Here is a 144,179-nt window from a genome sequence, read left to right on the forward strand (position 1 = left end):
TTTTGGTTTACAAAGTCAACCAATAACACTTCGACCCTGTCTGTCTTTAACATACTTGATGGGATCTCAATGACGAATTGTCTGTACCATGTTTGGAGGAGGTATTGTGGCCCCGGTATCAAATTGGGTACCGGGGCCACCCCCACTACGCAGTCCAGATACTTGTTTGGTGGAATTCAGACCAGTTGAGGGTGTATTTATTTTATTGTGGCCCCGGCACCAAATTTACTACCGGGGCCACTCCACTGTGCAGTCCATATTTAGGTGTATCATATATTAAACAACGGTGACAGTTGATGCCCAATTTTTTAATTATATTGTGGCCTCGGTACCAAATTGTGTACCGGGGCCACCACACTACGCAGTCCATACCCTTTTTTGGTGGAATTCTGACACGTGGAGGGTTTTTTAATTATATTGTGGCCTCGGTACCAAATTGTGTACCGGGGCCACCACACTACGCACTCAAGATAGATAGATGCATATCATAGATAAAGTACATTCAGTGGTGTGGGGCAAATTGAAAAATAATCAAAATGCACTGACATTATCAAAAACAAGAGGTTGTCACACGCTAAAACTCCAACATGTATATGATGGAGAGGATGGAGGAGCAGCCGTATGTGTAGTGTAATGCAGACCTGTTGAAGGTTTTTTATATATTTTATTGTGGTGCCCAGTGCCCACTCCTCTACGCAGTCCAGGTACATTTATTGGTGCGAATCATAAAAGTTCAGGGTTTTTAATATATATTGTGGTGACCCACTCCTCTACGCAGTCCAGGTAAATTTATTGGTGCGATTCATAAAAGTTCAGGGTTTTTAATATATTGTGGTGACCCACTCCTCTACGCAGTCCAGGTACATTTATTGGTGCGATTCATAAAAGTTCAGGGTTTTTAATATATATTGTGGTGACCCACTCCTCTACGCAGTCCAGGTACATTTATTGGTGCGAATCATACAAGTTGATGGTTTTCTTATTATATATATTGTGGTGACCCACTCCTTTAGGCAGTCCAGGTACATTTATTGGTGCGAATCATAAAAGTTCAGGGTTTTTAATATATATTGTGGTGACCCACTCCTCTACGCAGTCCAGGTACATTTATTGGTGCGATTCATAAAAGTTCAGGGTTTTTAATATATTGTGGTGACCCACTCCTCTACGCAGTCCAGGTACATTTATTGGTGCGATTCATAAAAGTTCAGGGTTTTTAATATATTGTGGTGACCCACTCCTCTACGCAGTCCAGGTACATTTATTGGTGCGATTCATAAAAGTTCAGGGTTTTTAATATATATTGTGGTGACCCACTCCTCTACGCAGTCCAGGTACATTTATTGGTGCGAATCATACAAGTTGATGGTTTTCTTATTATATATATTGTGGTGACCCACTCCTCTAGGCAGTCCAGGTACATTTATTGGTGCGAATCATAAAAGTTCAGGGTTTTTAATATATATTGTGGTGACCCACTCCTCTACGCAGTCCAGAAAGATACCTTGTTGCAACGTTTTGGACTAATAACTATATTGTGAGGTGTTCAGAATACACTGTAAATTAGTGGAAATGCTTGTTATTGAATGTTATTGAGGTTAATAATAGCGTAGGAGTGAAAATAAGCCCAAAAACTTGATTTTTAAACTTTTTATGTTTTTTTCAAAAAAAATCCGAATCCAAAACCTTAAATCCGAACCGAGACCTTTCGTCAAGTGTTTTGCGAGACAAATCCGAACCCCAAAAATAACGAAAATCTGGATCCAAAACACAAACACGAGACCTCAAAAGTCGCCGGTGCACATCCCTAATGTTAACTAGTACAAGTGTTGGCAGAAACTCCTTAATTAGGCTTTTTAATATTTATACAAATGTTAAAGAAGAGGAGTTAATTTTGGGTAAGAATAGTCTAGGGTAGATTTATGGGGGACAGTTGGGCAATACACAAATATTTTAGTAATAGAAACATTTTAAATTCAGCTAATTATGCAATGGACAGATAGGACCAAGCTTGTGTTAAATTCTGGATAAATTCTGTATAAGAGGATCTATATTTAATTAATAATCTTTATGAAATATTCACTTATAAAACTCAAAGAATGAGAATATGTGATGAACATTGTGACAGAATAAGAGGAATTGTACTGTACATTAAATCAGTGTTGAAAAATAGTGACATTTTCCAGGAGGCAAATCATTAAAAACTAGGAGTATCCCTGGACATATGTGTGCTGTAATATATGCAGCTGTAAAAAAAAAAGGGTTCATCTCTCATCACTAAATTGCAAACAGCATATGCAAATTCAAATACCTTATGTTCTGTTAAGGTGTGTTTATGAAAGCAACAATATGGTACCTCATACGGAAACAGTATAAACCAAATTAGTTTACTTCTAGAATGTCAGAGAACCAAAATATATTCTGCCTCCCCCCAATAGACAGTCAGCGACTTGTATTTATCATCATGAATTATTGATTGGCTAAGATGTGCACTTTAGAAAAATCAATCTCAGTAGGAAGTGGGATATGAGAATACAACTAGGCAGTAGAGAAATGTGAGAGGACACTGGACCTCTGTGTGCTGTTGGTTTGAATACAGATAAACATAATTTTCATCTCATTTGTGTATACTGTATGAGAGGGCCAGCTGAACTGTGATTGGCCAAATACTGTGAAAGAGATATGATAATGCAAACACAGGCAAATGTAATGGACTGGGAGAGAACAATCAGCCTCTTAGCACAGACACTTCATTATTGAGAAAGACACCCAGCATGTTCTTTTTAATTTTCTAGTGAACAGATTCAGTTGTTTATGGTAGAGAGTAGGATTCATCTCCAGGTCTTCGTCCTGCTTGGGCAACAGAGGAACCATTCTGCTTCAAAGGTGAGCAATACACAGCTTATATCAGAACTATACCTGAGCAATGTCTAGCCAACTCCTCAACTCATTGCAGATTGCATCTAAATGATCATATATTTTAGAGAATAATTACTTAAACCCATGCTAGGATTTATTTAGTTGATGTATCATTATTTTCTTGTCTATTAAAACAAGCTGTGGCTTGTTACACTATATTTAGACTTTTAGGGCCTGAGTAATTAGGGATTTAAGGCAAAAAAGGAAATGTTCTCCTGGACAAACCATGTTACAATGCAAGGGGTGCAAATTAGTTTATTATTTTGCACATAAGTTAAATACTGACTGTTTTTTCATCTAGCACACAAATACTTGATAGCTTTTATTTTACACTGAAATTTAAAGTTGATCTAGGACATGCCCTAGCCTAACTATAAATCTGCCCCACATTTTAACCCCCCCCCCCCCTCCAATGCAACATGGTTTTGCACAGGTGCAAAGTTATTCCTTTTTTTATGCTTTAACTTTCCTTAATGACTCAGGCCCTTAGTTCTGTTCTCTGCCTGATGCTGAGAAATGTATCATCTACTCCAGGAGACGAGCATTACGAAACCCTCAATAGGAAAATCATATTGATTTTTAAGAAGAATATCAATGTCTCCTGAACCTAAAGTCTTAAAATGAGAATTTAAAATAAGCTTGAACTACATAGACTAAAAAGAGTCCCACAGAGGTGTTCCTTAGTAGGAGAAACATCAATATGGAGACATGTGCAGAATGTCAGTGAAAGATCTGGGGTAAGAAACACTGACCCTGAGATCTTGTAGATAAATCCTGATCTGAGAGATACTAAGATTTGAGGGTACCCATATATGTGAGGGTCTTGGAGTGCTGGACACTCAGACCCTCTGAACTTCAAAAGAGCTTACTGTCACTGGCATACCCCAGTGGTGGGCAGTACCTAGTGGTCTCTTACTCTTTTTGCTAGTTATAATATCAAGTTGTAGTCCAGCAAAATGTCTTGTTACAGTATGTACTGCATGCTTGTCCATCACTCGTGAGCCACTATGATCATCCAACCACAGATAAGCTGATAAAGCTGCTGTTTGGTCTGTATGAGCCACAGAGGACACTGTGCTCAAATCACAATGATCATTCCAGATGTGTTACTTGGACAGGCTAAGCTGAATTAGCACCGACATTGCTTTGTGCCCCTCTATACGATGCTGTGATGTTATGAGAATAGGATACTCCTCTTAAGTTACTGACACCCTGGCTCACATCTGCATTGCCATAAATCAAGCAGCCCCATATAAAGTGTTGTCTGTCGTCTCAATTATTGTTATGCTACTATGCTTATTGTGAGTGTAGAGGCTGTTTAGTTTCATGCACATCATACAGTGTAGCAGTTGTATGACAGTTATATTAAACTTATACAATTTGTCCCAACTTTAATCTACATAAATATTGTGGAAACTATGTCCACGCTACGGTTCGAAGCAGAGAAACAAAACTCCATTTCACAAAACAAGTCCATACGTATAATAAAGGACCAAACTAAAAACTTGCTTACTGAAACAACAGTTAACAGCCGTAATATGCAAACAATTATAGATAAGGATCTGGGCACAATAGAGAAGGTGATTGCAAATATTGGTCAAAGAGGGTAGGTGGAAAAATAATAATGACTGATAATTAGATGAAATAAACTACTGTCCGCCTGTGTGATATTAGAATGCTCAATATAATTTTAAGTCAAAAATTATATATATAATTATACAATTATGTATCATGACCAAAGTTCCTGTAATTACTCTAAGCAGAGTTCTATTAAAACTACTCTAAACTGCAAGTGTCCCTGCTGTTACAATATAGCAATCAAATTAGCAACATTATTAATTTAATCTTCATTTAATCACTTGTTGTTAATGCGGCCATGGGATTCCGAGTCCTGAGGACTATAACCCTTATGATCACATGTAAACAGTATATGTGTCTGTGTCTGAAGCAATGGTGGAGAACAATTAAGGAGGCAAAATGTATAAGCACTTATTGCAAATCTATCTTATATCCCTTGAATGTTTTAGCTGAATCTTATATGAATTTTGATGTCTATTTTAAGATTATTCTATTTATAATGATGTTATTGTAATAGATCCAATAAGTATTGTATTTGTGTACTTTTATTATACAGTTATGACTCTTCAAGCTGATTATAAATCCAACTTGATCACTGTGGTTGGAGCTCTAGGTGTACTCTACAGCTAGATAACTCTACATGGCAGCAGCTGTCACCAGAACACTAGTACGGTAGCTAGTAACGCTGTCATTATCTCTTACATGTTATTGGTCAGTGTGGATGCAAGGTATTGGCCTGTGATATCATAATGGGGAGGGTAGTGCTCACAGTTATAGGCAGATGCAAATGGGGCTTTGTCACTCAATGCATCTATGCAAATGTAATGTACAGTCTGACATGCAAGGCACCTAAAAATAACTGTAAACCTGGTAATATTATCACAATGAATAAAAGACAAAAGGTTATGTGCTGACCGAATAAAATAATGAAAATATATTGAATTTGTATGTTATAAGTCTGATTCATCTTAGAAAGACATGTGAATGAATACATCTTGCGTTTAAAAAAATCGGACAGAACTTGCAGGCACATATGTCCTTATTCAAGTATGTTTCCATTTAAATATGGGTATTAACATGTCGTTCTATTGCTTGTCGGAATTTACTAGTTCGCACACTCGTACCCCACCCTCATGTAAAATATCTAATTCAAATATTTTTCAGTATAATTTCCTTTTCAGCCACATTTGTAATTGTAATTGTAACAAACTGATAATAATATAAAGGGTTTCTTTACCTAAAATTACATATACTAATGTACTGCCTGCCGGAACTACTGTACATAGTGAAATAGTAGGACTACCCCCAAGTAAAGAAAAGGCAACTCACTGGACTAGCCAACACAGTGGGTACATACGGGGCGATATATATATATATATATATATATATATATATATATTTAATTCTTATTTTTTTTTGCTTACTTCTGCACAGGAAACTGCAGTGAGAAGACAACAACCGGGAGTGGAGGTTTATATTTCACTACATAGTTATTTATATATTCACTACATAGTTATTTATATATTCACTACACAGTTAAGTAGACCTGTCAACTACATATTAATCTGAACAAGCAGCATACACATAACCTTATGTTGCATTGATTGTATAGTTATTAAATTTTAATAAATGGCAACATGGACACTTACCTTGCCCCTGCGATGACAGAGGGTCACCATTAGATTTCTAAGTAGTGGTGCCTGGAAATAACAGAACTTCTATATCAGCTCCAAAGTCTCCTAAAAAGATAGAAACCCCCTGTTTCAAATGGAAGATTCTCATCTTTGAAGTGAATTTTTGTGTGACCAAGATGATCCTAAGATCTCCTGGGTCAAATTAAAAATAATTTAACAAACATTATACACTAAATACTAAACTAAATGCTACCATTCAGGCTGGTATACACTTGCATTAATATTACATTATTATTATATTGTTATTAATGATCAATGTGAATTTGCCTAGGCTCATAAACTCACTTTACCACAGTACAACAAATAATGTAAGTATATGGACCTGTACAGACTTTCTGACAAGCGTTCGCTTTCTGCAAATTCTACATAGCCTGCAGCGTACACAAGCAATAACGCTTGGTACAATATAATGGAGTCCTATGGGAACTCTCATAAACTGCATATACATTATGCTGCAGGGAGGCTCTGAGAACACGGTTGAATGCTTAGTGTGGTTTGGGCATGTCCCAATTTTACAAACATGAACGTTGGCAGCTGTGGGAATGTTTTTTTCTACAGTGGTCTGAATACAGACATAATTATAATTTAAATAATTACATTAATGTAAATAATTACATTAATGTCATCTAATAAGAATTATAAGAGTGTAATCATCATCGTCTATTGATGTGAAGAAATTCACAATATTTCATGTAACTGAATAAAACTAAATATTAGGTCGTTTTTACCCTAGGATGCATCACAAATGTGTGAACAATGTTTTTCTAACATTCATAGATTACTAGAAAACTTGGGTTAAAACAACTAGTAAAAATGAGCTTACCTTAGAATGTGTGATGCTCAATCTAGCAGATATGGTCACAGAAATAAGCAGTGAATATATATAGTACACACTACTCACATACAGCTGATTACTGACTGTTCTGTGTCCAGCACTATCTCTTATACCCAGACTGAGTGACATCACAAAACCTATTCATGATGTAAGTCAGTGACATGTTCAGCTGGTAACAGCTCTGGTATTTTGTAATGAATGGAGAAAAATTTCAGGCCCCTTTATAACTGTCTTATGGTTACTAAAATATTGTCATTAGTTTATTAGTGTATAATTTCAACTAATTTTCCCAGTGACTGCTATGAAACTAAACACAATTTTTGAAAGAATTTTGTATTAACATGTTTATGTTCTAAAAAACGAAAAAAATTTATTCACTTTATATATGTACTTTTGCTCACAATTTTGTTACTTGACCAAACGTCTCCATTTTTATTATAGTAGCAATATTGCGTGTCAGTGAGATAATTAAAATGTCAAATTACATGAGTAATTACTCGAGTAATGCTACAGTGCTGCATGAAATGTAAGTAAAGAAATGTTTGAAAACCAGTTGATTTATACCTATTGCACAAATGTTGTTTTTTAATGTCATGTGCCTACTTTTTTGTGATTATGTTTGTTGCTATCGGCAAGCACATGACTAGGTGTGTCAGGATGTGGGTGTGGCCTCCAGATGGGAGGAGTTTGGCAGATTGGGACATTTCGTACTGAATACAGGCTAGGTGCTAAAAGGTTCCTCACTCCGTGCCAAATGCAAACAGATGTTATCTTAGGGGTAGTTTATCAATGTGGTAGCTGATTGGGATGGTCTATTAATATATACTATATATATAAATATATATATATATATATATATATATATATATATATAAACAGCTTTGCAAAGGCAGCTTAAAGGTTCCTTGGAGTGAATGAAGGAGAGAGTGTGGGCCTCCATTCCTGAGGCCTAGTTCATGTGTTCTGCCTCCCAGTCATATAACAGGCTCATTAGCAGTTTCACCTGCAAGGCCTATAAACGGTGGTTCGTATGACTCGCTACACTATGCAGGAAAAGGCACCTCGGGGTATATTTACTAAACTGCAGGTTGGAAAAAGTGGAGATGTAGCCTATAGCGGCCAACCAGAGTCTAGCTGTCATTTTGTAGAATGTACTAAATAAATGATAACTAGAATCTGATTGGTTGCTATAGGCAACATCCTCACTTTTTCAAACCCGCAGCTTAGTAAATATATCCTGTAGTCTACTTGTGAGACAAACTTGCCTACAATTATTGTGTCTGTGGGTTGGACACTAGGTGCCCCACAAATAGAGAGAGACTGTTTGTCAGTAAGAGCTGTACAGTCCAGGATTTATTTTATTGTTTTAGTATTTACTTTCTTGTCTAATAAAACAAACTGTGGCTAGTTGCACCAGTCTACTGGCATTTTGTGTCCTGCACTACCTGATGCACTGCAAAGTGCTACTGTTTATTCCAGGAGATGACCTTTGCTACCTGTTCCCATGACAACTTGGTGGAGAATGTGAGCAGGCTATAAAAAAGTGCAGCCATAACATGTATATGAAAACTTAAAGGGCCAGAAACCCAATATTTCTAATTTAGGAAACGACTGTGTTGTGGTGCACCAATATGGATGTGTAGTTTGTAGCCTGGCTACAGCTGCACAGCAGGAGGCCACAAGGGGACATCCATTGAGGAGAGCCAGAGGGAACAGAGTTAAGACAGTGAAACCTTAAAAGAGGTGATGCAGTAGTGGGCAGAGGTGGCTGGAAATCCTTCCATAGGTGCCATGGCCAACTAAAGCTCTACACATTTTCTACAAGCGATGACTGAGAGTAATGATACAGAGGCTCATCTAACAATCTTTGAGAGAACAGCTGAGCAAGAGTTCTGGCCTAAAGAACCATGGGCAAACCATTTTGAGCCATTCCTTTCTGGAGAACCTCAAAAGGCTTATTTTGACTTGAACCCTGCAGATGATCGGGACTAGTACAATTAAAAATGGAAATCTTGATTCTTTTGAGAGTAACCCTATTCATCTGGGCACAATGTGTGCACCGCTGAGTATAACTAGCAGACAAGCATCTCCTCTCCCAGATGCAGAACCTTATCTACCTCACCAAGAAGTGTCTATAAGCGGTTACGACAGGAATCACATATTGGGGAAAGGGTCATCTTGGACCAATATCTGAGATCCCAGTCTGCTGTTCTGCAATGGGACCCTAAAACAGCAGACCATATGGCAGAGGAGTAGATGGCAGCAGCGGTAATGTTAAGCATAATACAGAACTCCCTAGTATCGCAACAGCGACCTTCAGTGACTTCTGGTAAGACTGTTCTGTGGAAAAAGGGTGCTGAACAATTTAATGGATTTAAAAACAGAGGGAATGTAGGTTGAGGACCAGGAACTGGAGACTTGGACAGATAAGTCAGAAAGATCCCATCTCATAAAGGTCTTGGCAAATGTATGAAAAAACATTATAGATACGCTCAATCAGACTTTCCCGAAGCCTTCAAATCTTTAGATGCTCTTTGAAAAGTCATCTCTATTTTAGAGGTGATCTTATCCCTGATAACACTATTCACACTAATGCACCCTCGCAACTATCCCAATCTCCACTCTGAACCACCTTTGCTCCTCTTATATTAGCTGTGCCCTCTTCCACTTAGAATGTAAGCTCTCTAATGGGCAGCGTCTTTCATACCCTTTGTTTTCATATGTGCATTTATTTTGTCTACCTTGTATGTCCCTGTTTTATGTATGTACTGTTTTCCCTACTGTACGGCGCTGCGGAGCACTGTGGCACCTTACAAATCTACAATAATAATACTAATAATAATAGTAATAATAATAATAATAATAATGCCATGCTGCTTAACTAAATTGCAGATTGTATTTCTTTGCCTGGCTAGCCTGTACTGCAGTACAGCTGGCTGAGCCAGAGAAATAAATGTGTGCAATTACTGAGAGCAAATGTGTAGAGGCTTTGTTATATTCGGGCAGCCTGGTAACTCTTGTGAAAGCTGGGTTAATGAACCCCACAAAACACCAAGGGAAAACTATTGGGCTAATTTGCAAATAACGGAACACACAGGATTATACTTTAGCCAAATTGACTATCGAGATCCGCTGTGGTTCCAATGCTACTGTGAGATTAGTTCCTTCCTTATTGCATGAAGCTATTCTAAGGAGAAATTTTTCCCACTTCTTACAGTGAAGAATAGTCCAGATTCCTTTGACAATACTGTTGACACAGTGGCAGTGGACGTGTCCTCTGAAATCCCTGAAATACTACCTTTTTCAAGCAGGGTAGCAGTGTAGACCTCCTACTGAGGAAGGGGATGCTGTTGAAAGGGTAGAGAACATGATTGATCTTGATGTGAGGAAAGACCTTTTTGCCTCATAACAGTTGAAGCTGCCCACTCTAATAAAAGCCAGAGAAAATGTAGAAGAGGTTACTGGGAAGCCAGTAGAACTTGACAGTAGGCTTTTGTACCCTCACATGGTGATTGTTGTATTGGGTGACATAAAAGGGTGAGACATCATGAAACATCTGTGGTTCCTAAGCCGTGTTGGAGAACCATTAGACCTGGCTCATGGTCAAATAAAAACAGGATATTTGTGGAGGAGATAATTTCCAAGAGAATTTTACAGTGACCTTTCTTCCCAGAGATCCATAAAGATGTGCCTGAATACTATTCACCCCGTCCTAAGTGTAGGTACAATGCTCCCAAGCCACATTTTAGTCCATTGGTCCCATACCATACCTATTTTGAACAAATAGCCATGACTTCTAATGAAGTCTCCCTGAAGTCATCAGTAATATAATCTGTTTATAGACAATCACCGAGTTCCCTACCGAAATTTTGCTATAGGACCCCGGTGATGCACTGTTCCATCCTTGTGTTTCAGTGTCCTGAAATCATTGTTTTTTCTTGTAAGCCATTCAAATTTTGACTTTTATATTGCTCCAAGGTACATAAAGTACTATTTATGCCACACTAACTGACAATATGTATTGCAAATCCACTAAGATTTATAGCCAAAGACTAATATAAACAAATGAGTAATATCCAAATAATCTATTCTTTTTCTCCTTTAACCCATTTTAAACACCCATTGAAATTAGTCCATTATGTCCTCAGCCATGCAAAATTATTAATTATAGTAAAGTACAGTATATTTTCCTAATATTTTAAAAATACTCTATAGCTGGAAGATACCTAGAATGTGAAATTGCTTTTATGGGAAGTGTATGGGTCAGGTGTTATTCAGACATTCATATAATCAATAGAATGTGTCCACTGGGTGGCAATGTTCTTTTGAAGTTTATTGATAATTCAACATCATGGGCCTGATTCATTAAGGATTTTAACTTAAGAAACTTATTTCAGTCTCCTGGACAAAACCATGCTACAATACAAGGGGTGCAAATTAGTATTCTGTTTTGCACATACGTTTAAATACTGTTTTTTCATGTAACACACAAATATCAACTTTAAATTTCAGTGTACAAATAAGCTATCAAGTATTTGGGGCGTATTCAATTGTTAGCGTTAACGCTAACAAACGAGCGCTCGAAAAATCTTAGCGTCAATACGGTAATTACTTGCGGAATTTCCCCTCGCAGCTCCCTGAGCTGCGAGCTGAAAATCCGCGAGTAAACTACCGTATTAACGCTTTTCGCACGCAATATTACCGTATAAACGGTAATATTTTACGAGCGCTCGTTTTGCATCGTTAACGCTCACAATTGAATACGCCCCTTAGTGTGCTACATGAAAAAACAGTCAGTATTTAACTTATGTGCAAAACAGAATACTAATTTGCACCCCTTGCATTGTAACATAGTTTTGTCCAGGAGACTGAAATAAGAAGTTTCTTAAGTTAAGATCCTTAATGAATCAGGCCCCATATCTTATGAGAGTATTTGTTTTGGCAATTACCATTTATATTATTACAAGCAGTCATGCAGTGTAATAACTTCCGTTAATTTTCACTGTTTTAATACTTATAGAAAAATATAGGTAAAATACACCCTTGTATTTTCCTTTTAAGCCTAAACAGAGTTTTGGAATTCCATATGACTGCATTGATTTGTATTGATCACAGTTTTCCTTTAGTTTAATTAAGTTTGGATTATATACAACAGAAGATAACTAAATTATTTTTTTAAGCAGTAGAGGGCTTACAATCAAAAAGTACTAGGCCTATTTCATAATATATTTCTATTTGCATTATTGTGTATACTATAATTGTTAACTGATCCTAATGTACCTATTGACATTTACACTGCAATTTTAAAGCATTGCATTTATGTACATGTTGCTATATATAAATATATACTGCATTGAATTGGAACAAGAAGCACTGAAAATAACACACCGTAAGGTAATCTTACATAAAATGCAAGTATAGATGGTCTAATTTTGTGCATGGATTTTTATTTTCACATCTGTTTACATGTACGTAACTAAAAAAATATGTTAAATGCATAATTAGAACCATAGTGTGTAGATAGCTGTAGTGGTCAAGCTCTTTCAGTCTGTCAACAAACATATAATTCCCTAAGATACCTTATTAGTAGTTTAGCCCAACAGTCTGTTCCCTAGAGCTTGCTCTGATGGTAAAACATCTCGCCTGAGGTACCAGGATAAGGAGGCTGAGAAGGCATGTGATACACCACAAACTTCCTTCACTGCAATCTGTCTGCAGATTCAATGTTTTCCACGTGGCTCTGGGTGTGACCCATAAGGGGCAGTGTAGGGTGCCAGCTCTACCCTCTGCTGGCATTGTTAGGATTGTGATGTACATGAGTTATCACACTGGATTGTATCTTGGGAAGGAAAGCTGTTTGTGTTCATAACTCCTGGCTCATCAGGTAAGTGCACACATTACTATTGTTGTGTCTTCCATATACTGTATATACTAATTGCAATCACTATTATCTAATAGCATTGTACTGCAAATATGATCATCTTAACGTATCTGGATATTTGTGTTACACCTAACATTGTAAACATTACTGGTGCACAATAAGAATTGTATTGCATGTAATTGATGCATTGATTTGAATTCATAATAACAACATATCTTAGTCCATAACGGGGAAATTCTGTCATTGTAGATGCTGCTATTATTTCTAATACTAACATGGTATCAATATTTCTATCTCTGGACTAGACAGCAAGGGGAAATATAATAAAGCCTAATTACATTAGTAATAAGCGTATTGTAACAAGCAGAGTCATCCTTTGGATTCTGAATAGACATTTGTGTATGTTTTAAACAAAATTATTGAGCGTAAAGTCACATGTTATGGCTGTAATATTCACTTTATTTGGGCACTGAAACCTCTCCTAATGTATTGGCTGCATGGTATAATGGAACCAAGGTGCAGCAGGGGTGATATTGGCATTATCTAGTCTTGGAAAAGTGTTTTACTATCTTTTATGCAATCAATAAAGTGGTTAGTATAGTTTAATGTAATATAGTGTATTAAGCTGCACTGCTGTTTCGGTAAGCCCTACTGTGCATGTATGAGAATATTTGTGTAGAATTCATTCTCAGCAAGGACTAAAGGTCTGGGTAAGAGAGTGTTAATTGATCTGCCAGGAGATGCAGCCATTAAAAAACATTGCAGTCTTTTTTTATACTACATCATGAGAAAGATGTAGTGACTTATTGTGAAGTCCTATCAGCCAGTTGCTGTCTCTGATTTGCTGAGATACACAGAATTTATCTGTATACTAAGCAGATGATCAATGACTGAAGCAGTGTCTTACTCTCTGTATCACTCAGCTGTTCGGCAAGTAAAGATAATTTCTCCATATACTCCTTCCAGTGCTTCAAGTACATTATTATACATACCGGAGGATATTTACGCTGAGCAGAGCAGACCTGGTGGTATATTTACTAAACTGCGGGTTTGCAAAAGTGGAGTTGTTGCCTATAGCAACCAATCAGATTTTTCTGATTGGTCGCTATAGGCAACATCTCCACTTCTTCAAACCTGCAGTTTAGTAAATATACCCCCTAGTGCTGTGTAAAAAAAAACAACTTTGTCCATTTATTACACAATAGCACCTGGTATTATGGAAGTAGATGATATATATGTATGCAATTAGGCGGCTATATAACAATGCTGAGAATTCAGTTTGGCAAATGTCGTACCAGTGTGAGTCTGTAAGTATATCCTAATAGTTATTATTATTATTATTAATATTATTATTATTATTGTAGATTTGTAAGGTGCCACAGTGCTCAGCAGCGATATACTGTAGGGAAAACAGTACATACATAAAACAGGGACATAAAAGGTAGACAAAATATATGCAGACATGAAAACAAAGGCTATGAAGGACCCTGCTCATTAGAGAGCTTACATTCTAAGTGGAAGAGGGCACAGCTGAAACAAGAGGAGTAAATGTGTTTCAGAGTGGAGATTGAAATAGTTGTGAGAGTGCATTAGTGTGAATAGTGTTATCGAGGATAAGGTCATATCTAATTAAAGGGATGAGTTTTCAAAGAGCATCTTAAGATATGAAGGCTGTGGGAAAAACTTATTGAGCGTGGTAGGGAATTCCATAAGTGGGGAGCAGCACGGGAGAAGTCTTGTAGGTGGGAGTGAGAGGTGGCTACCAGAGACGAGACAAGGCGCAGGTCAGAAGTAGATCTAAGACTGAGGGAGGAAGAGTAACTTTGATATGAGATTTGAGATGTATGCCGGGGTAGTGTTGTTGATGGCTTTGTAGGTAAGGGTGAGTAATTTGAAGTGGATTCTGGAGGACACAGGGAGCCAGTGTAGGGATTTGCAAAGTGGTGCAGCAGATGTGGATCAGTCTTGCAGCAGCATTTAGGATGGATTGAAGTGTGGATATATGGGTGTCAGGAATGCCAGATAGCATGAGGTTGCAATAGTCAAGACGGGAGATGATGAGAGAATGGATAAGAGTTTTGGTAGCATGTTGAGTATGAAAAGGGCAAGGGCGTATTCTGGCAATGTTTTTAAGGTGGAGTCAACAGGACTGGGAGAAAGTCTGGATGTGAGGAATAAAGCAGAGGGTGGAGTCAAGTGTGACACCAAGGCAGCAGGCTTGGGAGACTGAGGAAATTGTGGTGTTATTGACAGTAAGGGAGATTTGAGGGCAGGTGGTGACTCTGGAAAGAGGGAAGATAATAAGCTCTGTTTTGGACATGGTGAGCTTTAGGTAGCATTGGGAATCCATGTGGAGATAACAGAAAGACAATTGGTTACACAAGATAGTACAGAAGGAGAGAGGTCAGGGGAAGAGGATAGAATGGGGTGTCATCAGCGTAGAGGTGGTATTGGAGGCCAAATGAGTGAATTAGTGCCCCAAGAGAAGAGGTGTACAATGAAAAAAGTAAAGGGCCAAGAACAGAGCCTTGTGGGACCCCAATGGATAGTGGGAGTGGAGGGAGGATGTGCTAGAGGTAGAAGCACTAAAGGAGCAGTTTGATAGGTAGAAAGTGAACTAGGAAAGAACTGTGTCATGAAGGCCAATGGAGTGAAGGATGTGTAGGAGAAGAGGGTGGTCAATAGTATCAAAAGCAGCCGAGAGGTCCAGGAGAATGTGTATGGAGAAATTATCATTAGATTTTGCAGTAAGTAGATCATTGGTCACTTTTGTGAGAGCAGTTTCAGTGGAATGTTGGGGGCGGAAGCCTGATTACAGAATGGAATGAGAGGAGAGTGTGAGACAGGCGTTTGTACACTAATCGCTCAACTAGTTTGGAGACAAAGAGGAGGAGAGAAATAGGTCGGTAGTTGGAGAGAGAGGCTGGATCGAGAGCTAGTTTCTTTAGAATTGATGAGATGAGTGCATGTTTAATTGAGGATGGAAATGTGCCAGTGGAGAGCGACAGGTTGAAGAGGTGAGTTAGAGGTGGGCATGCAGTGGAGGAGAGGGAGCGGAGTAGTTGGGAGGGAATAGGGTCGAGTGGACAGGTTGTAGGGTGAGATAAGATGAGTGCAGAGACTTTGTCTTCAGTTACTGCAGAGAATGAATTAAGTGTGGATTGTGGGATGTAGGTAAAGGTGGGTAAAGTGAGTGGAATTTGGCATGAGGAAATATCTTGTCGAATAGTGTCAATTTTGTCTTTGAAATAGGAGGCAAAATCATGGGTAGTGAGGGAGGAAGGAGAAGGAGGTGCATGTGGGCAGAAAAGTGACTTGAAGGTGGCAAAGAGGCGACGTGGGTAAGAAGACTGGTTGGATATTAGAAATTTGAGGAATATTATTTTGGCAATTGAACGGGCAGTGCTGTAAGATGAAAAAATTAATTTATAGTGGAGGAAATCGGGATAGGAACTAGATTTCCTCCAGTAGTTTGTTTGTTGTGGCTGGGGTTTGGTTCCTCAGAGACTATATGTAGTATGCATCGTCTAGGGCTGAAGGGAGTGTTTTGTTATAGAAAGAGGCAGCCTGATTAGGACAGGACAATGCAGTCATTAGAGAAATTAGTTGTTTAGTAAAAATGAGAAGTGGATTGGGTTAAGAGTAAACAGACATAGAGATCTCTCTCACCGATTGGCTTATCGCACGCTCTTCCTGTCTGTCACCCCCGGCAACCACCAACCACTCCCAACTGTCACTTCTCCCTGTAGGAATTATATTTATTTCTTTATAGACACAACAACTAACAAATGTAACCACAGCCAACCAGGCAGGTAGATGAGCATAGCCATTTCTACACACATATATTTACATATAGATACACTTCGTGGTACTCAGGTTTGGGGTATGTTTGTGGTGACAGGTTTATTTCAGGTTGTAAGGAGTTAAAGAGTCGTGACCACAAAGTTCAATTATCAATCTTTTATTGCAAACAAGTAAACATATAATAATAATATACTTAGCTTCGATTGTTCTCTTAGAAATATGTTCAATCAGCAATTATCCAGGGCCCCACTCTCATCTCTCTCTCGAGCTGGATAGACAAATGACTGGCACCATTACCGACGGTCCAGGATGAGGCAACTTGTGTCACAGCAAAATCAGCTTTTATAGAGAGGAAACTAAGGGCGCCGGATATTACTAACATAAAAGGTATAAACAGAATTAAGAACTTCTTATTGGTACAGCTAAGAGTAATAAACAGTTTCACTTATTCTATGCAAATACAAAGCAGTGAAGTTACACGGGACTTCCCAGTACACGCGCAGTTAGCACTGGGACTACGCCTAGCTGATATATGTATATAGACATATCCCGGCTTTGCCTTGGTTACAAAGCATTTCATAATACACACAATAAAAGTGCAAGAATAATAAAATGGATTTCAGTGGACATTTTGTTTGGCCTGTCACAATCCACCCTTACTTTTATGGGTGTATAGCATAGTTTTCTTCCAGGGTGTTACCTGTGAAAAATCTATGTCACGTGATTTGGAGACAAATAAGTCAAGTCCCAATTCTCAACAGTATTCAATGTTTTCTCTGTCCCACACAAGTTCGCCACCAGTTTTTCTACTCTAGCAGAAATGACCATCATTATCAGCAAGATCCCAATACTCAAACGAATTATCCAGGGAATTAGTCAAGGACTTCTACTAATCATTTGTCATTATGTGGTTTGAGGGTACAACCTTTGGGAAGGAAAATAGACAGGATTAGTATCACCTTCCAGTAACACGTAATTCGTTTGTCCTAAACCTTGAGCCATAATTTCTCCCTTCAACCTCTCTGTCTGCTGTCCCGCAGGTAGCACCCAAACCATTTGAACAGTTACTTTGCCGGACTCTCCAAATACTAATTGAGGGGAGAGTATAGACGTGGTGGATAAACACCATTTAAGGTTTATTCGTCTCTTTAGTGTACGGTCATGTTATTGATTTTTTGATATCTTGCCATGTCGGGCATATGCCCTTCTCCATTAGGATTGTTATGTGACTGATTTATTGTTCTATGGTGAAGAGAGGAGCGCTTGTCAGTTCCTCATTTTTCTATTAATCAAAATCTTGTAAGCTTGATTAGACAGGGGAACTACACCTGCCAAATTCTGTGTGCTCGATGCTACATAAAAAATTGTTTGCATTATAAAACAATCCCCAAATTCATAACGAATTCTTAATTTAAGGATAGAAATAAAGCAGCAAACAAGAAACTTGTGCACTCCAAAGATTTTGCTGTGAATCAAATATTTGGAAACTAAGAATAGCCCCAATACTGGGTTCATTTTGACCACCTTTATGGATCTATTTATTAACAGGCTCTTTCTTTGGCAGTAATGCAGATGTTTTGTTTATTGCAGCTTTTGTGGTGATAATAAACCCTTATCACCGCAATTTACCAAAATGCTTTTGCTGGTATAGCTGACCAATACTCAGCTGCCTGGAGCAATAAGGGTTAACTTACCACTGGACTAGGCTAGTTTCTGCAGATATATGATGCGTGAACCTCAATTTGGGCTTAATGTGCCATTCAGCATGGAAAAAATTAGATAAAAAAAAATAGATAAAATGTAATAAAAAATGACAAATATTTTAAAAACTTCACTCACTAAAAACACATCATGCAGAGAATAAAGCATTTTTTAATGCAAAGGCATGGGGACGGCGTCCCAGGCACAAGTAGTGTAATTGCCAGAAATAACCCTTTTATGTATCGGGCTAAGCGAAAACATCAACTTACTACTTTAATATCAGAAGAACCTAAAGAATCCTCCTTCCTGGAAATAATATGTTACAGTTCCTTTGGTTTTGAAAGTTCTCTTGTATTTGACCAACTTAATATTGGTAGTTGGAAAACATGAAACTTACACTGAGGTACCTTTTCTTCCAGCACTACATTATAATTGTAAGCTAAATGTTGATATAAATGGTTAGCAACCTAAAATGCCACACTCCCAGCAGCCTTTGAGGCAAAAGCATCTCTTGTTTTTTTTATTAGCAATTAGGCACAGGAATGCGAGGGTAGTGTTTAAAAGCTTTCCACAGTTTGTGGGCTGAAGAATCTGGAAACAATGCTCTTTAGAAAAACATGCTGGCAATATTTATTGCAATATTTTAAAGCCTGCGGTTTGATGGTGGAATTTGTGATTTTCAAAGCTTGGACCTCACTTTAACTCTTTCATTGCTCCTTTCACAGCCTGGCATGTATTTAATTTGTATGCCTCCCCTACGCCATAAAACTGCAAAACTCAATGGTTCCATTATCCACTATATTCAGTCTGTTGAAAAGAAATAAATGTAACGGATATTCAGCTCCCTGCGGATCCAGCAGTACCTCTTCTTAATAAACCAATCAAACATGTGGATAAACTCATCACCCACATTAACAGTAACCCAGCCAAGCTCTTAATTGAGAGAATGGAAGAAGCAGGCCCCTCAGACCAGGAATGCCTTGCTAAATTGGATATTGTTTTATCTCCTACGCAATGGGATACCTATCCAGCCTTCTCAATGGCAAGGTATCTGTAACCTGGAGTCCTTGGTACCAGTCTTCCAGGAACTTTTTAAAAATGCAGAAACTCTGGTTTCCTCTATGACAATTCCCCCATCCTGCCCCCTTTCTCCCCCACCACTACATCCACCTATTGTTCACTTTTACCCACTACCTTATACTTTACTTCCAAAACCTTGACAATCACATAGGTAGCCAGCACCTGAGGGAATGTGTAACTTGTCACTATGCGCAAGATTCACAATCAAATACACCTATCAAACATCCTATCGAACATTAACCAGTTCACATCAAATGATCATATGTTCGATTTATGCTGGTGGGTATACATAATGCAGAAATTGCGGTAGAAGCAATCATCATCATCATCATCAATTATATGATGTCGCTAAAATTCTGTTGCACTCTCTATGGGCTTCTGTGGCCTTTACACACATTTAAGCCTGCTCAGTTTGGGAGGAATTTACATTTTCTGTGAGAGATTTAGACAGCTGCTCCTATAGTCCCATTACAATAATCATACTGGCCTACTTTGTATCAATCCAGAAGATACAGAGGCGAGGTAGGCATACAGTAGGTGGGTGGGCATGATGAGATGGCGTCATAAGTGTCATAAAGCGAGTGGGAAAATGAAGTCATCAAGTTCCAACCCACTGCGTGGCATGGATGTGATGATACAACGCACGTCATCGTGCCTCTGCTATTCTGTGTTTGCTGAGATGGGCAGGGCTTAATGATGCTATTTATTGCTGCAGGTAAGCACTCTCCGTGAGAATTGTTTGATCTTTCGGGAAGCCTGGAACTCTCACCCTAATCTGGGAGTCTCCTGGACATTCCAGAACAGTAGGAAACTAGGATAATAATGAAGGCAAATGCAACAGATTGCAGTGTACAAAAGTTGTTTTTTTATTCTCCAAAATGGTAATGAAGAACCCCTTAAATTAAATACAAAGTTTATTAAATGGTATTAATTCTACCATTTGCCATCCCTTTATTTTACCACCTTCATACCACAATATGTTTTGGCCTGTGTTTTACAATGACATTATAAGAAGGGTTGGCTATGTCATACCAGGACTCACCAGCATGTATAAATGTAGTGCACCCCATCAATGATATTTCAAGAACCTGTTTAAAATATAATCTTATAATCTTTCAAACTAGAACTACGCCTGAAATGTTTGATGTATTATAGGCAAAGATGACTATATTGTCTTACCATAGATCATCATCATCATCAACATTTATTTATATAGCGGCAGCAAATTCCGTAGCGCTTTACAATTTGGAACAAGCATTAATAAGACAATACTGGGTAATACATACAGACAGAGAGGTAAGAGAGCCCTGCTCACAAGCTTACAATCTATAGGACAATGGGAGTTAGAGACACAAGGGCATGTGCTACATCATATTGCACACTGGACCAGCTAGAACGCAAAGGTAAAAGTATTGAGTGGGCTGTGTGTGTTGTAATGTTGGTCAGAGGGTTGTTGTCTTGCGTTAGCAGTGTAAAGGATGGTAATAGGGTAATCTAGGGAAATTAAGATGGTGGTTGAGGAATATCATAACCTTGTCTGAAGAGGTGGATTTTCAGTGAACGCTTGAAGGTTTGAAGACTAAAGAAAAGTCTTATTGTGCGTGGGAGGGAATTCCACAAAGTGGGTGCAGCCCGGAAGAAATCCTGTAACTGAGAATGGGAGGATGTGATGATAGTGGAGGAGAGACGTAGATCTTGTGCAGAACGGAGGTGTCGAGTAGGGAGATATTTCGAGACAAGTGAGGAAATGTATGTCGGTGCAATTTTGTTGATGGCCTTGTATGTTAGTAGAAGAATTGTATATTGGATTCTTTGAAATACAGGCAGTCAATGTAGAGACTGACAGAGTGGCTCAGCAGAGGAATAATAGTTAGTAAAGAAAATCAATCTAGCCGCTGCGTGCAAAATAGATTGTAGGGGTTCAAGTCTGACTTTGGGAAGACCAGTAAGGAGGAAATTGCAATAGTCGATGCTGGAGATGATGAGTGCATGAATTAATGTTTTTGCGGTGTCTTGTGTCAGATATGTGCGTATTCTGGAAATGTTCTTTAGGTGTATGTAACATGATTTAGATATAGAGTTGATGTGGGGAATAAACGACAGTTGTGAATCAAGGATTACACCTAGGCAACGAGCTTGGGGGGTGGGATTTATGGTCATGTTATCAACAGAAATAGAAATGTCAGGCAGGAAGCTTCTGTTTTTGAGTGGGAAAATTATTAATTCAGTTTTTGAAAGATTGAGTTTGAGTTGGCGAGAAGACATCCAAGATGAAATGGCGGAAAGACAGTCAGTAACGCGAGACAACACAGATGGTGAAAGATCAGGAGAGGATAGATAAATTTGTGTATCATCCGCATAGAGATGATACTGAAATCCGAAGGAGCTTATTAGTTTTCCAAGAGAAGTGGTAAAGATAGAGAATAGCACAGGACCTAGGACTGAGCCTTGTGGTACTCCAACTGATAAAGGAAGCGGAGCAGAGGTGGATCCAGAGAAATGAACACTGAAAGAACGATTAGATAGGTAGGATGAGAACCAGGATAGGACAGTGCCTTCAAGACCTAGGGATTGTAGCGTTTGTATGAGGAGAGAGTGGTCAACAGTGTCAAATGCAGCAGAGAGATCCAGGAGAATTAGAAGAGAGTAATGGTTATTATTTTGTGCTGTGATCAAATCATTGACAACCTTGGTCAGCGCAGTCTCTGTGAAGTGTTGAGAGCGAAAGCCTGACTGAAGAGGATCCAATAGGTTGTTTGCTGTAAGAAAGTGTGTGAGGCGAGTGTAGGCAATTCTCTCGAGAAGCTTGGAGGGGCATGGGAGTTGGGAGATGGGGCAGTAATGTACGAGAGAGTTAGGTTCAGAATTCTGTTTTTTTAAAATGGGAGTAATCACTGCATGCTTGAATAGTGATGGAAAAATACCAGTAGAAATAGATAGATTACAGATTTTACTTAGAGGGGGAATGAGCACAGGAGACAGGGACATACCAATTTGTGAGGGAATGGGATCAAGAGGACAGGAGGTAGAGTAGGAAGATGAGAAGAGAGTAGAAACTTCCTCGTCATTTGTGGGATCAAATGAAGAGAGAGTGTCAGAGGGTGCTACAAAGGAATTGAGCCGATTGATTGTCAAGGGAGATGATACCATTTCAAGCCTGATCTTATCAATTTTGTCCTTGAAATAGGAAGCAAGATCCTGTGCACTGATGTTAGTTGGAGGATTTGGGGCAGGAGGATTCAGAAGAGAGTTAAATGTGTTAAAAAGGCGTTTGGGTTTAGAAGTCTGAGCATAGATGAGAGATTGGTAGTATGCTTGTTTAGCAGTGTCCAGAGCATTTCTATAGGAGTGGTAGATATCAGTATATGTGATGAAATAATTAGAGGCACAAAATTTACGCCAGTGACGTTCTGCTTTACGAGAAAGTTTTTGTAGGGTTCGTGTTACTGTAGTGTGCCACGGTTGGCAACGAATTCTACGTGAAGTATGTAGTGTTGCTGGAGCCACTTGATCCAGGGCAGTTGCTAGGGTTTGATGAAAATGGGGTACTGCCCGATCAGGGGAGGAGAATGTAGAAATTGGGGAGAGAAGGTGTTGGAGAGAGGTGGAAAATTGTTGAAGATCAATAGAGTTGAAATTCCTGCGGTTGTGAGGAGGCTTGGAAGAGTTTGACACTAGGGAGAGTAAAGAAGTGGGGCTGAGCGAGTAGCTAATAAATTGATAATCTGAGAGGGGGAAAGGAGTGTTAAGGAAATGAGAAACTGAGCATAGTCTAGAGAAAACAAGATCAAGACAGTGGCCATCCTGATGAGTAGCGGATTCAATCCACTGGGAGAGGTCAAGTGAGGAGGTTAGAGAGAGTAGTTTGGAAGCAGCATTGGAACGTGGATTAGAAATAGGGATGTTGAAATCACCCATGATTATGGTGGGGATATCAGTAGATAAGAAGTGAGGGAGCCATGCAGAGAAGTGTTCAAGAAATTCTTGGTGTGGACCAGGGGGGCGATAAATGACAGCAACACACATAGAGAATGGGTTAAAAAATCCTAACAGCATGTACTTCAAAAGATGTGAACGTGAGTGATGGGACACTTGGTAGAACTGTGAATGTGCACTGTGGGGAGAGAAGTAGTCCACCCCCCCTCCTTGTCTGCCTCCAGGTCTGGGGGTGTGGGTGAAATGGAGACCACCATGTGAAAGGGCTGCAGGTGAGGCAGTGTCTGATTGCGTGAGCCATGTTTCTGTTATTGCCAGAAGGTTGAGATTGTTTGAGAGGAAGAGATCATGAATGGAGGTAAGTTTGTTACAAACAGAATGTGCATTCCAAAGGGCACATTTAAAGGACTTTGGAAGAGAGGCGAGACAGGTGATACGTTTGAGGTTTGCCGGATTTCTGTAGTGTTCAGATATATGCGTGTGGGAGAATTGAGGGGGACCTGGATTAGGTGATATATCACCAGCTAATAGAAGCAGGGAGGAAGAAAGGTAGGGAAGATGATTGTAAGATGTGTGTTTTTTTAGTTTCTGGCGGCAGGGTGCGGCTGTTAAAATTATTGAATTTAAATAGGAAAACAGTTCATGAGTGTTCACTAGAGGTGAGTGAAGTAATGAAGGGGCAATGTGGACAGAGGTGTGTGTTGCAGGATGGGTGAGGGATGATATAGTCCTAAAGATAATGCCATGAAAAGAGAGAAAGAAAAATATTTTGGCAAGCATTGGGATTTATGAGTCAAATAGCAAAAATGAGGGAATTAAGGAATTACCAGTGTAATCAGATAAGTAGTGCAGAGCTATGCTGCAGCAAATGTAGTTTATCCATGGATGTCTGAATAGTATAGAGTAATGATGTGGGAGAATGGGTGGAAGTGTTGAATGGAGAGTAATAAAGAGCAGGTGATTGAATAGCTGAGTTTTTGCAGAGTCACGAGATAGGAGAGTGATTCAAAATCAGTATCATTTCTTTCTACTTGTGATGGCAGACAAAGCATTAAGTAGAACTGAAAGCACAGTGATGAGCTAGGGGACTGAAATAACTGTAGCATGGGTAGGGAGTGGTTGAGCAAGTAGTACAGCAGGCTGATTAAACATAGTGGATTTTGCAGTGAAAACAGACTAACAGATAAAACAAACTTTCATGAGATAAAAAGAAAATAAGATCAAAGTCCAAGACGGTCCTCATGCTGCATGGAGCTTGTAGCCAGGGTGAGTTGGAGACATCAGAGGTAGAATATGGAGTTTCAAGTGAATACTGACTGTAGTCCTTGTGTAGCTGAGTTAATAGGCAGAATGTTCTCCTGTTTCTTCCTGTGTAAGTCCGGTATAACTCCGAATTATGCTGTTTAAATTTTTTGTTTTACACTTGTATCTATACACTTTATAGCTATACACACTAACTATGCAGCCATCCCTGGCTTTGCAGCCATTCTACAATGAATATATCTGGTTAACAGACACATGTGATCAGTGTTCTTCAATCAAGCCCACAATAAACTCCCCCAACCAACACTAGCCATAAAAGGTTTAAACAAACAAATAGTGAAAGGACAACTTGCAATAAGGCTGTAGTAATTACCATTAGAAATAAAATTGCACTTTCTTAATAGTTTTACGAAGTTGTTTGTCACATGATACCATCAATATCAGTGCAAGCCATGGGGCAACCTAGATAGCACTTCCACCCCCACGTACCTCGTATTGCACCCACAGTTTACAAAGCAAGCTGTCATTTTGTATGTTTTCCAATTATAAAATACACCATTTTGATATGCTATCAGATCTAGACTGATTGTCCCTTGAGTCTAGTATAGTTCACTTTGTCTATTTATCCTTCAAATACTTTATGTGCAGGTTACACAATTACCTGAATAGACTCATTATTACTGTTGCTAATAGCACTTATCATCTAAGATCTACCTCCTGAAGCCTGCCCCTGGTTCTTATATTCAGTAAGCAATCTGGATGCACTTCCTTTCCCTACCTAGCTCCACATTTCTAGAACAATCTACCTGAGTCACTTGTCACTTGGTAGTTTTCTACCATCTGTCAGATAGTTTAAAACGTCTGTCTTCTAGCTCTATAATCATGTTTGTCATTGTAATGCTTTAAAATGAGAGGTGACTCACAATGTATTTTTTCATGGTAAACAGTTTATAAATAAACAACATGTAACAAAATTATTATTGATTTGTATTTGCTAATTTCCACAGAAATATGCCTGTGAATTAAATGAAAACCTATTTTATAATTATTATAATCCTTTATTTCTAAAGTGCCAACATATTGTGCAGCACTGTACATTGAGGGGAATCATAATACAAATTATGAACATTGACCTGAAATAGATGGTATGGAGGACAGTGTCCAGATGAGCTTACAATCTAAGAGGTGTGGGGAACAATTGAAACTTAAACTATTGAAATAACAATTGTAGCTGGTGGTGGGGCAGAATTATCATCAGACACCTACATTAAAGCACCCATTGGCAATTGGCATTTTGATTCAGTTGTGGTTGACATGACTAGAGACAGTGTAAGATGGAGACTTTACTTAGTCACTTTAGAAATATAGACAGCTGCTAGCAACCATTTACATTAACCAAACCTCCTCCCTGTTCTGGCTCTGGAGAAGACTTTCACTTTTGTGCTATGAGCACTCTTGTGGTTAACCTCCAGCATGGAGCAGCTGCTCAATATTGCATCATACTTGCTGCTGGACACAGAGCCAGGACACTATGGGGCTGACGTGAGTACTATGCTAGGTTGCGTAGCATATTTTGTGCTCTATGCATGCCCAGAAAGTAGATGCACGCATATGCACCCATCAGATTTGCATGATTCTGCCACTTACACCAGCCTGCATCTGGAGAGGCTGGGTGGGGACGTTCTAATGTAGGCTGTGTACAGTAAGGGCTTGTTAGCGCAATTGCAACTTGACACAGATAAGGAAAAAGATGCATATACATCTGAGCCTTTTATTTGCGGGTGTTGAGAGGCAGGTGTAAATAGCAGATGATGATGATGACTGTCTCCGGCACTAGCTAACCGCTTGTGATTGAGCCACTACAGCCGATTGTTGCTTTCTTCGTCACTTAGCCATATATTAGCTATTGTGTGTTTAAGCAAAGCTTCTTTTTTGAATATGGAGAGTTGTTTCTGCTGTATTAGAGAGTTTTGAAGTTTTATTGATGCCGAATAGCGAATGCATTTGTTTATAGTTGCCTACTCTCCCGGAATGTCCGGGAGACTCACACATTTTTTGGAGTTCTCCCGGACTCCCGAGAAAGCAGGCAAACCTCCCGGATCCAGCTATATCCGTTGGGGAAGTGGGTGGGGGCGGGACTAAACGCTTCATCGCAGCCCCACCCCCTGCTGTGATTGGCCGAAATTGTCACCGATTGACAGGGCGGGGCCCAATGACACAATTTGTGTGGCCACGCCCCCTCAACAAACCCCCTTTGGGACAGCTTCCTTGAAAAGTCGGTAAGTATGCGTTTGTTGCATGTATAACGATTGGATAAAACCCTGTGTTTGAATGTAAGTGTCTGTAAGTGTGACTTGTGTAAAGTGGGCACATATACTACTGATGCCGATCTGCATGGATCTTAAGATGTGTACAACTCAGAATATGGGGGTAAATACACTGTTTTTCTACATCCTGCTTTTATGGAGTGTAAATTATGTCCATTTTGCGGCCAACTCTACTTATGTATCTAACAATCAAAAATATTGAATTGTATAACAACTCATAGGTAAGGCAAATGTTCTACTAGTGTATTTCTTTGTCACATCAGAAAGAGAACTCAAGGGTTAATTCCTGGTACACCATTTCCAATACACAATTCAAATATTTTATTTCACATTTTATCATCATGCATTTAATAAATGTCAATGTTGTGAGAGTTAATATCAGGTAACATCGGTGGGCAGCACGATGGCTTAGCAGTTAGCACTTCTGCCTCACAACACTGGGGTCAATCCCCAACCATGGCCTTGTGGTTCTCTCTGTGTTTGCATGGCTTTCCTCCGGGTGCTCTGGTTTCCTCCCACGCTCCAAAAAACATACTAGTAGGTTAATTGGCTGCTATGAAATTGACCTTAGTCTCTCTCGGTCTGTGTGTGTATATTAGGGAATTTAGACTGTAAGCTTCAATGGGACAGGGACTGATGTGAGTGAGCTCTCGGTACAGCGCTGTGGAATTAGTGGTGCTATATAAATAGCTGATGATGATGATAACATCTTTTATATTACATTCTCAATGTTTCAGTTACAATAAACGTATATAGAATATGCTGTATAACTCATTTTGATAAACATTGGTTTTTGATCCACTATTAAGAAACAAATTTTGATATCAGGACGAAACGCTGAAATTTAAAAGCTATATTTTTGCTGCTCGAGTTAGGGTTCTTAAAGCACCAAACGCACACATATATTTTCTTTTCTTTAAGTAGTAAGTTAAGTAACTTTTAAGCATGCATCTGATAGACATTTTTCTTAGCTGTCTTCCTATAATTTATTATTTCCTTTTCAAAATCTCTCTGGAGGGGAGACAACTATGGCTGCCAGTCACATTTTTATACTCACAACTGGAACACATTTGTGACTTCTCAGTGTTGTGTACTGTTTAGGAAGCCTCTGGTAATGTGATGGCAGAGGGAGAAGAAGGGGGGTATTTTACAGTGCAAAAGCTCAGATGGGCGTTCCAAAGCCTCCTCTGTTCACTACAACATGTGTCATGTGACTGTGGTGGCCATAGCACTGTGCAAACCATGTAGAAGTATAAATCATCAATATCAACTTGAAGAAACAAACCAATGAAAAATGTTTATTACCAAGCTTTTTCTTATAGCCTGCTGCAGTGATTTATGTTAAAAAAAACAACAACACACCTCATCTCCTCATTGGATTGCTGCTTTAGCCTGGGGTCAGGTTCCATTATAATATGCCTCTATTCAGGGGCAGGCTGGGCTGGGGGGCAGGGGGCATCTACCCCCCAGGCCGGTCCCAAAGTATTTTGCTCTGAGTGTTCCTGAGTGTAACCTTTCTTTATATAATGCCAATCAGGGCCGGTGCTAGGGTCCACGGCGCCCTAGGCATTTTTAAAAAAGCGGCGCCCCCCCCCCACAAAAATCGCCGCCCTCCCCCCCGCAAAAATCGCCGCCCTCCTCCCTCCTCTCCTTACCTTGTCTCACCACTGCCGCCTCTCTGCTCCGTCTCCTCCCCTCCACTCACTGACACTAGTAAGTGGAGGGGAGGAGACGGAGCAGAGAGGCGGCGGTGGTGACAAAATAGCCTCTTCCCCCCTTCCCGTGCATCTGAATGCTGTGCGGCGGCCGTGACAGGTATGGTCAGTGGTCGCTGCACAGTTTTAAAGTCTTTTAGTATTCTGTGGCGCCCTCCAGAGCCCGGCGCCCTAGGCAAGTGCCTAACCTTGCCTAATGGGAGCGTCGGGCCTGATGCCAATACATTGCAGTGCCTTATAGAGAATGTTTTAGAATTTATGTCAGGCCCTGTCCCAGTGGAAATTACGGTCTTATTCTCTACTACACAAATAAACTAACAACCTACCAGTATGTTTTTAGACTGTGTTTTTGGACTGTGGGAGAAAATCATAGCACCAGTAGGACCAGTGATAGTAGGAGACCACAGCATCTCCTCCAAAGTGGCTATACACTTGCTTTGAGAGGCACTGGGACACACAATGTCAACCACAACACAGCCTTGCCTACAAAAACTGTTTCCCAATGTACACAACTCTACTCTGAGTTACCAGCACCTCCAACTCAATAAATACTTAAATATTTCGACCCCATTAAACAACCAATCTATAGGAATGACAGTATTTTGTTAATTATGCAGACTTTATGGAGACTCACTATGAATGATTGGCGAGTCTACTCAATTTATGGTATAAGTCATTAAATATAATATTGAATGCAATATCAGGAAAATCAGCACATTTATTATGTTGATGACTGTCAGGTTATAATAACTTAATCATGTATTTTTTCCTAATAAAATAAAGTTGTAATATGTTTTCTCTATTTTAGGTCTCAGTAGTGCATAGAAAAGCTGTTGGGAACCATGGCACTCAGCGCTGCATTTAAAGCGGTCACCAATACCCCAGGGCTCCTTATTTGGAGAATTGAGGTAGGTGTGCAAATTTACACTAGGAAAGGATAGGCAACATGTATGTTTTATGTAAGACTGATACATCTGTGTCACAGACAATTCTCCAATAGTACAAAATTTGTCAAACTAAGTTTTAATTTGTATAATAGGAAAACTGTATAATACATGTATTAATTAAAAGAACATATTGGGTCCTAGATTATGTTATTTTCGGTAAAAGTTACATAAAGTAAATTAGCTTTGCTAAAACCATATCTGCTATTTTTGTTAAGAAGAGCACCACCAGGAAAGGTGTCTTGCCTGCTTTTATTTATGCCACAATAGTCGGCTGATTCTCAAGCAGACATGTACAGAGGATGACATAGAAAAACAAGAAAAAACCTGCCAATGTAGGGCACTGTGTACCTTATCCATAATGTAGGATTATGAAGAGTGAGAGGCCATTGAGTAGTACGACATCGTCAGGGCACTATTTAAATTTTAGTAAAGGGGCTGACAGTGCATTGTTCCACCCCTGCATACAGCTAATTACTGATTCATCTGTACCAACCACTAACTCATATCATGCCTCCAAAGTGTCCCAATTTCGGCAGAACAATCCTAGTACATTTGCATCCAACTGCCCTTAGGTATGTCCCTGCTAACCAGGGCCTGATTAAGGGTTCTGGCCGCCCTAGGCTAATACGGCCGCAGCGCCCCCCCCCCCCCCCCTCCCCCTCCGAATATATAGGTGTATAGGAACACTCCTGAATATGAATGTTCAGGTGTATTCTCTAGCATTCAAATTTAGACAGATTGTGCCATTGTCTCTTACCTGTCCTTGCTCTTCTCTCTTGCAACTTTGTTATCCTCTCGTTGGCTTCTGAAAAGTTGGCGTCCTGTTTTGAAAATGCAAAAATGTATTATAATGCAAACCCTGAATGATTAGGCCCTTTAGTTAAAACAAAACACTCCATTATGGCCAGCTAAAAGTACCCCATTGGACAGGCATATATAAGCAATATCTGAATATTTGTTGTCAATCAAATACAAACCTCTACCAGCCCCATCTCACTAATATTTAGTATTCTAGTGATTGCTGAGACCACCCATGTGACCACCACACAATCATGAGATTCTGCCCCCCAAAGCTGCTCTATTTTTTAAAAAGCCCCTGCAGCCATTTTCCTTAACCACAACCCCCCCGCACAGCCATTTTCCTTAACCCCTGCTGCAGCCATTTTCTTTACCTCCCACCCTGCATCCACCCCCCTTGCAGCTATTTTCCTTACCTCCACTCTGCTGCTAGCTATCCCCCCCCCCCCGTCACATCAAAACTCCCCCAGTCACATATATCAGCCCCCCTCCTCTGCCCTCCTTCATACATATCAACCTCTCCTCCTCCCTATAGATTTTCATGGCAGCCCCCCCCCCCTCCCACCCTATAGATTTGTATGACAGTCCCCCTCTCCCTCCCTATACATATGCAGGGTAGTCCCCCCCCTCCCTATAGATATGCAGGGTAGTTCCCCCCCTCCCTATAGATATGCAGGGTAGTTCCCCCCCCTTCCTATAGATATGCAGGGCAGTTCCCCCCCCCTCCCTATAGATATGCAGGGCAGTTCCCCCTCCCTATAGATATGCAGGGCAGTTATCCTCCTCCCTATAGATATGCAGGGCAGTTTCCCCCCCCCTCCCTATAGATATGCAGGGCAGTTCCCCCCCTCCCTATAGATATGCAGGGCAGTTCCCCCCCCTCCCTATAGATATGCAGGGCAGTTCCCCCCCCTCCCTATAGATATGCAGGGCAGTTCCCCCCTTCACTTACCTGTAGTTGTGCCAGCGTTGCTCCTCTCCTCAGATCAGCAGATAGGAAGTGAAGACGTCCTGCTTCCTGTCTGCTGCACAGCAACAGGCAGCCTGGCGATTGGCTGTGTGTTGCTAACCACTGACCATCAATGCTTTTGATCGTCGAGCCCTCCACCCCCCCCCCGCGGCGATCCCTTCCCCGCGCGGCGATCCCCAGCGGCGATACCCCCCCTCCCCCACCCCGGAAAAAAAATGAATGGAAAAAAAAATAATTTTTTTTTAAAAAAAATAAAAATACCCACAGTGCAGCGCCCCCCCGGGACCCAGCGCCCCAGGCTGCAGCCTGGTCAGCCTAGTGGTTGATCAGGCCCTGTTGCTAACCATAGTGTGCATGGCAATTCAAGGATGTTTTAAGGGGGTCAGGCGTTGATTAAGGAGATCCCAGCATTCCTGCAGTGCTAGGCACACCGCCAGTGGAATTGATATGCAATATGACCACACCCTTGGTGTACAGATGTTCCAATCCCAAAAAGACCAATACAGTACTGGAAGGCATGCTCTTATACCCAAGAGGAGAGATATCACAAAAGCCAATTATGATGTAAGTTAGTTAAGTCAGTGACATTATTTCAACCTGTTGTAGCTTTGCACAGTAAAGTGTACCTTAATAATAATTTGTATCCGGAAGTCTGGCAATGTGTGTGAGTTTTTGGAAGCAAGAAAAATAGCATCTTTAAAAATATATAGCATTTGTTGTTGGCCAATTGAAAAGGTGGGACATGGGCATTAGGCCTTCTGTATATGTGCTCATTGGGATAAGAATACTTGAATAACAGTATGTAATGACCTTTTATTTGTGTATTTATCCTATATATTTTTCTACTAGACATTTTTACAGTAAAAGGTCCCATAAACACTTGTGTGCTAAACGCTTTATTTATACAGCAAAGAAACAGTCGCTCATAAATAAAGCACTGTGCCTGTCCTACAGTGGTTACACAGTCCTACGCCTCAACTCTCAACCCACCACCAATATATTTTATATGAGTTCAATTATTATTTGCATTTTGCAAATTATCAATTTTTTTTTATTGATTGGCAAGTACCCAGCCAGCACTTCTGGGAAAACACACATGTTTTTCTGTGGCTGTAGATGCTAATTTTGCATAGCATACAGTTTTATTAATATGTTTCTCAGTCAGAAAATGCTTTGGAAAGTCTAGGGTAAGGTTAGACTCTGGCTCTCGAGTCACCGTGGAACTACAAGTCCCAGCATGCTCTTTCAGCCTCTTGTATTTCAACAGCAGCTGAAAAGCCTCATAGTACAGTGCATTTCTTATATATGGTATTGTATGGACTTCCCTACAGCATAAGTATGAACTCTTTGGAATTCAAATCCTTCTGTTTCAAATTTAAACTGGAACATAAAGGGAATCAATTGATGATGGACATCAACTGAAAAAAGTAGTGTATGGGGCACTCCTGTCCCTAAGAGTTTGATAAAATCAACTTTATTAATGATTATTAAAAAACATTTTTAATATCGGATATGAGACTAGGCGAATTATTAAAATAAAGAGGTGATGAAAATAAAGACAAGTGATAAAGATGATTAAAAATATCCTTCCGGGAAGCCGGTGGTCACAAAATTGTGACACTTATAATTGACTGGGGAAAATACCCATAAGTGTAAATCTTGTATCAATTAAGTTCAAAATAGCACAGTTTATTCAGATTAAATTTCATATATTCATTGATACATTGTGTTTCACATATAGTCAGCAAATGTGTCCACTCTGATTAGAACACAGTGATTCTAATACACATGCGCTTCTAAGGGTTTATAGTTGTTAAAGCCGCTAGGATATTGAAGTCTAACACAGATATTGAGGAAAACTTAGGTCTGGATGTATATAATTTCAAAAGTCAGGGTTAATAACCTGACTTATGTGGGTTCTTGAAGGTTAAGCGTTTATACATATAGTCCCAACAATTGAGATTGGTAGCTCAAATTGATATATAATACCCTCTCATATGATATGTGAACGAGAGGGATTGTTATTATCATGACCACAGAGGATTTTCCTCTACAACATATCTGCTGTATTATGAAATAAATAGGCTCTGCCTATACTCATACTGATAGCGGAACTAGCGGTATTGAAGGACGATAAGGACTAATCTTTCTGGTCACCCTTCTATAATAGGGTAGTTGTACTAATATAGACCTTAAACATAGCGCATTAAGCAGTCTAAATGAACTGCAAGATTGAACAGAGTGTGGCACGATCGCGGCTGGCTCCGCTAACCGGCTTCACACTTCCGGGTGTGTGACGTCACGCGTCACACATGACCCGACGTACGTTTCGCCCTATCGGCTTAGTCATGGGATTTAAATTAAATTTAAACTGTTCATCATTTGGTTCGGATATGTATACTCCTTTGTTTGGTTTATAAATGTATATTAACACTCTATCTGTATATTATTATGTGTTTTAGTTATTTGTGGTGTTGGTAACTGTAGGTTTTAAGATAATTTTGTACCTGAAAGTCTCCTAAGTGCAAATTTTTATGAGAAATTTCAATTGAACGCTAAACAAAAGATAAATGTTGCCTTATATAAAACTGCTACAAATAGACTTCACAAATATAAATGTTAAAGTTCCTAGACTCCTAGGTTCCCAAAGTATGCGCCGCAGTTCCCAGGGGTGCCGCGACACTGTCACAGGGGTGCGTTGGTCAGGTGGAGAGAAAAAAATCAAAACAAAAAACGTACCGATCCGGCGGCGCCTGGGACCCAGCATCCTCCTCCCTCCTCTCTTCTCACTGAATGTCGGGCGTGACGTCATCACACCCGAGGATGCTGGGTCCCAGGCACCACCGAAGCAGTGTGATGAAGGTGCATCAGTGTTATGAAGGGAGCAATGTACAGAAGGGGCAGTAGTGTGATGGTAGGACAGATATATCTGCTATTTGTTGCTCTTATTGTTTTGATCTTATGGCTATATAGTGTTATACCCCTTTGTAAACAGCTAGATATGTAAAAAAAAATGTGCGGTAGGGAGAAGATGTAAAAGATAAAATGCAATGTAAAGTGAGGTTTATTTTTGGTTGCATTATTTATTTTAATTATTTAAGATTTATCATTTATAATAATAAAGTATCGCTGGGTTAAGCAACACTAAAATAGCCTGTTTTTTATATTGATAAATATATATTGTACCGAAAACCACCCTTTAAGGGTGGGCTGCTACTTATGGGCCAGTGATGTGTGCTTGCCCCCCGGGCTAAAGTCTGCCAGCCAGTCCCTGTGTATCAATTCTCCTTGCAGTTTGTATCTGCTTTCCTTGTAGCGGCTCTCAGAGTTCTTCATTTCGTTGTCCTTTTCTTTTCTTTTTTTTCTCCTTCTGGAGAGTAGGTCATTGTGGTGCAAGGTGATAAAAGACAATGCAGAGGGTGTATAAAGGCCAGAAGGTCTGGAGAGTATGCGAGATCCATAATCAATAATTTAGGGAGTATTTACTTAGAATGCCTAAGACTAGGACACCCACTATGTAAATATTTATTCTGACTAGTTCTGATTACTGGAAATAGTAATTTTTCCCACTCTTTAAACCAATGCCTGTGAATATGCTCATTTCTGCCACACACACCGACTATTCTCTATGCTTTTTCATATTTTCAATTCTATTCATTCTGAGCCTTTATTCCATCTTTTAGAACATGGACATGGTGCTGGTGCCACAGAAAGCTCATGGAAACTTTTTTGAAGGGGATTGCTACATCCTGCTCTCTGTAAGTGTCTCAGTAATGTGGATGGTATGTCTATAAAACTTGGCCCAAGCTTATACTTATCTTATATCAGAAATATATATAACAGGGTGCTGAACAGCAATGGAAGGTAAAAGCAATATAATCTATATAAACACAGCAAATGAATAGTATTTCAGTAGGCGACTCTCAAGGTAAGCAAACAGAAATGCTGCCAGCGAAGCTCTTACCCAGGGCATTGCATCCCGTAAATGGCAATGAGGAAACTTAATACTGCATTCTGTTTATATTCTGATATACCTTCCACTTATGAAACATTAATAATGAATAATGAGTCCTGCACTGCAAACCATGGAAACGTTTATTGATTTTTTTTCTTAAACACTCAGACAAGAAAAACTGGCAATTCCTTGTTTTATGATTTACACTACTGGATTGGAAATGACTCTTCCCAGGATGAGCAGGGCTCAGCGGCAATATATACCATAAAGCTGGATGACTTTCTAGGCGGTAGCCCAATACAGCATCGGGAGGTACAAGGATGCGAGTCAGAAACCTTCAAGGGGTACTTCAAGCAGGGAGTCATGTGAGTACTGTCAGGGTGTGGAAAGGCCTGTGTAAGCCGACAGATCCTCTCAAAAATCATAATCAGTGATTTAGTCACACTAAATATATACCTACTAGAGCCATGTAACTAAGTCCTTCATGTGCATTGTCTATATCTTCTGCAGATGAAAAACAATCTCACTACAAGTGTCCTGATTGGTAGATGAGTGCTGACAACAAACACCCCTCTGCCAACCACACAACTCAATCATTAATGTCTTTACAGTTGCTTTTTTAATATAGAAATACAATATAGAAATTGATATATTCTTACTAAATTGATATGGTTCTTTATTTTAATATTTATCAAATAACAGTGGCTAAGTGGTTAGCACTTCTGCCTTACAGCACTGGGGTCATGAGTTCAATTCCCGACCATGGCCTTATCTGTGAGGAGTTTGTATGTTCTCCCTGTGTTTGCGTGGATTTCCTCTGAGTGCTCCGGTTTCCTCCTACACTCCAAAAACATACTGGTAATTGACTGGTTAATTGACTGCTATCAAAATTGACCCTAGTCTGTGTGTCTGTCTGTGTGTGTGTGTGTGTGTGTGTGTGTGTATGTTAGGGAATTTAGACAGTAAGCCCCAATGGGGCAGGGACTGATGTGAGTGAGTTCTCTGTACAGCGCTGCGGAATTAGTGGCGCTATTTAAATAAATGATGATGATGATGATGAAATAAGGGTCAAAAGGAGGCTGCTCAGTGACATTCAATAAATGATATGACACTGCTGCTGCATTTTATTCCTATGAAAGATTATTAAATATCTTAGTTTACCGCCGTGCCAAAAAGAGATATTAAATCATTTAAAGAAAAGCTCTTTATAGGTCCAGTGGCTTAATCACCAGAATATTTTTTTTTCAATTATGGGTCAATATGTGATTGGTATACAATGCCACACTTCGGTAAATCGGAGCCTATTACATCATTGTATAAAACAATATATTTTACTCACAACATAACTTTACAATTATGTAAACAGTAACAAATAAATAAGGTATTATGCACAATAATTACAGCACACATATAATACAGTACGGATGAAACAATACCAGACAGCTTACAGTTCACCACTGATTTGTATATGTGTACTATGAGGGTATGAGTACCTTTACTCTCTAAGGGGGATATTCAATTCACTACGATGTCTGGGTACAGACATTGTCCTCTATTATGATAAGGAATCATTGTTCTGCACACCTCTATGGGTGCAAGGAAAAATGAGCGGAGAAATATCCCCATGAAGCGCCTTCACAGACTGTTCCATTTTGAACTGAATCTTCATAGCTTGTCTCACGGACTATCACTTTGAATCGAATCTCCCCCTATGTGTATCTCTTTGTATGTATACTTTCTTTAGTACTCTTAACTGATATTCTGCCTTTTCTGTTTCTCAAGTATCTTCAGCCTTTGTACCTTGTTTTTTACATGATTGCCATGTCTCCCATATTTGCCTGTGTGCCAACTTGTGTCCTCTTTCATAATGTGTCCCTTTGTCTTGTTATTTATCTGTGTCCCTTACTTGTATGTGTGCCCTCCTTTCTTTCCCTAAGGGGTAAATGTATCAAGCTGAGAGTTTTCCGGCGGGTTTGAAAAACCAATCAGATTCTAGCTATCATTTAATTAGTACATTCTACAAAATGACAGCTAGAATCTGATTGGTTGCTATAGGCAACATCTCCACTTTTCAAACTAGCTAGAAAACTCTCAGCTTGATATATTTACCCCCAAGTCTCTTAGTGTACTTAATTGTTTCATGTCCCTTGCTTTCCGTGTTTCTCCATTCATTTGATATTCCTTGGTGTCCCTTGATATCCTGGCCCTTTGTGTCTTATGCCACATTCCGGGCCTGATTCATCAAGGCACGCATACTGAGCGCAACATGCATATGTTTTAAAACGCACGTAAATTGGCTCTGCACACTCATGAATTCATCAAGAACTGAATCTCAAGATATGTGCACTGATGAGTTCAGGTGTAGGTCTGCTGTACTCTACTACACAAGACACACAGGACACGTCCAAAGCCTGTGTGGATTATAAATTTGCAAAATAATGCACAGAAAAAAAATAATAATAATAATTAACCAATTAGTGATAAAGGTATTAATGGTAAAATGATAAAACAGTAAAAAAAAAAAAAATATTTAATCCCCCTCCCCCCCCCCCCCCCAATAGAATACATTTATTAGGATGTTCTTAATATCTACTGAACATAAACATTTTTACAGTTGCTCATGTTTGCAAACACATGACAGTCTCATATACATGATATAACATCACTAGTACTCAGGACTTAGACTAACCCTGTAGCTGGAGCAAAGAGATATTTCAGAAAAACAAGTAACTTTGCGCTACCCAGACCTTGATTCGGACGTGGCTGCGTGTGCTTGAGTTTGGCATGCCCCTACTGTAAACTGACTATAGCAAAACGTCCCTTCCCAGTCATGTTCACTCCCCGAAATTGTAGGCTGTACTAAGTCTTTTGCGCTCGAAGACAAAGCAGACCGGGCTGCGTTTATTGTCGCATGGTTCAGTTCTGGACATGCGCAGAGTGATTTTGCATACGATACACTCAAAATGGACAGATGCGTGTCTTGATGAATCAGGCCCTCCCCTGTTTTATTGTATCCCCTACGTGTGTCCCCTGCCTGGTTCTGTGTCTCTCATGTGACTCTAACGGTGAAGGGGGTGAGGTAGTAGATGGGGAGAGGTGAGGTACTTGCTGTTTTGATCAACATTCAAGATGGAGACCACTGGCTTTTACTCTGTTGCCACAGTGAGGCCATGCAAGTTTGTGAGCGCAATGGCAAGTCCCGCCCAGTTATTATTATTATTATTATTATCATTTATTTTTAAAGTGCCAGCATTTTATGCAGCGCTGTATATTCTGGGGATCATGATACAAATTAATAACATACAAGCATATGAAAATATGAATAATATAATAATATTATTTGTATTTATCTATTTATATTGATTACTAACTAATATATTAATTAGTAAACATATTAGAATTTTTGTGTATTGCATCATTTTGTAGTATATTATTGAAAATACATGTTTTACATATATAATTATGAATGAATAGCTAAACACTGTGAGTCGGATTCACAGACATAATGTACCCAAACTACAAAAAAACAGTTATGAACCCACTGATATAGATGGACGTATCTGTGTTTGTTGTAAATTGTTTCATACAGTGGATTGAAATATATTCAGTAAATGACCAGTCTTTCCCCAGTGTTCTGTATAGCTTTTATTATTCTTTTCTAGTTACAAGAAAGGGGGAGTGGCATCTGGGATGAAACACGTGGACACCAACACATATGATGTGAAGAGACTGCTGCATGTTAAAGGAAAAAGGAATGTCACAGCTTCCGAGGTAATTCCCATAAACCAGAAGTGTCTCCAATAACACTATACATCAGCCGCACAACCACAGCACATCCGTTCTATTAAATGCTAGAAAAATAAATGAATCTGAGATCATCTAGCCCAGAGGTAATGTAAGTGACATGTCTGGGGCCCCCGGGAAGGGCTCTGGCCAGGTATGCTACTTTTGCCTCCCCCTGATGTTTTGCAGCTGCCTCAACCCAACCCAGCGACTAATGCTGCTCCCTAAGTTAATACAGACCAATATGATGCCAGTAACATGACTATTCCTTGGGCCTAAGTTTCCTTGCAAATCGTAAACATAATGTTCTTATAAAACATATTACACAATAATGTGCTCTATATTTCTGTGCAAAATAACTTTATAAGACACAAATGGCATGAATATCTGTCAAATATTCTGTTAAATATATCCATATTGGTGGTAGGTCTATACCCCGACTACAAACACACTGACAACATACACTCTGACATAAAGACAACGATTGTAAAGTCCTCGACAGCTTTGTAATTCTGACACCTTGAAAAACAGTCAAAGAAAATATTTAACTGCACCAAGTGTACCACTCATAACCTCCTCCACTTATATAGTTCCCCCTAACTCCAACTTGGTGGAGATATTTATTGAGGAGGGGTGCACCCGGTCATATAATTGGGTAACCTTATTCAACAAAAAGAGAAGAAAATGACCTTAAGGGGCACTCATGAATGGAAATAAACAACATATATAATTGCATTATATTGATATGTTGGTGATGTTAAAATCACTCTTTATTGTGTATAAATTTAGAACGTACTTCTAATAGCGAAATATTTAAAATTTGTAATTGGAAACATACATTGATAGATACATAAATCAGTTAAAATAGACAATATTTTATTGTCTAGCCGCGAAGCTACTCTGATATTTATGTTTGATAATTAATAAATATTTTCATACAACCGCATTCACGGTATGACAATCAACTCCAATTGGATACTGACACTAAATATGTATCTCCTATATATAATCTGGAGATTAGCACCCCTAATAGTGGGCTATTAATAGGTTAAATCTGACGGGGATTAATTTCCCTCTCATAAATCCTAAAGCCCTTTTAATGAAATGGTATTGCTACAAATAGAAAGTGTGCCTCCATTATCAGATGTAATGCTATTATGGACTCCTATGGTCTGGAATCTAGCCTATCTCTGATACCACTCCTGAACAGGTCTATGGAGATGGTAACGTGAATCTCAAATCTCTACAGTACTGCAGTCTAGCTGTCTGCTGCAGTACTAGGAACTACTGAGATAGTGGGCACCACTAGCTGGTACCTAAAGCTGTAATTAAACTTGCTAACTATATTGTTTGAGGTGATAATAAATATAATAACAATTGGAGTTGCAGAGTAGCGAGCGCGGCGTCCGCTACTCTGCAACTCCAATTGTTATTATATTTATTATCACCTCAAACAATATAGTTAGCAAGTTTAATTACAGCTTTAGGTACCAGCTAGTGGTGCCCACTATCTCAGTAGTTCCTAGTACTGCAGCAGACAGCTAGACTGCAGTACTGTAGAGATTTGAGATTCACGTTACCATCTCCATAGACCTGTTCAGGAGTGGTATCAGAGATAGGCTAGATTCCAGACCATAGGAGTCCATAATAGCATTACATCTGATAATGGAGGCACACTTTCTATTTGTAGCAATACCGTTTCATTAAAAGGGCTTTAGGATTTATGAGAGGGAAATTAATCCCCATCAGATTTAACCTATTAATAGCCCACTATTAGGGGTGCTAATCTCCAGATTATATATAGGAGATACATATTTAGTGTCAGTATCCAATTGGAGTTGATTGTCATACCGTGAATGCGGTTGTATGAAAATATTTATTAATTATCAAACATAAATATCAGAGTAGCTTCGCGGCTAGACAATAAAATATTGTCTATTTTAACTGATTTATGTATCTATCAATGTATGTTTCCAATTACAAATTTTAAATATTTCGCTATTAGAAGTACGTTCTAAATTTATACACAATAAAGAGTGATTTTAACATCACCAACATATCAATATAATGCAATTATATATGTTGTTTATTTCCATTCATGAGTGCCCCTTAAGGTCATTTTCTTCTCTTTTTGTTGAATAAGGTTACCTTGAAAAACAGACCTTCAAGAACTCCGACCAATGAACATCCCGTCAGTGAAAAATGACGTCACTTTAAAGTGTGGCACTGTCACTCGTAATATGAAGGTAGTAATTTAAATAGGCGCCGCTTACAATGTTTTTTTTTTTTTTTACAAACCTTTGTGCATTGTGTAAGCGGTGACTAATTAAATTACTACCTGCATATCACGAGTGACAGTGCCACACTTTAAAGTGACATTGTTTTTCACTGACGGGATGTTCATTGGTCGGGGTTCTTGAAGGTCTGTTTTTCAAGGTGTCAGAATTACAAAGCTGTCAAGGACTTTACAATTGTTGTCTTTATGTTGGTGTGTATGTTGTAGGTGTTGTCATTGTCATAATAACGTACAACACCCATCCTTATATTTGGTGAGCACTGATGTGTACTGCAAACTAAGTAATTACTTTTAGAGTTTAGTGATATCACGCCCATAAAATAACACTTCTATTTGGAGAGTAGTGATGTCACTCCAGTGAAATATGCATTATATTTGATTATTAGTAATGTCAAAACTGACTGATTAGACATTTATTCTGCACATTAACTGCTTCAATATACAGCTGCTGACATGCTGCCCATATCTAGGTAATATTTATCCTCATCGACTGTTGACCATTTTGATGAATTTTACTTATTCAGAAGTTGGGAATCAGCACAATATGCATGGAAAATACCATCAGCTATCCTAACTGCCATTGCTTCTACCAAGCTATCTGATCCTCTGTCAGCAAAAAAAGTCCAGGTGCAACTGAGACAAGCCCAGAGCCCATTCGTGCAGTATCAGCAAGCAGAATGTTGTAGAAAGATTTCTTTCCTAGCCAACAGACAATAGTTACGTATAAGCAGTGTTATGTTTAAGCTATAGTATTCCTAGTATTAGCAGGCAGAGTGATGTAGAAAAATTTCTTTCCTAGTCAGTAGACAATTGTTTCTTATAAGCAGTTCTATGATCAAGCTGCAGTACTCACAGAACAATTCTAAGTAAGTTGGATGATAAAAGGCTTGGGGTAATAGTACTGTCTCCCAAGTTACAGTGTCAGAGCACACAGAAACCTGTAGCTGAAGAATCTCAGAGAGCAGCCTGTTCAAAAGGCAAGAGTTCCTTCTATCATTGAGAAAGAATGAATACAACAGGAGGGGGTTTTAAACTCCAAAGGTCCAATCATGTCAGGAGAGAAACACACCCTAAATTAATGAGACATGTGTGCAATGACTCATGCACACCACAGCTTAAGAGTTGATGAAAACATGCACAATAATTCGTGCTCGCCACAGTTAAAGAGGCAGCCCCAATATCGTAACACTAGAGCTCACAGTAATGCTATCAGTGTTGGTGATCTAGCTGATTGTGTGTTCAAAGTCTCCACCACCTCCACATTATCTGACCAGAAAGCCATTTGTCTGTTATTTAGCTCACTGCACCCTAGTTCTATCGCAACTAATACTGGAATACTAGCAGCACCATGTTGCAAGGTGAAGTCTGTTTGTACCCACTTTGCTGGCTTTTTATCCACAATTCATTTCTCTGCCAAAAATTCCCCAAACCCTGCACTCAAACTGCATGTGTGAATAGCTGTAATACTGTATGGCAGATAGTTCCTTGCTCCAGAATATGTACCTGTTATATTTATTTCCACAAGAAATATAGCTATACCTTCATGTCCTCTTTGGTTATTTTGTGAGCCTAATAAAATGTATGGTCTAACTACTACACTTATTGCAGCAAAGTGTCGCCTAACATAGGCATAATTTGCCCAGCGAATGCCAAAAGCCCTAATAGCATTTGTAATTGCTTTAGTGTACCCTTCTCAACTGCAAGCAGGGAGTGAATGAGAACATTTAAATCTCACAGGTTTTGTTCTGGTGAATGAAATACCTTCAGTACCATATCAACTTCTATACCTAAAAATGTATTGTTGGGCCTGCAAGTTTTTCAGGCACTAAGCGAATGTGTCACTACAAATTACAAAAAACCTCCCTCGACCCTGACTCTTTGTTTAACTACTGCTCCAAGTCTCCAATCTCTTCATCTCCAAGCTTCTTGAGTGGGTTGTCTACAATTGCTTCATCACCTTCCTCACTTTCCACTCCCTCCTAGGCCCACTTCAGTCTGGCTTTCGAAACTGCCCTTACCAAGGTCACTAATGACCTCTTTCACAATCCTGCACACACCTGAGCCTGCATGACATGGGGTTGACAAAGGCTTAATGAGAAACAATTAAGTGATCTATTTAAAAATAATTAAAAAGCTCTCTTTCTATCCCACACACTGACTTTGTCTTACCAATTATTCCACCACTAAGGTTTTTCTGAAGTGCTGACACTCTTACTCAGAAAGCATTCAGTTCTCCATTTATCTAAATGAATCTCTTACAACTTACTCTAATTGTGGTTATCATAAACCAAATGATCTCTGTTTCCCCTATGTAGAGTTCTAATGCTAAGCTAAGTCTGGCATGTAAATTTGTAAGAACACAGAGACATGGGCTTATTAAGTGTGATTTTATATGGAAAATAAATCCACAATGCTTAATATGAAATACAATGAACAAAAATGGCATTCACAGATATTAAACAAAAGTTGCTTAAAATAAAAAACAGAAAAATGGTACCCTCACGAATGATCAGATTTCTGCCTGTTGTGAGAGCATGAATTCCTTTCTCAATAGGAAAACTCCAAAAATTAACAAATCTGTTAGATTTACAGGAAATGTTAAATCTGCTTCAGGTACCCAAAGCCCCTTCCACTGTGATGACAAACTTGAGATTCTGTTTAAATGCAAATTAGTTTTTTACAATGTCTTTTCAAACATCTTTCAAGTCATGGTTTCTTTACACTAGCCTAACTTCTTACCAGAATGTTGCACTAAGATTATATTACCTCCACACAACAGGTCACAAGTTTCCCTTCATTTGCATACATGACTCCTGTAAGCATATTTGAGAAAATATGACATTTTCCTGTGTCCTTATTTCCCTTCATTCGAACCTTTTTCCAGCTGTCCAGCCTCCTGTCACCCAATTGAGATGTCCTGGGAAATCACAGAATCACACAGAATGTGAGGGGTCTGTTTTTGGATATTATTGATGATATTGATATAACCTTAAATAGAGATTACATGAGGTTTTAGCTTTTATGACCTGTGCCATACATTGGTATTGGGCACTCATCTGTAGCTACACATCTGGATCTCTCTTTCCATAAATATTTAATTTGTAGGGTACAAGGAATTATAGACAATCAAATAGATAAAGTAATTTATTCTTCCCCTTTCAGGTTATAACCCATGTTTGGATATAGAGTTACTCTTAGCCACAGCAAGCTTATACTCTGAATTAAATCACCACCTATTTGCAGTTTTACCTGACTTATAAGTAGCTACCATATGACAATCTCCAAATCTGAGGGTCATTTCTCACTATTCATCGCCTTAAGCCTCTATGCGGCTTTAAACACCATTGACCACCCTCTCCTCTTGAAAAACCCTCCACTCCATCGGCATCTGCATCTCTTAACTCACTTGGTTCACCTACTACCTAACCAATCACTCCATCTCTGTCTGTACCTCTGCCTCTATCTCCCCTCCTCCCCCCCTGTCAGCATCCCCAAGGATCTGTTCTGAGTCCCTGCTCTTCTCCCTGTACACTTCCTCCCTCTGTGTTCTCATCAGCTCTTTTGCCCTAAAATATCAGCTCTGTGCTGTTAACACCGAAATCTACCTCTCCTCCCATAATATCTTCCCATCCCTCCTCCATTGTGTCTCCAGTTGTCTATCAGCCATCTGCACTTGGCTATCCCAGAGCTTTCTTAAGCTGAATATGTCTACAACAGAAATCATTGTTCCCTCCCCCTCTCTAAGGTCTTCTCACCTCCCCAACCCCTCTCAGTTGACAATACCAACCTCTTCTCTTTCTCTCCAGACCTCTGCCTGGATGTCATCCTCGACTTTCTCCTTCACCTCCCACATTCAGTCCCTCTCCCAATCCTGCCCCTTCCACCTTCATAATATCTCCAGGATCAGACCTATTCTCACAATGGATGCTTCTAATACTCATCCACTCACTCGTTATGTCTTGCATTAATTACTGCAATCTTATCTTTTCTGACCTTCCTTTCTGCCATCTCTCCTACTTCAATCTGTCCTCATTACTGTTGCCCAACTCATTTTCCTTTCTCACCGCTCTATCTCTGCCACCCATCTCTGTAAGTTGCTACACTGTAAGTTCTCACGAGTACGTCCCTCTCTCCTAGGGTAAATGTATGAGAGTTTTCCAGTGGGTTTGAAAAACCAATCAGATTTCAGCTATTATTTATTTAGTAAATTCTACAAAATGATAGCTAGAATCTGATTGGTTGCTATAGGCAACATCTCAAACCTGCCGGAAAACTCACAGCTTGATACATTTACCCCCTAGTGTTTTCCTTTCATAATTATTCAATTTTGTGGGTTGTAATTATGTAAATTTGTTGTTTGTATTTATTTAATGTTGTCGTTTTGTACTAGTGTTATCTGGTCATTTTGTTGTTGTTGTAGAACCTTTGTGAAACCGTATAAATAATAAAAAAATAATAATAATAATAAAATAGTGCCCTTCAAATGTATATCCCAGCGAATTAAAACTGGAAGGATGTATGGGAAACAATCAAAAAGCTGCCTCAATATTAGCCTTCGCTATTAATGTTCCTTGCCTATACTCTAGACTTTTCATACAGCCTTGTTGAAAGAGGTGTAAACTGCTCCACATAATTCAGGGGGCAATAGCATCATTAACTGACTGCCTTTCTGGGAAAGAAGGGGAGTGAATCATCCTGAGATCCTCAAACCTAGAATCGGCAGACAGTTAAAGGTCCAGCAATTCTCTCTAAAGCCAACACTCCAATGTCTCTTGCACCACTTATCTGTCTTCTAGTGCTGAGTGTAAATTCCTTTCTCTCCTGGGAGTCCCCAGCTCCCCCACCCGTAAAACCTTGAGCAAATCCTTCCCTGAGAAATTGTGCCACATCCTTGCCAAAATTGTCAAGTCATGACGCCATTTATTCCATGTCTAGAACCATGGTGAGCTACAGCTCTATTGAGGGTGTATGGCATAGAAATAATAGCCTAGGAAGTCAAAATTGTAAATCTGACAGTGTGTTTATCCCCAACCACAATAAATGTATCTAATTTCTCTAACCAACAATGTCTTTGCCTAATCTGTTTTCTCTATCTCACTGCATATTGACTGCAGCAGTCCATCATCCATACAAGTAGTATCATGACATCTGCTTTACTTACAGGTTGAGTTAAGCTGGAACAGTTTTAACCTTAATGATGTGTTTTTACTGGACCTCGGCAGAATTATAATACAATGGAATGGACCCGAGAGCAACAAAGCAGAGAGAATCAAGGTATATACTATAACTGCTAAAATTGTTACCATTTCATCCTCATCTTCTTTATGAGACTAAATTTCGGCTTTAATTTTAAATAAGTATCATCATTACCTACACATTATATCTAACCAGTATAATTTGCTGCACTAAACTCTCATCTTTACCTAATATTTTGTATTAACATTTATTTATATAGAGCCAGCATACTCTGCAGACTTTAAAACTTGGAAAAACACAATAATAAAATAAGACTGAGTACTAACAGACAGGGAGGTAAGAGGGCCCGGTTCACAAGCTTACAGTCGTTGAAGAATAGGATTTTGATACATGAAGTTAAGTGCCACATATCGCATATTACTCTAGCTAGAGGGAAATGGGAAAAAGTGATTAGTGGGGCTGTGTGGTCTCATTATCACAGCTAATGATGGCTTGGGGGTCAGGAGGTTGATCACTTGATGGTTTGCCGGCTAGGGGAAATACTTGTTGTGCAAGACAGGGAATTCCGCAGAGTGGGTACAGCCCCAAAAAAGTAATGGAGTTGAGAATAGGAGCAAATAATGAGTGTGGATGAGATGCACAGATCTCTGGCAGAGTGGAGGGGATGAGTTTAGAGATAGTTTGAGAGAAGAGAACAGATGTTTACTGGTATAGTTTTATTCATGACTTTGTGTATACTATAAATATTATACATATAGTATAACGTACAATCAATGTAGTTAGTAAGAAGGGAATTGCAAAAATCAATTCAGCAGATAATGAGGACATGAAATAAAGTTTACATTATGATAACAGAATAGCCTAGTAAGCTAAACTAAACCATCATTTTACCTATATGTTATGATAAGTAACAAGATAATATAATTAATTACTCTACCACCTGTGCCTTGACGTTAACTAACTAACCTAATCAGCGCAACTAAATTACCATATTTACTGATACACTGATAACTAATGAGTCTAATTAAAACACTGTCTTAATCTATAATCTATAACTAACCAGCATAAAGAGCTAAACTAAACTGCCATCTTTACCAAAACACCAGGATAACTAACCAACCCAATGAACATCTTTACCTATACTGTCACCACTAACCAACCCAATGAACATCTTTACCTATACTGTCACCACTAACCAACCCAATGAACATCTTTACCTATACTGTTACCACTAACCAACCCAATGAACATCTTTACCTATACTGTCACCACTAACCAGCCTAATGAACATCTTTACCTATACTGTCACCACTAACCAGCCTAATGAACATCTTTACCTATACTGTCACCACTAACCAGCCTAATGAACATCTTTACCTATACTGTTACCACTAACCAACCCAATGAACATCTTTACCTATACTGTCACCACTAACCAACCCAATGAACATCTTTACCTATACTGTTACCACTAACCAACCCAATGAACATCTTTACCTATACTTTCACCACTAACCAGCCTAATGAACATCTTTACCTATACTGTCACCACTAACCAGCCTAATGAACATCTTTACCTATACTGTTACCACTAACCAACCCAATGAACATCTTTACCTATACTGTCAGCACTAACCAACCCAATGAACATCTTTACCTATACTGTCACCACTAATCAGCCTAATGAGCTAAATGAAATCAGCATCTTCACTTCTAACTAACCAAGAGATTGAGCTAAACTAAGCAATTATCTCTACACACATACTAAATATATACTATGTTAACCATCCAGCCTAATGAGCTAAGCTAGAATGTCATGTTTTATTTTTTTGTGCCCAGCCACAATATTATAAGGAGTTTCTGAAAAGAAATATTGTTTGTGGTCTTGTGCAGAAGATGGGAATATTCTCTCGGTAGAGAGTTTAGTAACATGACATTATGGAAATTCCAAGATATTTGATTATTTTTTAGAACGTCTAATTATCATCTATAGCAACTAACCAGCCTAACAAGCTAAACTATATACTCATCATTACTTATACACTAAAATAACTAACTATACTAAAGGGCTAACCTAAACTACCATCTTTAGCTAAACTCAATGTTAGCTAATTACCCTAATAAGCTAAACTAAACCCTTATCTTTGCTTACACATTATGATAACTAACCAGACTAATGAGCTAAAGTCAACTGTTACCCTTATGTATACATTGTACTGGGTATTCCATGAAAAAGGAGGACTCAAAACACATTTCTTAAAGTGACCTAGTTGATCTAGCAAAGATAGTTTTAAGACTTTTTACTACATTTATAAGAATTGCATTCCATCTAGGACAGCTTGCATACATGCAGTACTTTGAAAGCAATTTTAGGTAATTCTAGGCTAATCCTTTAGTAAACTCAACATGAAATATATTACACATACAAATATAATGCAACAATCCAAATATTTGTTTTATTGTTTCTACCAGACTTAATCTCACACATAGACAAACACACACACTCACCACACATAGTGGTTGAAGCTATTTTGTAGGTTTAATTGATATGCATCCTATACATTTTTTAGGAACGAAGGCTAAATTGTCTCAGTAAAGTCACTAGTTTCTAGTGAATTGACAGGCTGCATTTGCATGTATATTGGTCCAGCCAAAGGCAAGAAGCACAACTGGCTCTTGCCTGAACTATCTGTTTGTACTCAATAAGCAGCTCCTTCCACTCATACTATATCAATAATTTCAGCGTTCCGCGATGCAAAAGACAACAGTAAGTGGATTCAAAAACAGAAAACTTTCAGCACTGGCAATAATATGAAAACTTACATTTCTTTTCACTAGGCAATGATGTTAGCTAAAGACATACGTGATCGAGAAAGAGGAGGCAGGATGGAGATCGGTGTGATTGAAGGGGATAATGAGAATGCATTTCCGGAGTTACTGAAACTTCTAGTAAGCACACTTGGAGAAAGACGCTGCAAACTTGGACCAGGGAGTGCTGATGAAGTTGCTGACCAAACACAAAAATGTAACATCATGTTATACCAGTAAGTAACATACATGTGTCCAGTGACATTTAGGTAGTCCATGTGTGTGTGACAGTGGACCAGAAAATATTCTGATAGCTGGCTACACCCCTTCATGGGCCCCTGAAAATAACAACTACAAAAATGTACAACGACAAACTGCTCCATGTAGCTCATTGTGGTTAGTGAGGTCTTACCACTACTAACCAATACAGAGTGGCTTTCTCACACTCTGACCATTCAGAACAAAGCAGCTCTGTATTGATTGGTGTGAAAGCCTCTCATTTGCGTCACGGCTCCACAAGGAGCAGTTCGTCATCGTACATGATTTTTTTTTATTATCTTGATGGATGCAAAGCTGTAACAAAGAAAAGGACCCCCCCATGGGTTTAGGTGAACAATAAATCGATATAAGAGCATGTTTGGCTACTCTGTCCGGGAGGCTCCCAAAATTCAGGGTGTCTTCTTGGACTCCCGGGGCGGCAGAAATATGTTTAATATGACCACAAATTTGGCACTCGATTTGGTACTAGATTTAATGATGGCTCTATTGTTCCTTGTGTTTCAAAGTTATTCAGTAAATAAGAGAATTATTTACATCTAAGAATACTCACACTCCCTTCCACATTTCTCATACACACTGTCACTCCCTCTCACATACACACACTACACACAAACTCCTTTACACTTACCTCTCCTTGCTGTGCTGCTTCCATTTTCCTCAATGGGTCCAGTGTAGTTAGGAGACATGTCCATTCTGCAATTGGTTGCATGACTGTGTGATGTCACTAAGCCAATGGGAGCACAGTAGAGTCTGCGGAGTCATTCCTTTCTTACTTTGCCTGATATTTTCTATGTCTCTGCATAGGGATCTAGCATCTGCATAGGGATCTAGCTTCTGTATAGAAATCTAGCTTCTGCATAGGGATCTAGCTTCTGCATAGGGATCTAGCCACTACATATGTATCTAGCCTCTACTATTCTATTTGTATGCAACAGTACCTGTGAGCAATAGCGCTCTATTGGAAATAAAGGCTCCTATAGAGGAAGATTAGACACAGTTCTATAGGTTTATGTGGGGAGATGGTGGCACTCATTACAATGATATTCTAATGCTTGTTTTATTATGTCTTGTTATGTAAAGTCTTAACTTTTTTTTGTAAGTTAATAACACTTACAAAGTTAAAGGAGAATATAATATATAATAAAGACAGAAAATAATGTGTATATGGCTGTGTATATTTCTGCACGCACCTATCACTTAAAAAAAATAATATATATATATATATATATATATATATATGTGACACTGAGTCACAGTCAACTTCTTGTTGAAATTGAAATAAACTGTACTTTTATTGTTCCATCACAATAAACAGTATATTTTGTCAGGGTGCCACCAGGCAACCTATCACTAGATAGTCCCAGTTTCCATCTCTAGACACCGGGCACTAGCAGCCATTGGTCGCCATGCACAAGTGTGCCATACAGTCTTTTATAGTTGAGACTTCTCCCACAACCTTAGCTTGATGGACAGCCGATATTCCCACTTTAAATGAAAGTCTCCTCAGGTTGCTCTGTAGCTCCTTTTCACTACAGACACATCCTGTTAGCTCTGCTGTTAGCTGTGGAAAAGACACTTTCAAAGCATGAATATGCTTTGAAAAAAATATATATATATATATATATAAGACATATAAGCTTAATGCAATGGACATCATTAATCACAAGTGCCTCTGTTACATCAAGTAAAGTGAGCATGCAGCGTCCATAACATGGCTCCGCAAAGCAAGTACTGCCAACCACCAGAGCAAATGCTAGTGGGTATGGGGTCATTGGAAGCAATGGATTTACCTGTATGCATGCTTTTACCAGCTATACAAAAAAGGCTAGTTAAAGCATGTACTTTACAGCCTACTTGCCTACTTTTTTGTTTTGGGTTCTGGGAGGCACAGGAACAGGTGGGTGTGTGGGGGCGGAGCTCAGAAAAATGTGTCACTAAGCCCCACCCCCCAAGCGAACATAGGTGTTTTGTCCTATACCAGCAGGGGGCGGGGCCGAGATGACGCATGATTCTCATCACTAAGACCCGCTCCCTCCATGTAATTTACCAATCTATCCGGGAGGTTGCTCTGCTCTTCCGGGAGTCCGGGAGCATTCCCAGAAATTTTGGAGTCTCCCGGACATTCCGTGAGAGTAGGCAACTATGCTTTACAGTAGATAAGGAGGCAACTATGCTGTACAGTAGGTAAGGGTCCTTATAAGTAAAATATACTGTCAGAGCAGTGAAGGGAATTCTGAAAATGGATGTTTGGCATTTGATGTAAGGAGAGTGTCTGCTACATACACGCATATTGGGCCTTCATTTTCCATATGTGATGACTACGGGCCTGAGTCATTAAGGAGAGCAAAGCATAAAATAGGAGTAACTTTGCACCTGGGCAATACCATGTTGCATTGGAGAGAGAAGTAAATTTAAAATGTGAGGACAGATTTATAGTTGGGATAGGGCGTGTCCTAGATCAACTTTATATTTCAGTGTAAAAATAAAGTAGTTGTGTACTACATGAAAAAACATCCAGTTTTTAACTTATGTGTAAAATAATAAACTCATTTGCACCCCTTGCATTGTAACATGGTTTGTCAAGGAGAAAACGTACTCCTTTTTATTTTTACCTTTGCTCTCCTTAATGACTCAGGCCCTTGTGTCTACTAGGATCTCAGGAGAATGAGAACAGAGACATAGTCATCTAGACTTATTTACAGTGCGAAAATAAATAACAAACTCTATATTTGTACAGGGTCATTCAACAGCTAAGGAAGAAGTTCATGTGATACAGGCATGAATAGAAAGTCACTAATATAATTTACACATATCTCTTCATGTCAGTGTTTCAGATGCTAGTGGAAAAATGGAGGTAACAGAAGTAGCGACGCGCCCCTTAGTCCAGGACTCTCTGAATCACCAGGTAAGTGAAGAAGTAGGGAGGGCAATTACACTACACTGCTGGAAATATCAATATACGGGTGGCAAATATTTTATAAGGGGATGCTAATCTCAAAAATTATCTTTATTCATGATGTGTGTACAATGTAAATGTGAAAATCATATCTGATTCACTGTTCTGACTTTGGATTAAAACTTTTATATGTAAGACAGAGGCTGCAGCTCTAAGCGGTCCTTGGTGGTCCCTTCTGCTCCCTTCTCCCTATTTCCCACCCTTCTCCTCCCCTTTAAACAATAAATATATTTTATTTATAACTCCATTAGATAAATCATATAAGACAACTTTGAAAATGTGGTTATCCTGCCCTTAATGTACAAATAACATGGTTATATCTGTGGCACAGCTTCAGTAAAATGGATTTTATGCATTTTTGCCAATTATTTTTCTAGGACTGTTACATTTTAGACCAGGGGGGGACCAAAATATATGTCTGGAAAGGAAAAGGGTCCACAAAAGCTGAGAAGCAAACTGCCATGTCCAAAGCTTTGGTAAGTGAATGATAAAATACATACCCAGACCTTTGAGTTAAGTAGTGTGGAAGTGGTACATCTCTGCTCTGTACAGCGCTGCGGATTTAGTGGCGCTGTAGAAATATGATGCTGCTCAATGAGTCTTTTTAAATTAGTGGCAGATGTAACAAGAAGGCAAAAAGATAATGAACAATCATCAACATAGTAGTGTTGTTCACCTCTGAGAGATTGTTGGACAGAGCTCATGATGGCTGTACATGTGCACTGTTCTCCAGAGGTATCCCAGACCTCCTAGAACTGAAGAGCGAATGCAGCAGATGCATTAACCACTGTGAAATGTACTTCAATCTGTGTACTTTCAGCTATGAAGGGTGTTTAGGTGCACATTTTTCAGTGCAAACCTAGGCACTCTTTTGCATCTAATCCGTACTTATATTTTACCCCAAGTTTTTATAAGAAAAGGGATATGGACAGAACTTATTTTGGTCTGATGAGGTAAAATGTAATGGCAGCATTTTTTTTTTCATGAAATTAGCAAGCCTAAATGCTTTTGACAAAGTATCTTCCAGACATGGCAATACTCACTTAGCCAAAATATATTGCAAAATATAACCAGTTTTCAAACTAAGAAACATTTTCATTGCAATGTACAATTTAAGTCATGCATGATCTAAACACTGCACTGGGCATAAGCAATGCTACCTTTATATACTAGACTCACAAGACATGTGAGACACCTGAATGTTTATTTTAGCCATTTGTAATATTTAGTTAATCTATACAAAGCAGCTGAGGTGACAGAGGATTTTGGTGCATGTAAGAGGGGCGAGAGTGGATTGAATTCCACATTATAATGATCTTGTTACCCTGCATGGATACCTGAGTTCTGTGTCGCCTCTCCTCAGGCGGCCATGGTTAATAGGCAAGTATGGAGGAAAAGTGGTGAAGTGCACTAATTACTAATTGGACCCCTTAATATCTACTTGGGGATTCAAACTAGTGGAAGTAGAGCATAGTTACCTGCATATCCCAAATGTCCACTATGCTAATTGTTGTGGTACTGAATTTAACAGGAGTTCATTAAGATGAAATCATATCCACGCACTACCAATGTGGAAACTGTTAATGATGGAGCAGAGTCCGCGATGTTCAAGCAGCTCTTCCAGAAGTGGACAGTGAAAGACCAATCTGCGGGCATGGGGAAGGTCTTTCATGTCAGTACGGTTGGTGAGTAGACTACACAGTGACCAAGTAGGACCAGTAAATACATAACAAGTTGTGTTCCTGATCCTGAGATACAGTCACTGACAGAACTACCATCATCGCAGTCGCTAAGAAACTGGGACCTTGTGAGGAAAAACCTGGATTCCCCCCCCCCACATTATTGTTAAGGGGCCCATCAATGCCATGTTCCTGTTGGATTCTGTTATACCTCACCTTTTCTTCCTAATTTCTGACTACAAATTGGTGAGACTTGGCTATTGATCATGTACCAATAAAATATGCCAATATACCAATGACAAGCCATTCAAGTTTATCAGAAACTCCAGATAAAGGGGTGCGTCAATCTCTTATACTGGGGATGTCCTAGATTTAAGGTGACACTGGAATAATGGCAAATTAAATTTCTTCTTGCAATTATTTGCTGCAATAAATAACTTTTTTTTGCATTTAGTCTGGTGTGACCTGTATCCTGTGATTGAATGTATATATGGTGAACTACTTCCTACTATCAGACTTGCTGTCAACCTGTTTCCCTGTAGCTGCTGTAATTCTACAAATCCCTGCATGTCTTACCCGTCAGAGAAGGGGAAGTCATGCTGAGACTTATAGTTCCACAAGAGCTGCAGTGACATAGGTTGTCTAAGCCCGATTTAGAGAATGTAATATGTACGTGCAGCTGTGCCATCTTCCAAGTAATACAATAAGCAGTTCAGTAAGATCCTATGGTATGTCTCAGCAACTAACCTATGGCAATGTGTATTACAGCTAAAGTCAGCCAGGAGAAATTTGATGCTTCTTTACTCCATGCAAAACCAGCTATGGCTGCACAGGAGCGCATGGTGGATGATGGGAGCGGCAGCGTAGAGGTTTGAGTTTACAGCCTGCTCTTTTTTTATCTTATTCTCGATCCTTGTTTTCTCTCATTTACCCCAGCATGTCTATAGCAGTACATTAGCTAATGCATAGGTCAATTTATTATTATGCTGCAATAGGGATGTTTTTTTTTTTATCTCAGCTTATCGTGTCAATAAAAAAAAAATACTTATTTCCACAATTTACCAAAAATCTCACTAGGGCCTTGGTGATACTGGATCAGACTGGGAAGAGTTAGCTTGGACGGGTCAGTCTGAGGGGATACATGCTTGTGTGATCCTGCTAGCTGCTTCACTCATGTGCAGTGGAAAATAATATGAAAAAATATAGAGAAATATTTTAAAAATATTGTCCACTGAAAAAAATTCTTTATTCACAAACTATAATATTTCTTCTGTTATAGCCATTGTGAGATGGAGATAACAGAACAAGGATGCTTTGCATGAGGAAGCTGATCTACGGGGTAACCTGGCAAATATTGTCACCAGTGGGGGCCTCCTTGATGTATAGGGCAAAATATTCCTTATGTGCTAACTATGCCCCCCTGTATTGGATCTCTGTACATAGACCCCACTAGAGACCAGAGCAAAGAATACCATTAATACATGTCCATTCATGGAGAGTAAAACATATGCACTGTAATCATAAAGTGGGTCATGTCATGGAGTTGGGTTTGCTTTCTATATATACTATACACTGATACTGACATGGATATTGTCTCAGGTATGGAGGATTGAGCACCTGGAGTTAGTCCCAGTGGAGGCCCAGTGGTACGGATTTTTCTATGGTGGTGACTGTTATCTTGTACTCTACACATACCACGTCAACAAGAAACCAAATTATATACTCTATATATGGCAGGTAAGTGGGACACAAACATTATGTGATACAGTCAGTGATGTATTCAATCGGTAGCTTGGTATAGTTTAGGAAAACTGGCCATTATGGGACAGTATATATCCAAAGTCCTGAAAACAGGACACATAATAAGGACAATCGTCATTTCACTCCTTTACTGCTCCATATACACTGTCACTTATCTCACATTGTATTCCTTGTGCCCTCACTAGATGGAAATCTCTGCTTCTATGCAGTAATATTACATGTCTATGTCACTATTTCATGACAAGTGTTACTTAATATTTGTGTAATAGATCAAACAAGCAGGTTTTTAGGCAGACACTGATAGGTCCACCGTTGTGAGTGGCAGGCATTGGTGGAAACAGGAATTAAACCAATTAACACCACTGATCCCTCCTGAAGCAGTCACTGTTTTTCACGATGCAAAGACAATATGGACAGGCTCACAGCATTTTGCATGCCCAAAGATCTCGATACTGCTCTCTTACCTATAGGGTCGCCATACATCCCAAGATGAGCTGGCAGCCTCTGCCTACTTGGCTGTTCAGCTGGACCAGGATTTTAATGGGCAACCAGTGCAGGTGCGAGTGTGCATGGGAAAGGAGCCCCGGCATTTCATGGCCATCTTCAAAGGAAAGCTTGTCATATTTGAGGTAACGTTGTGTTTTCCCCATACTTAAGCTGGGTACACACTACAGAATTTTCCACCAACTTTGCATGCTGATCAATTTTACATGCGATCGATGGTCCGATCGCTCGGTCCATGGACTGCATACACACTAGCCTTGTTTTAGATGATAAAGGGAAGAGCGGACGTCCCTTTAGCGACTTTTTACAGCCATGTTGTCGTGAGCAATGATTGCAATTTCGTACACACTGAAGCAACATCGGTCGGAAATTTATACACACTTCACAACGGAAACGAGATTGGAACGAAAATATTGAACGGTACGACCAACCAAATGAGACGACAATCGTCCATTTGGCCAGACTTTTGACCATCGTGTCACTGCACACACTGACCCGACTTTTGAACGAGCGGTCGTATGTCGGCCGGTTGAGCCGATTATTGGATGAAAACCCTGTAGTGTGTACCCAGCTTTAGAGATTAGCTCATCAATAATAATTCAACTTTATTTACTTGTAAACCCCAATGTTTCTTTGTTCTGCTGAGTGTACAAGCATTAAAACAAAAAGTGAAGATTACATCTGCCAAGTTAAAATATGTATATATTTCAGTGTATATATAAGTGTATATATCAGCTTTCCATATGTCAGTATGACATATGTCAGATCTACAAGAGTCGGTGCTTAACACTGTACCGAATAAAGTAAACATACATCTCTCTCAGTCCCTCCAACATGACCAGCTCTGCCTAGTATAAAATGCTCTGCTCATGAGCTTCTCACTCAAATTACTGTTGTACGTACCAGGGCTGATGCTTCAAACACCTTTCTCTCCCAATTCACTCGTTCCGCACAGGTGTCTGCAATAATAAATGTTGTGGGAAATTCAGGAGCAGAGCATTTTGTAATGGGTGGGACAGTAAAAGAGGCCATGTTGAAGGGTCTGTTGTCTTTCATCAGAAAGGTTTAAGGTTTAGACACATACATCTGGCCAGAATAAAGCCTTTCATCCACATCCACAAAGTAGAGCTGGCTCCTAGCTTACCTGTGTGAGTAATGCAGTGTTTGTGATCAAAGAAATGTTTCCTTACACAATAACTTCTAAAAAGAAGGCTTTCACTTAATTATTGGTTACCGCTACTAATGACAGCTGTCAAACGGTAGTCAGATGGCTTATTCAATGCTAGCTTTGTAATTAGATTGTTCAAATCACTCAATTGCTCCTTTGCTGACTCATTGAACTGAACAGAGCACGATTCTCCCCACCGGAACAAGTAAGCTCTGAGGGCACTGCATGCAAATTTTAAAAGCAGAATTGCACCGTGTGTCATGAGGAGTGTTCCCACTTCTGTTCAATGTGTCAGCATATGAGTGATTAAGTATTATGAACATTGGTGCTATTATGTCTGAATAGTGCTATCATACAAACGTACCTTTACCATATCATATATACATACAGTGGTTGAAGCAGGCTAATATATGGTTTTGGGCCATACCACCCCTCCTCCTACTTTTTGATTTTACAAAAATCAACTTACAGTCACTTATATTTTTTCATTCAGCATTACATATGTTGAGCATGCTGCATGGCTCAAATAGTTTTTTTCCCTTATTGGAAAAGCTTCCAATAAAACTCTTATTTTTCTTAATAAATATTATAATGAAATCTAAATACATTTTTTGTTTTTATAAATCTGGTCTAAAATGTAATGCTTTTCTAAATAACAAGTAGGTATTCCTTAGCTATTCACAGTAACTTATACCAAAAACATGTTAAAAGTTTTTTCAGTAAGTTTTTTGAGAAATGCAAGTAGGAATTTGGTTGCACACTGACAATGAATTACCGAAGTTAGAATAGAATCTTTCTGGAAAAGAGCAAGTGAAGATAATAATTATGATAATATTTCTACTATTCAAAAATGTAACTATTGGCATGTTTTTAAAGCAATTAAGTTTTCGTTTCAATTATTTAATTCCAAGAATGAAAATAATAGTTCTAATCATTATCATAATCAGCTATTTATATAGCGCCACTAATTCCGCAGCGCTGTACAGAGAACTCACTCACATCAGTCCCTGTCCCATTGGAACTTACAGTCTAAATTTCCTAATACACAGACAGAGAGAGAGAGAGACTAGGGTCAATTTGATAGCAGCCAATTAACCTAGTAGTGTGGTTTTGGAGGTAAATCGAATGGTTTGTAAGGTCCCTTACTGTTTGTGTGTTTTCTTGGTTGTGCAGGGTGGTACCTCCCGAAAGGGAAATGAGGAGCCCGAGCCTCCTGTGAGGCTGTTTCAGATTCGTGGGACGGAGCCTTCAAACACCAAAGCAATAGAACTTCCCGCATACTCATCTTCCCTTAACTCCAATGATGTGTTCTTGCTGAAGACACAAACAGAGCATTTCTTGTGGTATGGAAAGGTAAGCATGGGAGTGGTCTGTCCTCTATAGTAGGGTATACCATTTCAGTACAGCCCGGCCTTTAATGTAGCATTCACATTGCACGATGCAGCATATGAAATCTTCAATGGAATATATTGCTATGTTAATCTGCTGCAGAGAAGTTAGAGCATGATGAATATTTTAGTTAAGTATAAACATATCGGTTATTGCATACACATCACTGAGCTTGGTGATACACAGCCATTGGTATATGTCAAATAACCACTTTACTTGTTCTTTAAAGAATGAAACAATTTCAGGATTATGGGCCTGATTCATTAGTGTTCTTATCTGCCGTTTTTTGCTTATCTTAAGCTCATGCCCAGAAATGGGAGATAAGAAGCAAAATCCACTGTGTAAGTGAATAATTTCTTAAGTTAAGATGAAAATACATCTTAACTTCACTCTTATCTCCCTGGGGTATATTTACTAAGCTGCGGGTTTGAAAAAGTGGGGATGTTGCCTATAGCAACCAATCAGATTCTAGCTTTCATTTATTTAGTACCTTCTACAAAATGACAGCTAGAATCTGATTGGTTGCTATAGGCAACATCCCCACTTTTTCAAACCCGCAGCTTAGTAAATCTAGCCCCCTGTCTCTTCTTAAAATAAGCATCTTAACTTTTGCACAAGATAAGATCACTAATGAATAAGGCCCTATGTTATTATATTATAATCTTGCAGACATCTAAGGTGTTTATTTGTGTAAATGTAATGTATTTTGGGACGATTAGATACTCTTTAGTCAGTAAATGTAGTAGTTACACGTGACTGATACAGTTTTACGTTTTTTTAAGTGTAAGTGAAAATAACAGTCGTATAATAACAGTTGGCACCAGGTTGTCAACACAATTTTTCAGGTTTTGATTTTGTTTCCATTGGTGGATCTAACCAACCAAAATAGCACATAGCATTTCCAATACACTGTAACTTGTGACATTATTTGATAAATCTAGTTCTTATACATCTACACGTATGTTTATACTCTGCTTTATTTCACAGGGCTCAAGTGGAGATGAACGAGAAATGGCCAAGAAGTTGGCAGCCATTTTGTGTGATGGCAGTCAGGAGACGTTGGCAGAGGGACAGGAGACTGTTCAGTTTTGGGAGATTCTGGGTGGAAGGGCTCCATATGCTAATGACAAGAGGTATCAATTTGGTTTTCGATTATTAGACTGTCTATACTAATTATCAAGTAAACAAATTTCTGTGATCAGTGTAAAAACATGACTGGGGCAGCACGGTGGCTATGTGGTTAGCACTCCTGCCTCACAGCACTGGGGTCATGAGTTCAATTCCCGACCATGGCCTTATCTGTGTGGCGTTTGTATGTTCTCCCCGTGTTTGCGTGGGTTTCCCTGGGTCCCCCGGTTTCCTCCCACACTCCAAAAACATACTAGTAGGTTAATTGGCTGCTATCAAAATTGACCCTAGTCTCTCTCTGTCTGTCTGTCTGTGTGTGTGTATGTTAGGAAATTTAGACTGTAAGCCCAATGGGGCAGGGACTGATGTCATTGATTTCTCTGTACAGCGCCATGGAATCAGTGGCGCTATATAAATAAATGGTGATGATGATGATGACTGCCAACTTAATACCTTCATATTGTCACTGAATACCTCCATGATTTGTAATGCCATTATTTATAATTTAGTAGGTGCATTAGTCCATTATGCTTGTTAAAGGAAATGAATACCCTTTTTCAATGTAATTGGCCATTATGATTGGTAACAGTGGAATGTATCTGGGTGAAGAGGGCGTCACATTCAGTGGACATCAGCTGATCACGTGATTCTCACATCCACTCATGTGGAGCCCTCTTCACCCATGCTTGCTATGTGAGTGTTAGGCACTACTGCGTTACTTCATTCTGTATGGTCAGATGAAAAACTACAATAACCACAATGCATTGTACCTTTGTAGCATCTCAAATTAGTATTGTAAAATAAGGAACTACTGTATATCTAACCTGTTTTTACCATAAGCGGCTTTGACATAGAATTTGCACATGTTTGTGCATGCACTGTCACTTAGTACATGGTACATACAGGAGATGAAGATACTGAAGGTTATGAAAGGACAAATCATACAGACATCCGTAGCTTTTCACAGTGCACAAATCCATCTGTTTATCCACCTCATGTATGTATAAGTGCACGCCTGCATTCCAATTTTGGGAACCCGCCCTATAAAATAAATCTGTGCTAACTTTTGTATAATTATGGGTCTGACTGGAGATGCAAATGGTGGAAAGAGTAAAAACATCACTTCAAGTTCTATCCTACCTAATGTTAGGACCATACCCTTCATTAACTTCAACTTTCTTAATTTTTTCTCCAAAGATACTGCTCGGTTCAACGTCATTTATATCTTAAATTAATTGTGAGTGTGGTGAGTCAACATCAGAACTGTGTTTATTATGTGTTTATTATGTGTGTCACATTTGTGTGTTTGATTTTTTTTATTATACCAGTATAAATGGAGGCTGCAGAAGGACTTCCAGTAAAGGTATAGGCCAAGACCTGGTTACCACCACTTCTGGAGATGTATGACAAAACAAGACCTTTTGTAGAGAGAACAATGCTCTGCGGCTCTTTGCTGCACTTGGAATGCTCAGCAGAACACCCTCTAAATCTCATTTAAATGACCTAATTCGGCCTAACTTAATCTAATATTTTTTCATGTGCCTGGCCTGTGCTCAGCATGGATGCTGTGCAGGTGCACGTTACGATAACAAGAAAGTGATGAAAATACAGGAGTATACAGGCCAACACGTGACTATTGCCAATAGAAATAAAAATTTTTAACTTTTTTCTTTGTATTGTATTTAACTATTTATTTGAACAAATAAAAGCTAAATTATCGTCTACGGAGTGAAAGCCTTCAAATTAGACATAACTTTGATGTGACTGTATATCTTTAACATCTGGATCTCCTATTAGGCTTCAGCAAGCGGTAGCAGACGTCCATCCGCGACTGTTTGAATGCTCTAACAAGACTGGGCGCTTTATTGTAACCGAAGTTACAGACTTCAACCAAGATGACCTTAACCCTACTGATGTCATGCTCCTGGATACATGGGACCAGGTGAGGAGAAGATAGGACATGTCATCATATTAGGACAGTAACTTATCTAACTTGTTTTTTATGCATGGTTAATTGTCAGTCAAGGTAGGTAGTATAAAGGGAGAAAGATAATTTACTGCTCACATCCCTTCTGTATAAAATAAATACACATATTCTACTGGTAACTAAAATGATTATGGAGTTTTGTGCTGCCCCAATAACTTTACTACAATGTGTACAGTAGAAGATAACATACGGTAAAGAATCAAATAAAAAGTAAATAAAACACAATCCACTGGGGAGAAGTTGGGGTAGCTGGCTGCCCCTACAATTCTGCTGCCTTTATATCTATTTATCTCTCATTTTCTTAATCTATTCTAACAATTCTTACAATCAAGGTGAGATAAGCACTGACTATTATTTCCTATATTTCTTGCTACCCTAAGCCCTCCAAATGTGGGCCTGTGCTTCCATTGTAGGGTAACGAGACAAACTCATTGCAAGACAAAGGCTATGCGCAGACGGGCTCTTCTTGGTGTATATTTGAAGCATTTTTAGGCTATTGATAATGTTTTACCTTCCCATAGATATAGAAGAATCTTGCAGATCTAGTGTGAGGTAGCATGTTAAAGCTGAGTTATTTTTAAAATAATATGGAACTGTGAAATTTCATTAGGCTCATTTACAGGTTAACCATTTGTACTCTAGCTGATTGAAATATTGTTTACATGTCTTAATAGCAATAAGGTGGCACATGTGAATTATGGACTTTAAAATCTTGCATAAACTTCTGAAGTCAAGCCAGATGACTGCAATCAAAACACTGTTTAATCATTAAGATCAATGCAGTGACTTCCAATGAACTCCTCAACACAAGTAAAACAACGTATGTGAAACATGTTTGACATGCATTTCCACTGGTGTATGACTTAGTCCAAGTCAGTTAGTACAGTCAGTTTTATGCAAAGAGTCAATATTTGCAGTTTTGACCCTTCTTTATGAAGACCTCTGTAATTCGCTCTAGCATGCTGTCAATCAACTTCTGGGCCACATACTGACTGATGGCCGACCCATTCTTGCCTTATCAGTTTGTCAGAATTTGTGAGTTTTTGTTTTTCCACCCGCCTCTTGAGGATTGACCACAAGTTCTCAATGGGATTAAGGTCTGGGGAGTTTCCTGGCCAAGCCACTTAATTATCACCTTTGCTTTATGGCAAAGTGCTCCATCATGCTGTAAAAGGCATTGTTCATCACCAAGTTGTTCTTGGATGATTGGGAGAAGTTGCTCTTGGATGTTTCGGTACCATTCTTTATTCATGGCTGTGTTCTTAGGCAAAATTGTGAGTGACCCCACTCCCTTGGCTGAGAAGCAACCCCACACATGAATGGTCTCAGGATGTTTTACTGTTGGTATGACACAGGACTGATGGTAGTGCTCACCTTTCCTTCTCCGGGCAAGCGTTTTTCCAGATGCCCCAAACAATCTGAAAGGGGATTCATCAGAGAAAATGACTTTACCCCAGTCGTCAGCAGTCCAATCCCTGTACCTTTTGCAGAATATCAGTTTGTCCCTGATGTTTTTCCTTGAGAGAAGTGGCTTCTTTGCTGGCTTTCTTGACACCAGGCCATCCTCCAAAAGTCTTCATCTCACTGTGCGTGCAGATGCACTCAAACCTGCCTGCTGTCATTCCTGAGCAAGCTCTGCACTGGTGGTGCCCCAATCCCGCAGCAGAATCAACTTTAGGAGACGTTCCTGGCATTTGCTGGACGTTCTTGGGCGTCTTGAAGTCTTCTTTACAACTATTGAACCTCTCTCCTTGAGGTTCTTGATGATCTGATAAATTGTTGATTTAGGTACAATCTTATTAGCAGCAATATCCTTAACTGTGAAGCCATTTTGTGCAAATCAATGATGACTGCATGTGTCCTTGCAGGTAACCATGGATAACAGAGGAATGATTTCAAACACCACCCTCCTTTTAAAGCTTCCAGTCTGTTATTCTAACTCAATCAGCATGACAGAGTGATCTCCAGCCTTGTCCTCGTCAACACTCTCACCTGTGTTAACGAGAGAATTACTGACCTGATGTCAGCTGGTCCTTTTGTGGCAGGGCTGAAATGAAGTGGAAATGTTGTTTTTGGGATAAAATTCATTGTCATGGCAAAGAGGGACTGTAATTAATTTCAATTCATCTGATCACTCTTCATGACATTCTGGGGTATATGCAAATTGCCATCATAAAAACTGAGGCAGCAGACTTTGTGAAAAATAATATCTGTGTCATTTTGAAAACTTTTGGCCATGACTGTCTGTATTCCATTTACCACAAGAAAGACTGGCTGTTTTTAGGATGGAAAATGAAAGGTCCGTGTATACCTATGGTTTATAGAGCACATTTTACAAAGACAATTATTTGCTCATGAAATGTATGTTTTTTATCTTTAATACATATACTTGATTAAGTTCAAAACATTATAATTATGTACAACACTGTAAAAGTTCTGATTAACTATGTCAAAGCTAATAATGGCAAAATGCGCATGTTATTTGGTAGAACTGAAACTATAGATTATAAGAAAATCTAGCACAATTTCAAAACCCTTAAACTTACAGAATCTATTTAGTTGAACAAAATGGTCTATATGCAATATATTTATTTAATTATTATATAATTTAATAATATGCAATTTTGTTATACATTTGTGCAAATGCAATACATGGTGTAGTAAAATACTAATAGGTGAGTGATATAACTTTCACTTGTATCCTTCACCAAGATATTCCTGTGGATTGGATTAGAAGCAAATGCAATTGAGAAGAAGGAAGCATCAGTGACTGCTCTCGACTATCTGCAGACTCATCCCAGTGCCCGAGATCCAGAAACGCCCATACTCACCATCAAACAGGGGTTTGAGCCACCAATCTTTACAGGGTGGTTTCTGGCTTGGGACCCATATAAATGGAGTGTAAGATGTAATACTGTTACAAAAATCTGTTTAATAATTAGTATTATACTATGCAGTTGCAAATTAAGCTACAGTATTTATATTCCATGTGTTTTCTTTTGTTTTTTCCAGTGAATGAATGCAAGTTATAATTCTCTTAATAAAAAAAAAAAAGAATATCTGCTAGGAAACAAAGAGTTCTGTTGTCATGGAAATTATTGTTCTTTGCATTACTACACTTTTATGTAGACTGTCATTGTGGCTTATACTCAACAATATGTAGCAGAGATAGCAGCACTGATAACTGCAGCCGGTTATTCATACAGTAGTTTCATACTGTGTATCATGTCTAGGGGCTAGATTTACTAAGCTGCGTGTTTGAAAAAGTGGGGATGTTGCCTATAGCAACCAATCAGATTCTAGCTATCATTTTGTAGAAGGTACTAAATGAATGAAAGCTAGAATCTGATTGGTTGCTATAGGCAACATCCTCACTTTTTCAAATCCGCAGCTTAGTAAATCTAGCCCTAGGTGTAAATACATGCCAATAGTCTAGATTTTGTTTTACAATACCATGAATATAACACAAAGCACAAGTAAAAGTTAAAATTGTGTCAGTGCATTTCCTTCTGGGACTATATTTTAGAAGCAAATAATAATCTGTCAATAAAATTCTAACATTCAGTTTCCTTTAAGGATTTATAAGTTTGTTGTGTGAAAAACTAAGGCAGTTCAGTGGCACATATTCTACAGTGATTTCTAAGTTATCATTTATCCAGCCCGATTGGCAATATGACAGTAGGAATACAAATCTGCTCTTGACTCTTATTCCCTTGTAGGGTGGCAAATCATATGAGGAACTGAAGAAAGAACTGGGTGATACTGCAGGCATACAGAGAATTACACGGGTAACTTTTTTTTCTCAGACTGCATGCTAATATTTGGGTGACAAAACCACAATGCTGAAATAAACACATGGATTTGGATTGGTTTGCAGTATTGTGGGCAACAAAGTGGTTAGCATTGCTGTCTCACATCACGTGGGCCATAGAATTCAATATCAACCACAAAGCCGGATTTAGACCTCATGGGGCCCTAGGCAAGATACTGGCTTGGGGCCCACTCCCTGAAAAAATCCATAGCACTATAGTTTTTTAGCATAACATATACCCGGGCTGGCTGGCAGACTTAAGCCTGGGGGGCAAGCATATAGCACTGACCCATAAGTAGCGGCCCATTTTTAAAGGGTGGTCTCACCGCCGGCCCTGGGAGGGCCCTCTGGGGACCACTGGGCCCTAGGCAATTGAATAGGTTGCCTAGTGGTAAATCTGGCCCTGATCAACCAGGGCACAATATGTGTGGAGTTTGTATGTTCTTCCCGCGTTTAAGTGGATTTCCTCCAGGTGCATAAGTTTCCATCTACACTCCAAAAACATACATGTAGGTTAATTGCCTATCAGACAAAATTTACGCCAATGCGTGTTCAAGTAATAGTGACTAAAGAATTCAAACTCCACTGGGACAGGGTCTATATAAACGTTATACTGGGTGTACATGTGTAGTAAAGTCCTCTTATGCCAACCATGCATCCTTTTCAGCAACTTTACACTCTCCAGAAACCAAAATCTAAATTCAAACCTGTTTTCAATGAATTATATAATGCATTGGGCCACAAGGCTAAATGGGCCTATGTTTGACACAAGGAATGAACTTTATTGCCCTGTGCTATTAAGAGATGGGCGCCACCATAGTCCTCCTCAAAACTGGCAGCTGAAATGCCTTCTGTTCTCATCCCTACTATATAAATTTGTTTATTAAATATGTTTGAAAAACATTGTTAAAAGATAAATATTGTATACTAAGCATTAATAGATCTTAACCGGATTATTATTGAGTTCAACATACTCCATTCTGACACTGCTGTTACCATAGTCTGTTTTTTTTCTAGGAGTTAAATGGAGTGGCTCGTTCCCCCATTATTCCCAGTACCCCAGTACCCCAAATCACAAGCAGCCAGTACTTACCCCTTGATGCCTTGAAAGGGAAGCAGATAGATGAGCTACCAGAGTGGGTGGATCCCACAAGGAAAGAGGTAAGATAACTTGTGGGTGAGTCCATGAGTAAAGCTGGCCATAGATGCAACAAGCAATGCTTGTCGTTTTAGAATGAATGGCTGGCTTTATATACGTTTACATACATGTCGACATACCTTTAAGAACAATCCGAGTTTTGAAGCACCACCGCTTCATACATCATAAGACTTTGTTCGCATAATTAGGTTCAAATAACTTTAAATTGCTTCTGATTAAATTTTTCCACCATTCTTGATAGTATTATAGATTGAGCACAGTCAGATGTAAATGTCTGAATCAATCTTTTGTCATGCACACACATTTTGCTTTTCTTACAATTTAATTAAAAATCAGAACTTGAGATGGGATTTGAAATGATATTGTATTTCCACAATACTATGTAAAACTTAGGAAATGCATCTATTCAGCACAGGGCTTGCTTGCTTTTTGGGAGGGGTGCTCTTTATTCCTGGCCTAATTTCCTCCAAGGTCTTTAACTGACCAGGCTGGGGCAGGTTACCATTATGGCACTGCGGGTCCCCCTGTTATTGTGTGATCAGCCCAGCCTGTCAAAGCCAGGAGCTGGTAACCACTTTTGCAGGGGACCTAAGGCTCATTGTCACCTGCTAAAGTGGTAACACTGGTGCTGGCTACTCATTCTGTTGGTTTTCATTTATTTACTTTAAACACTACAGATACGGCAGTCATCTGTATAAAATGGATGACTGCCATATCTTTGCTCTGGTGGCTCGATTTTAAGTTTCACTTACAGATACTTGCAACTTGTAACATGCACCAGCTCACATACACTTTGGGGCATATTCAATTGTTGGCGTTACAGCCAAAAGTAACTTGCCATGAACTTGCTTCAAATGGCATAACTTGGATGAGGTTCCTTGATGGTTAAGGTCCCTACCTCTACTGACTGTGGCTTTACAAACACTACAAATGGCTAGACAACTGTTGTCAGGGTTTGGGTAGAAATAATTCCACACATAAGAGGTGAATTTTTTTGTCTTATGTCCAGGTATGACAATGACCTTCTTCTTATCACGTGCAAGAACTGCTTGCAACGGTTCAGGACTTACACAAACAACATCATCTTCATCAACATCTTCATTAGTGCCCTCGTCGGCTACAGAAATATCTTCCTCATCCTGTTGCAATTCCAAAGTGGCATCCTCAATTTGTGTATCACCGGCTACACTTAGGCTGTTCATGCACACATCTGCAGAAATGCTGAAAGGGGCCTGCTTTATGGGTACACTATCAGAATGGTCAGGATTACACATAGCACTCGTGGATAGACTTCTCAGGGATTTGTGTCATTTCTGAATCTGAACATAAATTTTCCTCTAATGTCTTACTCTTTTCTTCCAGCTCGACTTTTACACGTAAAAGTATTTGGACACCATTTTTGGAGAGGGAATGACAAAGTCTTGCTTGGTCATGACTGACCTTACAAGAAAATGCCTCAGTGACAGTTGCAGAACTAGCACTCATAGAGTGCTAAGGCCTCATTCTTTTCTTGCCACTGCTTGTGTAGAATGGCATGTTAGCATTTTTTTTTTCCAGCAGATAACTTTGCCTGGATTACAGGTCTTTTTTTCTTGACCAAGGTGAAAGGTGTTTTTTTACATTTTTGTTTCCCTGACTTACAAACACTAGTCTTTACCAGATGACATAGAGGGATTACTATAATCAAGACTGGTGCCAGCAGCTGCTTGGTGCTCCTGCTCTTCTGTGTACTGTTGTGAATCCATTTTGATAACACCGTACAATTTGACTGTAAATTCAGAAGACCAAGCCTGCCAGCCTTAGTATTTCTATTTCAGCAATGACAATTCGCAATCGAGCTCTCCTCTTTGTGTGTAACCTATATAACACCGCACAATTTGACTGCAAATTCAGAAGACAAAGTCTGCCAGCCGTAGTATTTCTATTTCACCAATGACAATTAGCAATGGAGCTCTCCACTTTGTGTGTTACCTATATAACACAGTACAATGTGATTGCAGATTTACAGCAAGACTGCCAGCTCTATTATTTGACAATTAGCAATGACAATTAGCAATGGAACAATGGAGCTCTCCTCTTTGTGTATTACCTATATAACACAATACATTATGTGACTGTAGATTTAGAAGACCAAGCCTGCCAGACCTATTAATTTTATTTCAGCAATGACAAGTAGCAATGGAGCTCTCCTGAATGTCACTGGAGACTTTGAAGAACACTGCTACCCCTCCTCTTTCTTTTCTACCTATGACACAGCCCAACTGCTCTAGAGACTGCCAAGAACTTGCGAGATCCAACGACGTAACAATGACGTTTTGCCTCGTTTTAAATTCCGAGGGAGTGTGAAAGTACTGAGCCAGCTCTGCTCAGTACTCGGATCTGCTAGTTTCGAGTGTGTTCAGTTCTCGGGAAACCGAGCCTAAGCATCTCTAGTAATTTGGGTTGCAGTTTTACATCATTGTGGCTATATGAAACATGCTAGCCACCAGGCGTGGGCTGGGAGAGGCGTGGCCGGGGGGCACACAGGCGGCCGCATCATATTACAGGGGATGCGGCCGTGTCAGTGATGACGCGGCCGCATCCCCTGTCATGTGATGCGGCCGCCGGGGGAGAAACTGTTTTTTGCATCCGGGGGGTGGCCGGCCGGCCGGCCGGCCTACCCCCTGGCCCTAATAGGCGTCTAACCCAGCGGCCCGGGGGATTTTATTTATGGGTGCTAAGAGCAAGACCCCTTCGTTTTGCACCTGTGTGCCTAGATGGTTCGCCAAGCACATCAAGGTACACGCTTATTCCCACCCCCCACCCCCCACCCCTCAGGAGACCATGAGGAGGCGCAATGCTCAAAAGTAAAAACGTCACATTAAAAGTTTGACCTCCTACCACTTTAGAACCAACTCTTCAATAAATACAACTTTGTAGTTTTTTGTGAGGATTCAACACTAGCTCTAGATGACAGCTGTCAGAAAACAGTTGACAAGCTACAAACAGCTTCTCTCTATTCCTGTAATCAGCCCTTGTAGACCTGCATTGCTTATTTATTTGTGTAAGTGTACTTAGTTGCCTGCAAGTGCATTTTGAAGTGCACTGCTACCTTAGACTTTGAAACTGCCCCGACAGCCTGCGCCTATCTTTGCAAGCTTGCTGACCCACATGAAAACACGTAAGGTGGAAATAGTTTAACATCACAACTCAAAAGTCCAACCTATTAACACTTTATTACCCCCTTCACCAGAGCCGGATTTAGACCTCCTGGTGTCCTAGGCAAGAGACTGGTTTGGGGCCCCCCTCCCTGAAACAATCTATAGCACTATATTTTTGTAGCATACCATATAACCCTATAGTTGAGCAGAAGTGAAGCTATGTATCGCCGGGCAGCGGCAGCGCCACCAAATGGAGGTGTGGCCATACCACTGGGGACATGGCTTGCATCATTGGGGGCGTAGCTAACATGAGAAAAGAGCTAGGCCACCCTCATACAGAAAAAGGCACCCCTAAATAATTACAGAGCAGTCCTGCTTTTTAAGTAGTTGGGTCAAAACAACTTTAAGTCTGGACAGAAATACTTATTAAGTTGTTTGCAAAAATAATAAGCATCAATCCAAGGATGTGCCCTTTGTCACTTTTGTCCCTCTACCATCACACTGCCCATTCACATCACCTCTGTGCCCCTTCATAATTGTGTTTGAAGCAACTTGTTTCCCCTTTATCATAATGTGCCATTGTGCTTACCTTTCTATTACTTTCTTCTCTTCTGTTTTCTCATCTTCTGTTCTGTTTTGTCTTCTTTCTTGCCTCGTCGCGCGCACTGCTCCTCTCTGCTCCCCACAATGAGTCTTCTCTGAATATGATGTCAGATGGGATGATGTCACACGGCGTGACTCACTCCTGACATTCAGTGAAATGCAACGGCGCAGAGAGGAGGGGAGGTGGCTGCCGGTGGCGCTGCAATCATGTGTTTTGTTTTTTTTTGGTTGTTTGTTTTCTCTCTCGGACACAATATTTTTTTTATTGGCTGGCATATCTCACCACCTGCCTTGCCGCCGGGACCACTGGGCCCTAGACAGGTGCCTAGGTTGTCTAGTGGTAAATCCGGCCCTGCCCTTCACTCATTTCTTAGAGTGTCTTTGAGTGCTTATTAATTTGTTTGAAGTGAGCGTAGAAATGTGTTTTTCTGCAAATGGGCAATTTGAAGGTGCAAAATGAAGTCCATTGAAAGTCTAAGAGCCATTCTTCAACACCTCAGGGATGGTGGAAAAATCATTTTGAGTAAAATGATGTATGCGCCCTGCTGCCTAAATGCACCTTCAGTACCTGCTTTTTCTTTTAAGCAATCTGTCCCGCAAGGAGAAATCTAATTTTTGTATGTGGGTGCCAAGGGAGGCACACAGATGTGACTAATCTGTACTCAAAAAGTACGTCCTTTCCTGGGTCTTACTGTGGCTGCGGACTGATACAATGAGGTTAGACAGTCTGGCAGCTGCACCATTGTCATTGTACTGCAGAGCTCAGTCTTGCAAATAATACTGTCACTTTCTAGGAACCACCTGTCCTCACCACAGGATAGGTAAGTACAGTAATGATAATAATGCAGCCAGCAGGCCTGAGACTGAGAGGGGTGGGATGGCGTGACCACAGCCCCTCTGTGACATTACCAAGCACCCTCTGGTGACACAATGCTGAGATTTATAGCATAACTGTAACGAGCTTCCTCTTTTCCTGTAGTAAATTCTACATATTTTATATTTTTTAAGCAAGTTAACATTTTATTGTGGCCCCTTCAGATAGATGAATACAATCTCCCAATGTGGCCCGTGGACCAAAAATGGTTGTGCACCCCTGCTCTGGAGCTAGTACGGTAGTTAATGGCAACTCTTTTGGTCTTAGTTCTGGTTATTCACAATGAAGGAAGCAGCATTGAGAAGAATGGTTTAGGACCTCAACCATTTTCTAAATGCAACATAAATAAGAAACTTATATAAATGGAACAAAGAAAGAGCCATTACAAGTCCAAAAATGTGAACAGTCAGTGCATTCAGTTCTGCACAATTTTGCCTATTTACCTGCCCCCTGCACACCCACATACCACTTTTGGGAAGCGCCTCCATGTGATCCTAATGCACAAAGATTTGCAGAATCTATGTTTTTATTCCCTTGGCAGGATTATGTATGTAGGTGCGCTTTTCTGCTTACAATACATCTGAATCGGACAAAACACATCCCATTGAGTATAGGCTGATAATCCAATCCTGGCACATCCTATAGCACATGTAAAAATTAGGTCATTTTGTAAGGGGAGGAGGAACTATGCTGCCACCCGATTAGCTGTTAACAGTCCGCTATTTGCAGACTCCACCCCCCCATATTAGATTTTCCGCACAGAAAAACACACACAGTCAGATGATCATTTAGGGCCTGAATCATGAAGGAAAGTAAGGTAATAAAAAAAAAGAGGTACATTTTCTCCTGGACAACCCATGTTACAATGCAAGGGGTACATATTAGTTTATTATTTTGCACATGAGTTAAATACTGTCTATTGTTTCTTCTAGCAAATATTTGATAGCTTTTATTTTTAAATTGAAAAAAATTAAAGTTGATCTAGGACATGCCCTACCCCAACCATAAATCGGTCCCCACATTTTAAATTTACCTCCCCCTCCAATGCAACATGGTTTTGCCCATGTTGCTCTGCTCTCCTTAATGACTCAGGCCCTTAGTGACATCAAGCATTAAATGGGAATTGCTGTTTGCTAATCACACAGGAGTGCTTCTGAGCACTTCCCGGGTTTCCACAGCACTCTAGTGAAGGGACACAACATTTCCCGTTCAATGATAGGTGTCCCTACTCTGGCCTCAGAATATCTTGTTTTTCTACCGTGTGACATGCACTTTATAAAGTGTGTGTGACAAATCGAAATTTGGAGCAGCCCCATAATGTCCAACCGTTTGCCGGTCCGTTTGGAAATGGACATGGTGTAATGAGTAAACAGATGTCACTTTACATTCGATCCTGTTCAGGATGGCTCCATTTATTTCAATTTTTTCCCCCACAAAAACTGCTCAGTTTAGCCTCATTAATGTCTTAAATTAATAATGAGAGTGAGGGGATATTGGCACTGTATTTATTATGTGTGCCACTTTTGTGTGATTGAATTACTTTATAACAATTGGCAGAAATACACTTTCCCATATCAAGTGTCTGGAGATTCATTGTAAATATAGGCCAACTCCTGGTTACCGCCACCCGCAAAAATATACAACAAAAACAAGATGTATTTTGTAAGAGAGAAAAATGCTCTGCGGGCCCTTGCTACACAGGAAATGCCCCCTAAAAGTGCTATTGCAATAATAGTAGACATGGCTCATATGGCTTCTATTCAATGAGGAGCCACATTCACTATCTATAATCAGAGTTAGAATTTGACTCCCCCGTACACTTTGCAATGCCAGAGGATAGTGCTCTCCCATCACATTTGTTAGTTCTGCAGGAGCAGTCCAAAAACTGCAGGGCGTTCATAGGGTTTCCGTACAGAAGCTGTACATTAGGGGGGGAGGGTGGGGGGATTCCTCAAACAGAATGGGCTGCTCAAAGGTGTGGAACTCATTTAAGCTTTAGGGGCATATTCAATTGTTGGCGTTATAGCCAAAATGAACACGCAGCACGCACTATTACCGTCATTACGGTAATAGTGCGTGTAAGTACCGGTTTTACCGCACTATTTTCGCTGGATTTCAGCTTGCGGCTCAGGGAGCTGTAAGCTGAAATCCGGCTTACTATTACCGTAATACCGGTAATAGTTTTTCCGCAGCGGAAACCGCAGAAAATTGAATTTGCCCCTTAGTATTTTAGGAATTAAGCATTTTTCAGCAATGGGAAAGTCTTTGCGTTACTACACAATTATAAAGTCCTGAGTTAGCAATTATTCATTGTATTCCTTTAGTTTGATCTGTCTAGTGACTTGAAGACATTTGAAAAACAAGAAAAAAAAGTCATCATCAATCATTTTACAGAATTCACTGTAAAGACATGAAATATCTATGTAACTTTTCATCTGCCTTTATTTCATAGATGTACCTCTCAGACCAGGACTTTGTTTTCGTCTTTGGGATGACCAAGGGAACATTTTCTGCCTTCCCTTCATGGAAACAGCTGAACATAAAGAAAGAATTAGGACTATTCTAAAACGGTCTTTCATTTGGAATCTTGGGTATTACCAAGGATCACCTGTTTGTTTTATAGCACGAAACCAATGTTGTAAACACTTGCATTGGGTATCCTGGTGGCTGGAATGAAAGTCTCATACAGTATACATGATATGTCAACATGATATATTCACTACTTACCTCTTATGAGCTTTAACTATGCTTGTCATTAAGGCAGTGTCTGAGCAGAGATGCTGTGTACTCAGGCTTAGACCATTGGTACTCCTCCTATTCCTGTCATGCATTGCACACCTATCATATCACCACTTGTAGGGCAAGCTATCCGGTAAAGGCATTCCCATCTGCCTTATTATATGTAACATACAGGGATTAAATTACTATTGTTTGTGAGTTCCTGTCTTTTTTTTTTAATGGTGCCATTATTAATAAAACCTATTTGCAATGTGGTTTTTTTTTCAGAGCAATGTAAGGTTTTTTTGTTGGTAAATGCTACTTAAATTCAGCACATTAAGAAAGGGGTTATCAAATATTAAGGGAACGTTTTTTGCAACTTTGAAATGTTGATATATTCGTTTAAGTGAACAGGCTGGACTCTGAGCAAGTCGTTGTTTTATGGGTAAATTACAGGCCTGTCTAACCTGTGGCTCTCGGGGCGTTGTGGAACTAAAAGCACCAGCATGCTTTGCCAGTAGACAGCCATACAATAGCTGTCAAAGTATGAAGGGACATATAGTGTCACACCACCTGGCTATCCACAGATTGGCCAGGCCTGGTGTATAACAAAACAATGGCTATAATTTATGCATAATAGATTGCTTTTTTATATATTTCTCCTTACAACAATTATACACCTTATGAAGATATCTGCCATAAAATGATAATTTGTGAAATGTTACTTCTATCATTTTGTAACTGCTGCTCCTAAAAATTAAAAAAAAATTAAAATATTCTGTCACTTATAATATACACATCTTGATATTCCCCTTACTTGCTTGATTTGTTTTCATTTTACATTGATTGGCAAAGGAGCAGTAAAACTGGCATCCTACATACATGTTGCCGTAATGAGAGGGAGGGACCAGAGGAATAGAAGTAGGTCATAGTTTAGCAGCTCACACATAGGATGATGAAAGAGTAGAGGGCTCCACTTTACCATCTCAGAAGGTCAGCCGTCATAAATAAGAGGTAAGTGCACAGACAGCCCAAATAAAGGTGTACAATTCTGCACTGTATACTAGGTAAATGATACTCAATGTGTACAAACCTATTGCAGTCAAACAATTTCTGTATTTAACCTGAACTATCTATCATACTACGGTGTCTGATTGGTTGCTTTGGGGTTTGCCACATTTGTGCATTCTAGGTATAGGAATCCTTTGAGGCCTGTATATGTAACACCATAATCTGCTCAAATAGTTACGCATTAAATACAAATGCACATTTTAAGACATTTAATAACAGGGGGCAATGTGCAGACATCTTCTGTACCCCGTAGCTACCAAACAATCGTTAGCTTTGATTTTCTAAACAAATGATGGGTAATCGAATTCACTTAAAGGGCCGTAAAGTGCAGCTCTCTATCCTTTAAAAGGATCTGGGGTATATTGAAAATATAAAAAAAAAAACACCCAAATTAACCCTACATGTGACTCAGAAGCTCAACTTGCTCTAAAATTTCTTACATGCCTTCAGGCCCACGTGTCACAACATGCTACGCATATCTACCACTTGTCATAATATGCCCCCACACCACCACTTGCTACTAAACTTGTACTCTAACTTCAGACTTCTCCACGTGTCAAACCTTATCTAACCACAGATACAAGAATGGTACAGCAGTTGCCTACTTTCTGAAGATCTACATTAGTAATGTTTTCAGATATATATTTTTCCTCCCAACTCAGTGGCTTTCACCATGTTTAAATAGCTATATAGTCATTAAATAGCTAATTGTGATGTTTTCAGCTGAGTGAATCTGTGAAGAGCTTTTGAATAAACAAAAAAAACATTAGATGGGACATATTCTTCCCGATTAAAGAGCAACTCTCCCCCCCCAAAAAAATGATTTGCCTAATTAAAATGATTACCGTATGTTGTGTACAGTTTCTTAATGGAATAACACTCTTGATACTTTAAATAGTTATTCTGCCAGAAATCGCCTTTTGTTCTCATAAACACACTAACAGATTTGTTGTAAATAAGTGACCTTCTTTAGAAACATCTGCACCCATGGAAACAAACTGTGCATCACGATCTATTAAATACATTTTACTAACCATTTTCTTACAATAACTGGAGCACCAAGGTCTGATTCATGCAGGACTCCTCTAGTTTTATAATACGAAACCAGTAAATCAATTCCATTAGCTTTTTTAAAGTGGCAATAGAGGGGGTGTGTGAGTGTGAGGACCAATGACATGCTCCAGGGCAAGGAGATTAGTAAAATGTATATAGTAGAAGGTAGAACAGGTTTAAAGACCAGTATCTGTCCAATTAGAACAATGCGTTTCTGAGGTTTAAAACAGATTATTTCAAGAATTGTATCACTAAGTTAATAATTTAAATTATAATTTTTGAGTGGTTATTTAAAAGAAACCAGAACTCTCATTCTGTAATGTGGTGCTGTCCACCTCCTTAAGAGAATTTGAAATGTTATTATAACTAAGGAAATTACCACTTCAAAAAGAAGATTTTAAAATATGTATATATATTTTTTACATAGAAAGCTAATTTCAAAAGGCAATAATAGTAAGCCAACGTTCTACATTTAAATCTAACAAGAATAGTAAATATTCTATTTACAGAATGAGGAACAAACTAGAAGCCTTAGCTTAAAGCTGCACTACCACCCAAGTAAAATTGGAGTCTTCTACATGTATTGTATTTAGTAACTTAAAAATGATAAAAGGTGTTTAAAGAAAGGTCTTTATAATAATCCTCTCCTCAGGATCACTTACAAGAGGGCATGTGGGCCCTTATAACATGTTTAACCCAATGTAACCATGGAAAAACGTAATGTATTTCCTGATATTACCAAATAATTTAAATATAATCACATTGTTTATTTCATTTAAATATATATTTCTACATAAAATACAGTATATTATTTTTTTTTATTTATTTTTGGGTCCTGCATAATTATGTCTGATGCTACTCTTCCTCCCCAATGTTTATTGAACACATTGGAGACCTTTAAATGAGAAGCAAGAAAGAGGCAGATTCCCAGTAAAAATCCCTAATGTCGTCAAGATGACGCAGGCGTAGAGAGATGAAAAAAAAAAAACTTATCGACATAGACAAACTAGGAAATGATTAATTCAATAAGGTCACAGTTTCATGATAGTCCACTTTCAACAATTTGTGACAAATGTTTAAATAAAAGCAAGTAAAATGTCTGCTCCAAATAAGGAAAACAAACACTGTAACAATATTGGCAGGTTTAACATTCCATTTATTTATCAGTTGGCAGAAAAAAATAATAATAATCTTGTATTGTTCAAATTTCCCAGCAGGGAACGGTTTGTTATAACCTATTTTACGATTGACTGGCTTCCATAGACTGTGATTCCTCTCCACATTCAAAGCGCACAAAGTCCAGCACTTGTACTCCATGTGGCTGCAGATACTGTCCTACAGTAAGACTGGGCTCCAGCAGAAACGGTTGGGCCAACATTCTGGTCTCTGTCTCCCCTGCAGACTCATCTTCTAGAGACCCCACTGACGAGGGGCTCATGCCTACCAAGTGCTGGCCCAGTCTACGACCAAGTTCAGATATGTTGCTTTTGTTACTTGCATCGGTAATGTTGCATACAACCAACGACCCGTATTTGCCAAATGACATGTTAGCCAAGGATGGCAAATCTGCAGGTAGGGTGCCATGCACGTATGAACCGATAAACATGCCAGAAGGGACAGTCACCCATGCAGCCCTCCGCAGTAACATGTTTTCTCCAAGCTTTCCTTCAAAACAGAGAAGGAAACAGATTGTAATAACAGGTAACGCAGAAAAGAGAATGAGAAACAGACAAAGATACTGAGAATGACAGTGTATACATTGTGTAACAATACACAACACACGTGAGCTGTATTACAGATCTGAAGTAAAAGGATGTAGAATATTACAACATTATACATACCAATGGTCAGTGCAAGAGTGTCTTTAAGCAAGGACTCATCTATCTTCATCTGTAAAATCTCCTCACCAGCCAGGATACCCTTTAATATTAAATAACACAAATCAGTGTAGAAACAGCATAACGGAAAAGCTTTGTATCTTTTACATAAAGGAGTGAAAACATAGAAAAAATTCCCCAGCACACTTTTATATAGCTTACAACATAAAGAAAAAAAACCCTTATAAAAACTACAGATACACAGACTTAGGACCACTAGGACACAAAGATGTTCAAAATACAAAGTTCACTGTTAACCTGGCATTCCGTTTCAGCAGATGGTAAGAGTAAAGCATCACCCTCACACCTCATTACAGACAGCTGAAGCCGTATCACACTTTATGGGCAGTGTCCTGATGGGGATCTGATACAGGTCAAAAACAACATACTTAGTGCTTTGAGCTGCTGTGCCTTCATGGCCGTGCCCCTTAGTATGAATCCAACAGTTCACATAGTGAATTTCTGCACAGCGAGACATGCATATGCCAGAGTGAGATGTATACGCCTCCTAGCATGACAACCTTCTGCACAGTAGTGAAAAAACACATGACTGACTTATTTAGTTAAGAATAATACAGTTTAATGAGTATTGATAGGATGCACAGGCATAGTTTCTTAAGGATCCCATCATCTGAACACGGTGCATAGGTAGCTAGCTGTTGCTACCACTCATATGACCTTCTGTGTCCAGTGGCGCTGGGACTTTATTTCCTTTGGGCATTCACATTGTGGTACTTCAACATCTCATACTATGCAAATAAGTGAGGAACTGAGAAAAAAATGGCAGCATTAGCGCCATAGCAAACAGAGGGTCAAGTAAATCAGTTCCAAACAGCTACCAATGTACAGTAGGTGCCAGACCTCCGAAGCAGTGGTGGGCTAGGATGGGTTAGTGGAATAGCTCCCATCAGAGGTGGTAGAGGCTAATACAGTAGAGCAATTTAAACATGCTTGGGATAGACATAAGGACATCCTTACAAAGAACTATCAAATAAGGTTTAAGGTTACTATAGCTTTTATAAAAAAAAAATTAAAAAAAAAAAAAAAAAAAAAAAAAAAAAAATCGACAGACAAGATGGTCCAAGTGGTTTTTATCTGCTGTCAAGTTCTATGTTTCTATGTTAGAACAGTGATGGGCTACAGGTGGCCCTAGGGACTAGCCCTCACCGCATCTCCTTCCTACTTTATTGTCAGATTTGTTTGTTATACTGTAGCTGTAACACTTCATTAAAATGCCTTTCGATATATATCATTACAAATAGGTGTCTCTTTCTTTGATAAAATATATTGTTTTAACTTATCTAATTACTGAGATTAAGGCCTTTTGAAGGTTAGAGGGCCGCCAATGTGGCCCATGAAGTGTATCAGTTTGCCTATCACTGGGTTACAATGTGTGGGAGGTGGATAACTTGGTGTTTCTGAAAATAAAAACAAAGGTGTGCATAAATAAAATGAAGAGGGGCCTCTGCATAGTGTAATATAATATTTTTAAAATGTATTGTAAAGTGGATAAAAACTGTATAAAATTGTAAATAAAAATAAATAAAAAAAGGCAGATATCTACTACTGGGGACGAAATGTACAACTCCTTGAAGTCCTCTGATCAGTGGTTCCTAGAACAGACACCATGCCAGGACGTCTCTGAGCAGGCCTCCACCGACCCATGTCCTATTTTCAGGTTACGAAAAGGCCTGTATACCAGGGTTTTTCTTCATCTGGAATATATGACGGCAACTTATTCCAGGAAAAGTCCACTACTCCACATGTGGCAACTGCTGCAATCCCAAGATGGGGCTTGAATCGGTAGACGTAATTCCTGGTCTTGAGGCATCCCGGTGTGGTGTATTTTCCAGGAACTGCCAACTGGAGGTCCATAAGGAGATGTATCGTTCAGGAGAGCAACAGAGTGTGAAAAATCCCAGTATTTATATTTGGTAAACAACTGCACTTAAATACCGATATGTCTGAATATGAAAAACTGTTAGTAGGAGATTCATATTCATTCTGCTATTAGCAGGGCAGTAATTAAATTTCCCCCAGTGTTTAATGCTATTATAATTATATCTTGGGACAAAAACATAAAGCTCCCACCATCTAATGGACTTCCCACCTATCCCGTTTTATGAAGTTGAATAGTTATTATTTATTTAGAAGGCACCACAGATTTTGTAAATCCGGATACAGATGCAAGTAACAAATAGAGTAATACACATAAGTAGCACAGATAAGTGTGAATGATGCTATAGGGACTCGCACAGGGTGCAGCAAAATACATGACAGGATGTATGAGAGAATCATACAGAAGACAGACATTGGACATTAGGTTGAGAGGACCCTGCCCATGAGAGCTTACATTCCAATGGAGGGGTGGTGAGAGACAGTAGGACCAACTGGAAGAAAATGGAGATGGCAGGCGAAGGAAGAGGAGGTTAAGGATAAGATGGTCAGGAGGTGGTAGGATAGGCAAGCTCGAAAAGGTTGTGAGTGAGTGTTTGAAGAACTGAAGGTTGGGGGGGAGAGTCCAGTGAGGCGGGTAGGGAGTTCCAAAGATTGGGGGCAGCATGGCAGAAGTCTTGGAGGCGAGTTGAGGCAGAGGTCAGAGACAGAGCAGAGTGGCCAGGTAGGTATGTACCTCAAGACAAGGTCAGAGATGGAAGCGAGAGAAGTGTTAGTAAGGGCTATGTCACTGAGGGTAGTGAGCTTGAACTGAATTCTGAAACGGACAGGGAGCCAATGAAGGGATGTGCACAGAGGAGTAGTGGAAGAGCATAGCCACAGCATTCTGGATGGACTGAAGGTCAGGAAGGCCAGTGAGAAGGCAGTTGCAATAGTCGAGACAAGAAATGATGAGTGAATGGACCAGGATTTTGGTTGCTTACTGAGAGAGGAAGGGATGGATTTTTGTGATGTTACAGAGGAAGAAGTGGCAGGATTTGGTGAGGGATTGAATATGAGGGGTAAAGCTGAGGGCAGAGTCAAGGTTGATTCCAAGACAGCAAGCTTGGGTAACAGGAAAGAGTTATGTTGTCAACCAAAAGGGAGTTATTGGGAGGGACAGCAACATTGTCAGGAGGAAAGATGATGAGTTCAGATTTGGAGATGTTGAGTAAGTTTATTGCAAGAAATGGTAACATTGCACAACAATGACGGACAATGTGAGTGCTGGATAAACAGCTTTAGTTGCAAAATGTGCAAATGCAATGTAGAGAGCCGTTCAGTATTTTCGCCTATTGGACATCTTCATACAGAGCTATGAATGGGAACCTTATTTTTCAACCAACAGCAAATTACCCTGAAGGTCAAATAATGGCAGAAAGTAGAAAAAACCAAGACATGACTGCCACATTCAAGTGGACTCAAAAACAGTTACTCCACATAAGCCTTGATAGACAACCCAAATAAATAAATCACGTATTATTCCCTAGACCGATACCTGTGTGCAGCAATGACAAATGACAACAAAAGCAGAAAGTATGTGAACCATTTCCTTTGATTTTGACTGTGACACATTTCCCATACTTGCCCATGTGAAAAACAAATGTTTTGAGCACATACATACAAGATGACTATGCCTGCAGTATTTTACCTGCAGTTTCCTTCTGTGTTGTTCTATTTGGAATACAATAGAGGGAAATGAGAAACAGCGCTAGTCCGGATGAGCTCTTACAGGATACCCACCATTGTTTTCCAATGCTCACCTTAACGTAAGAAGACAGGTTCTGCTCCGCCCTCCGGGAATACCTCAGTGTAGAGAAAGCCACCTGCTGAACCAGCTGCTGAAACTTCACATTCCTGGCAACAAAGTCTGACTCACAGTTCACCTAAAAAGATGTTCAATGTTTCATTTAGTTGTATGTTGAAACTAATAAGTGTCTTAGTGCTTAGTACGGAACCTATAAAGAACAAGGTTTATAACGTTGACAGATTATTCATCTGCTTTGTCAAGATCTCCAGCCAGAGCAGACCATATAATAACCAGAGGTTTTAAAATTGATAGAGATGCTACTACTATATAACTAAATATCAGGTCATCTTCTTATTCCTCAACCTTATTTCTGAGCACAGAGGCTGGAGCTGATGGGTCAGTAAAGACATTTAGAACTCTTGAAGGGTCGGTAGCTACTGGCTTTATTTGAGTTTTATGATCACATGGTGATGTGTACATAGATCTAATTTTTACTAAATTCAGTTACCTGGATACATGGACAAAACAACCATTACTTGCAAATGGTAGCAATAAGGTGGTACACTACAACCGCCCTTTAACTAGGTCTCCATGATTTATATATCACCAAGTTCCAAGAAATTTAAAATACAGAAGCAGTTTTTGATGAGGAGGTAACCCAAATATCACCTCATAAATGGCTTCCAATCAATGCATTTAATGTGTAACTCTCTGTGAAATTGTAACAGAGGTAATGCAATGCCAATCAGGGTTTTTAGACTATCAATGAGCATACACATTCAGGAAAAAAACCTTATGGACTTTAAAATGGAAATATTGACCTATAAGCAACTTTGCAGACACTGTAAATTAAGAAACAATGTGGATTAAATTAATGACCGACCTAGACAAAAAAATGGAAACGCCAATACAATCAGTTAATAGGGCAATTAGCCACTATATGTAGTAAGAATGACTGGTATGTACTGTGGCATGTATGCCCGGAATTGTGCAGGAAAGATGAAGGACCTTTCTTCAATAAGAAAGTCATTCAACTGATGTCTGGTTTTTAGTGGTGGAAAACACGGTCTCAGACGCTGTTCCAGAAGAAGCAATAAATTGCTTGATTGGTTCAGACCTGGCGAATGAGAAAGCCATGACCCTTGGACTACATCAGTGTCATGCTTCCTTAATAAAAATGCAGATGTGCCATTGTTTGACTTGTACTTTGAATTAATGCATGGATATCACAATCCACAGTTGCCCTTTAACGTTTTTCCCTTGGAGTTCCATGTAGACATTTACTTAAGGTAATAACTTTAGCAACCAGAACAGTCCAGCATTTGTATACATGAACCTGACCATGCTGGAATGTTATTTGCTTAATTAACACACAATCTGTGTGGAAGCCCTAGCTTTTGCTATAGGTCTTGCCCGTTACCCAGGTATTTTAATTATGCCCACTACTGGTATATTTAGAAGGACTTCATCAGCTAAAACAAAAATATTACTAAGAGAGAACTACAGAGAAGGAATAATACATTTCCTGCATCTCTCTTCCCTCACAGTCGTCTCTTACTGCAGAAGCCGGCACAGCTAGCTGCAATTTAAACTAATCTGTACAAAGATTGGATAACACAGGTAAAGGTGCAAACAGTATGATTGGACGCCAAACCGCAGTGTAAACTGAAATTAGAGGGGCGAGTTTCTCCTCAATAGTTACCAGACATGGACTGGTTGAGGTGTTGGCGAGAACCCACAGACTGCAGATGGTTATTGTTTTGTATATTTGTTTGCTTTAAGTGGAGAACATACCAATAGCCCTAATACAAACACATCACCTGCAATGCCCAATAATGTACAGTGAAGCTCAGACATGGTGTCATGTACTCACTTCCACCATCACTGCAGTGTTGCCTTCATGCAGCAGACCAACAAGACCCTCTGCAGTCTTTCTTCCTTGTAACTTAGATGCTTTGCTCCATCCTTCTTTTTGGGCCTGCTGATTTAACCAAGTCTCTGCCTTTATAAAGAAATAAAAGTAAATTAGCAAGAATTAGTGTTAGAAAAAATAAATGGGAGACAAAGCAATATACCAATGAGCAGCAATGTCTTCAAATTACTTATGTTAAAAATATTTAGCACCTCAAAGTTTTTTGTTCCTTTCCCTGCCCTTTTGTTCCATAGTAATGGAGTTATTTTTCTTATATGTATAGTACATGTTTTCATATCTACGTTGCCAAGCAATAACAAATAGACGAAGAAAGATTATATAAATAAGTTTCCATGAACTGTCAAAATTCTGCAAGTACTATTAGCCTCCAGGAGAGGCCAACAAAGTAATTTCAGAATGGAAGAGTTTATTTAAGCCAATGTAAATGCTCCATTGCCAGCTGTCAAGTGTATACCCTAGTGGTGGCTGGCTCTGAGACAGGGGCTCTCCCAGGGTTACTATTGAGGTCAATTGCCCTGGCATATTCTTGTCTTTGTAAATGAGGGCCGGCTCTGATAATGGTGCTAGGCTTCTGTATTTGTTTATTTTTTTACAGCTTGTGATTGTGTGGTCACTATCTTTGGCTCATTGCTCATAACACAGGTCATACAGCATATTTTCCCTCAAAGACAAGATTTTATTAATTTTTAATTGCTTCCTCATTAGTCCCATAATCACACATTATTGATGTTAATTCAAAATAATTACGAGCACCTCTTAGAATGCCAAGATTAACATCAGCAGTTTACATCTACGCAGATGAGTTTTTATTCCTGAATGTCACTAAGCCCCTCACTCATGACAGGTTGTGGTATGTAGCACAGTGAATATCTGAGCTGCATTCTGAGAACACATTCATCCATTACCTGCTTTGGATCGTTGTTGAACTTTTCAAGAGCTTTCTTACAATTAATAAACGAGTAGCCCGTTTTCTTTCTCAGTTTAACTAGAAGGTCCTTGTCTGCTGCTAGTAGCCGGACACTTGAGTGGAATAACCCAGTTTGCTGCCAGGAAAGAAGCTGCCAAGGACAGAAAGACAACAATAATCAGTGAACTGATCAGCATTATAATAACATGTCCATATTGCAGGCAGTATAGACCTGTTAACAATGTGTGTACTGAGTGCTCCAGGCGGAGATAAACATACACATGATCACACATTGCTGTTGAATAGAAGCCCAGGCATGTAAATCAGAGAGCGCACCCACTACACACTTGTTACTGTCACATGTCTCACCTTGAAGCGCAGGACTCCTGACAGAGCAGCCATTCCTTTCACGGTAAACCTTCCTTTCACACATGAATGACAGGGCGCGGGGAGATGACGTCACACATCTTCCTTCCATTACCCACGAACACTAGAGGGACAACATGCACGGCCATGTTGGGGAGGCCAGGCGGCGTAATGGTAAAATGCTGGGAGACTGATGTTAGCGCTACGATACATAGTCAGTCAGCCAGTTACACTAAGACATGTAGTTCCCGAACGCCTGGACAGTTTTGTATTGTCTCTGGTTGGTCCATTGAGATGACGGCATTTTGGTTTGGATGCTGCATTCGGTTTCCATAGTTACAAGGCTGAAGTTAGCTTCTTATTCACTTCTTATTCATGCTCCAATTTCTTATTCAGAAAAGCTTATTTGTAAATGATTAAATCAATTTGGATCACTGATTTGACATCAAATTAACTCTAATGGGGGTCCCTTATACAAAATGCAGTAGTTTTTCGCCTGATCCAACAAGGTTATGGGCATGAAATCAGGGGGCAAAGTGGGCAAAGTCACCATATTTTATCATTTTGAAGCTGCAGATTTGCAAGGGTTAAATTCCGTTGGGCCACCAATTTGACAGTGGGAATCAACACAGGGTGGTCCGTTACATAGAAAACACCTGTCTTTTGCCTGGCCCAACGCTGTTTTGGGCATGCAATCAGGTGGCAAAGTGGGCACAGATAGCATTTTGAGCATTTTGAATAAGTAGCTGCAGTTTTTCAAGAGTTGATGTTTTTATTATAAATTGCAACAAAAATAAATCCAATATTCCTTTGTCCAAGATAAAATAGACTATATACATTATCAAAGGGTAAAAAGGACCAATATGAACAAAACTTCACACACCCAATTATACAGATTATTATAGTACTGTACAAATTCCTTCCATTAAAGCAATTAAAGTCAATTGATATAGGTACATTTCCATTTATGTAGCGAGTCTGAGCCAGCAACCTACCACAATTATTGCACACTACAAAGAATTTCTGAGAAACCATTGAGAAAGTCTTTGTAATAATTATATCGAGGAGTAATTTAAATATGTGATTGGTTAACTGCTGATGCTTAATTCATTTTCTGTAAAAGTTCAAGCCTTTCCCTCTCTTTGTTTTTCGTATTCTGTTTCTATGCAATTCACCACTTATTGTAAATTTATGAGCCTTCCAAATAAAATTCTGTGAACATTGTTTCCGCTATCCAATCCACGTGGACATTAACATGGAGGAAGTTTTGAGAACCCTCGTGAATCTGGCTGCTGGTCAGCAATCTCAAGTGCTATGAGTTGCGAAGGCACAGGAGGAATACATCAGGCTATTAAGGGAAAAGTTAGTCCAGGTGAGGCATAACAGACATGTATCACCTGGTCCCGTTCTGCAGAAAATGTCACAAGCTGAAGACAGAAGTATATCTAGGGGTAAATGTATGAACCTCCGGATTCCCTTTACAAGGCAGCGCCGCTTTAAATTTAAGCGCTGAAGACGTTGAACTCGCCGGAGTTGAAGAATCCGGAGGTTCATACATTTACCCCTAGTGTTCTTTGAGAGAGCTGCAAAAAGGGCAAATTGGCCGCCTGAATTTTGGGCTAAGAGGATGGCGGTAAATTTAACTAGTGAAGTTTAGTGAGCTTATATTGATCTAGATGAGGACCAGGCCTCTGATTATGCGTGCTTAAAGTCTGAGATATTGACTCACATTAAAGTTTAGGGCCAGGCCGAGCCTATTGCTATCACAAGTGGCGTTATGACAAACACAAACTGATTAGAGCGCAATTGGCTGAGCTTTCAAAATGTTTTTAAAAAATGTCTGCAGCCAGAGGAGAATTCGCCTACTTGGATTATTGAAGTTTTGTCAATAGATCCGGGGGCAAAACCGTGGTCTGCAAAGATGGGTGCTGCAATCAGACCCACAGACTTATGAAGACCTTTCCACAGTGGTAGAGAGGTTTTGAGCTTTACAGCAAATGACCAAAGCACCTGCGTTCGTGCCAAAGCCGATGCCACACCAAAAGCCAGGTTTAACAATCCTTGCTACAGGGCCAAATGATAAAACTTGTACCGACAGAGGGTTGGTTACAAGGCTGTCTAGTCTGAAGTGTATTGAATGTTTGTGAGCCAGGCCACTTCCGGGCCACGTGTCCTAAACTACTGAAACCCATGGACTGTTCTGTTGTGCATGTTGGGTTTGCTTATCCCATCTGTTACACTGTGAGTCCCACATCAGGAAGTCCTTGTTTGTACCGGGTGACTGTGCTAATCAACCAAAATCCTGTACTAGCTCTGGTTCACTCAGAAAGTGAGCTTACATTGGTTTCCAGCTCTGCCTTGCCCGAAACCATAACTACTCTGTTGCCCAAGGTGAAGGTCCTATGCATACATGGGACAACTGAGGAATATGAGAGAACACTTCTGCCAGTCACACTTAAAAACCAAACATTTATAGTTGTGGCTGCCATTGCGCCTAAACTGCTGTATCCACTTATTCTGGGGCGAGACTTCCCACAGTTTAAAGAGTTCATCGGTGAGCAAGTTCGTCCGGACATGCGGGCAACTGATACAATGGTCGGTAGCCTGGTCTTAAAGGATCTGCCTGAGAAACCACAACATCTGGACCTCAATCTTTGGAAATGGCCAAACTGGAATGCTGTCCTGGGTGTCACGGAAGGACTTCCACAAAAGAATCCACCTGCAGGAACATGGACACCCCAAAGCAGCGTTGGCTGGTGACGTTGCTGTTGAGCCTTCCCCATCTGCCGGTGAGGATACGGACTGTCCACAATACCAATTTTGTTTCCTTTGCAGGACTTTGCACATGACCGGCTTAGTGATGCGATGTTAGAACATGCATTTGAGAGTGTAACTGAGGTGAATGGTGTAGCGAAAGCCGCCCAGCCTGCAGAAGGTAAATCATATTTTATTGTTAAAAAACAATTTTTTATATAGAGTTGGTATATTACAGGGAGAAAAGGTAGAACAGTTAATAGTTCCTCAGTTTTCTGTACCCCTAGTGTTAGAAGCAGTACATACACATGTCTGTGGGGTCACATGGGGGAAGATAAAAGCAGGAAGGAGTTCTGCTCAGGTTTTACTGGCCCATTGTGTGCACATGGCAGTGAAAAGATATTGCCTCTATTGTCAGAGAACCTGTCCCAAACCCATGTATAGGGCAACTCTTATACGAATACCAATAGTACAAGTCCCCTTTGAATGTATAGATATGGACCTTGTGGCACCACTGGATAAATACGCTTTTGGGCACCAATGTATTAAAATGGTGCTTGACTATGCAATCCGATATCCAGAGGCAATTTCCCTACGGAACATAATGTCCAGCACCATAGCTAAGTAGCTTGTATTGATGTTTAAATGCTTGGAATTCCCAAGGACATTCTCATGGACCAGGGCACTCCGTTCATGTCCAAGCTGATGAAGAACTGCCATTTGTTAGGGTGACAGCTTTTTACACTTCTGTGTACCATCCACGAAATGCGGTTAAAGCGCTCCACCAAGCCTTTAAAGCGCATGTTAAGGAAAGCTGTGGCCCAGGAAAAAATATTGGAACACTCATCCCATATTTTATGTTTGACATCTCTGAGGAACCTCAAGACTCAATAGGGTTTAGTCCCTTTAAGGGCTGGGAGCAGCAAGTCCCCAAAGAGCCAAATCTGGTACAGTTTGTGTCCCAAATGTATGAGAGGCTAGGAAAGATAGGGCCCATTGTACAACAAGTAAAAGAGGCTCAGAAATGGAAAAAGAGAAGTTATGATAAAAGTGCTTTAGTCCTGGTCCCAACCCAGGAAAGCAAACTTTTCACCCACTGGCGAGGTCCGTATGAAGTACTAGAGGCTGTGCGACCCTATCAATTACAGGGTCCATCAATTGTGGAGAAGGGAGGATCAAATATACATTATCAATTTCCTTAAACTTGGTACGATGAGGACACAAGTCCTCGGGTTGTGAGTACTGTCTTGGAGAAGTCTAAAGTTCTTATAGAGTTCGCTAGGCAAAAACTGCAGACTGAGAAAATGATACGCCAGAACAGGGATTTCTTTTCTCCCATTCCTGGGCATATTCCGTGAAGCCATACCGCATTCCAGAAACCAGACAAGCTAGTGTGAGAAAGGGGATTGAGAAGATGATCCAGCTGGACGTGATTGAGGTATCCACTACTGAGTGGAACAGCTCCATTGTGCTTGTCCCAAAGCCCAATGGGAGTATTACGTTCTGCAATGAATTTAGGCGACTAAACAGCGAATCCCAGTGCGATGTCCTACAGATGCCATGTGTGGATGTCCTAGTAGAAAATCTATCTGGTATTAATTATCTGACTACTCTTGACTTAAAAAAAGAAAAAAAGAAGTGTATAAATGGAGTAACCAATCACCTACTAGAAAATTCATGGGTAGGAATTAGACTACTGACTTCTATATAGGCTTATCCTATGATCATCCCCAGACTTATCATAGGTAGGAAATTTCACATATACCTTTGATCATTGGTATTTAGCCTTTATTCTCTTATTTTGGAGATATCAAGAGGTGGGATATTATAATACACCTCTATGCTGGCTGCAAGGTTACCCATATAGATATCCCTGCGTTCACAAATTAGCATATCTTTAACAGCTGTGCCATTGTTTTCTTTATAGTTAGTCCATACCAATGATCTTTATTATTGGAGGAATATACTGACTAGCACTATTTGGAACTGGTGCCGATATTAAACCAGTCTTATATTAGTGGCCCTTGTATTTGTGGAAACTCTAATATTTTCTTTAATAAGCGGAAAAGTGATTAAACATAATTTTTTGCATTAATACATTTATTAAAGTGGTAGCACAGACAATTGCAGATTTAATTAGCATTCTATGTCAATTTTTTCACATTTTAATTTTTACTCATCTTTCACTGCTTTCTGGGAATTAGATTACCCTGAGGTTTTTAATGTATACCTAATAAATATTATGTTCTTAATTTATTTTGTACGAAAGTTCAACCAGGATTGCCCCATATATACACTGCTTTTTTTCATCATCATCATCATCATCATCTATTTATATAGCGCCACTAATTCCACAGCGCTGTACAGAGAACTCACTCACATCAGTCCCTGCCCCATTGGAGCTTACAGTCTAAATTCCCTAATATAGATCTAGCTTTGTGTACATATCCCTTTGTAGTGTCTGGGTGTACCCTTCAGGCTTATTAAATTATTTAACAATGTCCTGAACATTTAATATGAATAGACATTAAATCAGGGAGAATCCCATACAATACCTGGTGCAGTTCTTTCTTCTTTTTTGTACTCTTGGCTTAAACAAGGGGTATTGGCAAGTTCCCCCTACTTCCTCAGCCAAGCCAAAGACCGCATTTTCCGACCCTGATGGTCTCCAATATAAAGTCCTACCCTTTGGGTTACATGGGGCACCTGCCACCTTCCAAAGGGCATTGAATAAATTGCTACAACCCCACACATCTTATACAACCGCTTATTTAGATGACATAGTGATCTATATGCCAGACTAGAAGTTACATCTAGCCAAAGTCAAGGCATTTTTAGCTTTATTGAGGTCTGCAGGATTAATAGCTAATCCAGAAGTGTGCTATAGCTATGAGAGAAGCCAAATACTTGGGGTACATTGTCAGGCAAGGGCAATTAAAACCCCAACTAGACAAGGTGGAAGCAGTCAAAAACTGGCCAAGACCAGAGTTTAGAACCTTCCTAGGCTTAGTAGGTTACTACAGGTGTTTTGTGAGCCATTTCACCACTAGAGCTGCTCTACTCACAGACATGTTAAAGAAAAGTTATCCAGATAAATTAGCCTAAGGCTACTGTTACGACAACCAATGCAGCATAAACCTATAGAACAGGTAGAAGAGCTCTTCACCTTTAGCAGCCGCCTTTCCCGTAGAGACTGGTTATGCTCACAGGTACTCAGATGCTCCCAGGTCATAAACTCAAAGTAGTATAGGTTTATACTCACACAGCTACGTACAGGTACAGGTACAGGAGATGACACACAGAACAGCGGCGGAACAGCGATCTGCAGACTGGACGGAGCACCAGAGGAGGTGTCAGGTATCGGCATGGTCAGGGTCACAGGCAATGGTTCGGAATCTAGGGGCAGGCAATGGATCAGGATCACAGGCAATGGTTCAGAATCCGGGTACAGGCAATATGTCAAAGGTCACAGGCAAGGGTTCAGAATCAGGAAACAGGCAATAGGTCAATGTCACAGGCAAGGGCTCAGAATCCAGAAGCAGGCAAAGGGTCATACACGGGTAGTCAAATCCAAAGGTTAATCACCAAGAAGGCAGAGGAGCAGGCTAAGGCACAGGAACAACTGAACTATAACCGGCAGGGAGGCTAAGCCCTCCCTGCCTTAAATACCACTACTAGCCAATAGGAGCAGGGCAGCGCTATCAGCCACAGGTGGCTGTATTAAAAAGACCAGCTGGCCATATTGCGCACGCCCCCGGCTGGACCTAATGCCAGGACGCGGCGCTATCTATAACAGCGTTCCGACCGTTGCCTAGGCAATGGCCGGGACAACCCCCAGAAGTGACGTCCCGGTCGTCATAGCGACGGCCGGGACACAGGCAAGAGGGTCGCGGCGGTGCCTAGCTCGTGACAGCTACTTGCTCAGATCTTTGCTTAGCCCTTTGTTCCTCTACAGTTCTACAAGCTCCTGACTTTACCCAGAGGTTCTTCCTTCAGATCGATGCCTCCGGGTTCGACTTAGGTGCAGTCTTATTGCAGGAGAAGGATGGCATAGAAAATCCTGTCCTGTACCTAAGTCGGAAGTTACTTCCAAGGGAACAAAAATATGCAACCGTGGAAAAGGAGTGCCTTGCCACAAAATGGGCCACAGAAGCTCTGCGTTAGCACCTTTTGGGCAGAGAATTCTCTTTGATAACGGATCAAAAAAAAAAGGCAGTGGATGCAGAACAATCGAGAGGTAAATGCCAAAGTGACCCTCTGGTTCTTGCCACTGCAGCCTTTCACATTTACAGTGGAACATAGACGAGGGTTTTTGCAAATGCATTGTCACGGAACTTTGCGCTCCTTGCGAAGTCTGCAGCCCCCTGCTTGGTGACACTATGGGGAGGGATATGTGACAAAGGGAGGCGTTTCCACAGGCTTCTAAAAGAGGAGACAGGTATGTAGCTGGCAATTTGCAGAGAAAGGATGCAGAGTTACACATTTGTACAGTAGTTCACCCAAGTTAGAGAAATACAGGTGGAGGACATATGTGCCAAAATTATAGTAAAGACTCTGATTTAACTTACATATTTTGAAGTGGTTTAAAAAAACATCTTTCCCACAGCAAGCAGCCGCCTGACAGGTTGTGTCTGCAATCAAATAGAGCCCCTGCAATGACCCCCCTTTTAAAGGAGGGTGGGAGTGTCATCTGTCCATCAAGCTAGGGCTGTGGGAGGAGTGTAAACTATCATCATCATCTATTTATATAGCACCGCACTTACATAAGTCCCTGTCCAATTGGAGCTTACAGTCTAATTTCCCTAACACACACACACACACAGAATAGGGTCAATTTGATAGCAACCAATTAACCTACCAGTATGTTTTTGGAGCGTGGGAGGAAATCACACTGCCCCCTCTGCCACTTCTCATGCTGCCTCCTCTGCCCCTTGTCAAGCTGGCCCCTCTGCCGCGGGCAGCCAAAGAAGAAAAAAAAAAAAAAAGAATTACCACTCCGCATGGCGCCGGGGACCCAGCATCCTCCTCTCTCCCGCAGCTGTCAGCACCCCTGGGAGCCACGGCTCACAATTTGGGAACCGCTGGCCTATATTATCACAGCACCCTGTTACACTGGTAAGACTAGTCTAACTTACATTTGTGTGATCATTTGTGCGCTTTGAGTAATAGTAGTGTGTAGGGCCTCAGTGTCTCACATGCAGCAGCTACTCATACTGGACCTACAGCACAGTCTGCCTGAACTAGAACAATGAAGTTGTGGGACTATATTATATTGCACTCTGACAGAACATGCTCATATTCTGTGCCAACATTTACTGCTCTGTGAAAAGTTACTAACAAAATGAAGACGCTGTGCTACTTATGTCATGCTCCATCTATCAGTACCCAATATACAGCCCCCAGGGTTCAGCTGCTCAGTATATAGATTTCCAATACCCAGCTCAGAACTGTATAGTAGAAAATGGAGTGTAATAAACAATGGAATGTCTTACGATAGCCAAAAGTGTGGCAGTATCACAACCTATTACAGGCACAATTGACGAGATCTTTATTGAGTTCGGCAGAAAATTGGTCAGAAGATGACAGCTATTGGCTTGTGTGAGTGGTCAACTTCTGACCACTCTAACTAGCTGCAATCATCAACTATTTATATAGCACCACTAATTCTGCAGCGCTGTACAGAGAACTCACTCACATCAGTCCCTGCCCCATTGGAGCATAGACTAAATTCCCTAATACACACACACACACACACACACGTGCGCAATGGAGTGATCTGGCCGCACAACCAGAGAGAAATAGTTAGACATCATCCAATTTGGCCAAATAAGAGTGTGGTAAAAATAAACATTGATTCTGGCACTTGGCTAGCCTAGATCTTGACCGGCCTTGGCAATTAATTGTCTGTTTCATTCTGTGCAAATGTGTGTCCATATGTCTCTGTATATACTTGTAACACAAGCAAAAATGTATGCTTCTACTAATTTTACATCTCACTCTTTCCAGTTAAAATGATAAGAACTGTGTTTTGAGTGTACTCAACCACACAACTAACCTTCCATCAGAAAAATTACTGTGTGATGTCTGTGGCTTTATAGATATTCAGGGCTGTTTCTACATGTTGCACTTGAAAGCAGAATCAGTTTATGGTCTAATATTTATACAAATAGCACACCATACCACAAAGTTGAAATACAGCCAATAACTTTACAAATCAATATAATGTATTTCACTTCTTTTGTTGCTTTAGACATGGTGCACTAGGATATGCAGAGCTATTTTATGTGTTTGTGTAGCTGCTTTTGCAGTGTACATGCCCAGGATCAGCATGCAAAACACATTGGTATTTCTGTGGCAGTTAATATAACTATGAAAGTTCATGCATACAAGTTGTTTTCCGATTCTAGAGAAGACATTCACACACACTCACACAAGTCTTAATCCGGATATTGTAGCCCATGGTTTTTTTTTATTAAAGAGCGAAGAAAACACAAAACTGACCAAATATGTATTTAATTTCAATTAAAAAAATGTTAACATATGTACATTTCCAAATATCAGAAAAATACGTTGGTCTTGTTGCAAACAATTGCAAAGCTATTTATTGTGATAAAAAAAAAAAAAAAAAAAAATCACAATATTATTTGGTTGCAGTCTCTCACTACTTGAGTAGAAACAAATATAAATGCTTATTTTTCTTTAGAAATTTAGCTGTAGTAAAATTATTGAAGCCAAATCCATGTGGTGTTTTGCTCAAAATAACTGTTCTAGAATATTGTCACTCACTTATTACAAAAAACATACTCTTATAACAACAGATCGTCTTCTACATCTCATTAGCCTCATAGAACCACTTTCTTGCAGGCTGGGTTTTAAAAGGAAATACTACAGTATTTATGCTCAGATTTCTAGAGAAGTGGGAAGTCTACATCGGCATTGATTGCATTCATGCTCCGTGACTTCTAGTCATGATGCAACACACAACTTTTGTATTTTGCAACTTCTCGCATGTGAATAAGTCCGAAAGCAGTTTACACAACTTGCTCATAAGCAAAATACATATCAATGGTCTCAATATTAATGGGAGAAAAATAAATACTTGTTAATTACACAGGCACCATTTGACTCAGTGGATGAGCTTTCCCTAGTAGTTGTAGCTACTGCTGAGATCGCTCAGATTAACCACACAGAGAGTGGCTTGTACAGGTACAGAGATTGGCCTGTTTACTGCCCCAGAAGATGTACAGGGGACAGCTGTCTGCATGGAAGTGACACTGGTGCCTGTATAATTAACAAGTACCTTCAACTTCTTTGATTTATTTATTTTTTTTAGATTTTGGAGCGATTAATATTATTCAATGCAAGCTGGCAACTAAAAGTTTCTTTGGAAAAATGTGCTTCAGTAACTTTTTAGTGGATGGTTTCAACATGACTAGCATCAGTTGTAGTGAAAACATATGTACTAGTCAGCTCCATAAATCTCCACTACATAATCCGACAAAAAAGTGTACAGCGTTTGGTTCAAACTAGTTCTCCCCTGAACCAAATGACAGTTGTTTTCCAATAACAAAGTTGAACTTTTTTAAAAAAACATTTAAAAGTTTAAAAGGATGTTATTCATTCCCTATATTTATATATTTTTAAAAAGAAAAACTTTTTAAAATTGACTTCTACCTGCAAGCTTCAAATATTCGCTAACAACCCACATTCACTGCTCACAAAGTATAGTAACTGAGCTGCGTGCACTTAATAAGCAGGAATATGGCAATTTCAATCATTGCTAAACTGGTAAAGAAAGAATAGTAACATTAAAAAGTCACTAAAACAAAAACTCAAAATGTTTAAAAATATGTGAAATCCAGCTTTGGGTGAACAATCCCGTTAGTTCGTTCTTTGCTCAACATTCTAGTGGTAAAAAATACCATACAGCCAACAGCTAAATACCAATGTGAAACCTTCATCAAATTGTAGTAGTTAATGATCAATAAAAAGGCATCATATTTGCATTTTTAGTTACAAGGGAAGGGAAGAAAATTAAGGGCACATTAATTAACCACATTCATTAACAAAACATGATAACATATGAATATACAAGTAAGTACAAACAAGTATTTGCTAGAGCATTTATCTTGCTGTAATTATTTTCCTTGTAGAACAATCTTTGCTTTATTTCTTATCATCTGCGCTCGTTAACTGTCAAATAGAACTCTATGTGAACAGACGATGACTGTATATGACGCATCCCAAGCACATCTAAGTTGCTTGTAGCTTTATTATCATTATTAATAAAATTCTACCCATAATTCTGACTCAGAATGCTTGTGTGTAGTAATAAAATTTATATTCAGATTTGTTAAAAAATGCTTCTAAAACTATTAAAATATACAGCAAGTGTATATCGAGTTCCTTTAAAACAAACTCTTCCACGGAATGTTTGACAAGCTTTCATGCAAAGCTAAACACTAAAACAATTATTTATAACTTTAACAAGTTTTGGTGCTATATTAATAACAAGGGTTTGTTATAAAATAATTAAATTTAAAAAAAGAGAACTTTTTTTGAATACATTGTATAAAACAAACTTATTTCATGAGAACAATATCTACATATCTTCTTCAGTATATAGTGCAGTATGATTTTTTACTGGTAGGTGGCACTGTTGTCACTCCTTTCATTAGTTTTTAGCCTGTGACTTATGGTTTTCCATTAGACACAGACCTCTACACACAGTAGGAGCAGATATTTTCTTGGACTGAACCAATATCTTGAAAAAGATCTTAAGACAGCTTACAAAAAACTGCAGCATTAATGACTGCAAAAAGCTGAAACCAAGTATTAAAGCTGCAGAACAGTTCACATTGTTGGTCAGTTTATGGAATGTGATCGGAGATTCTGTAATTTAACAACCAAGATTGGTCCTTTCGTTTCAGTTTTGAAAGCAAGTAACTCTGTAGAGGTTTAGGTCTTTCTCCACATTTCTCTTAACAAGTTCCAGATTAAAATGTTGGGGGAGGATATCCTGGAAGAAGTCCAATGTGCCGTGCTCCTGCCTCATTTTAGAAGACAGGAATATGGTGGTGCGAGGGCCACAGAGGTGCTGCAATGTGTGGAGCAGAAGATCGTAGGTCTCCTTTAAATACACAATATCAGCTCCAACAACAAAGTCGTAGTCTTGAGGAAAGAGCTCTTGGTCCAGTCCCCAAGACAATGCAGAAACGTTAAGCAGATGATCAGACGGAACATTGGCAGACACATTTTTCTTAATCTGTGGAAGTATTTGTGGAAGATCTGTCAGAGTCACATGGCCACCTATAAGGGATACAAAAAAACTGGTTAATTACATCCAGGCACCATTCTTGTTGTTTTACTACTTCCACCCCATCTCCTCAACTGGAAGCCTGTATATTGTCCTGCTTAAAAATACACTTGTCACTATGCAATATATTAACGATTCAGTTTTACATATAAATTAAGCAGCTGTCTCTCTCGTCTATAAATGTACACTATCTTTATTTCTCCAGTTATTATTTAACCATGTAAAAAATAATGATGGTGAACCGATGGATTCAAATTGATCAAATGCAATTTGAAAAATTAACTTCTATGTACCAATATACTAATACATGCCCTGCCCAATGTTACACAGCGGTACCTAGATATGAAGATCACATCATAGACACTTTGTTTACGTATACACTAAGCAAAATCAGGTATCGCAAATAACAACATTTTACAACCTTTTAGTTTAGAAAATAACTCCTGACTGGGATGTGTCTATATGTAAAGTATAATAAATAATAATATATAATTTTATAAAAATAAAAACAATGTAACAGCTTCAGTTACCATATTGCAACAGACAGCTCTTCTTAAAGCACAAACATGACATTGGTGGAATTAGTTCTTGTCAAATGTGAGATATCGCCAATTGACTTCCTAGTAACACTTTCTCATATAAAAGTAACATTATGTAGGTGTAACGTGTATGTGTACATATGTAATGTCTTTATTTTACTTAAATTCTACTCTGTTTAGAGTGATAAACCAGACATTACTTGGGAGAATCTTCGTTAAAACAGACTGATAATACTAATGGTCCCATTATTAGTATCAAACAGAAACAGGTCTGCTCAAGCTTCAAGTGGAACTGAGGAAATGGAAATTGAAGACAGCTGTACCTTTAGCTAAGTGTCACTTAAAATTGTTATCCACCCACTGGCAGGTTCTAAAGCGAAAACACAGCACTCAGACTCATTATGTGTAAAATGGTTGTACCAGGCTGGTTTTATAATGCTGTAGAGCGTTAGATCAAGACGATAAGTGGTTCCAGTGCTCACTGAGAAACTTTTTCCATAAAATGTCTTTGCTTTGTAAAACAGACTCAGACTATGTAAAGATATGTGATGCAAGTGATTAGATACAAACATTTAGAGCAGTGTTTATGTTCCCTTTCATATGCAGGGGGCAGTGGGACAGGTATACACCAAGGACCCACCAATAACAGAACATAAGTGAGCTGGATTGCTTCTGGCTGACAGATCACCACACGCAGAGGGCTATTAGCACTCAACATATAATCACATTTACCAAACGGCTTACATCTAGGCCTACGCCTGCTTCCAGCAGCCCTGCAAGTGGCCTACTATTTGCTTTCCATGTCTCTCCACATCACCCCATCACCCAGTCCATACTCCAAACTAAACTGTCCCGCTTGATAATACTATCCTTCCCCCCATGGAGTGCACGCTCTCTCAGACAGGCTTCTCATGTCTGTCCATTATCCGTCTACCTTCTATGTCCCTTGTCATATCTGGCAAGTGCATCTATACATTTATTATTTTACTCAACTGTTCCCTGTATCTGTTATTATGCTTACTGTATGTCATGTATCAGGCACTACAGAACCTGTGGAACCATATTATAATCATATGTACTCATTTTGAGGCCACACATACAGCGTTATTGCGCCATCTTGTGTGGCCACCATTAGAGGTCATGTGACTATGTTTACACTCACTGTGTAGAAGGTTAATTGCCAAATCTGAGGGGACGACGACAAAAACCACATGTTTTTACTCATCAGACAGACAGGCTTGACTGTCTCGGGGTATTTGCCCAATACCATCAATCCCGAACAACATCCGTTTCAGGATCTATCAGAAGGAACAGGTGTCTGGCCAACGCAATTTAGAAGCTAAATGAAAGTCCAGCATTTTTAAACATGGCTCTGACTATGCTGGCATGTTATTTGCTTAATTTTATTGTGAGCCCCACCTCTGTGGAAGCCCTAGCTTTTCAACATGCTTGGCGTCACTCATATTTCTTTTTTGTCCAGTATCTGAAGGTCATGGTCGGTTTAATTCAAAAGGTGACTGCATCTAAAGTGAGACATGGTCAATATCAGAGATTAAGTTAAAATACAGGTTCTTAATTATGGGATGACATTATACAAGTGTCAACACTGATTGCCATTGTTTTGTGAAGGGAGAGCCACTGCCTACTACCTTAGGTTGGGTACACTATTGTGCTTTCAGATGATTATTGGGCCAATCAGACAATAAATGACTGGTTGGCCAGATATCACAGTAGTTTGTACCCTGCAACAATGAACGATTATCGTTCCAAAGCACATGAAATCATTGATCAAGATTTACAAACTGAACTGAAAATCTTGTTCAACGACTGAACAATGTCGTTCCATTTTTGCAGTGTTTATGCATTCTGCAGAATTGTAACGACTATTCAGCCGACGTCACCTGTCACAGGGTTCCTGCGGTGAAGATGAGGTGTCTGTGTCCCCCATGACTGCACTTGTAGTCAGTGTTCTCTGCAATAGGAAGCAGGTTGCAAAAAGTGCCATCCCCAGGACACTGCTAATGTCCCCCAGCACACGACTGCCATCCCCAGACATTTTCTGGGATTGTTACTTTTAGCGTCTCTACGTAAATCCCTAGCCAACACAAACAGCATGCTCTAACAGAGAGCAGTGAGTGAGATATATAATAAGCAATATGAATCTCCATTCAATGTATCATTACTGTGATTGCTCTTCTGACATTAATATTGGCTTGCTATGAACAACCTCGAGGTAATTAAAACATTATAGTAGATGATTAGCAAACACCTGTCATTTGTCTGACTACTTTAACTTCGTGGTCAAAGCCGCATTGTAGGGGTGCACCAACTTGTTCCTAATGTAACTACACTAACTGACTTCTGAATTAACGGTTAATAAACGACCCTATTGTGGGAACAGCTGGGAATATAGTATTATGAATTGAACGGGGATAGTAGCTCCTATACTACTGTGAGAGATAATTAGCTGTCAGTTTCGAATTAAATCTTCTTTGTTATATTACTGTGAGAGGATACCTACTGACAGCCTTGTATATAACCGTCTTCGTTAGGTTAACATTTATAAAATCTATCCTAACAGCTGCCCAAACTAATTAGTATCTAAATGGAGCTCTATTCGAAATAAAAACGTGTTCAACAGAAATGAAAACAAAGGGGATACACATGGAATAATAACAAGAATAAATAATATTCTCCATTTCATAAAGTCACAAGTTACTTGAACATGTTGCTTATTCTCTAAATGACTACACTGCTCTTGGACAAGATGAAGAGCAGAGATATTAAGGTAAATCATGTATAGTGTGTACAAATGAATAGACATGCTAATCTGGACTTTTTTTTCTCCCGTCATTGGTAAATCGCTAATCGTTAGAATCTTCCTGTAGTGTGTACCTAGGCTTTGGAACATACCCAGTAAAGATACCAGAATTCCTACTATGCCAGTTCCAGCTCCTAACTCGATAATTTTCTTTCCTTTGAAATTCAGCTTCTGTTCTTCAAAATATTCACACAAATGTAAAGCCTGGAACAGAAAAGTACACAGGTTGGTTGGTTACAAAAACTAATTGAAGCCCACAGTGAATTTGAGATTAAAGGATAGTTAGGATTAGGGAGGGTGTGAGTAATGTGGCCTGGACAGAAAGTGAAAATAGTGTTGAATGTATCTATAGGTATAGGTCCCTTGACAGACACAGGCTGGACTGATGGTATCCTTACAATAAAGAGAGAATGCTGGAATTTTACATTTTTTCATGGATTATTTTACCAGTGATTTGTTAACAGCCTCATTCAGAAGAGCACTTCCTGCTAATATGTAGCAAGTGTCAGTAGATTGTGCTTCCTCCTACCGGCCTAGTCTTTTTTTCACAGACAGACAGCAAATTGCCCACCAACAACAGGAGTGAGGAGAGCAGTACTGGGCTGGTGCAAGACTTTTGGGAAACCGCAAGAGCCTGAACACTGGACCCCAGGGGACTCGGTTTCACTTAAGATATTAAATTCAAAACTGAATGTACATTTTTGGGGTGAATTATACTTTAAACTCAAGATGACGCCATCACAATAATTTTCCCTGATAAATACTAAGTAACAAAGTGCAACACTGAATGGTTATGTTGTTGTTGAAGGTTTCATATAGTAAAGATCCCAGCTATGCTGAAAAGTTAGGGGGAAGGATGAACAATAGCATTGACATACTGCACAAAGTAACAATTATTTCATTAGTATAAAATAAAACTACATTTCATCTAATATATAGCCAAGCTTTGTAAATACATGTGCAGTAAGTACCCTTCCTCTAGGAGCAGGTTGGTAAAAAGAGTTGACATAGTACAGCAGACTTAAAAAGCCTACAAGCAATTATGAATTTTACTCAAAATTTAATTTGTAAACAATGTTTTAGTTGCATGATGCGCGCGCACACACACACACACACACACACACCCCCCCCCAATCTAAATAGGATATACTTGCGAGTTTGAAATGGATTGAATAGGAATGTTCAGTCTGCCCACACATACAGCATTAGAAATGTATTCAGGCTGTGGCTCTCTAGCTATTGTGCAAGTATAATTCCCAGTATGCAAATATAACAATCCTTGCCAAACTCAAAACTTTTAGTTTCACATCAGCAAAAGAGCCATAATAGATTGCCCCAGGTCACATAGGTGAAATCACAGCTAAAAACCGCTGCAAATATGTACCCAATTATATACATCATCATCATCATTTATTTATATAGCGCCAGCAAATTCCGTAGCGCTTTGCAATTGGGAACAAACATTGATAAGACAATACTGGCTAATACATACAGACAGAGAGGTAAGAGAACTCCGCTCGCAAGCTTACAATCTATAGGACAATGGGAGTTAGAAACACAAGGGCATGTGCTACATCATATTGCACAATGGACCAGCTAGAACGCAAAGGTAAATGTATTGAGTGGGCTGTGTGTGTGGCAATGTTGGTCAGAGGGTTGTTGTCTTGTGTTAGCAGTGTAGAGGATGGTAATAGGGTAACCTAGGAAGATTAAGATGGTGGTTGAGGAATATTATAACCTTGTCTGAAGAGGTGGGTTTTCAGTAAACGCTTGAAGGTTTGAAGACTAGAGGAAAGTCTTACTGTGCGAGGGAGGGAATTCCAAAGTGGGTGCAGCCCGAAAAAAGTCCTGTAACCAAGAGTGGGAGGATGTGATGAGAGTGGAAGAGAGACGTAGATCTTGTGCAGAACGGAGGTGTCGAGTTGGGAGATATTTCGAGACAAGTGAGGAAAGTATGTCGGTGCAATTTTGTTGATAGCCTTATATGTTAGTAGAAGAATTGTATATTGTTTTTCCTCTTAAAATACTGCTTGGTTTATACTAAATTTAGCGAAAATCGATTAAGCCTCATCAGCTTAACTGATAGCAACTAATATTGAACATTAAACATGCTAATGACCCTCCTTCTCCTCACATCCATGTGCCCCAATGACATTCCACACTCGCTTCTTAAAGTCAGCAATCTGTTCTGCCTACATTATTGTTTATGGTACGCATCATGTTTTACTAGGTCTTGACAACTGTGTCACGTCATATTTATATTAGGTCATGCTACATTTACAATGTGTCATTCCATATATTGCCATGTTACATTTATCATGTTATAGAATCGGTCTTGTTTTACACCCGCCGTATGGTGCTGCGGAAGCCTTGTGCCGCTATATAAACGATAATAATAACTTCTGACATTAACTGTATACACGACATATAAAATGTCACCCATTTCCCCTACCACACATCCCTCTAATTAATTTCTCTTTCACCAGCCTCCCTCTCTCCTTTGTTCATTTCCAACCACCCTCTTGACTTGTAATAAATGTTCTCCTCATTGGAGCGCTCACACAACCAATAAGTGACACCAGGCAGCTGCATTGTGATCCCAGCCTGGTATAGACCTGGCTCTTCTTGCTGCTTGTGTACAAGGTAATAAGCGATAGGAAAATGTGTTACAATGGTAGAGAAGAGCAGGCCGGCAGCCAAAAGGGTTTGACCTGCAAGTTAAAAAGTGATGGACAACTGGACATCAGAACTATTTTTATTTTGTGTGTGAAGCTTTTAATTGCATGTGTCTACAAAATCTACATTTTCAAAGTGCAACATGAAGGTACCAATGTCCCTTAAAGTCAGTTGGAGTACCGCAAGGCTCAGTGCTAGGTCCTCTGCTGTTCTCTATCTATACCGCTTCTCTTGGAAATCTAATAAGTTCCTTTGGATTTCAGTATCATCTTTATGCGGATGATACCCAAAACTACAAACTTTCAAGCATTCTTTGAAAACCTACCTCTTCAGACAAGCTTATAATATTCCTCAACCACCCTCTTAACCTCACAACCTTACCCTATTACCACCCGTTACACAATTTCACACAAGACAACTACCCCCTGACCAACATTGTTGCGTGACAGGATCATTTAGCCTATGAGTCACTTTTACCTTTGCAGCCTGGCTGGGCTGAAATGCAAAATGTAGACTTAGCCTTAGCCTCATGTGTCAAACTCCCATTGTCTCATAGACTGTAAGCGTGTGAGCAGGGCCTTCTCACCTCTTTGTCTGTTTTAAACCAGTTTGTTTATTAGTTTACTATGTTTGTCCCCAATTGTAAAGCACTACGGAATATGTTGGCACTATATAAATAAATGATGATGATGAAAGTAGAGGTCCAGCCAGTGCAAAACGCAGGCCCTTCGGTGGAGTGAAAATGGCCATGGGCCCTTCCATTCAGCAAGGATGTCCTTAACTACGCACCCTCTCCATCCATTTACCTAGTATCAATACTCTGTGAGAAATGCCAGCCATTTTGCACTTCCTATGTAACCTCAGTGTTTTCACTGCTTCGGCAGCAATTTGTAGCTGTTTGTATCTTCTTGTAGGTCAAGTCCCTAAAACTGTTACAGAGTGAGACGTTTCATGTTTACACAGCACAGTGACAATACCAGATGAGTGTAATCTGTTTTATAACACACTAGTGATTTGTGCTATGCACATTGCTGCACGATTAATCGATCTGTTATTGTTGCAGACCATAAGCACATGTTGGAGTAAAGCACAGCCCTGGAAGCAGATTGCCTGACGGGGAATGTGTACAGGATCACACAGTGCCACGTTGTTCTGCAGCTGGAGCACCGTATAATACCAGCTCCATCACTCTCGGCGCCAGCTGTGTGCAGCGAGACACCGGCCGTACAGAGCTCACATATGAGAGGACATATATATAAACCCTGCGCTGCACTAACCATGTCCCCGTACTTACAGCGTCCCACACCTGGGCTGCTACCCCGAGACTGGCGCCATAATGCTGAGTGATGCGCAGCTCCTGCCCGCAGAACTCGTAGCGGTTCTCCTCCGTGTATGTGTCCGAGAATAGAGAGCCCGAGTCCCGCGGCAGCACTTCCATCAGGGCGCTCGTTTCCTCGCAGTGCATTGTTGTGATCACAGCTTGTATGGCCGCTCTCCTTCCACCATGCAGCTTCCTGCTGGTACACGTCATCCCCCCGACTGCACAGTCATCACATTGTGTGAACACCTTTTGGTCAGTATTTATTTCACGTGTAACACCGACCTGTCTACACACTCTCATATAAGTATTGGCATTTTTAATTTATTAAAATTTTAGTGGTGCAAGATTATAGTAATAATACAGTGTTTGTGGAAGTAAGGGGCATATGAACAGGTAATAAGGTTTTTTTTTAATATGGCGCCACAAAAGGTCTGCAGAGCCATACAAGACATTTACAGTAGTATACAGAAAACAGAAGCGCTCAATAACAAATGACATAGTACCTGCAAAACAAAGAATACAAAGACCAGACATACTGAGTTAATAAGTTAAGATAACTTGGTAATGCAGCTCAAATTATTTACAAGACAGAGTGAGAGTGAAGGTAATGTCCAATGTGAAGTAGGCCTGGACTCAAGGAGAGAGGGCTAGGCAGGATCGGTGCAAAGATTCTCAGTGCTGTAGGCCTAAATTCAACCTAGCGCCGCTTCTACCCCATCAATTCCCTCTTCCCACCCCCTTACACACACAGCTTTTGAAAATAAATGAATACAAATTCTGAATTTATTAGGGACAATACCAAGAGGCATTTCTGGGCCATGTCGCCAGTGTGGGCATGACCATTATGCAAGGGGAGTGGCTATCATTTTAGACAGTGGTAGGCCGCTAGTTAACCCATTCCCTTCAAATACACGGGCAATGCTGTGTGCACTACTGTTAGGTGCTCGGCCTTTGCAAGCAAATCAGTGTGAAATGGGGCATAACTGACAACTGCCCCTGCAGTCAGGACAAGTCCTGATTGAGTAGGACAGTCACCCAAAATCTAGACTGGCCTACTGGAATCAGGACAGTTGGCAGATTGTCCTGCTCTCTCCTACCTGTTCCTGCAGTTTTCACTACCTGCAGCTGCTCATGTCTTAAGTGCAGTTGCGGCTTGTCTTGATCCTGGAATGCTGGGGCACTGTTTAGAAAATGGGATCGGTACTTGAGATATAGACATCATAGCAATGAGTGAACACTTTAAACCTCATGTCCGCCAACCAATCAAAATATTAATAGTGTCCACGTTTAATAAATGGGCCCCCCTACCTGCAACCAGCCCTAACCTTAAATTAATATCATTCACATTTAACATATAGACTTATTTCTCTCCTGCCTGCACCGATATTACATTTGTAGCATCCACATTTAATAAACAAACCTATTTCCTCCCAAACAGAAATTAAATAATTAGTATTCATATTTAATAAGTGCCCCCTTTCTTCACAAATTATGTTCATTTTATAGCCCCCAATACACTGCATCATAAAATTAATAGTTCCATCAAGGGGCGCACCCAGGGGGGGGTTCCTAGTCCCCAGAAACCCCTGTCCTACCTGGGATGCTGTATGAGTACAGTGGCTGGCCCCTCTCCCGGGACCAGCCACTACTGCTTGTAGCTTGGGAGGATCGTCTCCCAGTCAGTCCCCTGCTGTGTGAGCACAGCTCTCTGCCAGCATAGGTGTTATGCAGGAGGCAGCAGCAGAAGGTAAGAATGTGTGTATGTGTCTGTGTGTGTATGACAGCTTACATGTATGTGTGTTTGATCCTGTGTGTGTGTTTGTGTATGTGTGAGTCTGTATATGGCAGTTTACATATCTGTGTTTGTGTGAGTCTGTGTTTATCTGTGTATATGGCAGTTTACATATCTGTGTTTGATCCTGTGTGTGTTTGTGTATGTGTGTCAGTCTGTGTTTGTCTGTGTATATGACAGCTTACATATCTGTGTTTGATCCTGTGTGCTTATCTGTGTATATGGCAGTTTACATGTCTGTGTGTTTGATCCTGTGTGTGTTTGTGTATGTGTGTGTCTCTGATTATCTGTTTATATGACAGTTTACATGTCTGTGTGTTTGATCCTGTGTGTGTTTGTGTATGTGTGTGTCTCTGATTATCTGTTTATATGACAGTTTACATGTCTACGTGTTTGTGTATATGTGAGTCTGTGCTTGTCTGTGTATGGGACAATTTACATGTCTGTGTGTTTGACCCAATGTGTATTTGTAGCCACGCCCCTACACATTAGGTCACGCCCACTGGTATCGTGGCGGGGAAACCCCCCTCATCGAATCCTGCGTTTGCCCCTGCCATCATCCCATTTTAAATGAATAAGCTCCACCAAAATCCTAATATTAAATTAAATAAGCCTCATGACCAAATAAATAGCCCCCACCAATAAATTAATAGTTCCCACCCACCATTAAATGATTTGCCACGTTCCCACTACCATTAAACAAATAACTCACGCCCCCGCTTGCATTACATTAAGAGCCTCTTTCTACCCTCCCACCATACCTACATTGAAAGCCCTTGACCACGACACTTCTGTCCTGCATGCTGTCAGTAGAGGAGAGATGGGTGGGCACACATTGCATTGGCAACAGTACAGGAAGTGATATGGACGATTAGTGTCTGTCTGCTGGAAGGTGGCTGGTCCCAGGGGAGGGATCAGCTACCAGGAAGTATACTGTGTATTTAATATTTTTCTTGCCTGTCCTAGAGAAACAACAGGACAACTATGTAATTACAAGCTGTTCAGCAGCTGGCAGCTTTTGAAGGCACATTAAGTAATCTCTGCGGGTGCCATTAGCATGGAATTACTAAAAATCTTCACTTAAATGCCAAACGGCCACCTCAGTGGTGGCCAGCAAGTCACGCTGCCCTAGACAGCTGTCTGAAGCGGTACAGAGGGTAATGGAATAGTAGAAGGAGAACACGAGGAAAGAGGGCACTGCTTGTGAGAACTTACATCTTAAAGGGAAGGGTAAGACACAAATAGGGTGTTATCAAGTGAGAGAGTGAAGATGATGGTTAAGGCAAAGGAGTTACAATGAGAGCTTGAATACAGAAGTTAGTTTTAAGGGCACTCTTGAAGCCTTCAAGAGTAGATGTTAACCTGACAGGGCATTGGAGATTGTGTCACAGCTGGGGAGCAGCCCGGGCAGTCCTGGAGGAGGCGTGGGGACAGGTAATCAGTGTGATAGTAAGGCGGCAGACATTGATTGGCAGGACAGCGGGATTGGCAGTGTGGGTAGAGTTGAGTAAAAAACAAAAAAATGCAGCGCTATAAACCTATCTGGCACAATGGAAAAATGTGGTCTGGGTCACGAATAATCTGACAATATATTTATTCATTCAATAAAACATATAAAAACCTCTATTAATACACGGCATAGAATATAAATGAACTACCCCACAATAGATAAATCATAGTGCACTGTGATATATAAAAATATATATAGAGCTCATATAATAAGATGGTAGCGCTACTATATCACCAAATATATACGACAGCTGTCTCCAATGTAGCTAAATATATCAAAATGAGCATCTGGAGTAGTTTCGTAATGTTGAATTAATCCAATGCCACAGATATCCGTGGTGGATATAGAGCCACACCAAAGATAGTCAATGGTATCCAAATGTCCGGATAAAAGTATTACAATTCTGTGGCTCACAGATAAATGATGTGAATAAACGTTCAGACTTGTTTATCAATGTGCAAGAGCAAGTATAACCGGAACCATTCCCCACAGCTATAATCTTTCACCTGTGGGTAGAGTTGAGGTTGGAGATGTAAGCGGGGGGAGAATTGGTTAACCAATTCAGTCCAGACCTAGCTCCGGCCTACTGATTCAGTTCTCCATAGCCACATCGTGTACCAGACCCTGGCTTGTCCTGACTCCATTTCACCTTCTAACTCTGTACTTCCATGCCAGTTTGTGTCCTGGACCCGCCTGTCTGACTAATCACTAGCTGTCATCTACTGGCTACCTGTTACTCCTTCTTTCGCAGTGCTACATCTAGAGGCAGACCAGTGGACTGCGACCTGCGAACTCTCTGCAACAGTGCCCATCCCGTCTTGCGGCGGTTCTTGGTGAACACCAGGAAGGTCGTGACACTCCACAACACTGGCCAGCCAGCGCTAATCTAGATTAGTACAGGGGTCCGTTCCCATCTGTTACACAATGTTAAATACTGCATTCCTTATTGAACGGAAGGGTGCACAGCTATTTCCACTATGTAAAAGAACTTTAATTTCATACCCGCTCAGAGTTGCTGGACATCAGGTCGTCCTAGCTTTTCACCATTATTTTGCAATTGAATTTCTAGGCACACTCAGCCATGGTAAAATAAGCTTCAAACACACAAAAGTGCCACATTTAATAATGGCAATCACCATGTCCTATCATACTAATAATTAATGTAAACCAAAAACAAAGCTAAATCAGGTAGTATTTTAAGACAAATATTAAAATGGTTTATTTAATGACGACGTTTGAAATTGGTGTGATGTATACAATTTTGCACATTGTGCCTCTTGGGATTTTTCTGCCTCCCTGCACTGTCAGGTGTACTTTTAGCTTGCATAGTCATCTCTTTGTGTAGAGTGTGCTTGTTGAAATAATTGGCTTGTAAAGGCAAGTTTGCCGCTTTAAATTTTAGCTGAAAAATCGCAGATTTCCCGCGAGATGGAAAAACCAGACTTTGATACATTTACCCCATGGACTTCAACCATTTACTCTCAGAGTGAGTTCACTTTATCCTGTTTGCTGTTGTATGGATTTCAAACCATTAACCCTTTGTGTGAATTTACCTTCATCCTGTTGCTATTATATGGACTTCAAACCATTAACCCTTTTTGGAAACTCAGCTTCACACTGCTTGCTGTGATACAAACTTTAAACCATTAGTCCTTTGTGTGAATTCAACTTCACTCTGCTTGCTGAAATAAAGACTTTGGCTATTTATTCCTCGTGTGGATTCATCTTCATTCTATCTGCTTGTGTACAGTTTCCAGCTTTTACCTTCTGTGTGGACCCTTCTCTCATCAATCTATTCCTACCTCTCCTACTGGCTATCTGGGGTAGTAGGTTGTTGTTCTGAGTCATCCACTTTCTGGAGCCATCTCTGTGTCTCGGGGTACTGACTTCCAGTTCCAGACCTACCTCAGGTTCTGAGTTGTCCATGGCCAGCTCTTGGCTTATTCTGTTCAGGAGGTTGCCACCCCCTGTATAGTATTTGCCTGAGTTCTGACTCTTCCCAGTCCCAGTTGTGGTACTATATTCCTCTCAGTTCTTGGCGGTATTGAGTCTCTGGTCGTGGGGTCAGGTTCTCACGTCCAGGTTCCAGTCCATCAGGTCCAGATTCCAGTTGTTTATTCCAATGCGGAGTCCAGTCCAGCATTCCTCCTCCTAACGTCTAGTATACAGGAATAGAGGTACCCCATGAGCAAGACACTCATCCGGTCTCCCAGTTTCCACTACATCCCTGCCACAGCTAGCCCCAAGGGTCCCGAGACAGATCCCAGAAACCCTATTGCCGTGACAATTATAAGCTGAACAAAAATGCAAAATGTTACTTACCTGTGTTTCAGTGATCCACTGTCTGCCACGGTCAATGGAGAACGTAATTACTTTTGCCAACAGTGTATTGTTGATGGACAATGTATTTTACCTCCATGTTCATCTGAAAGTTTACATGTTTGGATTATAGTGACCCATTAAACCCATTTCTCAGTGCAATGTACTAATTAAACATCCTTAATCAGTTATTTATTTATTTGCAAAACGTACAATACATCAAGACCACTTGTTCTCTGAAGAATATAGTGTTCTTGTGTATTCTGATAGAGTAGTGTATAAGAGCTTGGTAGTATTAAAATGAATGAGGTCTATTTTTGAGGTAAACATGCTGTGTCAAGCTATTCGCTGCTGAAGAGAACAGATGAAATTGCAATATATTTCACTCACAGAAAATATGCCATCTGACCACTTAACCATTTTATGTTAGTGCTGTGTGTGTTGATTAAAGTAAAAGAAAAAAACATTTGGGTTTCATAAAGTACATTCATTTTCATCAGTTAAAACCATTTAAGAGCGTCTATGCTTCTGAAGTACATTATTTCTTTCCATTTGTGCTAAAATGAACCAGATGGGACTCTGGTTACACAGATAAAGCTTACAAGCGATTAGGCAATGTTATTTGAATAATGAATCAACCTCAATTACATAGGTATTTATCTATATTTCTGATTGCAAGAGGGACTAGTATGCCACTCCAATACTCAGTATGGCTGTAATGCACTTATAAGTCTTACAATGGATGGTACAGATCTATGTAAGATAGTTATTGCCTTCCTTGCACTACTTTTACTGAAGACTATGGACCTCATATAGAGTTGACATATTTTGCACCCTGAGGGCCTGAGTCATTAAGGCAAGCAAAGGAGTAAATATTCTCTGGGACAAACCATGTTACAATGCAAGGGGTGCAAATCAGTTTATTATTTTGTACAAGTTAAATACTGGCTGTTTTTTAATCTAGCACACAAATACTTGCTAGCTTTATTATTACATTGAAATATAAAGTTGATCTAGGACATGCCCTACCCAAACTATAAATCTGTCTCATTTTAAATTTACCTCCCCCTCCAATACAACATGGTTTTGCCCAGGTGCAAATGTTACTCCTTTTTTATGCTTTACTCTCCTTAATGACTCAGGCCCTGAATGTACAAATAAAAACTCTGTAGCAAAAATCAAGGTTTTACAGATGTATGTTGAGTCACACGTGTCTGTCACATTAGTTTTGAGAACTGTTCATGAAAATCAATCCTACTTTTTCAGGACAGCTGGTCTGTCTGGAAATGCACATAATGACTTTAGTAGTGTCTAATTCATTAATTTCAACTTTTCTGTTTTTCTCCTATATTCGGATCGGCCTAGTTTAGATTTTAAATTATTCATGAGATGGGACATTGGACCACTCTTTATTACATGTGTCACATGTTTGAACTTTTTTTTTAAATTGGTCAAAATGCGTCTATGGTGCGAATCAAGCGGATTCGCGCCTCTGTTCGCCAGTAACAGGCGCGGAGTCTAACGAACCCCTGGTTTTTGCCAAGGTTCCACGCAAGGAGGTTTGGACTTCGCTGCAGGTAGGTTTGCAGGTCACAGCCCTCTGCGCTGCCTCCAGGCGTGACGAGCTGGTATCAAACTAACAAGAGACTGGTCAACGTAGCCGGAACTGATACACAAGTGAACTGCAGGGTGCCAAATCAGCAAACAGAAGGAGTGTCAGAACAAACGGGTCAGCAAAAAACAGTAGCATTAACCGTACCAAACAGCAGGCAAAAGAGAAGTTAGGAACAGTCCTGGTCAGAATTCACAGGAAATAGTCAAAAGATGTACTGGAATGAGGTAGGCTTATCAGGAAATTTTCTATGAAACAGCTTGAATGTCAGATATATTGACCCAAGAATGCTCCTAAGGGTCTTATCCCTTTCAATCCACAAGGAATTGGAGACTACCTTTAGCAACACAAGAGTCCAAAATATAGCTATCCTCATAGTGTTCTTGATGGTCAATTGTACTATTTGACCTACCATTTCCATGGAGTGTCACACAGACCCAATTTTATTTATAGATCCCCTATGAATTTACCCATCTATTGATACCGAACAGGCCTAGGTACAGGGTATTAGTTGATCTTACACTCATTTAATCAACTTCTCTGTTTGATAGAATGCTTAATTTGACATATGAGTTGCCCTTCATCATGCTATTGAGGAATTTGTGGTTGATCACTACTTTTATTGATTTTAAGTGGCATATTTGAAAACTAAATTATTTTTGTCTATATAAAATATAGCCAGTCAGTATATGGTCTCCTTGTGCAAGACACCATGCTGAGCGATTCTTAAAAGTCTATTCAGTTGTCAAAACTCCATCTTAGGCCAGGATAATGTATATACAAAAGGAAAGGCACTTTAATCGAATCACTCAAACTAACTCTGAAACGAGCTGCTCATAGGTAGAATTCTCAATTCAGGAGAAACAATATAACAACAATCCTGAAGCGCTCAATATCAGAAATAGAACAACACAATACGAAAACTGCATTCCAGACTGCATACCATTTGTATTAATGACACCATCTTCCACAAACAATTTATTAAGGCTCCATTTTCCTATATCTATGCATTATATTTGTTTCATGTGCATTCATTTGCATGTAATTTACATGCCAATTAACTGGACTGATTTGGTTTTTATTTTATTGTTTGATTTTGACTTTGTTTTTGTCCTCGTTTTTGTCTTGTGTTCTGTTCTATTTCTGATCTTGAGCGCTTTAGGATTGTTGTTATACAGGATATAGTTCACCTCTTGAGGTCTTTGAAGCTGACACAGGTGACACTTCTATCTTCTAACTCCGAAATATGCAGAGCCACCGAATAAACACACAACAGACCCTCTGACTTCACATTTTACACAATGGATTAATTTGATATACATATTTCCACTGCAGTTGTGATTAGGCCATATTTCTCCCAGTTACGTTATAGGTTACTCCTTATAACTGTAATTCCTCTATGATCACTACAAATGTAATTTCATGTGTGTGGTTATTATGAACAAACTCAGCCTAAAATATACATCCTAATGAATGTCTCCAGGTATTGGGCAAACAGAGAGGGTGAACCATTTGAATGCAGGTGATCTGCAGTGGAAAAATCGCATTTGAGGTTTTTGCAGAGGATTTCCAAAATTTGGACACAAATTGCATCCCTCAATCAAATACAATCTCTTGTGGGCAGCCATATAGTCTGAATATTTCTTTGACCAAGAGATAAGCTAGAGTGGGAGAAGCAGGAAGCCCCTTTAAGGGAACAAAGTAGGCCATCTAAAAATGTATCAATCAACACCCAGATGGTAGTGAACCCTTTGCTGGGTGGTAGATCGGTGACAAAATCGAAATGGGTATCCAAGGCCTGTCTGGAACTGATAGAGGATGTGAAGGACCGAGAGGTTTTTGATCTGGAGTTTTATGTTCAGTGCAAGTGGAACAGGCTGCAACAAACTCCTTAACATCTCAAGGAAGAGTAGGCCACCAATAATTCCTGGAAATTAGATCCTGTGTGTGGCTGGATCACTTATAAATAACTTATTGTATAAATGTATTTAAATTAATAGCGCAGTGCTCCAATTTATATCATTACAGATGTACCAATTTTTTTGTATTGGCATGTATTTTTTTTTTTATTGAAATGTATTGATTTCTGAGACAGTATGCCGTGATTTGGTTTTGTAACTCTTCTAGAGGAAATCCCAATTAGGCATATGTTTTTGAGGAAGTGTGTATTTGAAACTGTCTGAAAGCAGGTAATCTCATGTTAATTAGACCTTTTCATCTCAGGGACTAACATGTCTTTTTAACCTGAAAACACTGAATGGGGTAATTAGACTTGCTGTTTAGACTTCCTATCTCTGTAAGACTCAAGAAATAACAGATTTATAGGAATTTTATTAAAAAGCTTAAAACTACATTAACTCCAAGTCTGGAGAATATATCACATCCTGATGTTAAATCATCTGATGTAACTTCAGATATTTTCATACCAGGGAGGGGGCTGGATTACCCAATGCCAGGTTATGTGTCCAGAACTGTATAAAATGAGCACTGTTTGACCATGTAATTTATTATTCCATCTGTAACTTCTGGAATGATTGCTAGTACCATAAACTGGTGTGTAGCTGTCCTTATTGGAACTGCTTGAGCTAATAAAACATCACTGCTTCAAGATCCTTCTTTGACACTTACTTACCTGCTGTACTTCCTGTGACCTACAGATTAGACCAATCTAATCAGTTATCTGTCTGTTCTGAGATTGGGACCCAGCATCCAGTACCAACGCTCTATCTGCTACCCCGCAACTCTGGTCAGTGTGATAGGCCAGGGGGAACCATCCACAGCAATCCTGATCTAAAGGAAGAGGTCAGGTGTACCAGCCCAGGTGCCTAGGAAGAGGGTACACTAGCAGCAAGAGTTATCCAGAAGTAATCGGTTCTAGGTGCCAACGAAGGAGACTAGTGGTGGCACTAGCAAGCACCTCCTACTTTCTTTATCTACAATTTGGGATAAAGAAAGGGGACGATGGAAAGCCCAAGCCGGTCCCCAGCAGCACGGACAACGTGGCATAGGTGGTCTATCCTGTTACACTGTGTCTTTTTAACTCCTGCATGGCCTGCGAACCGAGAGCTCATTAAATCAGACTGGGATGAAGCAGAGGAAAAACAAATGATTTCCCTGGAGATGGATTTGCTGAAGAAATAGGAGTAGCGGCAATGATACAGTTCAGATGAACGATGGGATGATCTTTTAAAGACGATTCCAGATCTGAGGAGTCAAAAGAGCGAGATAAGGCATCAGCCTTCAAGTTCTTGGAACCTGGATGAAAAGTGAGAATTAAATTGAAGTGGGAGAAGAACAGGGACCATCTTGCTTGGTGGGGGTTAAGACACTGAGCTGTTTGTAGGTACAGGAGATTTTTATGGTCTGTATAGATGGTCACAAGAAAGGAGGCATCCTCCAGAAGATCTCTCCACTCTTTGATGACAAGTTTAGTTGCCAACAGTTCCCTATCACCGATAGTATAAATATTTTCTGCTGGTTACAGCTTTTGTGAAAAGAATCCACATGAATGGGGTTTCCCTGAAGACACATGTTGGGACAGGACTGCCCCTACTCCAATTGCTGAAGTGTCTACCTCCAAGAAGAAAGGGCAAGATATTTCTGCTTAACTGAGAATGGGTGCAGACCTGAAGGCTTGTTTAAGAGTATGAAAGGCTTCAGGTGATCATATCTTAGGATTAGCAGTCTTCTAAGTCAAAGCGGTAATGGGTGCTACTACCGAGGAATAACCTTTAAAGAATTGATGATAGCAGTTGGCCAACCCTAAGAAGCATTGTATGGGATTAAGACCAGTTGGTTGTGGCCATTTTTGGATAGCTTCTTCCTTTGTGGGATCCATCTGGAGACCAGACCCAGAGACAATATAGCCTAGAAAAGGTAGTTGTTGTTCAAACAAACACTTCTATAATTTGAAATAGAGGTGATGAGCGTGAAGTCGGGTTAATATTTCTGCCACGTTTTCTGGAAGTCTTAATATCAGGAGGGGAGATTTGGATGTCATCAAGATATACTACGACAAACAGGTATAAAACAATTTGCAAAATTTAATTTGCAAAATTTTGAAAAACCGCCACAGCATTGCATAACTGGATGGCATGACAAGATATTCGTAATGCCCATCCTTGGTATTAAATGCAGTCTTCCACTTGTCTCCCTTTCTAATGCGAATGAGATTGTAGGCACATCGAAGATCTAGCTTAGAAAAAATGAAAGCACCTTGGATGCGGTCTATTAACTTCAAAAGAAGGGGTAGTGGTAATCGATGCAGGAACACAAACCCCCATCATTTTTCTTCCGAAAGAAAAACCCAGTTCCAGCAGGAGAAGTGGATTTGCGAATGAAACCTCTCTCCATATTTTCATGGATGTACTTGGCTTTAGTCTGTGGTAGGGACAGAGGGTACACACAGCCCCGAGGACGAGTCTGCCCAGGTAAGAGATTAATTGTATAGTCCCACTCCCGGTGGGGAGGTAATTCTTCTGCTTTGTGTTTGCAGAAGTCATCAGAGACAAGTGTGTACTGAGGAAGTATACGAAGTTCCACGAATGTAGAAAACATTGGCACACGAGACAGAGGTTAAACTCTCTGTAAACACTCTGAATGACAGCGAGGACCCCAGGCTCAAACTTGTGCAGAATGCCAATCTATGGCAGGAGAATGCAATCGCAATCAGGGAAGACGTAGGACTATGGGATTGATGGCCACAGGAATTACATAGAAAGAGATACACTTGTAGGGTTAGTTTGGCAGTGTGCTGATGAATTGTGCCTTGTGGAATCTTACTGCTATCAATAGTGGTCAAGGAGAGTGGAGTTTTCAGAGAGTGAGTGAAAAGAGCCAGCTTAGTGACTAGGAAAGCCGAAATGAAATTGCCAGCTGCACCCGAGTCCAGAAAGGCAGACAATGTGACTGCCCCCGTGGGATGATACAGAGTCGCCGTAGAAAAACAAGAGACCTTGGATCAGAAGAGGGAGAGTTTACATATGTTCCTAACAGGGCCTTTTTGGTACTAGTTAGGATCTGGAGTCCTAAACACTTGGGGCTGGATCCAAGTAGGTGTCCACGTTCTCCACAATATAGACAAAGTTGTTTTTTACCTTCTCTCTCATTCTTCTGGGGTAAAGCGAGATAGTCTCAAGTGTATAGGTAATTCAGTGGACACATCTGGAGTCTGAAAGCGGGGTGCCAACTTAACCACAAAACGGCGAGAGGATTCCTTCTCTTGAATGAGCTCCCTAAAATGGATGTCGACACAGCCATGAATAAAGAATGGTACCAAAACATCTAAAGCAACTTCTCCCAACCATCCAAGAACAGTTTGGTGATGAACAATACGTTTTCCAGCATGATGGAGCACCTTGCCATAAGGCAAAAGTGACTCCGGGATCAAAACATCAAAGTTTTCGGTCCATGGCCAGGAAAACTCCCCAGAGTTTAATCCCATTTAAAACTTGTGGTCAATCCTCAAGAGGCGGGTGGGCAAACAAAAACCCACAAATTCTGACAAACTCCAAGCATTGATTAGGCAAGAATGGGTGGCCATGAGTCAGTATGTGACCCAGAAGTTGATTTACAGCATGCCAGGGCGAATTGCAGAGGTCTTCAAAAAGAAGGGTCAACACTGCAAATATTGACTCTTTGCATAAACTTAATGTAATTGTCAATTAAAGCCTTTGACACTTATGAACAACATCTGACAAAAAGGTCTAAACACTGAAGCAGTAAACTTTGTGGAAACCAATACTTGTGTCATTCTCAACTTTTGGCCATGACTGTACTTTCGCTTTTTCAGAAGGGAATTTCCCTGGAAGGAGTTTAAATTATATTGCACACCGATTCAGAAAGCCTCTGCATGTCTTGGGATCCCTAACGTATTTAGGCGGTGCAGGAATATGAACTTGGAATGGCACCGCCAATACAGGAGGTGCCAGTACAGGGGTAGCCTAGCGAGCTGTGGTCCCAGGTGCAGGTAGAAAGGGGAAGGGAACCGGGGCCCCCGACCATCTGCATATGCAAACCAGTGGGCCCCCTTATCTCTATGGGCCCCAGCACCATTGGTAATTCCGCAACTGTCTAATCAGCAGGACAGAACATGAAGAAATTGTATCAACTGGTACTGATTAGCTTCTTGCTTTCCCAACCTGCTGACAAGGTTTTGCAACAGGTCCTAAGGAGACAAATTACTAGAGATGCTCAGGCTTGGTTCCCCGAGAACCGAACACACCCGAACTTAGCAGATCCTAGTACAGAGCCGAGCCAGCTCGGTACTTTCGCGCACCCTTGGAATTGAAAATGAGGCAAAACGTCACTGTTACATCGTCGGATCTCGCGAGTTTTAGATTCTATAAGTACCGCCCTCCACAGCGATCCAGTGCCATTACACAGAAGGGGTAGCACAGTTCTTGGCAGTTTCTAGTGCAGTTGGGCAGCATTATAGGTAGAAAAGAAAGAGGAGGGATAGCAGTGTTCTTCAAAGTCTCCAGTGACATTCAGGAGAACTCCACTGCTCCACTGCCAATTGTCATTGCTGAAATAAAAATAATAGGTCTGGCAGGCTTGGTCTTAATCTACAGTCACATTTTACTGTGTTATCAAAATGGAGTCACGGCAGTACACAGAAGACCAGGAGCACCAAGCAGCTGCTGGCACCAGTCATGATGATATTAGTCCCTCTGCGTCATCTGCTAAAGCCTATGTTAAAGTGCATAGTGTTTTTAAGTCAGGGAAACAAAACTGTAAAAAAACACTGTTTACCTTGGTCAAGAAAAAAAGACCTGTAATCCAGGCAAAGTTATCTGCAAAAAAAAAAAAATTGACAACATGCCATTCTACACATGCAGTGGCAAGGAAAGAATGAGGCCTTCGCCTTTCTGTATGCGTGCTAGTTCTGCAACTGTCACTGAGGCATCTTCTTTTTTTTCTGATAAAAACATGCATCCGGGGGTGGGGGGGGGTTCAGCGCTTGTTGCCATGTATTAGCTGCAGAATTAACACAGTTATACAAGAAACGGGTGGAGCGATCAAATGAACCATGACTGATTTCATGATCCAAGAACAATTCCATCTTGCACCACTTTTCTTTACTGACACTGCTGTGTGGCAATGTTGCCCAGATGTGCTAGGAACTGCTGTGTGTTTGTGTCATTGCTCTGTCGCTTAGCATCCAGCCAGGTCGCTGCAGTCTTTGTTTGAAAGTGTAGGACAATAATATTGTGACCTGTGAGATGGTCAAATTTGACTGCAAATGATCCAAAACATGCAAGGGTGGTTTTGCCAAAACAAAAACACAAAGTTAATCCAGATCCAAAACCAGAATATGGGGGTCAGTGAACATCTCTACAAATTACCAGCAGAATCCATGGTCAGAATGTACTGTCACGAATCTAGCGGATAGTGTGGATTCACTTTAACCAGCTTGGATTAGTGCTGGCAGTAACAGAGGGGCGGCGTCCAAGGTGGTTTTCGCTGCAGGTAGGTTCGCAGTTCACTGTGCTCTGAGCTGCCTCCAGGCGTAACCAGCTGGTATCAAACTGTAACAAGAGACTGGTCAACATAGCCGGAACTGGTACACAAATGGACTGCAGGGTGCCACATCAGCAAACAGAAGGAGTGTCAGAACAAGCTGGGTCAGCAAAAAACAGGAGCATAAACAGTAGCAAACGACAGGCAGAATTGAAATTAGGAATGTTCCGGGTCAGAATTCATAGGGAATTGCCACAAGAAGCACTGGAAAGTGGGAGTAAAGGTTTGGAGCCTAATACTCTGGCACAGGCCTGTGCACTGAGCAGGTTTAAATAGCTGAGCTGATAAATAGGGTGGGTCTCAGGTCAGAACACATGATCACAGTTTCAGAGCTCTTTTTTTTTAAAATTGGTCAAAATGCATCTATGGCGCGAATCTATCGGATTCGCACCTCTATTCGCCAGTAACAGACGCGAAGTCTAACGAACCCCTGGTTTTTGCCAGGGACCCACGCAAGGAGGTTTGGACTTCGCTGCAGGTAGGTTTGCAGGTCACAGCCCTCTGCGCTGCCTCCAGGCCTCACGAGCTGGTATCAAACTAACAAGAGACTGGTCAACGTAGCCGGAACTGATACACAAGTGAACTGCAGGGTGCCAAATCAGCAAACAGAAGGAATGTCAGAACAAGCCGGGTCAGCAAAAAACAGCATAAACAGTACCAAACGGCAGGCAAAAGATGTTAGGAACAGTCCGGGTAAGAATTCACAGGAAATAGCGAAAAAATGTACTGGAATGTGGGAGTAAAGGTTTGGAGCCTAATGCTCTGACACAGGCCTGTGCACTGAGCAGGTTTAAATAACTGAGCTGATAAATAGGGTGGGTCTCAGGTCAGAACACATGATCACAGTTTCAGAGCTCTTAAAGGGCCATGCGCCTTCTGTTGGACAAAGCATTATTATGGCACAAAGTTCTGTGCCTGGAGCTGAGGGAAGAGAAAAAGGAGTGTGATGAACAGCGGGTTTGAAAAGTAGCAGTCAAACTCAAGTGTGTGACAGTCTAGAAAAACTCTTTTCCATATAAAGTACTGCTGGAGGATGCAACAGGCATTTCATATTGGAGGTATAAGCAGGGCCGGTGCAAGGTCTGTAGGCGCCCTAGGCAAACTTTCAGCCTAGCGCCCCCCCCCCCCCCCCTCTCCCCCCTGGGTTCTCACCTAAAAAAAAAACAACAATTTATAATACCCAAAAAAGAAATAAATAAATATACTTACCGTTTTTGATGATCGGATGCAGGGAGGCTCTTCCTTAATGGCTGCCCACCGCTCCTCAGCTTCTTTCCAGAAAAAGGAGAGGGGTGGAGCAGCCTGTGCATGCTGGGAAGAGAGGGGGGCGCTGGGTAAACTTTACTCCTGACAGACAGGGGCAGAGCAGGCGGCGCCGGGTAAACATATGTCACCTGATCACTGACGTCAGTGATCAGGTGTGCAGCCCGGGCGCATCTGACAGCGGCGGCGGCGGACATTTAAAAAACAGCGGCAGCGGCGGCGGCGGACATTTAAAAAACAGCGGCGGCACCCGCCGCCGCTGCACCTCTATCCCACATCTCTCCGCTGACTAGATTTTCAATCTAGTCAGCGGCAGCGGCGCCCTGCAGGACCCGGCGCCCTAGGCAATTGCCTAAGGTTGCCTAATGGGAGCGCCGGGCCTGGGTATAAGCAAATAACTGCTTTCTTCAATTTTAGAGGATGTGGCTAATACAAGTTCTGTTGCAGGGAGAACTTGTCTATGGACACCAGCTAATCACACCTTCTCTATCCCTTAAATCTCATTGAGAAAATCTCTTTCAGGAACTGGAATGTAATTTTTACATATACATGCAGAGCTAGGTGCATTCATGCACCTAGTCCACTCTCGGTAAGATATGGCACTTGGCCTCTTCATCAAAAGATGCAAACTGCTTCAGATGCTGCCATTTTCACGGGCAAAATCTATGCATCCTACAAACAAGTGTTACTGAATATGTTGCACTGTGGACCTTAACAAACCAGTTAGACATGAACAAGTTATTGAACCTGAGCTATCATATGATACAAATAAATATGACATAACTTGACACCTACAGTGATGTATTTGTTATTCAGTGTCTTAGGGCCTGATTAAATAAGGATCTTAACTTGAGAAACTTATAACTGATAGATTAGAAAACGTGACAGATGAGATCGAAGTTTCATGTGACAATCATTTTATTCATCGCGTTCTCCCTTATAATGTATGCAATAAATCTGTTTTATAGTGTTGATAGTGGTTTATTGTGCAACCATTTGTAACACAAATTAAAAATAGCAAGTAAACATTTGTAATTACTGTCTGAAATCACTACACTATTAAATGTAGCAAATATATCAAACATGATAAATCTTACAAGCAAATCAAGTTATACATGTCACAATACCCAGGGAAAGGGCTGTTCTAGGAAGAAAGGACTGATAATCAACACATTTTCGAGGAAACAGCTCAAAATCAAAAGACCATGGGCCTGATTCATTAAGGATCTTAACTTAAGAAACTTCTTATTTCAGTCTCCTGGACAAAACCATGTTACAATGCAAGGGGTGCAAATTAGTATTCTGTTTTGCACATAAGTTAAATACTGACTGTTTTTTCATGTAGCACACAAATACTTGATAGCTTATTTGTATACTGAAATTTAAAGTTGATATTTGTGTGCTACATGAAAAAACAGACAGTATTTAACTTATGTGCAAAACAAAATACTAATTTGCACCCCTTGCATTGTAACGTGGTTTTGTCCAGGAGACTGAGATTAGAAGTTTCTCAAGTTAAGATCCTTAATGAATCAGGCTCTTAGTCTGTATTTATAGAAGATGGTGGAACTCTTTTTTGCTATTGCTTAGTAAAGGGAATATTGTTCCATGGTTGCATTACTGTGCTTGTTGGCATGAAATTTAGTGAAATGATCTCAGGTTGTACAAGTTACATCTGGTAGCTATGCATTATGTGCATTGTAATCTTTGTCAAACTCCTTATACCTCCAGCAACCAATTTCTCCCTCTCCCATGATTATTTGTGCCTCACTGTTTCTCTCCTCGCTTGACTGCACTCTTGAGGGTATATTTATTAAACTGCATTCAGATTCTATTTAGTATTTATTTAGTACATTCAACAAAATGGCAGCTAGAAACTGGTTGGTTGCTATACGCAACATCTCCACTTTTTCAAACCCGTAGTTTAGTAAATATACCCCTTGATCTCTACTGATCATTGCACCTATTTCACTTATCAATCTACACAAGCAGAAGCACACCTCAAACCCACAAATAATCTTCTCATAACATCTTTACCTGCTTCATCTCATGGCAGCTGGCAACATCTCACTCAACACTGGTGTCAGGCGCCATCCCTCCGTAACTCCCTCCTGTCTCTACCCCCGCTGCATCTGGTTGCATAGCAACCAGACGCCAAACTTCCGGCTGGCTCTGTAATGCGTGCGCGCCCCGTTGCTAGGCAACAGGATACTATCTCGGACCCGGCGGTGGCTGGTGACATCACCGCCGTCTGTAATTAGCTCTGGCCTATTTCTATTTAAAGAGGCCTATGGGTGCCATAGTACCAGATCCCACCTCTACTCCAGCATTTACAGTGTTTTGTCTGCTTTCCTGGTTATTGACTTCGGCTAGTTCCTGACTTTCCCTCTGGTTTACCTCGGCTGTATTACTTTTGTGGATTTTGACCTTGGCCCTTTTCCTGACACTTCTTTTGGACTATGTTTTGGTACTACCCTTGTCCGCCTGGTTCTGAACCGGATCGCCTGATCATTCTTTTCCTGCTTTGCTAGCAGCTGTAAAGGAGAACCGTGACCTGCGTGTCCCTAGCAGCCAAATCCATACTTCCTTAAGGGGGTCCCTGGTGAAGAACAGGAGCGCGTTAGACGCCTTCAGTTTCAGCAGTGCAAATACCAGCAGGCAACAGTTTACTTGGGCGTGACAGTATACTCTAGCCATGTCTGAAGGTACTGGCGAACCCTCCGCTCGGGATCTACTTCTCCATCTGGTTCGTCGGGTGAAGCAACACAAGACGGACCAGGCCAAGTTACTCCAGTGTTTCCAAACTGTTGTTTCTCGTTTGGATACTCTACAGAACTCCCTGACCACTACCTCGAAGAATTCTGCACCAACACCATCTGTGTCCGCCATCTTCCCAGCTCCAGTCACTGCTGCCTCCAAGACCATTCTGATTCCTCCCCCTGAGAAGTATGATGGGGATTACAAGAAATGTAGGGGTTTCCTCAACCAGTGCGCCATACAATTCGAATTGAATGTGGACAGCTTCTCCTCTGAGAGGGCCAAGGTAGCCTATATTATTTTCCTGCTCTCTGGTCAGGCCCTGGCCTGGGCCTCTCCTCTTTGGGAGTGTGATGACCCTATACTACAGAATGCTACTAGTTTTATAGAAACCTTTCGTATGGTCTTTGACGAGCCTGGACGTGTCTCCTCTGCTGCTTCAAGTCTTTTGATCTTTCACCAGGGGTCTCTCCCTCTGGGGCAATATGCGTTCCAGGTCCTCACCCTGATGTCCGAACTGAAATGGAACAATGAGGTTTTGGTTGCTACCTTCTAGCAAAGTCTCGCGGACTGAATCAAGGATGAGCTGGCTTCTAGAGAGCTTCCTTCTGATCTAGATTCTCTCATTTCTCTATGCATCATCTCTATGCGGATGATACCCAAATCTATCTATCCTCTCCTGATCTCTCGACATCTGTGTTGTCACGTGTAACTGACTGTCTTTCTGCCATATCATCTTGGATGTCCTCTCGCCAACTCAAACGTAATCTTTCTAAAACAGAGTTAATAATATTCCCACCCACCAACAAGAGCATACCTGACATTTCTAGCTCTGTTGATAACATGACCATAAATCCCACCCCACAAGCTCACTGCCTAGGTGTAATCCTTAACTCACACCTATCCTTTGTTCCCCACATTGACTCTATATCTAAATCATGCTACATACATCTAAAGAACATTTCCAGAATTCGCACATATCTTACGCAAGACACTGCAAAAACCTTAATTCATGCACTTATCATCTCCCGCATTGACTATTGCAATTCCATCCTTACTGGTCTTCCCAAAAACAGACTCAAACCCCTACAATCTATTCTGCACGCTGCGGCAAGACTGATTTTCCTTGCAAATCGTTATTCCTCTGTTGAATCACTCTGTATGTCTCTACACTGGCTGCCTGTCTTCTAAATGAATCCAATATAAAATACTTTTACTAACCTACAAGGCCATCAACAAAGCTGCACCAACATTCATCTCCTCTCTTGTCTCAAAATATCTCCCAACTCGGCAACTCCGTTCTGCACAAAATCTGCGTCTCTCATCCACCCTCATTACATCCTCCCATTCCCGTTTTCGGGCTGCACCCACTGTATGGAATTCTCTCTCTCGCACAATAAGACTCTCCTCTGGTCTACAAATTTTCAAGCGTTCTCTGAAAACCTACCTATTCAGACAAGCTTATAATATTCCTCAACCACCCTCTTAACCTCACCGCCTTTAGCCTGTTACCGCCTGTTACACAATTTTACACAAGACAACTGCCCCCTGACCAACATTGTTGTGTGACAGGATCATTTAGCTTATGAGTCACTTTTACCTTTGCAGTCTGGCTGAGCCAAAATGCAAAATGTAGACTTAACCTCATGTGTCAATCTCCCATTGTCCCATAGATTGTAAGCTTGCGAGCAGGGCCTTCTCACCTCTTTGTCTGTTTTACCCAGTTTGTTTATTAGTTTAATATGTTTGTCCCAAATTGTAAAGCGTTACGGAATATGTTGGCGCTATATAAATAAATGATGATGATGATGATGATGCATACGGGTGGATCTCTAGTTCAGGGAGCGTACTCTGGAGAAGGATCGTTTTCCACGCCCGGCACCACGTCTTGCTCGTCAGTTCCAAAATCCAGTTCTTCCTCCGGAACAGCCAATTCAAATTGGTCGCTCCCATCTTACAAGTGAAGAGAGAGGCAATTGAAGAACAAGCTCTACATCTACTGCGGTGATCCTGGACACCTGCTTTCTTCCTGCCCTAAGAAGCCGGGAAACGCTTCCTCCTAGCTGGTGACAGGGAGGCCGTACTAGGAGTGAGGAGCCCTTCTCCCTTGTCATAGTAGACCTGATTTCATGATGCCCGTCGTCCTTGACACTCCTAGTGGGTCCATATTTACATCTGCCTTTGTGGACTCCGGCTCCACTGGGAACTAAATCTCTTCTGCTCTTTTCATGACGTGTTTAGCAAAGCCGCAACTGAGAGTTTACCTCCTCACCATCCATGGGACTGCCCCATCGATTTAATTCCAGGGAAACATATTCCTAAGGGAAGGATTTATCCTCTTTCCTTACCTGAGTCTCAGGCAATATCCCAATATATCTCAGAAAATTTGCAATGTGGCTTCATTAAAAAAAAAAAAAAAAAAAAAAAGACTTCACTTTGCTCTTGTATTGATTATCGTTATCTGAACGCCATAACTATGAAGAACCATTCGTTATCCAATGCCTCTTATTACGGAGTTATTTGATCGTATTAGTGGCTCCAAGATTTTTATCAAATTGGATCTCCGAGGGAAATATATCCTTATTCGTATACGCAAAGAGGAGAATGGAAGACTGCCTTCAACACCAGAGATGGGCACTATAAATACCTGGTCATGCCCTTTGGCTTATGCAACACCCAAGCAGTGTTCCAGGCATTTGTAAATAAATTTTCCGGGATCTTTTCTTCTTTACCACTCTGTTGTCATGTATCTTGATGACCTTAATAATCTTAATTTTTTCTCAAGATATTCAGTCTCATCACTCTCATGTTAAAGAGGTCCATTCTCTACTACACCGTAGCCTCTTGTATTGCAAGCTGGAGAAATGTATATTTCATGTCTCTCAAGTACCCTTTTTGGTGTACATAGACTCTGGTTCTGGCTTAAAGATGGACCCAGATAAAGTTTCCGCTATCCTGAATTGGCCTCTTCTACTTGGCCTGAAGGCTATTCAGCGTTTAATTGGATTCACAAATTACTATCGTCAGTTCATTCAAAATTTCTCTAGTCTGATTGCACCCATCACCGACCTTACCTGTAAAGACTCCAACCCTAGACAGTGGTCCTCTGAAGTGGTGGCTGCCTTTGAGTTCCCAAAGAAAGCCTTCTCTTCTGTGCCAGTTCTTTGTCAGCCAGGCCAACAGATAGCATTCTTTTTGGAGGTTGATGCTGTTGGTATTGGTGCAATTTCTTCCCAAGAGGATTCTTCTGGTAGATGGCATCCTTGTGGTTTCTTTTCCAGGACGTTTTCACAGAGTGAGAAAAACTATGGAATCGGGGACAAAGAGTTATTGGCTATAAAATCTGCGCTTGAGGAATGGCATCATCTTCTTGAAGGAGCCAGGCATCCGGTAACTATCCTTACTGACCACAAGAACCTTTCTTACTTATGTTCTGCTCATTGCCTCAATCCTAGGCAGGCCCGTTGGTCATCGCTCTTTTCACGTTTTGATTTCACTCTTACTTTTCGTCCTGGGTCCAAAAATTCCCAGGCAGATGTGACATTTGTGCTAGGCTCAAGACTCCTCGACATCTTCCTTTGGGACTTCTTCACCCCCTACCTGTTCCGGACAGTCCTCGGTCTAGCATTTCGATGGATATTGTTACCAATCTCCCTGCCAGTCAGAGCTTCAATACCATCTAGTTAGTGGTGGATCGGTTCTCCAAGATGTCCCACTTCATTCCCCTAAAAGGTCTGTCTCTGAGCTTGCTACTATGTTTATTAAAGAGATCTTTCGCCTTCATGGTTGTCCACAAGACATTGTCTCTGCTAGGGGTATGCTGTTTGTATCCGCATTTTGGAGATCGTTCAGTAAAATTTGGGGTATTGGGCTAAAATTTTCTTCTGGATACCACCCGCAAACCAATGGTCAGACCGAACGTATCAATCAAGATCTGGAGCTGTTCTTACAATCTTTTTCCTCTGACAATCCGTCCAATTGGAGTTCTCTGTTACCATGGCCAGAATTCGCCCACAACAATCATGTGCATGAGTTCTCTCGGTCTTCTCAGTTCTTGGTGGTGTTTGGCCAAGATCCTTTATTACCAGGCCACAGATTTCAAGATCCTTGCACTGTTGAATATGGGTGCAGGGGAAGAGTGGGGGGGGGGGGAGTGTGAGGTCCCCCTAATTTCACAAAAAGCAGCACTAGGCAAGCTAGCCGGGGCTGGTGGCACTCGCAGCAGCACCCCTGCCACAATGACAAACCAGCCTGGGGCTGAATTCAATAGGGAGTGGGGTCCTCAAAAAGATGTGCAGACCCTCCCCCCCCCTCTAGGGACACTCAGCCCCATGTTGAAAGCACTAGGGTACTTCCCACACACCTGGGAGTTGGGAGTGGGGTAATGAAATGTGTAAAAATAGAGAAAACACTATTTTTCTTTGTGGAACTACAAGTCCCAGCCAGCCCCAGCTGCCATTAACAGTCTATACATGCTGGTATTTGGAGAACTACAAGCACCAGCATGCACTGACACCCAGGGCCCGCTGAGCCATGTAGTTCCACAAAGTAAAATTTAAATAAACCACACCCCTTTGACATCACATTAGTTTATTAAAAAAACAAAAGTAAATAAATCACGTAATTTTATAAAAAAAAAAAAATCCCCACATACTTCTGATGTGTTTATCTGTAATCAATCTGATCATGTAAACTTTTAATCCATAATGCTTGAAACCATAAAAGACAAAACAAAAAACAATATTCCCAGGTCCAGTAGCTGTCCAAAAAAAAAATCACATTCCAAAGTCCAGTAGTTGTCCATAATAAAAATAAAATCCCCCCAAAAATTCCACAGGTAATTGAAAATAATCTTCTTTTCTTCTGTCTTGAAGCCAAAATAATCCACAGGATCCTGCTTGACAAAATAATAAATCCATAAACAGCACAATGTTAAACTATGATCCTCTATGGAGAATTAACTCGCGCAGAAGGAAATATTAACAGACATAAATTCTATTTATAAGCTAGGGGTTTCCCACTCTGTCATGGGAAACCCCCTAGCATATAAATAGAGCTCGCGACTATTAATCTTTCAATCTGCGCAGGTTGATTCTAGACTAGTCTCGAAGCTGGTGCAAGAGGTACGGCAGAAATTCAGATTACAGTGATGGCTGTAGACCTTGCTACGGCCGTGGCTGCGTGCACTTGAGTTTGGCACACCCTTACTGTACATTGACTATGGCAACACACCTCTTCCGAGCCCTTCCTCTCCAATGTAATGGGATGTAGTAACTGTCCCTTACACTCGCCAGTGCACAGAACAGGCCTGCATACACGGCCGTATCTGCCGGTTCTGAGCATGCGTTTGATACGTTTAAAATCAGCAGTATTGTGCCTTGATAAATCAGACCCTCTAAGTGGTCTTCATCTTTAATCCACTGTGATGAACATGCCCTTAACCTTGTGGTCATGGTTATGGAAATATTATATTAATGTTGTTATAATCTAACATAATATCTGGATGAACTTAGTCAAAATGGTTTCCAACAAATCAGTGCGTTTAAGTTAATAAGGAATTATTGTAGTTTGAAGAATGAAACCGGTCTATTTTCTGTTACCTTACCTTGATTATTTAGTCAGTGGTGCCCTTTTGCCACAGAAGAGGAATCAACACTAATTCCGTAGCGCTGTACAGAGAACTCATTCACATCAGTCCCTACCCCATTGGAGATCAAATTCCCTAGCATACAGAGAGAGAGAGAGAGACTAGGGTCAATTTGATAGCAGCCAGTTAACCTACCAGTATGTTTTTGGCGTGTGGGAGGAAACTGGAGCACCCGGAGTTAAACCTACGCGAACACGGGGAGAACATACAGACTCCACACAGATAAGGCCATTGTCGGGAATTGAACTCATGACCCCAGTGGTGTGAGGCAGAAGTGCTAACCACTGAGCCACCGTGCCTGCCCCATTGCATCTGACAGTCTAAATTCCCTAACACACACACACACGTCAATTTGTTAGCAGCCAATTAACCTGCCAGTATATTTTTAGAGTGTGGGAGGAGGAAACCGGAGCACCCGGAGGAAACCCACGCAAACACAGGGAGAACATACAAACTGCACACAGATAAGGCCATGATCGGGAATCAAACACACAGTATATCACATGTGTCTATAGCATATGAAGGCCCCATATGGAATCTATATCGATAATGTGTCTCACAAGGAATCGAATATATCATAATCATTTTTCATATGTATGTATAAAAAATCGTAGCATGTTTGATGGAATTAATGCCATATCTCTGGTATGTTCCAGAAAAGTGTTATAATATATTTTTAGAAACCATTATTAGAACTGGTCTTGGACAAAAGGAGGGAAAAAATGCTTGTAAATCAGATTAGCCTGCCAGCACACCTCTTTCAGTGAAGTCACTGAGGTGTGTTTGAGCAAGGAAGAAAGTTTACAAAGTAATGGGATAAGTATAGAAATTGTCATAGTATTGTTTGGATCAATCTTCTATTGGTGAATTGCCCATACCATCTAGGCTTTCCCATGCCAACCAGAGAATTAGAACCTGCAGATAGCAGCCAAATGAGATGTTATAAAAACTGTGTGGATAGGTTCTACAAACATATCTACTCTATACTGTACAGCACTATACTACACAACCCTTTTATATATGAATTGTTATCTGAAATAATAATAGATGACTGCCCTTTTCTACAACAGCAGAACTACTGTAGCCATAGACTAGGCAAATTCAGCCACCATACACAGTCTCTTACAATCTAACCCTTAACCATGGCTCACTACCTGCAAATGTGGTCCCGCAATACTGAGCAACACTAGAGAAAATCTTTCTCCAATATCAATTTCCTTCACTATAAGTATATCCTTTTATCTTACAACACTTCCATTTCACTGGACAAGCAAACCTACTTCTAAAATATCCAGCCAGTCTTCTAACCCCCTATGCCTCTTTGCCACTTGAACATCTCTCCATTCATCTTGTTGTCTTATGCTTCAACCCTATTCCCTCTCAACCTCTCCGCTCCCTCTCCGCTCCCTCTCTCAACCGATATCTCTTCAGTGTCACATTAACACATATCTTTAATAGTATTTATTTCAGCAATGCTAAAGAAATCATTGTCTCTATAAACTTCTAAGTCTTATTTTATCACCTTTGCTTCCAAACTTGTGTTTAACCATCTTTCTCAGTTCCTCTACTCTCACTCCCTTCTTGACACTCTGCAATTGAGCTTATGCCCCACAGACTTGCATAGAAAAGGTGCCTGGTGCTATCACAGGTGCAGGGCAATAGACAAATACAATATTAGGGATAACCTTACCAGTGTGTAATAATGGGCCTGATTCATTAAGGAAAGTAAGACAAAAAAGGAAGTAAATTTTCTCCTGGACAAACTGTTACAATGCAAAGGGTGTAAATTATTTTTTTTATTTTCCACATAAGTTAAAAACTGTCTGTTTTAACATGTAGCACACCAATACTTTATAGCTTTTTTTTTACACTGAAATTCAAAGTTGATCTAGGACTTGCCCTATACCAAATATAAATTTGCCATCACATTTTAAATTTACCTCCCCCTCCAATGCAACATGGTTTTGTCAAAGTGCTTTACTTTCCTTAATGAATCAGGCCCATTGTCTTCAGAGCAGATTTCAAAAAGCCCAATGCATATAATGGACATATTAATCAATGTAAAGCATAAGAGTATACCAACTGCTGCCTTACTAGAATATCAAATGCCTTACATAAACCAAAAAACTGCAAAAGGACCAGGATCAATTTTTTCAAAAGAAAGAATAAAGAGGCCTAGAAGTACCTCCACCACCTATAAGTCCAAAAGGCTGCCCTAGTCCAGTCCCCGCTGAGAAGGGGGACCTGAGCCCAAGTGGTCAGAAATTGCAAGATATAAAGCAGACTTTTCAGCAGGAATTGTAGAAGGCAGTGAATGTGTGAGCATATCGAAAACAGTGTCCTCGGAAATAACATACGCATAAAACATATTACTAAACCAGTTGATGCTTATGCCCTACCGAACTACCTGAAGGGCTATTTGGATTTGACATTAGGCAGAGCACTTGGACCTGAGCCACTTCTGGACAAATTCAAGAGACATCATCCTTCACATGAACTTCTATCACATGACATAATTATGCTTGTCACACAAAACTTATCATCAGTGGAATACATTTCAATGTCTATGATGATATTCAATTACCTGTTTCCTGTCACCTTTCCAAAAAGGTGGGAGCTACAAAAAACAGAAGTATCTTTAGGCAAACACAACTACAAATACAGATGCAGTTTTCGTTTCCAGCTCCAAGTATTTACTGAAACTCGGAAATAGCCCATACCAAGATCGGTAGGTTTCAGCTAAACAAGGGCTTTCAGAATTCCTATAGAAGAACTCATATGCAGCCTCTAATAATAAGAAAACTGCCCTCTCCAGAATGGAGAACAGCCTATTTTCAACCAACATATTTTACTGTGCCAGAAACTCCAGAGTTTGCATTAGTTCTAGTCACCTCTATGATTGTTTTGAAATACTAATGTTCCCAATCGACTTTGGTTGACTCTTAGTGTTACATAAGATCTTGACAATCTTTTCATGTTCTTTCCTTAGAAATTAGCACACTACACACTGTTCTGCACAGACCACTGAAACTGGCTCCTTGGAGTCAATACAACACTCAAGGGGCCTGATTCATTAAGGATCTTAACTTGAGAAACCTGTTATTTCAGTCTCCTGGACAAAACCATGTTACAATGCAAGGGGTGCAAATTAGTATTCTGTTTTGCACATAAGTTAAATACTGCCTGTTTTTTCATGTAGCACACAAATATCAACTTTACATCTCAGTGTACAAATAAGCTATCAAGTATTTGGGTGCTACATGAAAAAACAGTCAGTATTTAACTTATGTGCAAAACAGAATACTAATTTGCACCCCTTGTAACATGTTTTTTTCCAGGAGACTGAAATAAGAAGTTTCTCAAGTTAAGATCCTTAATGAATCAGGCCCAAGATTTTTAGATCTCTAGTAACCTGTACAATTTTATTATTTCCAGATTACAGATGTCAACAATTTGCCCATGATTTTTAAAATAGGATTTAATCTGAAGCAGTAAATAAAACACAGCAATGTGATATTTACTAGTGCTGAAGTTGTTTGCCAACTGTATATAATTCTTAAAGGTGAAGGGGCCTTGTCAGTCTGCAGTTACAAGTTCACTGAACCAATACAGACAGATTTGGAGGCCTTCAAGCTGAACAATGGGTCAGCTTGTCTCAGACATGTGGCATCGCTGTGGCTCCTTTCAGATAATAATCAGCCCATGTAAAGACTTGGGACTTTGCCTTTTGTGAGTTAATGACTTTGGACAGATTCCAGATGAGAGGATTGCATAAGCTCTCCATGTGCATGCACCGTGATCATTCTACACCATGTTAAATATTCACATTGAAGATGATCAGCTCACAGTTCTACTATACATTTGAACCATTATTAACTTATAAATTAAAATGCATTATAAAATGTCTGCCCTTAAAGGGATTTTTATGGTAAGAAACGTCCCTATTGTTAAAGGGTCATTGACACTTGGTTTTGTCACAAGAAGAATTTAATTAATAAGTGTGTGCATTTTATAATCCTTTCAATTACTATTATAATGCTACAAATTACCCTGGTCAGCAAAAAACAGTCCTTATCTTAAAGACTAATTTAACCTTTTTACCAATCATTTAAAAAATGAACTATCCCCTATGCACTTAATACTCCTAGCTGTACCTTAGAGGCGATCCTCTACCTAGACGACTTTCTTTTATGCTGTTAAGGTCCATAATGAAATCAATTCACCATAAAGGCTTGATTTGTGAGTAGGCAGCAGGGGCGCACGGAGGATTGTCGGGGGGGGGGGGGGGGGTTCTCCCCGCCGACCGAAAAAAAAAAAAACCTACGAGAGAGAGCCGCTGCGCATGCGCCGCAGCTCCGTTTCGCCAGCGCTGTCCTATACAGCAGCCGCGGCGCTGTCTAAGAAGCATCTGCGGCGGTGCTGTATACAATACAGCACCGCCGCGGACGCTTCTTTGACAGCGCCGCGGCTGCTGTATAGGACAGTGGCTACTTAGTTAGCGCAGGGGGGGGTTTCTAGAGACTCAGAAACTACCCCTGCGTGCGCCACTGGGCAGCAGCAGAATACTTTGTTGGCCTCACCTCTGTCTACTTCAGGACGAGACATAATCACACGCCTTTAGGCAGTTATGTTAAATCAGTCAGCAGCCTGAAGGGGTGTGATGATATGGCAAGAAGCAGCTTAGACATAAAGCTCTTATGAGGCCCTCATGCAAATTGTGTCTCCCTTTGTTAGAGAAACATTATGGACTCCAGCAGCTCATAGGAAGGCGGTCTCCGTGAAGGGACCAAATAATACAGGTTGGGGGTGGGATTACTTTTTAAAAAATGTTGTCCACACTCATATTACTAGCAGAAACAAAAAATGGCTGCATGTAGAAACCCCTAAGAGATTTGACTAGGATGGGACAGCACTGCATCACCACCTTCATTTAGATGGTAGTGTAGCTTTAAATCTTGCCCTGCTTTAGGGAAAAGCTAGAGCAAAGGAAAAATGGTACTGCCTGAAAATTATTAGTGTGCCCTACTCTGTACACAGGTGTTCCCTACCACTATGTGTATTTTCAGGCAAACCTGGGCTTAGCCAGCACTTGCAAAGCTAACTTTTCCAAAGCCACTAGTTTCATTGTCCCAATTTATATTGGGGAAACCACATTCTTTGCTGTCCTTTCAATTAGTAGTAGTAAATATATTTCAGTATAATCATTTATGCTAGGTGGATTAAAACAATCCCAAATCAGAACTTTACTGGTTTCTTTTTCTCTGTGGACAGTATATTCCCCAATAAGTTTCACTAATATTCTCCCACTGGATAGGTCTTAAGCAGTATTTATATAAATATACACAAACCCTTTTTTACTTTCCTATACTGACAAGATGCTATATCCTTCCAAATTCACTGCCCAGTCATCACTTCATCCAGCTAATTCTGTTATACCTATTATATCATAATTCTCTTTCAACATAAATAACTGTAGTTCACTTTTTTATTTGGAAGACTCCTGGCCGTATATTTACTACACTGCAGTTTTGAAAAAGTGGAGATGTTGCCTATAGCAACCAGATTTTAGTTGTCATTTTATAGAATGTACTTAATAAATGAAAACTAGAATCTGTTTAGTAAATATACCACCTAGTATTTGTTTCAATTTTTTTGAATTGTTTACTGCCACTTTTCATTTTATGCACCTCCATATCTTCTCTTCTAACCCACCTCCAATTCCTCCCTAATTTTCCTTGACAAAGCCCTGTTCCTTATCTACACTATATTGCACAATGCTTGTATCTGCACCCTCTCCCAACTTTGTAGATGAAAATCTCCAGTTGTCTAACCATCTTTTCCCATAGCACAGCTCTGCCCTCCCCATTGACGTATGCCAATTCTCCAAAACCCCAAAAACCGTCCTGCCTACATCAGCTTCTTAGCCACTTATTAACCTCCCTAAGCTCCAACCATCTTTTAGATGTAGCAAGTGGCCCAGTTAGTATTTCAGAAAATACTACTTTCGAAATCTAAATTTGCATCCTCATTCCCTGAAATAGTTTTTAAAGACTATCCATCTACCCATCTTTGTGATTGCCATGTAGGTGTACATATGTGCCATGACTGCTGGGACCTCTGCAGCCCCTCCCAACAGTTTATTAACCCGAACCACATTGTGCCAAACTAAAGCACCCACGAGATGGCAAACTGTTTATTACATTTTCTGTCTTCCTAACTTTAGCACCTGTCTGGCCTAAACTACACATCTGATCCCATCTTTACTGTAACAGTCTTCCTGGTTCTCATTTGAAATCCCTACCGCAGTAATGCTATTCCTGATATCCCCAGTGTGAGATCAACACTAACCTTCCTGACACTCTTCCCTGTCAATAGATCTCAGTGTTGCCAGTAGATCATTTAGATCCAGAATCTGGGATTCCATATGAGCAATTGGCTCACATCTGACACAAACAAAGTGCATACCATGGAACAGATAGTGACTGCAATTTACTTAAGCTCTTTACTTACTCTATATGACAACATTGATTATTAGTGAATTAATACAGCATTGGCCTAATTCATCTTCAAATGTAAGTCCCGTAGTATTCTATATCTTGTTTGAAATTGCTCTGCGCATGCTCACAAATAGACCTTATGCCAGTGAACGCAAGTGCTTGCAATGCATGTCTGAATGCAAATGACACCTCCGACTGCCTACGACTTGAAGGGTGGAACGAGGGAGAGAAGGGGCGGTCGCACGTAGGCAATTTACAGTCAGGGCGTGCAGAGGTCGAGCGCACGCACATTTGTCCTATTCAAGCTCTGGGGAACTTTGAGGTGCTTAGTTTTTAGCCGTATCACTTGCACCAACTACAGGGCAGGTGTAAGAGTGCCAACTGATAGTGATGACTACACGTATGTAACGCCCCCTGCGGGGAAAGACAGGGACAGACGCAACAGAAAATAACTCACCTTGTAAACGATGGTCACCTCCAGTCCGCTTCTGATTTCCCAGCTGCGATCCGATCCCAGCAGATCCGCAGCCACCTCCAATCACGTCCCTCTAAGATAGAGGCAGAGATTACGGCCGTGCCTACCAGGTAAGGGCTGTCCGAGACTACGGCAAAGGACAAGGACACGGTCAGTCCAAGCTCCTTGCCGCCTCCTCACTTTGTTCTTGCCAAGACGCGGGGGACTACAGGCACTGAAGGCCAAGACTAATCCGAGGACTAATCCCGCCTCAAGTGCCTCACACACCTGCCGGTGAGGGCCTAACCGAAAGGGGGAATCGAGCGTGATACTCACCGGGACACTCCCACTTCCGATCCGGTTCTCCTGCACCTTCCCGACTCCTGCGGATGACAAGAACACACAGCCTCCCTCTACGCTCTCCGTGAACTAAGATGGCACCCACAAAACTGGACTAACTACAACGGCGACCCGACCCTAACAACGTTCTAATGGTCGGCAACGCAACTAAGTCAAACACTAGGACTAACTAAATGTGGTGCACTAACGGAACTACTAGTTACACGCTACGGGGAACACCAGCCGGTGTTCACAGCCTAAACCGGAGGGCGGTTCCTAACCCCCTCACCCAGGTCGTACCAAGAAGCTGCCTTCTTGCTATGGAGTCACACACAGGCCCTAAGTACGGGTTCTTTAAGCCCGGCTGAGGCTCAGTAAAACAGCACACTAACCCGCGGGCCGACTGCCGCACGGAACAGCCGATCGAACTGAACCGCCCGACTGCCTGTACTCGGGTATCTCACACGTGTCCCTACGTCCGGAACCACAGGTCCACCTGCACGGAACCGGCCTTGAGGACCCTTGATCAGAACCACGGCCGCCCCTGGAACTGCCTCAAGGTGTGCTGTACTGCCACCAACTCACTCAGCCACCCCCTCTGGGTACCAGTGTGACCCCGGGGACCTAAGGGACAGGGAAACTACATGTGTTCTCCCCTGACTATGTGTATGCTGGTACTTACACTTGTCCCCCACAGCACGGGTTAGCACAGGAAAACCACAGGAAACAAGAGCCTACCTTTAATGGGGGCCTGACGTCTTGCCCCTGGACACAGTTAGAAAGCACACCAAAATACTGTAATGTAAACTACACTCGCCACACAGACAGAATAAATAGATACAGTATACAGTACCTTGCCCGCTACTTACCCGAACACACCGCTGCTAGCCAACCAGCAGGTTGCTACAGCACCACAGGAGCCTACGCTCGACCGTACCTCCTAACCACGTGTGCTCACCTCACACAGGACCGCGCCTACTCTCACGAGGCTCCCACGCCTCTACCTCACACCACCAGGGCCTTATGCCCTACACCACCATGGGTCTCTGCCCAGCTACACACAGAGCCTTCTGCTCTGACTAATGGGCCTCAGCCCCCTCTCTAACTCAGGGCTCTGAGCCCACTCACTAGGGCCTTGTGCCCTACTACCTAGGGGTCCTAGCCCCTGCCTGAGGCCTGTGGCCTTCCTAACTAACTGAGGGCCTTGTGCCCTTAATAGCAGATGGGCTACCAGCCCCTAACCAGGCCCTCTGGCCTTCCTATGGCCTCTAGGCCCCTAACTACCTAAGGGCCTTGTGCCCTTGTACCTCCTGGGGCTCAGAGTCCCCCTCTCTAACTAACAGGGGCTTGTCCCCTTTATATCAATATACTAATGGCCTACTGGCCCACTAAACTCGTTGGGGCCTAGTGCCCAGGTCCCTGGGCCTTGTGCCCCTAATTCACGTGCCACGGGCCTTGTGCCTGACTGTGCCCACGGGCCTAGTGCCCGAACTTAACGTTGAGTATACTTACCTGCTCTGCGCAGGATACTCAACTTGACACGCCGTCTTCTGTTTCTTCCTCCGGGTCTTCCAGACCCTCCAGCCGGCGGCGCCTCTTCTCCTCTTCGGCGCTGGGTCTCCAGTTGCAGCTGGGGCGGGGGCGCTCTCAGCCCTGACAAGGGCTCCCCGCCGACGATCTCCGCTCCGGCGGCTTGCTTGAAGTCTTCTGGCGGCAGGGTAGCTCACGGCCCTTACAAGGGCCCCCTGCCGCCGCTGCTGCTGCCTCAGTTGCTGGACGTCTGGACGAGACGTCCTCTCTCTTCCCCGCCGACGGACTTCTGGCAAAATGGCGCCACCCGGCGACTTATATAGTCGCCGGCGTGACGTCATCCGCCGGCGCGAGCGCTGATTGGCTCGCGTCGGCGCCAATCTTTTGAATGGCCGGGCACGAGCCGCGATTGGCTCGCGCATCCGGCCGCTGATTGGCCAGCGGGGAAAGATGAGCCCTGATTGGCTCACCCTTCCCCCGCGCACAGGACCTGCAAGAAAGAAGTTATACTCACCGCCGCTGGATCGATGGACGGGTAAGTTCTTCTTCTCTTCTTTCCTGTAGCTGGGCACCATCGGGGACCTCTTCAGCCCCTCCAGGGGCACAGCGCTGCCGGATATCTTCGCCCTCTTCACGGGCACCGGCTCTGACATCTTCTGTCCCTCCACATTTCCGCCGCCTTTTTCCATTGTGGTCCCCACAATCAACGTCTTCTCCTCTACGTCCACCTCCAAGGGTCGCTTACCGGCATCCCTGACTTGCGTCCACCGGGTCCTTCGCGGTAAAGCCCTCTCGCGCAGGATCCACACCATCCTGGCAACTTCCTCGCCCGAAGTCGGTATCCAGGGAGTCTCTTCCTCGGCACCTGCCGGAACCTCCCATCCGTCCGATACCTCCTCGGTTGTGCGGGAATCTTCTTCAGAAGGTGACAACATCCACCACTCTCCAGCTGCGCTCTCTAAAGTACAGTCTTCTTCAGGCAGTACTTCTTCAGCAGCTCTCTCTTCCGGGGTACTGATGGCTTCCATCCTCTCAGGTACCACCGGGCAGACATCTTCACATGTCTCCGGACACAGCGTTGCCCCGTGGAGGGTCTGCTCAGTTCTCCCTTCGTCTTCAGGGACCAACTCTTCCACAGCCACGGACAAGTCGTCTGACGTATCCGACGTCTCCAATACCCCAGCTCCAGCATCCGGCTGACGCGGGTATTCCTGTCGCGAATCTTGCTTGGACGGGACGATCACCTGCGATCCAACAGTCAGCAGGCTCTGCCGATCCTTCCCTCCAGATTCCGACTTCTCTTGAGACCATGGATGAAAGGCTTCCTCGTCCTTCCACTCGAAGACTTCTAAGTCTTCCCATTCATCGGAGACTTCTTCGTCCTCCCATTCATCAAAGAGCTCCTCGGCAACTGGGCACTGGTATGCGAAGTGTCCAGGCAACCCACACTTCCAGCACAGCATTTCTTCCACCGGTTGCCGTTTAGTACCTTTGTTCTTCTTCTTCCTTGTCTCACAACGTTCCAGGATTTGCTTCGTGAACGCTGCCACTTCGTCACGAGAGATGACACAGCTGTATCCCTCGTACAGCGGAATGATCCCCCGATGAGCCATCGTTGATCCTGCCGACTACGCCAAAATGTAACGCCCCCTGCGGGGAAAGACAGGGACAGACGCAACAGAAAATAACTCACCTTGTAAACGATGGTCACCTCCAGTCCGCTTCTGATTTCCCAGCTGCGATCCGATCCCAGCAGATCCGCAGCCACCTCCAATCACGTCCCTCTAAGATAGAGGCAGAGATTACGGCCGTGCCTACCAGGTAAGGGCTGTCCGAGACTACGGCAAAGGACAAGGACACGGTCAGTCCAAGCTCCTTGCCGCCTCCTCACTTTGTTCTTGCCAAGACGCGGGGGACTACAGGCACTGAAGGCCAAGACTAATCCGAGGACTAATCCCGCCTCAAGTGCCTCACACACCTGCCGGTGAGGGCCTAACCGAAAGGGGGAATCGAGCGTGATACTCACCGGGACACTCCCACTTCCGATCCGGTTCTCCTGCACCTTCCCGACTCCTGCGGATGACAAGAACACACAGCCTCCCTCTACGCTCTCCGTGAACTAAGATGGCACCCACAAAACTGGACTAACTACAACGGCGACCCGACCCTAACAACGTTCTAATGGTCGGCAACGCAACTAAGTCAAACACTAGGACTAACTAAATGTGGTGCACTAACGGAACTACTAGTTACACGCTACGGGGAACACCAGCCGGTGTTCACAGCCTAAACCGGAGGGCGGTTCCTAACCCCCTCACCCAGGTCGTACCAAGAAGCTGCCTTCTTGCTATGGAGTCACACACAGGCCCTAAGTACGGGTTCTTTAAGCCCGGCTGAGGCTCAGTAAAACAGCACACTAACCCGCGGGCCGACTGCCGCACGGAACAGCCGATCGAACTGAACCGCCCGACTGCCTGTACTCGGGTATCTCACACGTGTCCCTACGTCCGGAACCACAGGTCCACCTGCACGGAACCGGCCTTGAGGACCCTTGATCAGAACCACGGCCGCCCCTGGAACTGCCTCAAGGTGTGCTGTACTGCCACCAACTCACTCAGCCACCCCCTCTGGGTACCAGTGTGACCCCGGGGACCTAAGGGACAGGGAAACTACATGTGTTCTCCCCTGACTATGTGTATGCTGGTACTTACACTTGTCCCCCACAGCACGGGTTAGCACAGGAAAACCACAGGAAACAAGAGCCTACCTTTAATGGGGGCCTGACGTCTTGCCCCTGGACACAGTTAGAAAGCACACCAAAATACTGTAATGTAAACTACACTCGCCACACAGACAGAATAAATAGATACAGTATACAGTACCTTGCCCGCTACTTACCCGAACACACCGCTGCTAGCCAACCAGCAGGTTGCTACAGCACCACAGGAGCCTACGCTCGACCGTACCTCCTAACCACGTGTGCTCACCTCACACAGGACCGCGCCTACTCTCACGAGGCTCCCACGCCTCTACCTCACACCACCAGGGCCTTATGCCCTACACCACCATGGGTCTCTGCCCAGCTACACACAGAGCCTTCTGCTCTGACTAATGGGCCTCAGCCCCCTCTCTAACTCAGGGCTCTGAGCCCACTCACTAGGGCCTTGTGCCCTACTACCTAGGGGTCCTAGCCCCTGCCTGAGGCCTGTGGCCTTCCTAACTAACTGAGGGCCTTGTGCCCTTAATAGCAGATGGGCTACCAGCCCCTAACCAGGCCCTCTGGCCTTCCTATGGCCTCTAGGCCCCTAACTACCTAAGGGCCTTGTGCCCTTGTACCTCCTGGGGCTCAGAGTCCCCCTCTCTAACTAACAGGGGCTTGTCCCCTTTATATCAATATACTAATGGCCTACTGGCCCACTAAACTCGTTGGGGCCTAGTGCCCAGGTCCCTGGGCCTTGTGCCCCTAATTCACGTGCCACGGGCCTTGTGCCCGACTGTGCCCACGGGCCTAGTGCCCGAACTTAACGTTGAGTATACTTACCTGCTCTGCGCAGGATACTCAACTTGACACGCCGTCTTCTGTTTCTTCCTCCGGGTCTTCCAGACCCTCCAGCCGGCGGCGCCTCTTCTCCTCTTCGGCGCTGGGTCTCCAGTTGCAGCTGGGGCGGGGGCGCTCTCAGCCCTGACAAGGGCTCCCCGCCGACGATCTCCGCTCCGGCGGCTTGCTTGAAGTCTTCTGGCGGCAGGGTAGCTCACGGCCCTTACAAGGGCCCCCTGCCGCCGCTGCTGCTGCCTCAGTTGCTGGACGTCTGGACGAGACGTCCTCTCTCTTCCCCGCCGACGGACTTCTGGCAAAATGGCGCCACCCGGCGACTTATATAGTCGCCGGCGTGACGTCATCCGCCGGCGCGAGCGCTGATTGGCTCGCGTCGGCGCCAATCTTTTGAATGGCCGGGCACGAGCCGCGATTGGCTCGCGCATCCGGCCGCTGATTGGCCAGCGGGGAAAGATGAGCCCTGATTGGCTCACCCTTCCCCCGCGCACAGGACCTGCAAGAAAGAAGTTATACTCACCGCCGCTGGATCGATGGACGGGTAAGTTCTTCTTCTCTTCTTTCCTGTAGCTGGGCACCATCGGGGACCTCTTCAGCCCCTCCAGGGGCACAGCGCTGCCGGATATCTTCGCCCTCTTCACGGGCACCGGCTCTGACATCTTCTGTCCCTCCACATTTCCGCCGCCTTTTTCCATTGTGGTCCCCACAATCAACGTCTTCTCCTCTACGTCCACCTCCAAGGGTCGCTTACCGGCATCCCTGACTTGCGTCCACCGGGTCCTTCGCGGTAAAGCCCTCTCGCGCAGGATCCACACCATCCTGGCAACTTCCTCGCCCGAAGTCGGTATCCAGGGAGTCTCTTCCTCGGCACCTGCCGGAACCTCCCATCCGTCCGATACCTCCTCGGTTGTGCGGGAATCTTCTTCAGAAGGTGACAACATCCACCACTCTCCAGCTGCGCTCTCTAAAGTACAGTCTTCTTCAGGCAGTACTTCTTCAGCAGCTCTCTCTTCCGGGGTACTGATGGCTTCCATCCTCTCAGGTACCACCGGGCAGACATCTTCACATGTCTCCGGACACAGCGTTGCCCCGTGGAGGGTCTGCTCAGTTCTCCCTTCGTCTTCAGGGACCAACTCTTCCACAGCCACGGACAAGTCGTCTGACGTATCCGACGTCTCCAATACCCCAGCTCCAGCATCCGGCTGACGCGGGTATTCCTGTCGCGAATCTTGCTTGGACGGGACGATCACCTGCGATCCAACAGTCAGCAGGCTCTGCCGATCCTTCCCTCCAGATTCCGACTTCTCTTGAGACCATGGATGAAAGGCTTCCTCGTCCTTCCACTCGAAGACTTCTAAGTCTTCCCATTCATCGGAGACTTCTTCGTCCTCCCATTCATCAAAGAGCTCCTCGGCAACTGGGCACTGGTATGCGAAGTGTCCAGGCAACCCACACTTCCAGCACAGCATTTCTTCCACCGGTTGCCGTTTAGTACCTTTGTTCTTCTTCTTCCTTGTCTCACAACGTTCCAGGATTTGCTTCGTGAACGCTGCCACTTCGTCACGAGAGATGACACAGCTGTATCCCTCGTACAGCGGAATGATCCCCCGATGAGCCATCGTTGATCCTGCCGACTACGCCAAAATGTAACGCCCCCTGCGGGGAAAGACAGGGACAGACGCAACAGAAAATAACTCACCTTGTAAACGATGGTCACCTCCAGTCCGCTTCTGATTTCCCAGCTGCGATCCGATCCCAGCAGATCCGCAGCCACCTCCAATCACGTCCCTCTAAGATAGAGGCAGAGATTACGGCCGTGCCTACCAGGTAAGGGCTGTCCGAGACTACGGCAAAGGACAAGGACACGGTCAGTCCAAGCTCCTTGCCGCCTCCTCACTTTGTTCTTGCCAAGACGCGGGGGACTACAGGCACTGAAGGCCAAGACTAATCCGAGGACTAATCCCGCCTCAAGTGCCTCACACACCTGCCGGTGAGGGCCTAACCGAAAGGGGGAATCGAGCGTGATACTCACCGGGACACTCCCACTTCCGATCCGGTTCTCCTGCACCTTCCCGACTCCTGCGGATGACAAGAACACACAGCCTCCCTCTACGCTCTCCGTGAACTAAGATGGCACCCACAAAACTGGACTAACTACAACGGCGACCCGACCCTAACAACGTTCTAATGGTCGGCAACGCAACTAAGTCAAACACTAGGACTAACTAAATGTGGTGCACTAACGGAACTACTAGTTACACGCTACGGGGAACACCAGCCGGTGTTCACAGCCTAAACCGGAGGGCGGTTCCTAACCCCCTCACCCAGGTCGTACCAAGAAGCTGCCTTCTTGCTATGGAGTCACACACAGGCCCTAAGTACGGGTTCTTTAAGCCCGGCTGAGGCTCAGTAAAACAGCACACT

The 144,179-nt window shown here is 41.1% G+C and overlaps 3 protein-coding genes across 3 annotated transcripts; 1 reads left to right on the forward strand and 2 right to left on the reverse strand.

Annotated features, from left to right (window-relative positions):
- Positions 1–12,765: 12,765 nt before the first annotated feature.
- On the forward strand, positions 12,766–75,418 carry AVIL (advillin). Its single transcript, XM_075199328.1, has 20 exons — positions 12,766–12,910; positions 29,542–29,641; positions 35,132–35,206; positions 35,572–35,768; positions 39,066–39,174; positions 46,646–46,756; positions 49,517–49,722; positions 52,592–52,670; positions 53,099–53,197; positions 54,253–54,406; positions 55,169–55,269; positions 56,000–56,137; positions 56,632–56,790; positions 59,007–59,186; positions 60,210–60,355; positions 62,148–62,292; positions 65,050–65,238; positions 66,057–66,125; positions 67,166–67,309; positions 74,377–75,418. Exons 2-20 carry the CDS (start codon positions 29,576–29,578, stop codon positions 74,488–74,490), a joined length of 2,481 nt encoding a protein of 826 aa, XP_075055429.1. The 5' UTR covers positions 12,766–12,910; positions 29,542–29,575; the 3' UTR covers positions 74,491–75,418.
- Positions 75,419–77,901: 2,483 nt separating this feature from the next.
- TSFM (Ts translation elongation factor, mitochondrial) lies at positions 77,902–85,660 on the reverse strand. The gene is made up of 6 exons (XM_075199329.1): positions 85,538–85,660; positions 85,167–85,319; positions 84,202–84,330; positions 82,342–82,464; positions 78,608–78,686; positions 77,902–78,431 (listed from the first exon to the last, which is right to left on the reverse strand). The coding sequence occupies exons 1-6, from the start codon at positions 85,568–85,570 to the stop codon at positions 78,007–78,009; spliced, it is 942 nt and encodes a 313-aa protein (XP_075055430.1). The 5' UTR covers positions 85,571–85,660; the 3' UTR covers positions 77,902–78,006.
- A 9,180-nt stretch (positions 85,661–94,840) lies between these two features.
- Positions 94,841–105,174, reverse strand: EEF1AKMT3 (EEF1A lysine methyltransferase 3). Its single transcript, XM_075199330.1, has 3 exons — positions 104,935–105,174; positions 101,057–101,168; positions 94,841–97,597 (listed from the first exon to the last, which is right to left on the reverse strand). The coding sequence occupies exons 1-3, from the start codon at positions 105,169–105,171 to the stop codon at positions 97,215–97,217; spliced, it is 732 nt and encodes a 243-aa protein (XP_075055431.1). The 5' UTR covers positions 105,172–105,174; the 3' UTR covers positions 94,841–97,214.
- Positions 105,175–144,179: the final 39,005 nt, after the last annotated feature.

Source organism: Mixophyes fleayi, chromosome 2 (genome assembly GCF_038048845.1).
Source record: "Mixophyes fleayi isolate aMixFle1 chromosome 2, aMixFle1.hap1, whole genome shotgun sequence".
Lineage (NCBI taxonomy): Eukaryota > Metazoa > Chordata > Amphibia > Anura > Limnodynastidae > Mixophyes > Mixophyes fleayi.

Bases quoted from the DNA above. Each gene is read 5' to 3' on its own strand.
- AVIL (XM_075199328.1), top strand. From the start codon at position 29,576: ATGGCACTCAGCGCTGCATTTAAAGCGGTCACCAATACCCCAGGGCTC. The intron at 35,207-35,571 runs GTAAGTGTCTCA...TTAAACACTCAG, and splicing joins ATTGCTACATCCTGCTCTCT to ACAAGAAAAACTGGCAATTC. The intron at 65,239-66,056 runs GTAAGATGTAAT...ATTCCCTTGTAG, and splicing joins GGGACCCATATAAATGGAGT to GGTGGCAAATCATATGAGGA.
- TSFM (XM_075199329.1), bottom strand. From the start codon at position 85,570: ATGGCTGCTCTGTCAGGAGTCCTGCGCTTCAAG. The intron at 85,320-85,537 runs GTGAGACATGTG...TGTCCTTGGCAG, and splicing joins CAGGAGTCCTGCGCTTCAAG to CTTCTTTCCTGGCAGCAAAC. The intron at 82,465-84,201 runs GTGAGTACATGA...ACATCTTTTTAG, and splicing joins ACACTGCAGTGATGGTGGAA to GTGAACTGTGAGTCAGACTT.
- EEF1AKMT3 (XM_075199330.1), bottom strand. From the start codon at position 105,171: ATGACGTGTACCAGCAGGAAGCTGCATGGTGGAAGGAGAGCGGCCATA. The intron at 101,169-104,934 runs GTAAGTACGGGG...TTTCTGTTCCAG, and splicing joins CAGCCCAGGTGTGGGACGCT to GCTTTACATTTGTGTGAATA. The intron at 97,598-101,056 runs GTATGTTCCAAA...TATCCCTTATAG, and splicing joins AATTCTGGTATCTTTACTGG to GTGGCCATGTGACTCTGACA.